Below are 124,279 nucleotides of genomic sequence, written 5' to 3'. Positions count from 1 at the left end.
AAAGTGCACTTAAGATCAGAAAGAGGGGGGAGGAAATAAAATAAAGACGACAGGAATCCAAGCTGAAGAAAAACTTCACTGTTTGGGTCTGCTGGTTCTTTTGGAGCGGTTGTTAGGTTGTTTTTATTTTTATGTTTTTTATAGCATTGCAAATATTATACATAACTTACATAACTCCTGGAAACTTTTTTTTAAAATGGACATTTCAAAATTCAAAACTGGAAAGACATTTTTTTTAAGACCAGCTAAATTGGAGAACATACATTACTTGTCTGGGATGAGCAGCTCACTCATTTGCTAAGTATTAAGTAAAATGTGAGATAAATCAAATTGAACTTCAACTCTCCTCTCTCTGCCTAAAGAGAGTGATCAGTGCAAAAAATATTAACCATATAGGTAAGTGTCTGTTGCCGACGAGTGCATGTATATATAGAGGGATTTAATCCTTCCTTGAAGCATCCATCCAGAAGGATTAAATGGCGTTTTAAAAGCTCAGATCACGGAAATACAATTTTAGATAGTCTTTAATTTTCAGAACAGTTAATACTCCACCAAAACCGCTCAGTCTCTTTGAATTCCGACTGTTCCTGCTACTTTCGGCTCTTAAACACGTTCATTGTCAGGTGGCGTTGAGCTGAGGAAAAGCTGAGGCAAGCCAGGACCCACCATCACCACCCCCACCACCTCCCCTGCTCTTGTCCCCTTCCCCCCCCCGCCCCCTTTCCCACAGACCGTACCCTAAAAGTGACGCGACTTCTGCAAGGGGTGAAAAATCCCTTCTCTCCCTGTCACCTGCACGGAACGGGAAGCTGTCTGTGCGAGTCGTTCTTCGGGGCTAGCCTCTCCTGGCACTCTGCTCTTTCAGGATTGAGATGTTCGAAATGTTGCCTTCAAAACACAAACCCAAAGATGGGGCTGCCAGCCCACCCGAGGGCCAGCGTGCCGTGCCCACGCGGGGCTTGAGCGTTCGTGGTTTTTGTTAGGTCGTGTTTGCTTGTTTATACCGGAGCACTTTCAGTAAAATAAACACCTGATAGCGAAAAGATCACCTCCAACTACGGCTAGCAGTGACCACGCATCAACTTAGTAAACTTTGCCCGTAATTTATTTGAAAATGCTGCTTTCCCCTTCCGAAGAGGACAAAAAGCAGGCAGACGGTACTCAGGCAGAAACAGCTTTAAGAAACATTAAAGCAAGATTTAATCTGTAGGGACGACATTTTTTCTCCTGCTCCTGCACAGTGGTCGAAGAGAGGTGGCTCGAGGAATTCGGCTTGTCAGATTGAAGGGGGGAAAAAGCTCTGCGGAGCTGAGTAAGTGAACGATGGTGCTGTGTAATGAAAGTACAGCCCTAAGCCGAAGCTACTAAACCATAAAGGACTGAATCACAGTCTGCATCCCGCAAAAGGGACCTTCACCGTGTTTTCCCCTGGCAGCCCTGACCCAGCTCCTTCTGCTGCCAGGCAGCTTGACAACGTATCCCGAACGTATCCCGGGCACCTTCTCCTAAAATTTGAAAAATCTCCGGCAGCGATGGTGCGCGGTGTTTGGAGAAAAGGAGATGCCTGTTTTAAAAACATCTCTGATTTTCACACCGCTCCGCTTCTTTTCCCCTCTCCTTTCCTCCCGTTTAAAGAACATGTTGTTGTTTAAAGAGACCCATTGAACTATTTCCTGCTCATTGTCACCTCTCTCCCCCTCGCCCTCTATCCAGGGATTCTCACGGAAAGGTAATAAACTTCCTCACACCACAGAACGTCGCAGCTCCGGAGAATGCAAACTATTACAACATCGGCCGGCGGGAGTGCCTCAGAGCACCCCTCTTTTCCTTCGTCCCGGCCCTTGTTTTTTGTATCAAATAGCTTTAAAATAAATTTATCAAGTTGCAAAGCTTCACCCATGAGTTTCTCCCCTCTTGCCCGCAGGAACTCGCGGGAGTTTCTCCTTTCTACACGAAACCAAGCCTTTAACTATCGATCTGTTTTTCAGAAGTATGTTTTTATTTAGGTAGGATGGCGGGTGGCTATCGATCTGATTTTCAGATTTTTAAAAAATTATTTAGGTGGGATGGCTCAAAGCCATCGCCGTCGAGTATCTCGTCTGCGAAAGCAATGCCCGTGCTGGCGCTGTGAGGCAAATTCTGACACTTTTCTCACGGGCGGGCTCATGGGCTCGCTAAAAGCGGGGAGTGCCCGTGTTGTGCCAAGTTTGTGGTCAGCCGCTGTACAGCACAGTTCCAGCTCTCTGGCTGATTTTTCCCGCAAGCTTTGTCACTACCAGCTACACCCTTCCCTGCAGTAAAAGTTTCCGGCAAGGGGGCAGGGGCAGGTGCGGGGGGAAGCGGCGGTGCGAGGCGGGGTGCTGCTGTCAGCTTGCAGCCGCCTGGAAAAGAGGACTTTCCGTTTTTTTCCCCTTAAATATGAATCCGCGGCGGGAGCGCCTCCCGTCCAGGACAGCCCGCCTAGAAGCGGGCCGGGGGCCTCGCTGCGTCGGGAGGCGAGAGGGTGCCGCGCTGGCCGGTTGTGAGGCTGTTGCCGAGATGGGCCATTTCCTCCGCGGCTGCCGGAGCCCCGGCCCCGGCGGCTTTGATAGAGGTGCAAACATTTGGGAGTAGATTTACATAAAATAGCCGCGTTTAATCCCGCGGGCTACAATTAACATCACAGGCTCCCGCGGGCACCGTTCTGATATGGCCGCGGGCGGCCAATGGGCAGCGCCGCCCGCGCCGATGAAAGGCGCCGCCCGCCAATCAGCGGGGCCCCCCCGCCGGCGTGGTGATGTCACCGGAGAGGCGTTTATGGCGGGCTATAACAGCGGCCCGGCCGGTGAGGGCGCGGTGAGGTGGTTCAGGTCCGGCTCGGCTTTGGTGCGGCCGTGGGGCCGGGATGAGCTCCCCCGGCGCGGAGGGCTCGGGCAAGCCCCCGCAGTACCGCGTGGACCATCTGCTGAGCGCCGTGGAAAGCGAGCTGCAGGCGGGCAGCGAGAAAGGGGATCCCACGGAGAGGGAGCTGCGCGTCGCGCTGGAGGACAGCGACCTGTGGCTGCGCTTCAAGGAGCTCACCAACGAGATGATCGTCACCAAGAACGGCAGGTAGGGAGGGGCGCCGCCACCTCCGCTGCCTCCTAACCCTGGTTCCGCCCGCCCGCCCGCGGGGGGCGAGGGGGTCTCGGCGGCGGGTGCGGGCGCCCGCCCGGGGCGGGGATCGCGGCTGCCTGCTGCCTTGCCTCGCGCCTCCGTGTCGCCCCGCAGGAGGATGTTCCCGGTGCTGAAGGTGAGCGTGTCGGGGCTGGACCCCAACGCCATGTACTCCTTCCTGCTGGACTTCGTGGCGGCTGACGGGCACCGCTGGAAGTACGTAAACGGGGAGTGGGTGCCGGGCGGGAAGCCGGAGCCGCAGGCGCCCAGCTGCGTCTACATCCACCCCGACTCGCCCAACTTCGGCGCTCACTGGATGAAGGCGCCCGTCTCCTTCAACAAAGTCAAACTCACCAACAAGCTCAACGGCGGCGGGCAGGTAAACACCGGCACCGAGACCTGTCGGTCAGTGGGGTTGGACCGGACCGGCCCGGCGCTGCGAGCTCGCTCTTCCTTACTGCTCATTTTCATACTTTCATTACCAAACGTGCTGGGATGGGTCGCGCTTCTCCCTGCTTCATTCATTCAGGAGAGCTGTTCTCTCTACCGAGGATGGGTACCTTGATGTTTTATCACTTTTTCTTTTTTGGAAATCTCTTTCTGGTCTGAATATCTGCTAATGTCAGTGGTGGGATGAATCTTTCTAAGGCTGACTTACCATTGATGCATTTGTGACTCTGTGAATGCTTTATCAAATAACAGAGATGAGGATAACTGCGCAGAAGGTTGTGTCTGTCCTCAGTGTACCTTTCCTTCTCTCACAGCTTCAGTTTTAGGCTTTATTCGTACTTACTGCTTTTTCCACCTCTGATGGAAAGATGGATACTTTAAAACCTGAGTGCCCTTTGTGCTTGGCAGCATCTGCCACTACTCTGTCACTGCTGACCTGCTCTATTTGTTCACAGATCATGTTGAACTCCCTGCACAAGTATGAGCCACGGATTCACATAGTGCGAGTGGGTGGCCCACAGCGGATGATCACCAGCCATTCCTTCCCAGAAACCCAGTTTATAGCTGTCACAGCCTACCAGAACGAGGAGGTATGCACAGCGGGGAAGAGAGGATGCCACTACCGGGAGGATTCAAGTACCAAAGCACGCATGTTACAGAGCAAAATAATGGATCTCCTTTTCAGTTCTTCCTATGCTTTTTTTGAACCTAACTATAAAAGATTAAATTAATGTATGTAAAAGCCTTATGAATGAATTATAGAACAAAGTTCTGATCATTGTTTGTCTCAATACGTATTGCAGATTCATTATAGGGGAGTAATTTTTAAAAGAGTCTGTGGAGGCCAACAACTATGGTAAAAAATACAATTGTCATTTTGAGCTACTCAGTGAAATGACTGAAGGCACGTTTTTGGAGCAACCCTTTTTCTGTTACCCAAATGCAAATGTGTGTTGAATGAAGTTGTAATTATTGTGTTTTCTGAGATTTCTTTGATGTCCAATCTGCTCTGGCTTGAAATGTGAAGATTTTTATAGCTATTTAGTTTACTTCCTTTCTTAGGTGTTTCCTTAGATGATCAATGAACTCGGGCTATTCGGTGTTTCAAAATTTGGCAGAGAGACTAACTCCTAGTGCTTTGATAGTACTTCAGACCTTAAGGAGCTGTTTAATTAATTCCCATCAGTTGCTTTTATGGGCCTACTTTGATTTCTTCAACAATATGTGATTTTACCAACTTCAGTGGGTAGTCCTAGTTCAAATCCTGATATCGGTGTGATAATGAATGGTAATACATGTGAATAAAGATATTTGTTGTTGTTTTCAGATCACAGCTTTAAAAATTAAATACAATCCATTTGCAAAGGCATTTCTTGATGCAAAAGAAAGGTGAGAACTCTTAATTCTAAAATGTGGGTTTTTAAGGTAGATTTGTGAAGGCAAATTCTTGACTAATACAACATGGTTTCTTTTATAGGAGTGATCACAAAGACATGATGGAGGAAGTGGGGGACAACCAGCAGTCTGGGTATTCACAGTGTATGTTTCTTTTCATTGTGCATCATGAGCATGACTTTGATTTCTTTCATCTACTCTTTGTGAAGTTAAGCTAAACTTCAAAGCCAGTGGTTGATAGCTGGCTTGTTAGTTCACAGAGAGAGGAATGTTACCAGTCTGTGTGGTTGTGGTTCATGCATGTTGATCATTATATAAACACTATAATCTCTGTGTATGGTTAGGATTTATTGCACTCAAAACCATTTAATAGAATCCTGCAGAGTTGCCTTTATGTCCAAAAAGACATTTGCCTTTTTATACAAGGACAGCAATGTTCACATGGGCATGGAAACTAAAGTTGATTTAATAAAATTTATTGAGACGGTACTCATGTTTTATGTACTCTAAGAAAATTATGGGCATTTGCTTGAAGTTTTCAGATTATTGAAAAGCATTAATGTTTTAATGATTTCTGTTTTAACAGATGATTGCAACAAAATGCAGTCTAAAAAAGATGTGGCAGTTGATTTGCAGCAGGAATTATTTTATTTCAGGGAAAATACTTAATTTTTAAGAGGAGTTCTTAGCAGTCTGAGAAACTTCAGAGCTTAGCTATAGATCGAGACCCCCAAAGAGCAATTTAAAACTGAATACTGTGCTAACAATTACTGAGCACATGCTACCTACGCATGGGAGGGTTTAACAATTTCCATGTTTCTTTACTGTGGTTGTGGCTAAATGGTAATTTAAAAAACAAGTAAGCTTGACACAAGACTTTTTCTAAGCTGCTTTCTAATTTTCCTTCATAAGAGCATTTATCCAAGTTATAAAGATCCAGATTTTTCAGCTATGTTGAAACTCAGTTTCCTTTCCTGAGTGTGCATTTCCTCGCTGTTCAGTTGTCTCGTTACTGTGATTCTCTGCCTAGCTGCACTGAGCACTCCTCTTACGGACCTCTTGCTTCCCCATAGTAGGTAGCTGGCTTATTCCTGGGAGTGGGGCTCTGTGCCCCTCTGCCAATCCCCACGCACAGTTTGGAGCCTCACTGTCGCTGTCCCCTGCCCACAGCTGTGAGAGGTACTCATCGCTGAGGAGCCACCGGCCTGCACCCTATGCTAACCCCTACACGCACAGAAACAACTCGCCAAGTAAGTCCGAGGCTGCAGCTCTGAGAGAAGGGGGGCCCTGAGTCGAGTACGTGTTCCCAGTGTCTTTAGAATGGAGGGTCTGATTTTCTTAGCTTATCTTAACCGTGGCTGTAGTTAGTGTCCGTCTATAGACGTCCCACCACTGCATAGATAGAAACAATAAGGAGCCAAGTTAACTGCAGAGCTTTTAAAAAACGGTGTGCTCAGAAGTAGCTAAATATCTTAAGACTTAATATCTCAGGCACCAGGTACTTCAGGGTGAAAATGGCATTTTTAACAGTGGGGTTTGTTTCCTTAATTTTTTAAAAAATTTCTTCTGTTAAAGAAGAATGATTAACAATTTTAGCTTTCAGGCTGTGTAGATATTGAAGGCTCCCATTTAAAAAATATTTATTATTTTGAATTATGAAGTAATACATGGCTTTTTAGATGCAACCTAACCAATCTTGTATGTAGCTTTGTTGTTCATTTTGAAGTGGAAAACTAGCTCTGTGAACTTTTCTTGCATCTTGGAAGTTTTGTGGAAGACTTAAAAAAGGATAAAAGAATGAAACCTCTCTGGTGTTCTTCCTTCTTCCCTGGTCCTCAGCAAAAAACTTCTTCCCTTAGCTAGCTACCACAGCAGCTTCTTTCTCACCATGGTGGCTGTATGGGATTCCCTTTATAGCTTCCTAGTGCCCCTGCTGTGTGAGCCAGCCAGTTTGGGTCACAGGCCAAGTAGTCTAAGCCACAGTCCAGTCACTCCTGACGGTGCCTAAGGCAGATTTCAAGGTGGCATGCTCAGCTCAAAACTGGGATGCGTGATCCGGTGATAGGCTTGTTATCCAGCTTTGTCAGACTGTTACAGCCATTGTAGGTGATGGAGATGGAAGGTCTCTAGGTGACAGTGTAAATAAATCCCACTGACTGTGTAAAATGGCATGTGCTGATTTAGCAGCTGCTTGCAGACAGCCTTTTGACCATAGGCCCTTCACAGAAATAAGATTTTGCAGTTATGAGTGGAGCAAAACAGCATGTCAGGCAATGCCCATAAAGGTGTGAGCTTGACACAACTGGTTACTCTTTGGTTTTTTTCTGTGTGTGTAATTTTGTGTTTGTTTTTTTTTTTTTTTCCCCAAGGTAGTAGTGGGGAAGGGTGATTTAAAATTCTTCATTGCATTTAAATACAAGATTGGTATTTGGCCTGATTCTAGTGTTTGTAATTGATTGTGTTTTCTCAGCAGCCTATGCTGACAACTCCTCTGCCTGCCTATCCATGCTGCAGTCCCATGACAACTGGTCTTCTCTTGGAGTTACTACACACACAGCCATGCTGCCCATGGGTCACAGCACTGGCACAGCTACCACCTCCAGGTAGGAGTCCAGCCCTCAAACCCCTATGTTGGTACTTTCTAGAAAAAAAATAAAAGACTGAAAAAGGACGTAAGATCACCAGCATATTAGAAGACATTTTGGCTGTTGGTATGAACCATTAGCACTGTGGGGCGCTGTGAAGGACTGTCCACAAGGAAAACAGATTGAAGAAACAGATTTTTCTTTTTCCTTTGATTTTGTAAATGCAGATACTTGTGACAGCAATATTTGATAAATTAAGGGTTGCGAATTACTTAGACAAACATAGATTGAATTTGAGGATGCTTAAATTTCATCTTTATTATGCATAATGGTGTTAAAAAAAGTTTATTTTCTTTATGCCTTCCGTAAAGAAGGCTTTCCCAGCCATCTCCATAAACCATTATTCTGCTAGAAATGGTGGAGAAGTGAACTGTAGTTTGGAGAAGGAGCACACGGTTGGGGCAGTAATTCTTTATTTAAGCATTGCCACACTAACCAGCATAGCATGGGATTGTACATGTGGGGAAAGTCTTAGATATTTTGTGATCATAAAAAAGAATCTTTTCTCCTCTTCATACTTATTATCGTAATTAAAATTTGAATCCTTTAGCAAAAATTCAGCTTCCATTTAGTCCCTTAGAGCTAAACTTGAAAATTCAAAGAGCTGCAGAAAAGGTGGTAAAATATTTGTTATGAACTACAGAGGGACAAGATTTGGACATCTCTTTTAGCAATTCAGACCTACCATTCTGTTTGTGGAAAGCATTTTTGCATTTGAACCACGCATGTGGACTCTTAACTGTTAATCAGGCTATGTACTACTACCCAGTATGAGTTAATTGTATTGCTGAACTTATTTTTTAGTCCTGAACACAGATTGAGTAAAAAGGTCCTTCTAGCACTCCTTTCTGTCTGATCCCCAGGATGCATATTTAGGAAGTTGCAAAGTTCCTGGAGTTTCAATTTCTGCTCTGAGTTGTTCAGTAGGTAAAGTTGTACTGGAACTGTGAAACCTCAAGGAAGGCATTTCTGCCACCCCTTTTTTCTAAGCCCCTATCTGTTGGAAAATAGGGAAGTTCAGTTTATTTGTGGGGGTGCCATGAACACAAATTCTGCCTGGAGGTCCTTCCTGCCTCGCAGTGGCTGGGAACTGCCAAGAGAGTATCACTGTTTGCAGCAAAAGGACTTAGTCTGGGGGTTGTGTTGGGAACTGCCAACACATGCTGCCAGCATGCACTAGAGTCACTAGTAACTGGTTTTACCTATGACTTTACCTCTTCCAGTCAGTACCCGAACCTGTGGTCTGTGAGTAACAGCACCATCACGCCCGTGTCCCAGCCAAGTGGGATGTCCAACGGGCTGAGCTCCCAGTTCCTGCATGGCTCTGCAGGACACTACTCAGTTCTGCCCCACCCAGTGACAGCAGCCTCCTCTACCTCACCCCTGTACGACAGCGCGGCGCCCGCAGACCTGCCTGATGGCCAGTATGACACCTCTGTACATGCTAGGCTGGCATCCACATGGACACCTGTCACCTCCCCTTCCATGTAAACACAGACCTCTTCCTCTGAGACACTTTTAGCTACCGAATTACTTTAGATGCTTAATCCTCAAGGAGGAGAAAGAGGAGACGTGAAGGAAACTGCAACCAAAAAGCATCTGTACTGCTCTGCTGAGAGCATCCACATTATATACCTCTTATAGTGAACAGTGCATCACTGACTTAATGTAGAGTTTACAAACCTGGTGAGTGTGCAATTCTGAGAGCAGATTCACTGCTTTTAGTATTTTTTTCTTTTTAAAAGATTGATAGACCTCAGTTTTAAGATTTTTACTTGGATTCCAAATTTCTCAGTGTTCTGATATATTTGGACCTGAAATTTGGCATAATTCTTGAGTAAGTTACTCCTAACTGTTTTTCAGTTAGTTTTTTTAAATTGCAAACTTTACTATAGTCACAAGAAGATTTTTATTAACCAACTAGTTAGAAGCATTCTGAAATGTACACAAATATAGCTGCGGAGTGAAGTTTTTGGAAAATCATGTGCACTAACACGTATTTGCTTCATAAATAAGAACACGTGTTCTTAACTGTATGCTTATTTCATTGCTGCTGAATTCATGTTGAGACAATCTTTGAGAACTATGTTCTTCCCAATAAAAACAGTGTTGATGTTTGGTCTAAAAAGTTTTACCCGAAATACTTCTTTTAGAGGTAAGTTTGCTGTTTGATCATATAGGTTTAAAATATCCACCAGCTTAGCTAAACATCTCATTTTCAAACAGTGTCTAATTAGAAGCCCTATCCAAAACCTTTTGAACCGTTGAAAGTACATCGCTTCATGGGGTTTTTTTGCATCCTTGGCTCAGGCCTTAAGAGAAGGAATTCAACACCTTGGGGAATCCATCTAATTTATTTTTTTTCAGTCTTGTACTCTGATCTGTATTTATTATTTGGTAAGTTACAACTTTATCTTTTACATGTTTAGATATGTAAATAATGCCTCATCCTACAGTACTCTTTCAAGACAATCATTTGTGGGATATGTCACCCCATGGCACATGGAACAGTATGGATATAAGTTGTTAACTTACCAGAAGAGGGAGATCTGTAGTTGCCAAGGTTTTTGCACAAAAGTGCACATATACTAAAATGTAAAACACGCTGACTGCTTGACTTGCTGGAAGGCATAGGTCTTGATAAAATATTTGCTTTATCACTGATACGAAGTAATGTGATCCAAATTCATGGTGCAGGTAACCCAAAACATTGGCTGAAGGTGTTCCCTTAGATGTGTCTCTTTCTCCTACTGAATCTGGCAAATACATATCCTGAGGATAGTGAGTTCTTTTGCATAAGCCATAATAAATAACTTGTATAATAAAGTGCCTAATACAGCCAAGCAAAATTTTGTATCAGGTAATTCCTTAAATAACTCATTGATATGTGCTTATGTGCTGCAGTGGCAGCTTTAAGATGAAAAAGCAAGTATTTTCCACCATTTTGGTCTGTTTCGTACCCTTTGGGCAGGTTCCTGCACCTAAGAAAGTTTTGGCAGGGCTTATTCCCTGCAGAGGCAAGTCTCCCAGAGGTATTCCAGCAGGAGACAGCACCAAAAGTGGATGGCTGCACAGCCACATCCTCTGTCAATATGTAAATAGTGATCTAAGTGCTCCTATTTTATTGTTAAGGTAAATTGTGTAAATGATGTAAGTGCATTATTATTTAGGCTATTTTATAGAATTTAGCAGCATCTTTCATTGTGAGGTTTTATCCTTGTATTTCGGATGTATAATTTAAGTTAAGGAAAAAAAAAGTAAAGATTCTTAAGAAAAACTCCATGCTTGATTTTCAGTTTGTGGGGGTGGTGGGAAAGGTGAAACAAATGCACATCAGCCATATTGAACCTACAGTATGCTGGCCTTTCACTGAATGGTTTCAGAGATGATTTCTGCTGCACATCAGCTTCTGTCTGTGGGTAAAAGTTCAAACAGTCCTCATCCACTGCTTTCTCCACCCCCATGTGTTTCTCCCCTCTTTTGGTAAATCCTTGACTGATGGTATTCAGAGGTGGTTGCCACATTTGGTGCTGGGTCAAAGCTCTTTTCCCACAGTGACCAGTTTCTAGCTGGAGCTGGATGCAAGCCTGGCACCTGCTGTGTTAGACCCCGCTAACCAGATTTTCAAGTGTGTTTCTGAGTTCCTGCCCCCAGTAATAAATGCCAAGCTGCTGCCTGGTCCTTTCAGCTACTTCAGGAGTCTGTTACCAGCTGATCAGCACTTCCCTGTCTCTATGTGCAGCTAAGCATGCACATGCCACTTCTGAGAGCTGACTTTGGGAGGAGCCAGCTTTATCCTTGCCCCAGAGCCGTGCCCTCAAAGCAGGCAATTCAGGGGAGGAGGATGACCCATCTGCCGGACAACCATTTAGTTTGGAAATGACCTTTAAAATCACTGAGTCCAACCCTTAACCCAGCACAGCTAAGTCCACCACTCTACTACGTCTCTAAATATCACACGTCTTTTCAATACCTCCAGGGATGGAGACTCCACCATTTCCCTGGACAGCCTGTGCAGTGAAGGGGACCGGTAAGGCAGGAGAGAGGTGCTAGACCTAGAGCTGGAACCCGTCCCTGGGTATGGCCCTGGTCAGGCAGCCCACTGTGGATCTCTTTCCCACATCGAGGCTTGTGTGGAGGACAGCCCACAGCTGCTACCCAGCACAGGGCTCAGTGGTTTCTCGGGTTCTTGCAGACCTTGTTCTGCAGAAGTGATTCCATGTCCACGTGGGCAAAAATAGTTGAGGCTACTTATTATAGGAATGAGCTATGGCTCTCTGAACTAAGCGATCTGCAGCTAAAGCCTTTGGGCTGTGAAGTGGAAGAGCTCAGCCTTGCTTAATGCTAGTATCAGCTAGATCTTACCTAATTGGTTTTTTATGGTGTGGGATTTTTCTTTTCCCCTCCCATACTTTCAAATTAAAGGAACCAAAACCTTTCATTGAGTGCAATTTTTAAAGTCACTTCAAAGCAGGTGGAGCATTTCAATATCTATGTACTTGCACTTTGAAAATTAACTTTGTGTGACCCATCTGGAGAAATTTTTCTCACCTGTGGGCTCAGGGCCGCAGTGCTGTGCTTCTTTAGCTGCTAGCTGGTGCAGTCCTGAAGCTGCTAGTGGAGGCAAGGGGAAGGCACTGATGTAGGTGACATTTCCAAATCCTGAGGAAGGCTGGTGTGAGATGGCTTACTTCAAATAGCCCTCACCTGTGAATGTGGCTGTGCTGTTACCTTGTACCTCCTCACCACTCCTGACTGTGCTGCACACCAGACAAACACTGGGGCTACCGAATACTGTGAGGCTGAGAGATGTCCAAATGCCCAAGAACTAAGCTATCACCAAATGCTCAGAACTCTTAGGAAACTTATCCTGTTTGCCATCTCAGTGGGTTAATGCTTTTTATCTTAATTTTTTTCTGGGTAAACAAATAATTGCTGGCTGTAAAAAAAAAAATCTTTGTAAAACCCTCATCTCAGTTGTGCAGAAATGTCTTGCTATGCTTCCAAAAGTCATGTCAATAATGAATTCCAAGTAGGAGTAAAATGTGAGATTTGGTATTCCCTTGTCTCCAGTCTGACTCTTCCCCAGAGATATCAATTAGATTTATGAGTTAAGATAATACACATTAAGGCACTGCATCATTCATGCAAATATAAATAAAATAAAAAAGTAATAGAAATCAAAAGTAAAAAAAAATTAAACCCCCCGAAGACAGGTGTAAAGAAGATGGAAGGAGAAACATGCATTGTTTTTTTAAACCATGCAGAGACTCATTCCAGAGGTTTGTATCTGTGCAGAAAAGAATTTCTTCCGTAGAGGTTCTGGCTTTAGCTGCTCCTGGATGTCTGTGCCTTTGGCAACTGAGGTAAAGAAAATGAGGGAGCCAGTCTGAGTGGTGCGTGGTGCAGTTCCAGTATTTCTCATAATGTCTAACAGCACCTTACAGACACAGTTATGTTTGGCAAGGTCAAAAATCCTTTGAAAAGATAATCCAAACCCAGGTTCTCCCACTGTACACACCATGGTGGTGTCTAGGATCTGGAGGTATGCTGTGGGGTTTACAGCTGAAGATTGTATGGCTGGCTACAGCAATTGCTTTTGTAAACAGAGAAGGCACAGGGCTTCTCAGGAATCTCCTCCTGGAGTTACCAGTTCTCTGCTGTTCACAGAATTTGTCCTTCTGTCCTTTGAGTTCATCTGCACTCCCTACTCTCCTAAGTGGACACTGCTAGTGTTATTCCTGTCTTTGTTAGCTGAAGTGCTGGCTTGTGTTTATCATGTTTATAATTTCTCAAGACAATCCTCAGTGCCAACAGGTGCAGGGGAGGTGCTGAAGCCCATTCCCAGTGATAGCTTCCCAGAGGTGGATGTTGGCTGGTCAGTATGGAGCAAACAGCAGTGTAGGGCTGCCATATATTACATATCTCCTGTATGATCACACAGCTCACTGCAATTCAAATTTCAAGCCAATCAAGACTTTCCTCCTCCTCCACCCATTTTTTTTTTTTTTTTAAGGAATGGCACAGTTACCATAATATCCTTCTGGTGCTGCACTCCTGACATGTCTCTGAGCCTTGTCTCCTGAGATGGTGCCACAGGTATGCAACCATAGGACTCCTAGGGATGACAGTCTGTACCCTCTGGGCAAGCAGCTTGAAGCTTTTTCTTGCTTTTCCCTCCTCTCTCCCAGTCTTGCAGCAGTACAAAAGTAGATTACTGTTTCTCGATGCTAGTAAAATAATTAATTGCTTCAGTAACTCTGTCAATGCAAATAATTCCTATGTGATATGCAATTACTGGACTTGTACAACAGAGTTGGAAGGGGTTTCTTGAATCTAGTTCCTTAATTACAGGAAATCCCTTCACCAAGACCTTTTGGGGAAACACCGGGTTTTATCTTAAAAACAGTGGGTGAGATTCTGGGGAGGTTTTCTGTGTCTGCCTGGGTACCTGTGGCAAGTGGTGTTGCTTTGGCAGACTTTTGCAGCCCCCTTGCTTCTCATTGCTTAGGAGCTATCTTTTAATTACCAGCTGAAATTTATCTGTAATAGTCTTACGACAAGCTGATCTTGAGCCAAAACCTATTCCCAGCTTTAATGATTCTTCTCCCTTGGTAGTCTTTAAGCTGATATGCATTGTTACAAAGTAATTTCTCAGCCTCTCTTTTGGAAGGTTGTAAAAATTCTCTCCTCCTCTTGCAGCTTTCCCTTTCCTGCTGGCTCTCTGTCTGTGTCTGGCTCAGAGAAAGGGAGAGATGGGAATGTCTGTAGTGCAAAGCATGGGCTTGCAGAAGGGCCTGGGAAATTCCATACTGCTTCCCTATTTCCACTGTGTGGCATTCACATTCTCTGAAAAAATTCCTTCGCCCAGGGTTTTTCTCCTGGGAAGCTGAAAGGCAGCAAGAGAGGCCTCAGAGAACACAATTCTTATCTCATTTGCTTCTCCTGTGTTGTGCTCATGTGGAATGTGTTTGGAGATTGTTTACCCAAAGGTGATTGCCTTATTGGACTCCCGTGTGAGTTGTTTTGACTCATTGGCCAATTAGTGCCAAGCTGTGTCGGGACTCTGGAAAGAGTAATGAGTTTTATTATTATCTTTTTAGCATTGAGTAAGTATATTTTCTGTACTCTTTAATATAATATAGTATAATAAAGTAATAAATTAGCCTTCTGAGAACATGGAGTCAAGATGCATCACTTCTGCCTTCGTCGGGGCTCTTTGATTGCAATACCACTGGAATTAGCAATTTTGATAACTTTGAAAAACACATTTTCATTATCTAGAGTTACATCAGTGATTGACTGGTCACGATGATCCGCAACTTTCTTTAGCTATTTGTTGCTGATGATCTCCAATCTTCTGTCAGAAAGTATTATTAGTGTCTTGAGTGACTTTGCCCTTGTCCCAGTCAGTTTATACCACTTCCATTGCTCCCCAGTTTTCTGGTTTGTCCTGTGGAAGATCTCCCTTTTGCTCTGCATTAATGACATCTCTTAACCTCACACGTCCAGGAGATTTTGTCAATGTTCTCTTCATTTTTGGACTAAGACATTAATGAAACTGCTTCAGCTCCTACTAGTTTTTTTCTGCCTTTGCCTCCTCATTATATCCTGTCTTCCTCAGTGAGAACAGAAGTAGGATAATGAATGCTTGTGGAAAAACCCCTGTATTACCCTTAATTTCCATCATGATCAAATGTGATCTCACTCCTCTCTCTCCTCTCTTTGTGCATGTGGACTGCAGGCATTCTGGTCCTCACCCTTGACAGTGCCTGGGGTCTGGTTTGCAGCACTTGGGTTCTCAGTATTGTTCAGTGACATCTCCTTGCAGTGTCTTCCAAGGCCCAAATTATGTTGATGAGTGTAAGGAAAGCTACACAGGCGACCTGGAAAAAAACCCACTTGCTGAATGGGGAAAAACGCAGAGAATCCTGACAGGACACGTGGAAAGGAAATCAGAAAATTCAGCAGCACATGAACACTATTTGCCTGTTTGTTCACATTGGTGATCCCAGATCCAATACTAGTTAGCAGGGGCTGGTGCAGGCTGGAGAGCTTGTGGTGCATTACAAAAGGCCTTGTGGCCCTGCAGAAACTACCCTAGCCCATGGAGCTGGGATGTAGGTGGCACAGACCCAACTCACTGCTGGCTGGCTTCTGTGGGCTCTGAGGGGAAGCAGGCAGGTGATGCTAGTTTGGGTGGGCACAGGTGGGGATTTTGGAGGATGCAGACCCAGCTGACTGTGTGAGAGGTTGATCCACCAGTGGGTAAGAGAGGGAGCTGCAGGTATATTTGGGATGTGCAGGATAGTAGTGAACCTGTATTTTTTTCTTCACAAATGACTAGCCTGGATCTTGCAGGTAAGGTGTGGAATGTCATCTGGGCTGGGGTTATGCTGTAAACCTGATGGCACTGGAAGAAATGAGCTGCTGTGGATTGGTGAGATCTTCTTTAGTATGTCCTGCTGGGACACAGCAGCTGCTATGGTGGGATGGTCTAGAGAGATGGAAGCGTCCTGGGAGCTGTCCTGTGGTGCAGGGCAACAGCAGCTTTGCTGGTGTGGTCTTGGTGCTCACTAATGTACTTATCTGATGGTTGTGTCTGTCAAGAGGGCTGCCTTTAGCTGATGGCAAGGCCTCTCTTCCTTCTGTGGTGGAAAAATGCTTAATCTTCTGCCTTTTCTGGGGACTGGGAGGCAGTGATGATTCTGGCTGCTGCTTGACCTGCCAGTGCTCAGGGGGAAAGTGCATCCCCAATGAAGGGATGCTTCTGGCTGCTGGCTGGAACCTGGAGACTCTGCCAGCCTTCAACTTCAAAAATACCAACTTGTCTCAGCATCAGAGAACCCTGATGCCTCCTAGAGAAGGAGGTTCATTTAAGATAAACTGGAATTGACTGGTAACTGGTCTTGGTTTTATCTTGACTTCATTAATTTAATATTATTTTAAATTCAAGGTGGCTTCTGCTAGTTACCCTGCACAGTTATTGGCACTGTTTTTCAAAAGGTTTTGGTTTATTGAATTGGGTTCTGAGCACTGCACTTAATGTGTGAAACTTAATTCTTGATCTATCCTTTACCTTAACGCAACACTTATAGTGGTAATTGTGAAACTTCAATAATTCTGAGAACTTCCCACATGAAAGCTCTCATTTCAATGCATTAGAAGTGGTGTCCCATGCTGTGTCCTGTGCCTGAATTGCTGTCTAAAGGGATATGGTCTGTGTGAGAGGTATTTATAATATTTGTAATCCAGGATAGTTATGTGTTCAGGTTGTCCCATTTTTACTGGATGGCTCATGTAAGTTTCCATCATCTATTCTTTGCCCAGTTGTAGGTTGACTATGGTGGGCAGGAGGGGAAAGAGAAATTTCCACTCACCCCAGCAGCAGGTTTATGCAGTTCCCATAGTTAATTTATATATCTGCAGAATGAAATGGAGTCTTGCTATCGGTGCCAGGGGAAACTTCTGCCTTTTTCCTGTTCTTTTGGTTTGTATGACTGCAAACTCTCAAAAACACCCCAAAAATAGCCACAGGCTGGAGATAGGCTTTTCTTATGCCCTTGGCAGCCAGAGAATCTGTCCATTTTGGTGGTGCTTCAGCTGCTGTGCAGCTGCTGGCAGGATGCTTGCAGGGCAGGAGCTGGAGATCTGTGCAGGGAGAAGAGGGAAATCCAGGCTTAGGGTGAGACATGTAGGTGGAAGAGGAGCACTGAGTCAGGAAACTTGAAAAAATTACTACAGCCTTGCATTTATGAAAATTTCCTTATCTCTCTGACTGGATTATTTGTAGTGACTGTAGTGATCTCTTCTACAGAAAGATCATAGAGGATTGCCATGCTGTCACTAGGGTTTTCATGTAGATGGTAAAATGAAATTAATGAGAGTAAATGTGATTGCCCTAAGCTGGAGTTACTTCTTTAGTGCTCTGAAAATAACAAGCAACTGTATGCTAGCCTGAATATAAGGTTTGCGGTACCTTCCATTTCAGTTTCAATAAAAAGAGATGAACTTTGGCAACTGGACGTGAGCAGTTTCTCCTCTAGGTAGGTGGCTGTATGTTTTTGTGGGGTTTTTTTTGGGGGGGGGGGGGGGGGTTGGTGTTTTTTTGGGGTTTTTTTTGTTTTTTTTTTTTTTTTTTACTTACAAGCACATTTTTCTATGTAGGTGAGGAATGGTATTCATTTTGAAAGCACTTGCTTCTGCAAACCGCAGAGCTGTTGTTGGGGCATGCCAGGGAATTCTGCAAATAAGATGACTGCTGAAAAATGGTAGCAATTAAACAGCCCTTGAAAAATTGCCTGTCAGAAGGCTGAATTTGTGTTTTTATACTGACCAGTGAGAGCAAACAAAGCTAACTTTTAATTTTGACTTGCCTTGGTTACTGAATAAATGACAGCATTCCCTCAGCCTGCTTATTTGTCAGTTTAAGAAATGCATTTATTTGTTGAATTTTTGCTGTTAGGTAATTAAATAAGGCAAACTGCATCTGCAGAAGCTGGGTTTCAGCAGGTAGGTTCACCCCACCACTTGGTTTTCTCTATTACCTTGTATAAATTTGCAGTAGTGAAGCTTGGCTGATGATATGCACAGTCCATGTTCAGAAAGGCTGTCAGTATGGTCTGTTTTGCTTTGACAGACTTGGTATCAAACGGTTGTTACTTATCCTCAGTTTTATTCCACCTCTGTGTCATGTGATTGTGGTGGTCCCAATCCAGTTAAGGATTGAAATTTATCAGTGAACTATCCATTTTCATCCTGAAACTTGAATTTTTCACTTGTGTGCAGTGTTTTTTCCTGTACTATATTTTTTGTTTGTTTGTCTTTTAAGAAAAATTTAAAGGCTCTGACAAACACGTTTGTCTCTGCTTTAGCTTTTGTTGTCCCTCTGGAGTGGATTCTGGTGTACTGCTGCCTCTGAGATGGTCCCTGTGCTGCCAGGCTTACTCTGTTGGCTGTACTTTCAGCCTCATCCATGCTGCTTTCTAGCAGACTACTACAGGGAAGTGCTCTGGACAAAAATCAGGATCTGAAGAATGGACCTTGTGCAGAGACTTCCTTTCAAGATGGTCTAGCACCTTGAAATGTTTGGAAACAGTTTGCTTTCCCCCCTCTCAGGATGAACTTCTGTAGGGTTCAGGGTGCCACTGTTGGCACTCAGCAAGCATTTAGAAAAATTAAGACAGCTCTGTGCTTAGGTCTCAGAAAGGAGCACTGCAGGAAGCACATCCTTGTACTGCCACACCCAAGTGGGTTGTCAGGGTGCAGCCCCAGCACTGTCGCTGCTTGGCTCTGTGCTCTGGATGTGGCACATGTGCTCCCTGAGGCATGAGAGCCAGAGTTCTGCTGGCTGCCAGGGCATGCCAAGGTCTTGAAGTGACCACCAAAATGTCGTTGTTATTTCGAGAACAAGACAAAGCAGATCCTGCCTATGAAGAGCACGGTGTAGTAGTTTCTGTTCTCAGACCTTGGTTCCAGCACATCAGGGTTACTTCAATAAATTAAAAATAAAAAATAAATACTTTGTTTTATACTAGCCAAAATATACCACTCTTGACTGACAAATAACCTGCTGAAGAATCAGGCCTGCTCTTTGGGCTACTATGGGCTTGAACATCTCATTTTAGCCTGCCTAATCCAAATTGCTTTATCAGACTAAATACTAAAAGTAAGGAAAATAGGAATCCAACAAAGTTCCAATTGTTTTGAGCCGGTCTTTTATTTGCTTGTTCAGATCCTTTCAGAATTTGGAAGCAAGCAAGTACTTTATTACTCTCTAAAATGTTTCTTTCCCTCCTCCTTAGCCCCGTTCTTCTTTCCTCTATCCCGCAGGATGCTTTCTAGGCTCTCGGGGAGGGAGGAACACCTCTCCGAGATGTGTCAGCCTCTTAGCTGGACCTGTACGAGAGGAAAAGGCTTCACGGCTGGTCTGTTATCTCCCTCTTGTGGACAGACTTCTCTCTCCTTCCTACGAGCAGGTGAGATTGCAACAGGATGTGTGGTTTGGCACAGCTCACAACTGTAAATTAATTGCTTGGCAAGCATGTTATATACTAATTACTAAAGCACACTGGGTTTCCCGTCTCTGAGGGTGTAACTTTGTAGTGTGAACCAACCTCAAATCGGCCCTGTGAATAAATGCTACTGCAAAAGAAACCAACATTACATTTACATTTAACAAGCAGAACCAAAATTTCTAGAGCTGCCTTTCACATCTTGGCTGTCACTTGCTCCTTTTCTCTATTGCCAATAAATTGCATTTTAGCAACTGAAATACTACTGATTTGTAGACTGCTGTGTAAGTTTTGGGTAACTTAAGAGGAGAACAAAATTTAGTTTAAAGTGCATATTTCAAAGCTGCAATAACAGTAACTTCAGATTTTCTTGTGTTTCATTCACATTTTTTTGTGCTGTCTTACATATGATCAAATCCAATAAATCTATCCCTTACTTGTGCACCTGCTCTGCCTCTGAGGCAGCACTGCCAGGATCACTTTTGCTGAAAGTCGTATCCTGTCTACCTTTGCTTTAATGGCATCTATGGTTGATGATGTTCTTGACCATTTTAAAACTCCTTTATTTAAAAAACTCCTTTATTTAAAAACTCCTCTTTTGATTGGAGTTTTGAAGAGAAGCGCTGAGCCAAAGACAGATGATAGCATTTTGCTGACTACCCAGTATAGTTTCATAAATGCCACCAAGTATGGGAAACTCTTGCTCTGGTTAACTGTTGAGATTAGTTCTCAGATCTCTGAATAAGTCCTTTAATGAACACAAACTTTACCACTTTAGGTAATTTACTTCAAATCAAGTGCACTAAAAATGTGTGCTTTCTTTTTTGTATCTGTTGGCCTGCCTGGAATGCAAAAAGCCATGGGAGTGGACACTGTGAACCAGTCCTTTGGGCTGGGACTCTACTCTGGCATTGACCAGCCAGCAAGCGTTTTCCCTCTGAAGCACTTCATTGCTACCAAGAGGCTTTTCTAGTTTGGAAACAAGCATCCTAGAATTTTTATATAAGAAAATTATATAATATATATTTTTATGTAATTTTTATATAATTATATAAAAATATATAATTAAAAATAAAAAGAGTAAGCCTACAGGTATGGGGAGGGCAGTGTGAGATATGAGAAGAGAGCAGTCTTCAGTGAATCCAGGTCTTTGCACTGCTCTGGCTGGTTTTTTGGCTTAGAGCTAAGAATCTTTCTCTTGCAAACGGCAAATACACTCTCCTGGAGTAACATTACACTGAGACATGAAGCCAGGAGGCAAAGATGAATCATTGCAGTTACAATGTCCATGGTACATGGTCCAGTTTTCTGTCTTCTCTGTCTCTGAGAGTGTATGAGACTTCTTGCTGGCCCTGATAATGATGTTTGTGAGTGATACAGGAGTAAGGGGACTTATACGCTCGGCTGGTGCAGACTCCTCCCCAGCCCGGGGGAGTAGAGAGAAAACCTCGGACAGCATTTGACCCTTAAAGGCCCTTGAATGAATGTGTTCATTGTTCACTGCATATTTATGCATGTTTTACCTGTTTTGGTAGAGGGAAATACACCAGTTTACACTCAGTGCCAACACTGTATAAAGTATATTCTAAAGCTAAGCTTGCTGTTTTACAAAGTACAGACAGCTAACCAGCTAAGTAATATCAAACACACTCATTAAAATACGTTTCTAATAACTTAGAGCTTTGTGTTGGATCAGTACATGGTTAGTTTAAAAGCTGCTTCACTTGGAAGTTTTCCAAAGGAGCAGCTTGACAGAGGAGTAAACCTTTTGGGGTGTCTGGAATCTGGTTATCTAATGTAATCTAATATTTTCTTTGTTGTTGCTTTTATTTACTATTTGGAGAAGGGATAGATGCTTTACTGAAAAAACCTGCCATAGGTAGAAATTTGTGACCTAGGATAAATGAGGGATTATTTGAGTTAAAGGGTACTAGCAGCATTTGGTGGTTGGGCAATGAATGCACGTGCAAAACCGGTATGAATATTGTTCCTTCCTTTTGTGATGCTTCCTCTGAAGCCAAAGCAGGTACTGTCATAGCCAGCAGTGCTTTCTGATTCATGCTTTCACTGCAGTGGGATCTGCTGTTATTCCCAGGGTGTTTCTCCAGCTTTGTTGCCAGCTCTCAAAGCTTCTTTGGAACAAACCCTCAACCCTTAGCACTGGTTTTTGGGTAGGAAGAGGTAAGAACATGGATCGGTGCTGTGTAAGACCCACAATGAGACCTTGACAGCACACTGTCATATTGACCTCCTGGTAGGAGAAAAGCACATTGGGGAAAACTCCTGACGCCTGTCTAGAGAGTCAGGTTGCCTAGATACACTGACATCTGCCTGCTAAGGGGTATTCAGTGCTCCCGTGGACTTGGTGGATGGTCTGTAGTGCTGAGCCACTGGATCAGCCTCACACGCTTACCCCGCAAGTGCCCCTGGGCTGTGTGATCTAAGGTAGAGCAGCCTGAAGTTCAGAACAACCACCTTGCCAAAGCAAATACACAATGATACTTCATGGGGTGGGATATGCTCCATGCTGATGTAGCCTGGTCAGGCCGGCTGATCTTGCTCTGGGGGAGTGTGTGAGTGGCAGCCTGCCTGAGGAACTGATGTTTCCAGCCTCTGCAGGCAGCCAGGCAAAATCAAGTCTGTCGCAGACAATTTTGTGTGTTGTTCTCACTCCACTGCATAAGCTATTAAAGATATGTGGTTTTTTAATCAACAAAGAAACTTCCTCTTCTCCATGTAATGGTTATGGTAGCTTTTTCTTTTTTCTGCTTTATCCCCCATGTCCTTCTAATGTTCCCTTTCAGTACAGGTTCCCTGTACTGCTGAGGAGGAACTCTTAAATTCTGTTCCAGGGAGGAGAGTTGCTTACGGAAATAAACAACTAAACACTTTTTCCTGGAAAAAGGCTGGGCTTTTGAAACAAAACCAATTTATTCAGCAATCCTTTTGTCATAATTCCTGGGCCAGGCTCTGCCTTCAGAGCTGAGGAAAGAGTGGCACATGCCAGAGCAAGGCACATCAAGGTAAACTGCTTCTGAAGCAAGACTTGTTTGTGTTCACAGTGAGTATGTATTGTTCTTGTCCTGCATGTTTTCTTCAAGGGACAGGAATATATTTTTGTGACTAACAGCCTCTTCTTCTGCAGCTTTGACTCATAATGTTTGAGTTTCCTCCCCTGAATTTCCTCAAGGAGCTGTTTCAACCACAGATGCTTTGCATATGTGGGAAAAGTATGCGTTAGGAATGGAGCACCTTAGCTTTTAAAAACTTTATTGGCTTTCTGTTGTCAGTGCAGCTTATGAATTTATTGCTTCTCATATGACAGAGAGGGTATAAAAGTTGGAAAAAGATGAGTTTTCAAAGTCAGTTAATCAGTTACGATAAGAAACATATATATTTTTAGCAGCAAGATCAAAGAACAAAAAACATCCCTCAAACACACTGCTCTCTTCTCCATCAAGCCCTGAGGTTCTGGCCATCCAGCCCAACTTTTCCCAAATGTTCACTCTTGCTTGCTAAGGAAACGAATCTCTTCAGTTTAAGTACTCATGAAATATTCCCAAGCATCCCTTTGCCTTGCTTCCTGCATCACTCTGAAGGTTCTGCTTGTGACCTTCCCTAGGCCCTTCAGTGTCTTGCTAAGGGAATAGGGATGGATATATAATACTTTTTCATTGTTTATGACCACTTTCCTCTTTATGAGACTGAGAGGATGGAAGCTGGAGTCAATAAAGGGATGGGACAGGAATTAACTGATGAATTAACTTTTGTTTGCTTGTGTGGGGAATGATGTTTTGTCAGAATGGATGTGTGGCTGAATGGCAGGTAATGCCCTGGGCGTGGGGTGCAGCTAGTACAATAGCCTGCATAATTCAGACTGCTCTGTAACTGATTCTTCTGGATTTGGTAAGAAGTCACAAAGTAACTAAACAACACCCAGCTACAGTGAGAGGTTCAGCATACAATTCAAAGTGTTCAGTATGCCACAAGGTACTACTGTCTTCTGTATGAGATTATGTCTGTGCTTTTGCATAAGCACTGATTTTACTGTAAGTGAACCTGGGATGCTGCAGAGGCTGCAGTAGAATAATTGGAAATGAGACTGTATGGAATAGCAACTCCAGTTTAACTGCTTTTGATGGAACCAGGCTCAAAGGACCTACATATGGTAATGGATCCCAAGATGTGCAAGTGTCATGCTCTGAGAGCAAGAATGTGGAAAATAAAAGCTGATTTCTTGCTGTCCATCTGGTCAGATGTGAGTTTGTACTTGTTTAAGCAGTTCCTCCAGGAAGTTCAAAGCTGGAGCTCACCTAGCCTGTGCTTCCAAGGAAGATAAGTTCATGAGACTATTGAGAGAAAGGAAATGGGGATTTGGGTATAGCAATAAAGTTGCTAGGTAGATTTTTTTAAAGGAAATGTTATTTAACACCCACTATTCCATGTTGAAACAGAACTTTTTGCAAGGCTATTGAGAGTTTTAAAAAAAACCTGAGAATAAATTCACATGCAGCTTGCATTTCTGCTGTGAAACATGGCTGTGACTTCAGCTATGATCATATGAGTATTCAGCTTCACTTATTGCAAGCTATTTGTCAGCCAACCAAATGCTGTGACAGTATCTTCAGAAATACTTTGGACTATTCACCTGAACAAAATATCTTTTTCTGTTTTGTTGTTTTTTCCCCTTAGGGATGAAGAAAAAGCTAATATTTTGGTAGTAATAGCAAAAAACCTGCAAGCAAGTGTTGTTTTAATCCACAGTGAGGCAGTCATGGTTTACCAAGTGTGTCTTGTTTTAATCCGTTTAACATGTATACAGGGACAAAATGGAAATTTTGTGACTATTCCAGGGATAATTGTTTTGAAACTTTTTCACAAGTGTAAGTTACATCTGTTTAGTAGTATTGAGTGTAGGTTTCTGTCCATTTTATTAGGGAAGTCTGTTGACCACATGTTTTTCCTCTATTAATTGTGGGGAAGTATTGATTGTGTACCTTGTTAGTGAATTACTACCTACAGTAGATTTTCATTTGAAAAAATGGCTAAGTGGGACATAAAGAAATGTTTCACTGAGGTGCTGGGCTCTGCAGAGTTCTGCTTGCTTGGGGTGTATGGCTACAGAATGTGTGGCTTCAAAGTAGGTATTTGAAGATATGTAAGGGAGAAAGCTCTTGGCATAATTGCTGAAGAACAGCACAGGACAAATTCTTAGGAAAAAGATGTAAGGATCTTTAATGGACTTAGACATCCTTAGATGTAAGGACCTTTAAAGCACTTAGAGAGGACAGGCACCATGTTTCTGCATGTCAACTTTGGTCTTTTAGTAGTGAGTCAATATTGGCATCCTACTTGAATGGAAATATTAATGGGAGAAGCTGCATGTGCCTCTCAGAAGAATTGGGAGAGAAGGAAATTTTTTTGCATCTAAAATCTCTGGCTAAGTAATACCAAGGCATCCTGACTTAGCTACTTGCAGCTTAATTTTGTCAGAAAACAGTCACTTGCTGAAAACTGACAAAGCATCCTTTAGCACTACGCCCTGTTCACATTAGGCTTTGTCTTTATTTTTTCATGCCAGCACATTTTAAAACTTGCCAGGGTTTACTGCTGCAAAGAAACCCTTCTGTTATACAGCTCTGGCTCAAATGTGTTAGGGCTGTAGATATCTCTCTTGCTTCACTCTCAGTTGCACTTTAGAGCTGTGGTTGGCCTTTCTCCAGTAATTCAGCTTATTATATTTTAAGAGTGGACATTCATATATGTGCAAGCTGGAAATAATTGTTGAAATGTTTTTTTACTGAAAAAGAAATGGATGCAGCATAAGGTCATTTCCTTGCAGAAGAATTGAAGTGTTCAAGTGGACAGTTTCAAAACTACCGACCTGTACATATTAATATGGATAGTTTTAAGTTGGTTGAGTCCGAACAACGTCAGATTGTTTCCTTGTATTAAAAATATACATGGCATGAGATAGATGTATTTTCATGAGACCATATGTCTGATTGCTTGCTGCTTCCATGTTGTAGTCTGTTTATGTTCCAGCACCTTACTGAGAAGTGTGCAGTTGCCCTCTGTGCCCATGTTGTGTTGCTTTCAAATAGCTCTGTTTCTGGGCAAGAAAAATTTTCCTGGCACCATGCACAATATGGAGCTGAGGTCTTCTATTGCTAGCTTTTTGGAAGAGAGACCTGTTTCTTCTATTTATATCCAAGGCATCTGTTAACATAAAGCGTCTGCTAAAATACTGTGTTTTACAGGAGGACCTGGTTATTCTGATCTAGACCTGGGACCTTGGGATGTTGTGCAAACAACATGAGTTCATCTCTGTATCAAGTGTTTGTAATCAAATATTAGAATGATAGTGCAAGTTAGGAGGAGATCCACTTACCAGTGTGATTATTTTGTTGCTGGAATACAAGAAAAAAAGTCCTCAAAACAATGTGATTTAACAGTGTTTGGCATAAAGAACCATGCCAAAGAATCTGCATTTCTGGCTGGAAAATTAGTTCTGTGATTCAAAGTACTACATGGCTGTGTCTTGTGAAACATATCTGTTCTATTAATACCTCATTCTAATAAAGTAGAAAGCACTGAAAACTATCAGAGGGTCAGATGGGCTGGATAGTTGTCATATGGTTTATTGGTATTTACTCACTTGCCTCTGATATAGTATTCTGCTAACTAGCAGACAGGCAAATGGTTTGGCAATAACTCTTTCTGCAATGCTCTTGACAGCATGCAAGTGGATAGGAGAAGGAAGGAGAAGCTGTAATACTGTCTTGCCTAGGATGAAAATAAGTGGACAGAAATCCCAGAAATCACAGCTGAAAGAATAAAGGAAACTTCAGAAGAGGAAAAGCTATGTGTGCAGAAAGTTCCATTGCACTGGGAGCAGCTTGAGAGAAGGAATTGGAAACAACCTTCCCCAATCTCCAACACACAGAGTTTTATAATATCTTGTCTGGGGATGTCTCATGGAAAGCAGTGAGGAGTCCTCTGCATTAAAAAAATGGCTCTAAGCCTGGAGCTATGACTAGTCCAGGTTAAAAACAATAAGGGTTTTTTAAATTTTTTGAGTTTTATGTTGTCTTCAGGGTTATCACAGACCCATACCTGCTTTGTCTTTTTCTTACACTTGGATTTAATGTGCAACATGAAGAGTCCTCTAAGCTAACATGGTAGAAGCCAGTCAGGTTCTCTTTCATGCCTCTTAATTGTGCTGCTTTTGGATTTTGAGGGGCATCCTTCAAAAATCACAAAAATCAAAGGTGAAATTTGATATACTGTGGGAATGAAGCCTTAGACCCAGGATAGAAATTACTACTTAAATTTGAAAACGAGAAACAACTGCATTTGTCTCAATGTACGTTTCTTAATATTTTATTGAGATTTGGAATATGGAGAGGCTTAATATGAATGCCGTTGGTGCCCAGTGGGACACTCACTCACTTCATTGCTGAAGAGTTTTAATGGAACCCAGCCTTCTATCCTGGAAAGAAAAGCAAAGAAAAATAAGTTTCTGCTGGTGATAGTGGCTACTTTAAGACAGAAAAGAGCATAAAGAAAGGCACTGGATATTTCACTGTGGGTAAAGATATTAAAAGACCCCCAAACAAATCAAACCAAACAACAACAACAACAAAACAACAACAACAACAAAAAACCAAAACAACAACAACCAAAAAAAAAAACCCAAAAAAAAAAAAAAAAAAACCCCAAAAAAAACCCACAACGCCCCCAAAAAAAAAAAACCCAAAAAAACCAAAAAAAAACCAGGCAGAGAAACACAAGTTTTCAGGGGCTTTCCAGAAATTTCAGTCAACAACCAGAAATTCAGATGTATAACAGCACTGGATTCATGTGCTAAAGAAAATATGTTTAAAGAACAAGAGGGAAAATGGTGGTTCAAATTGGTCTCCTCAAATTATATTAAATACTTAACTTCTCATTCCAGCATTTGACTGTGACTGCCAAAGCCTTGTAATACCTGTTCATTAGGATGGTTGCCACTGCTCTTGTTCATTCCCCATTATCTGAGAGGAAAAAAAAAAAATGTTTCATTAGTGAAATCTGATGTAGTGTTTTGGGAAGCAGTACAGAAAGATTGAATGGGGGGGGTGGCCATTGCTGCATTTACTGCCTCAGACACTGCTGCTTGCTTATTTCGTGACTAACAGACTCACAGAAGGGAAGCATGGCTTAAGGAAAGAAATAAGTTTTCATAGACATAACAGGCCCAGAAGATTACCGTGAGTTACTTTAAATTTGAATAAACTCATGCCAGGATATTGCTTTCAGATACTCTGTTCAAGAGGAAAGAGATTTAAAAAGTGTAAGGAATTTGGGTCACAAATTAACTTTTTTTTCCCCCCTCACTGTTCTCCTTCCTCTCTGGTTAATAAACTGCAGCATGATTTGGAGAAGTCATCATGTAGAAGAACTGCAGAAATAGCCCACATTACAATCTGGTGACTCTTTCATGCAAAATATACTGTTTGCTATAGTCTTTCTTCTTTATCTCAGTCACCAGCTGTGTAACCTCAATGAGAGAGACTCTTACTGAACATAACTCTACAGGTGATGTACTAATTTCCACTGCTGTTATTCTCTGATTTTTCCCCCTATGAGCATGTATTAGACAGAGCAAACTGTTCTCAGCCTTCTGATTGAAAGTCCCCTAGCTGATGGGTGCCTGATCCAGAAGTGAGGTTTCCAGGCAGGGTTGCAATTGGGTCAGCAGTTCTGTTTTCAAGCAGAATACTGGGTGAGGATGCAGAAGGGGGTTTTCCTTCACTGCTTTCCCACATGGCAATGATTAATGATAACTCAGTTAATAACAGTATAATGATAATCTCTTCAGTGGGTATGTAGATTGTGTTCAGTATTTCTCTACCTCTAATGTCTCTTATTAATTGGAAAAAAGCAACCCAACAAACAACACCCTAACCAACAGGCAAACACCTAAGAAATATTCTTATATTCTTTTCTAATTTCTGACATACTTGAAGGAAGATTGATGATGTTCTGTCTATGCATAGTTTCAGGCTTCTCCATTTACATCTGCAAAAACTGCCTAATTCAAGGTGGTCAGTACTATCCCCCCTTGCTACTTTTCAGGGCTGACTTGTAAGAACAGTACTGTAGCAATATGTGTGTCTAGGTATCAGGTCTGGCTGGGATTTCAGGTAAGAGAAGGAGAGCAACTATCTCTTTGAAGGCAAGAAAATGCAAGCGATTTAAAAGGGGACCAGAACAATAAAAGGAGAATGTATCTTTTACAAGGCAGATTTGGTCTGATACCATTTCATACCAAGCCTGATCTGTGGGTCATTCAATAGTATCAGGAAAGTCATGTGGTTACTTATGTGAGAATAAAACTTTAAAAAAGTAGTAGGGTTTGGACTTCTTTTTCTGCATAATTTTTTTACAGTTCTTGCCGGCTTACACTGGCTATAGAATTAAGTCAATTGCTTTGTGGTATCCTGGTGCAATTCACTTTACCGTGTGTGTTCATATGGTAACCATGATCTCTGTTACTCATGAGGACTGAATAGCAGAACCACAGAGCCAAATACTTTTTTTTTTAATCTTAAGATTTAACAGGCTTATTTCCTGTGCAATAAGCAAATTTTTTGTTCCTGACCTGATATTAAAACAAAATTAGATTTTTTTCCCTATTGAGGTTTACAAAGCTGAGCTATTGAAAGCTGCAAGAGTGATTTGGATGGGACATGAGCTAAATGTTAACTCATATTAAAACAATCCAATAAAAAAGACACTTCAAAACTACTTATTGAAGATTTTTTTCCCTTATATTTCTTCAGAAGCACATGGATGTGGTGTAAGGCAGTAATTCTTGTGTAGGAGTTCTTTAATTGTAAATGCAACTGCTTATTTTCCATTCTAAATGGACATCACTGTCTGTGTAATAATAATTCAGAAGATAATCCAGTTAGATTTCATAGAATCATAGCATGATTTGGGTTGGAAGGGACCTTAAAGATCATTCATTCCAACCCTCCTTCATGGGCAGGGACACCTTCCACTAGACCAGGTTACTCAAAACCTGTCTAATGTGGCTGTGAACACTTCCAGGGATGGAGCATCCCCATCCTCTCTGAGCAGTATGTTCCAGTGTCTCATTAAACTCATTGTGAAGAATCTCTTCCTGGTATCTAATCTAACTCTGCCCTGTGTCAATTTGAAGCTGTTCCCCCTTGCCCTGTCACCACATGCCCTTGTAAGAAGTTCTCCTCAAGCTTTTCTGTAGAACACTTTTAGGTAGTGGGAGACTGCTGTGAGGTTCTGTGAGGCAGATGCATTGAAAATATAATACAGAAGGAAAACCAAGCTGGAATTGTAACACAGTAGAGCAGACCCTGCACTCTCCTAAATGCCCTTAATGTAAAATACAGCAGAGAACTTGGAGGTTTCAAATTCACTGTAAGACAGAGAAGCCAAAATCAGACGTCTTATGTAACCACAGTGTATGCAATTTTTTTAACAGACTTTCTTAAAATGTTTTGTTAAGTAAATGATTCAGTGTATATCTGTGAAACATAAACAGAAAATGACAAATTTCTGAGGACCATTTTATGCTCAGTGGCAAGTTTAGAGCTGGATGACAAGACATGGGTTGAAAAATTTTGCTAGTCTTTTATCTAACACTGTTTCTAGCACTGTTGACCAGGGCATTTTATAAAAATGAGTGACATCAACTTTTACTAAGATGGAAGCTGGGCATTAAAGATATTAAAGTAAAGATACGTGAAGGTTGTATGCCAAGACTGATGGATCAAGGAGTGAAACTTGCATCACAATTTCTTTCCAAAGATGGGCAATTTGACAGTACAATTCTGACTCTTTTTTTAATTGAGGTGTGTGGAGGCTAAATTGTTGTAACAGATGATGTAACTCTGTTTTCTTGCCTATGTGATAAAGGAGATAATGAAATATAGAAGTTTTGTATCCAGTTATTCCTAATAAGGATAACTTCAAAAGAAATTACTGTTTGGGATGAGCAAATACTCATTTGCTTAGGATATCTGGCACCATTTACATATTTTTGTTATGGCAGAGGGATTTTTTCATGGAAGGCTGGGTCTGTGGAGGACTGGGTCTATCAGAATTAGCTGTCACACTAAATGTGATGGATAGCTCTTATTCTCTCAAAAAAGTGGTAAATAATTCAGGGAAGGACTGAATTTTCAATTTTAATATTGGGATTTTGTTTTTCTTCAGGAATATATTTAATCTAAATCAATTAGGAAAAATAAACTTCTCAAAATTAATAAAAGAAACATTATATAATGTGTGACATTATATAATGTATAACATTATATTAATCTTCAAATTAATTTCTTTACATTTATATTTAGCAATAAATCCCAAAACCCCCTATCTCTAGCTTAGAGATTTGAATCACTAATTTATCAAAAAGCAAAGGGCCCATGTGGTGAATGTTGTGACACTTACACCCTCTTGCGAATGAAAGCCAGACTTTTCAAAGCTTCAGCTGTGCTGAAGGCCTGCAAAATATTTTTCTTTGGCATCTAGCACTCCTGGAGCCCCTTGCAGTAGAACTGCTCCAATTAATGTCCATCCTGGTGGATTTGAACCGCCTCCACCTGAAGCAGGGCAAAATGGGGGACGTATTTCCTGTCTTTGTGGAGAAGATTGTTCTGATTCATATAAGTGCTGCCCCCTCCACGTGCAAGAGGCCCATTTCAGGAAGTAATGCAAACTCTCTGGCTGGCTTAAGTAAGATTACTTAAGAGTAATCTTACTGGGCTTGCAGAGTTACTTGGAGAACTGAGAGATATAGTCTGTTGAATGGAATAGTGCCCAGTGTGGCCAGTAAAAGTAAGAACGCTGTTAAAGTTGTAACCAGAGAAAAAACAACAGATAACTTCAAACAGGCCGACTGGTTTTTGAAACAGAGACAAGCTTCTTTTGATACTGAGAATCCTGCCAGTTACCAGCCCTTGATACATGTATATATAAAAAATTCCATTTTAGCTTGAACTGCAAAAACAAGACATGTGAGCTCACTGCCTGGTTATCCATCCCCATTCATTTCCCTCTAACAGCTTTTTAGCCCCACTGCTCAATTTCCACCAACTCTGAAAGAAGCTTTCAATGATCATTAAACTCTCTGATTTGGGGAACACCAGGAACTGAGCTAGGAAGGAGCAGCTGCTGGTGTTGCTTTGCCAGGAGAGGAGGGATAGCCCAAGACCCTGTGCAGCAGTAGCCCAGTGGGCTTGGTGGTCACCTAGATAGTGACTGAACAGAGTCACCATCCAGTGACTGCCAGTGGGACCAGTGGGCTGCCTCTCACCCCATAGGTGCTGGGTGGGTGCTGGAGGAAGCTGAGTTGTTGCTGGGAAAGGTGGTAGATAAGTAGATCTTCAGTGTGCCAGCAGGAAACCAGGCTTTGCTAAGTGCTGCTTGCAGAACAACTTCTAGGGCGACCAGGTATGGAGAGGGATTGCTCAGTGCTTTGCTGGACCTGCTTTGGACCACTTCTGGCAAAGCAGGGCTGAACTTATTTCACTGTTCAAGTAATTCTTATACTCTGAAATAACAGCAAAAACAATCCTGCTAGCACTGAAGCCAACAGCAAAACTCTGGCCTTCCTACTGTGTTTGGTTTCATTGCAAGGCTGCTGTCTTATTCTTTTAGGACCATGGGCCTTTGAAATCATTATAGAGATCAACCTTCCTGTGACAGGGATAACTGGATTTGTCTTTAAGGGGGTCCTTTTTCTGATTAAGTGGTCTGAGAAAGGAAGGTTTTGGGGGATGATGCAGTGGCTAAGGGAAGCTATTTGTGGTAGAAATCACGGGATCTTGTTTGGTTTGGCTCCTTCCTATTCCTTACATATATAACTACCTGCTTAAAAGTGTCAACTTCTGTCCTGTAAAAGTTACAGGCTATGGGGTTTCTCTTCAAAGACCTGCAACTTCACTGTATCTGTCAGCTTTTGATTGTGGCTATTTCCTATCTGATGTTGCACCAGAAAGTCTCTGAAGAGATACTACTTTCTGTGGAAGGTCCTAATCTGTGAAATGGGCTTCTGCTGGTCTAGTAATAATGGCTGTGTACTATCCAGGGCAAATTGCCTGATGTGACTTACCTGACTCCTTATCTGTTAAGGAGAACCTATACTGAGATGATTCTGCTTTTCTTCAATTTCTGGACCCATATTTTAATGGGTTTCTATTTTCTATTTTTTAATATATATGAACAGTCCATTCTTCATTCTCTTGGAGCAGTACAGCAGGCTAACCAATATTATTTTTCTTATTGAGGAGTTAACATGACTTGCAGTCTTACTGTAAGTGGGGTGGAAAGACACGTGTTAATGTGATTATGTGTAAAAAATATTTTCCAGCATGTAATCCCTGCACTCCTTTTATAAACAAACACTAATTAATGTGTGCTGTCTTATGGAAAACATTGGTTAGGATTTAACAGGATTTTTGTGGAAAAAGTGAGTGGAAATCTATGAAGGAAACAGTAAAGGAGCTAGATTCTGATGAATTAACATGAGAGAAAACAGAAGTGTCATTAAATGTTTGCTGAAAGAATTGTCCTCCTAACTAAAATGACTAAATACTTCACCCAGGCAGTCTCCACATGGGTCTGAAACAAACCACTTTGAACTGAAAATACAGACATATGCTTTGAAATGAAGGTATTTTCTTTGTCACTTCTTCATCAAGCCTGCAGCTGTAGTACCACAGAAATAGTCTGCTGTAAACCAGTATTTCCATTCAGGGAAAAACCTTCTGTTACAACACTTCCTTTTTTATTTTCTGCGCCTTTGCTCAGGCTCACACTGCACCTCTGCACCAAGGTGTCATACCACACCATTGGTCCTTTTTTTGGCAAGTACATGGACATGATACCCAAAATATACTTGGGTTGCATTATCCTTGTCAACAGAAAATTAAGGTCCCTAAACCAAAAACTATAAAGTCTTAAATTTTTAAAATTAAATTTTTTCACTACAGTAAAAGGATATTAGTAAGACTGCTAGTATCTTGTAATGTATTTGGAGACATAATGTCATATTTTGTTATGGTTTTTTGGGGGGGGTTTTTGTTTGTTTTTTTCTTTGTAAGTTTTCAGTAGGTCAAAGGGTCATTCTGAGGGTATGGGAGGACTGTGCCAGTACTGCTGCTGTGTCAAAGGTGAGGTTTGGAAAAAAAAAATAAGATGTTCCAGAAGTAACATCCTGGCATTTAAATTTCCAGGCAGCTGTGTGAACTGCTGTTTCTTCCTACATCAGCAGTATCTCATGGGAAATGGCTGGGACAAGCTGCTGGGTGTTTTTACGTCACTGTAGTGAATCTGATCTTCCTGAAAAGCTGGAACCTATTTATTTTTAACAGTCCCACTTATTTCCCAAGGTTCAGCATGTTTTCACATACTGAATTTTAAACATTTCTGAAGCAGAAATGATGATTAGAATGATGATTAGATCTGTCAGTCCTCTCACAATGGAAGATTTTGTTGCTGCACACACCCTTGTCTCCTTTCAGGGTGGTAAGTCATAAGGTTTTGAGACAAGATTAAAACAAGTAACATTTTTCACTTTTTGACAGTCTCTCCATTTTGCTGTAATCATAACCCAGTTCTAGTACCCTGTTGTTTGAGATAATTTGGCAATAAAAGTTAGACACCAGCATGTGCAAGGCGAGCATGTGGACAGGCTGTGCAGGCTGTCTAGCTGAGTACTGTTTGAAGGCTTTTGGGCTTGTCATCTTTTACCTGCTAATTGATTTCTACCGCAATAGGTAGTTCTCCTCTTTCTCCCTGCACAGGGCCTGCTGGTTCTCCTGCTGCAGGCACATGTGAGGAAGGGTGCAGCTGGGGCACAGCCTCCAGAAGGAAAGAGGGTTAAAGTCGCCTGAACTAATGGTCCCATGAAACACAGCAACTGATCAAGGACATAGGAATTAAATAGCACAATGTGCTAGGCTGCTCTCTTAACTGACTGGTTTCACAACTGGTTTATGAGGAAATCTGAAATTGCAGTTGTTTGTTGTAAACACAACAAAAACACATAAACATTTTCCAGGAGACTGAAATTAGAGTTCCTAACTAGCTGTAAGAGCAACTCCTCTTTCTGTGAAGCATATTCTTGACATGTGAAGTGTGGGCTGTCACTACAGAGATGTTTATCAGTGACTGTGCTGCTCTTCTGACATGCATGGAGATTTCTGTGAAACTGTGAAAGCATGTGATAGTCACTGTTTTTCCTCTGTCTAGATCTAAGGGAATTAGAGCTTCAGCAAAACACCATGATGAGGTATCCATCTAACCCTGCTATGGAAGAAAAACATTTAAACAAACAGGTAACACATAACTTTGCTGGCTGTCATCATTATCTTTCTTCTGAGAAATCTTCATTCCATTTAGGTGTAAATACTTTCAAGGGGGGTGTAAAGACTTGAGTAAAACAGTTACTATTGCCCACAGAAACAGCTTTTATAAAATAATCTTACTAGAACTGTTCAAAATATTTTCCCACTTTAATTGTTCTTAGAACTATATTCAGGATGTATTACCTTACTGTAGATATATTAGGACATTTGATGTCTATTCCAGAAGTGCAAATACAAGTGATTCTAAAGATCTATTAGCTATTTAAAATCATTTGTAGTTAAAGTGAATTGAGAGATTAGTATTAGTAAAAGTGGGAAATGTTTATATATTTAAGAATTCCTCTACTGTAGATGTCAAGCCTTTGAAATGCATTGTACTGCAACCCAGATCATGGGTTACTTTTAATTTATTGCTTCAGGTAAAGAACTAACCAAAGTACTTTGCTGCCGCAAGTAAGTTGAATGTTTTTTTTTTAAATTCAGCACATACATCCCGCCTGGGTATCTACAGGGAATTGATGAACCACCCAAAATTTCCTTTTTCAGAAGCAGTCAAGTATAAAGTAAAGTCTGGGATGGATCATTTAGGCTTAGTCTTTGCCTTGATTGTTCTAAAAGCCTTTCTGGAGCAGACATTTCTTTATTATCATTGTTTTATTAAAAATAAACAGTGGTAAAAACCAGGGACAAAGGTTTTTATTTTTGTTTTTCAAGCTTCAGTAAAAGATCAAAATTAGTTATGTCAAAGGCATTGGCATCCTCCATTACTGATAAGAATGCAGAGAAGTTACATTGCTGATGTAAAATCTTAGCTCATTGTCTCTTCTCCATGAAAATCAAGGACCCAAGGTATATATCTCCTTGGAAGATACCATTGACTATAGAATTCCCAAAACCAGAGCTAGCTTTGAACTGGTTTTGTAAAGCAGTTTCATAGTTAAAATGACTGAATAACTACCATAATATCCCAGATCAGGAAGAACACTTGCTTAATAATTACAGTTGGGAAAATTTTAGGTATGTTTGTAACTCCATCTTTGGGGTTTACTGTTATCAAAACAATAATTTTGTTCTTTGGATACTTAAGATACTTGAAGAAATTTTCATGTATGAGTCTGAATGCTGTTTTCATACACAGCATGAAAAAAATCCCTAAATTTCATTTCTTCAAGAGTCTTTAAGGTGTCTTGAGGTGTAATCACTCACCAGTAATGGAATTTTCAAGGCAATTGGAAAAGTAGGCAATAATCCTGCAGACACAAACACTGAAAGTCAAGGCAGTGACTGTTGCTACCATGGGCATTGTCCTGATTAGAGCAATGTGTAACCTAGACTAAGTTAAATAAACTTGACAGTAATAATAACAGTGCAGTCCAGCAGGCACAAGACAAAGGTGCTTTGAATTCAGTCAGGTGGTAAAGATTCATTCATGGCACAACAGACTGTGATGGATTTGCATGTGGCAAGGTAGTGGGCCAACTTTGATGCTCTAGGATAACTTGGCAGTCTAGATCTCAATTTACTACAAAACTGCATTTTTCTCTTCTAGAGTGATTGGGAGGAAACCTTGTGCTCTTAAGTCAGAAATATCTTTTTTTTTTTTTTTAGCAGACCTTGCCCCTGATAGCAGAAGCTGTCTATATAGTGTTTTAGTCTTCAATCTTATTAATGAATGAACAGGAACGATTGTTCTGCGTGTGACTCAACCTCAATTAATTCAGTGCTCAGGGATTATGCTGGTCCATTGAGTTTCTCTCAGGTTTGGTGAGTTACCAAAATTCATCATGGCAACATGAGGGCTTCTTACAAGTAAGGCTTGAGCTCAAATTTATTCATTTATCTTTCTTTCAGTGGGAAGCCACACAATTGCTTACACTGGCATCTGTAAACAGAATGGTGGGAATCCTTCACAAAATGTGTCTCTCTCTCAGGATCTCCTCTCGTCTGGTTGGGAAGATCCCGAGGTGTGTCTCTGTTAAAAGTCTCTTTTCCCCAACCCAGCAGCTGAAGAAGGAGTTGAGAAGTCTTCAGTTGTCATTCTCAAGGTTGTTTATTATTTCTTTATCTAAAACATTTTCTGTCTGTCCTGCCAAGGTCTGTTCTGCAGGTTGGTCTGAGGCACACCCTCCGCCTCTCGGGCTGGTGCTATCTTTTATACTAAAAACTACGTATACTATATTTACAGTTATGTTCCAATACCTATCACCTATGTTAGACAGTGACTTTCTACTCTAAACCAATCTGTGAGTGCCAACATCATCCTGAACATGAATGCCAGAGAGAAGAAAGAAGAATGACAGGGCATGCCAAAATCCCTCCATATTGGAACCCCTGACCCCCATGTACAAAATTCCAAACCCCCCTGTACCATGCTCCAAAATTTTTCCCTTCACCCTGTGCTTGCTACTACTATGCTACTTAAAACTTTTGTGACCTGTAATTCTTCATATCACATTGGTAATTTGCTCCATGAGTTAAGATCGAATTTCCAGGTGTCTTTGGCTTCCTGCCAGGGTCTCCGAGCCCCTGCCAGGGCTTTGAGCCATCCAGAGCATCCAGAGGGATGTCCTGGGTTTCGACATCTCTCCACAGCTTTCTTGAAAATATATCCCTCAATTTTCTGCTGCCCTAATCATGGGGGAAATGTTCAGATTAAATTTTCTGGGTAAAGTTTAGTTCTTATGTTCACATTTCCCTTCTAGAATAATGGCCTTCATGATTAGCTCACTATGTGATTTCCTTTGATAAATTTAGCTTCAGTTCAAAGTGTTACAATTAATTTATATTACAGTAAATACATTTGATCTTAGAAGCTAAGAGGTTTCAGATCACTCTGAGACTTGGGGAGATACTTGAAAATCCTAGCAACAAAATGCACAGAAAATCCTGGCAAAGCATTGGTTTGGAAAGACCAAATGAGCTGGCAGATTTCACTTGACTGTCTTGTTACTCTTGGGCTGACAAAAGGAGGAAAGGAGAAGGTGAGAACAGCAAAAAAATCAACATCCCTGGAGGTTGATATCATTGTTTGACAAGAAAAGCCGTTGATGATGCAGTGCAAACTTCCTTGCTTGATAAGGACAACCTCAAACTCATTCTCCAGGGATTTCTCAAGGGGAGAAAAGTACTTGCTTTTGCAGCCGCGACCTTGCTGCTTACATTGTCAGTCGCCTGCAAACTGAGCCAGTTTTGAGCTAGAGGTACCTGCCTTAGTCTGAACCGTGGACTTGATGTTGCTCCTGACATATATGTGGGATTCAGAAGACAAACTGCCTTCGCATCCACCAAAAAATAACACTGTAGATTTCCTTCTGCTGGTGATATCTCTTCCCTAAGAAAATCAAAACCAATCCTCAGCAGCAGCTGTTGTTTGCAGTGCATTAATGTTTGGTATGCATTGGTGTTTGAGCTTGGGCCAGTATTCTTATTATCCTTACTTTGTCCTGATGTCCGAAATCTCCTATTTCATTCCAGATGTCATTATCTGAACACTGGCCTCACCTCCATCATCACAGGGATTATTTTGCTGTGATTATAGTTGTAGCTAGGATAATCCCCATACTTTTTCACGCAAAACCAGTTCAGCACCTCCCTGTTCTGGTCTCCCTTGAAGAAGCATAAGTGCAGAGTTGCCTGGCCTGTGTTTATAGGGTGATGGTAGGGAACAGCTGGGCTCCAACTGCAATTTTGGAGCATTCTCAAGCTGCAGAGTCAGAATTTGTGAGCATAGAAAGTTTAGTTACTGCTGGAGCCAGCATGTGCCTGTGTTTTTGTGCACCGGGAGCAGGCACAGGCTGAAGCTGGAAGGAGATGAACTGAGCAGTTGAAGGAGCAAGGCTGTAGCTTCACTGCCATATCCTGCTGCTGACTGCTGCAGTCCCAGAGCCTGTGACATCTGGCTGCAGCAGCTTGAGGCCATATGAAATGGGGGGCACACATGATGTTTCAAAGCCTTCAAGTAGGTATGCATCAAATCTTAATTTTCCATCCTTCAGCTCATGGTGTGTCTAAATCTGCTTCCGTATGTTCATGGACAGAGCTCCAATGGTATCTCCACAGAGCAGGACACTGTGCAGCTTGCTCAGTCCCTCCCTGTGGGGATACAGGTGTGATGTGCTGTGCACAGTGCCACCTTGCTGGGAAGTCTGTGCATTTGCTGTGCCTCTGGAAATAGACAGGAACTGGGCCTGTTTACAATGAAAGGGAGAGTTGACCACAGTATTACACGCTACCCTGCTTTTAGGCTTCATAGTCAGGCATTGGGTGCAGCCTGAACATTACAGGCTCTTCAGTGCTGGATCAGGGAGGTGTTTTCAGCATTGTTTCTTGTGGTAAAGGTGGAATTCAAAGCTGCTTTTTAAGACCATGTAACCCAAACTGCAAAAATAAAATGCCTTCCTAAGAAACCAAACTTAAGGAATAGAAGGAAATAAAATTTTGTTAGAGAAGAGTCCAGAGAGAAAAAGCAGAAATATAAACAGTATGCATAATCTTCTCTCCATCCCAGTTTTATGCTCCCTCTTGGCAAAGGTGCACTTGTTTGCTTTCTCCTAAATAGGTTACTATCTGTGACTTCTCTACAGATCCAGGATTTCCTGATTCACAGATGCTGTTGGGAGACAGAAGGCAGCTAGATGTCTCCACTCCACTGCAGTTTTCACCAGATTTTTGTATGGACATTGGCACAGTTTAATTCTATCTCTTCCTAATTCAGTAGGTGTGAGGGAGGACCGCACCAAACAAAGTACCTTCTGAAACTTGTTGTTTTCTCTGTCTTTTCCTGTGAGTTTGAACTCTTGTCCTCCAACATACAGCCTCCTTGTGATACAAAGACAATGCAGATTTGTCAGAGTTATTTTTAAGATCTGTGTGCAAATCATCGAGATGCAAATGTACACTAAAGGAGACACTAAACTTTTCTCAAAGGAAAAAAGAGGTAAAAGAGTAGACTAATCTCTCCTCACTGTTCACCAGCTTCTGAGGTGCCATGTGTTTAGAGTTAGAAGGACCATTAGGATAACTGTGTGTCTTCCTGAATAGCCGAGCTGAGAGAATCCCTGCTGCAAACTTCTGCAGCAAGATTACACTATCTAGAAAGATATCCAATCAGTCTTGAGTTGAAGACTCCAGATGGAGCAAACTGTGTCCTGGGAAGTGATTGCAAAGGCTAATTAATTTCTCCAAAACTCAGAAAACTTTGTTTAACTTTGCTTTTTCAGACACTGCATCCCAGTCTGTCTCTTTAATATGTCTTACACTGCTTATTGTTTACACCTTTTTAAATCAGTGTTAATGGAACTGATTTCACAAGACTTACAGAAACCTGTTACCTCAAGATGGTTCTCTTTAAATATTAACCTTTACAAACTGAAGTAAAACACAACATTCAAGTATTGTGTGGCCTGTTGAGCTGTTTCTAGAAACTGATGGTAACTAGCATTGATCACATTATTATCCTTTATTTTACATGGTTACCACATCCTAGAATACTATAGTAGTGTCAGCTGAGCTATAGTAACCATGTGTACATGCTCTTAATCCATGGCAAATGAGAAGGAATGCTGGCTAAGGTGGCCTGCATGAGAAAGAGGTAAATACAGCTATTTTCAAGTTGTTGTTGTTGTAGTCTCTACCAATTCACATGATGACTGCAGTGATGCACAGTTGGTGACTCTGTGTCTGCTCCTTTGCCCTTCCACAGTTTTGCCTACAGTCAGCGACAAGCTGAATGACCAACAGCTACATTCTGTGTCATTTTTTAAAATTGTCTCTACAGTAACTTTTCCCAACAATCTGGAACTTCCAATTGTTTTTCCATTGACTTCAATGCATTTTGGATCAGATGGTAAAATTAACATCTGGTTGCAAATTCATTAGCCAAGTCTGAACAAGACAGCCTCTGTCAAACAATAGCTTCAGAATTCTTGCCTTGAGCATCTTTAGAAATTTGGTGATCTCAGGAACTGTAATGCATTACATCCAACAGCAACGTCAGCATGGTGTTGACAATGTGTTCACCTGCTATTCCCTGATCTTGTTATTTCCTCTTCAGAGCTACAGCTCAGCATATTTCTGGCTGGCTTGTCTGATACACAGGATTTACAGCTCAGCTGAACGGATGTTGGTATTGGAAGGTTACCTTCTTAATTTCTTCTGTTCCCTTTCCCTTAAAGTCAAGAAATTGTGCTCCATTTTTCTACAATGATTCCAGGCATTAGGAAGAGAATTCCCCTGCTCTCCCACGGTAACAGGTCAGCAGTAGACAATGGCATCACAATTTTTATGTAAATATTGTGTCCTCTTTTAGAACTTGGAGGCATCTAAGTTATATTCTAGGCTTTGAGAGCTGCAAAAGAAAACCTTAGCTTTCTAAAATTCCCCTCAAAATGGGAGTCAGCCTGAGCTAGATATGTTTATATGTACTCTAAAGACAAAGGCATATAAAAAGGGGAAATAAAATGTGAGCCATTTAATCTATTATTTTTAATTTCCTTCCAGTAGTTTGTACAAGTAGGAAAACATATGAGGACACAGGAAAATAGGCTTCTAAAGAGGTTGCATTAATTTGGTGAAAAAAATATTAAAATCCCAATGCACGTTAAGAAAGGCAAATTTGATAGTTCATTTAGTAAAGACATCAGTGCCTGTAGACATAAAATTTTTATAGCTATGTTGGATTCCACCCTTTAAAAGTTTTTGTTGTTGTAGAAACCATACATTTATAATTTTTGTTCTTTTTATTTTTTGAACAATCTCTATTTAGTTGTTTTAAAATACATGTGGTATATCTAGATCCCTCCTGGTGTTGATTTTTTCTGACTAACAGTGCATTTATAGTTAAACAGTGAGGCATTTGGACTGTAGTCATTTTGATTTATAGCAGCAGGAACAAAGCGAGAGAGTACAGACGTCAGTGCTGCTGCTGATCTGGCAACAGAGACTTCCTAATGTACAAATGACGTCTTTCACTACACAATTCCCTCTCTACCCTAGCTAGAGACAGGGAAGCATACTTATTTAATGCAGTGTGTGCCATCTATACAAAGGTGTGTATACAGTACTAAGTGCATGCCATAGCATTAATTTGAGGCACACAGTTTATATTTCACTGTGCTTTTTTTCGTTTTGAAATGAATTGTCCATAACGGTAAATATGCAGTGATTCACTTTTCTTGCCTCTTACAGACAGGACAGACACGTGTGAGTTAAAGCTGATTGTGGAGGTGGCTGTTGTGCTTTAGCCATACAGTCCACAAGAAATTGCAGTGAAAATATTAATTCATTTTCTATAGATCACCAAAACACCATGAGTGGTGTTTTATTCACATCTGGCCCTGGGGAGGACTTTGAATAACTACCACATGGGTGAAAGGCTCTATATATTCAGGCTCAGCTCCCTGTACCACTGAGTGAAAGGAGGACTGTTTTGATAATTAATATTGAATATGGGTGGTGGAACAAAGCAGGTCTCCAGAGGAGAGGTTCTTGTCTCAGTGGCAGTCTTCCAAATTCCAAGGCTGAGTGTAACTGTCTATACCTACTTATCTGTATGCAAAGATTCTGACAGTTGTCCTTTTCAAATGGCATGAAATATTTCACTAACTGAACTCTAGACTCAATTCAGCTGGGTAAAGCAAAATCTGGCAGTCATCACACCCAGGGACCAGGGACCACATGACTCTGGTTAATATGTGGCTGCATTTCATTAGTAGCTGGAGTGATTCCTGTGCATATAGAACCATAGCCTGTATATCTGCTAAGTCTTTAAAGCACTGAGGATGAAAACAGCTCAATGCAAGATAATGGTCTCAATTTAGCATTGCAATCTGCCAGCAAAGACTTAGAGCAACTTCCAAGGCAGAGCAAAGGATGACTTGTTTCAAACCTGCTTCTCCAAAGGCGTAGTGCACTTGTTCTGTGCAAAAGGCAGGGAGCTGCCCTGTCCATCAAGCACTCTCCTCTGCCACGTTGACAGGGAAGAGGGACTATTTTTGCATGGACAGCGGGCCCCTTCCTGCTCCACGAGCATCATTCCATTGTCAGGATCATACAGCATGCACTGGCAGTGGCTGCCCTTGCTCTCACAAGGTCATCTTTTAATGTGGGGAAATGAGCAGTAACTCACCCTTATTAATATGTGCTAGTGCATGTTGTCTGTCCCATCTCCCATTTACATACTTGGAGATTGAGAGTTGCATTGCTCATAATATGAAAAATATGCACAAATGGATCACAAGGTTGGTTTTGCTGCACTGAAAAAAAATAGTAAAAAAGGGAAAAAAAACCCCAGCTTATGAGAAAAGGCAGTCAGAGTGGCAGAATGTAAACAACCATGGTTAAAGTCAGGCTGCTTGCCATCTCAGGAACTCTGTGGGAGCCCTTCCAAATGCCTGTATTTCCTCAAATGTCCTGCAACTGGACCAGATTGCTCAGCTGCTTGCTTTATATCTGGTATGATGAGCCAGGGCTTGTCTGAGACCCAGAAGACCTCTGTCCTGCATATCTTTGTGACCTATCTGTTAAATGGATAGCTATTGAACATCCTCACTGACACACTGTAAGTTAAATACAGCTGAAAAAAGAAGTGAGGTAAATGCAGTTTTATGTATAAACCAGGTGTTAAAAGGCATAAGTGCATTCCTGTTGCTGTGGGGATCCCTACTGCCATCCAGCACTGTTTTCATGACACTGAATTTGGTGTTTGGTTCTTTTTTTTTTTTTTTTTTGGTTAGTTGATTGTTGGGGTTTGGGGGTTTTTTTGGGTTGTTTGTTTGGTTTTTTCCTGTTTGGTTGTTTGGTTTTTTCCTGTGTGTAATAAATGCAAACAATAAATTTCAAATGCATAGTGAAGCTCTTGCTGTGCACAAGTTATTCAGTTGGTAGATTTCTTCCTCTATTTAGAAATTTAGTTTGTGGTCTAATTGCTTACACTTTTAAGTTTGTTTTTCTTGTATTTAGGAACAGAATGGTTATTCAAAGTAGTTGGATCTACATAACCAAACTATCTAACACTTTTGGGATTTGGATTGCCAGAAAACAAAAAATATTTGCTGTCATATAATTGTTAATGTACTCAGCACTCAGCTGGAGGGGAGCAAGGGTAAGTGCAGCTAGGAGGATGCAGAAATGGCTGTGCCTTCTATCACTGGGACATGGACAGCACCAGACTCGTTTGCAGTATAAATTAATAGTCTTTAGGCTGCTCTAAATTATCCAGCTGATCTCGACCTCAAAGGACCTTTATCTGCTGGGGAGGTGCCAGGAGGTGGAAGTTAGTTTCTGGCTCCTGCATGGCGGCAGCAGGGAGGTGCAGGATCTGTTCCAGCTGTTTAACGTCACCAAGGATTCCTGTATAAGAGGGCAGTGCTGTGCCAGCATCACAAGCCAGCTTTGCAGCAGCTTGGCACTGCTGCAGTTAAGCTGAATTGAAATGGGGCAGGGTTTGGCCAGAGTGTGGCTATGCATGCTCTTCCAGCCAAATCCAGTGATGCTGGAATTCACTGATTGTCATTGACTTTAATAGGACCAGGACATTGTCCTCTCCACCAAGCTAAGCACAGATACATTCTGAAGTAGGGCAAGGCCTGACCCCCACAGAAATCCAGGGAGCTTTGCCATTAAATTCTCCAGAGGAAAAGAAACAGGGTGGAAGGAGACAGTTGGGAAGAAAATGCAAATAAATAAGTTTTGGGTTTAACTGTGCCCTCAAGCCTTCCATCTGACCTTGGTGTGCAGAAGAGACAGGAGGCCGAGGTTATGCATGCAACTGAGGACGTGCACAGAGCAACCATTTTATAAACCATTATTCTTTAGAGCCCAAGACTTGATGATTAATGGAGGGGGTGGTGAAGGCAATGGCAAGAGAAGAAATAGTGGTGGGTGCGTGGATAATGTACAAATGCTGAATGAGTGGGCTATTAAACAGGAGGGAAAAAAATAAAGGTTGCTTTTCTGGGAAGAGAGGGAAATCCGTTATGATAGTTAGCTGAGTGTATGCTGGTGCAGCCTCCTGGTTCCCGTCTCTGTGCTGCAGTGAGAGGGAGAGGGGGAAGAAAATCAGGGGTGGGATTTGTGCGTGGGGGTTGGCCCCTGAGGAGACGCGTGCCTGGAGGGGCACTTGATGTGTGTGAAATAAATAGCTATTATTCCTCAAATAGTTAATTTTTAAAATAAAGGGGGAAAAAAAAAGGGGGGGGGGGGGGGTTGGGGGGGAGGATGGGAATCTCCTCGCACAAAGGAACCATAAACGCACCAACAGCATCGGCTGCATGAGCGGGATCATGAAAAATAAATAAATGCCAGTAAGGCATCTCATTGAGAGAAAAAAAAAAAGGGGGGGGGGGCAAAAAAAAGCAAAAGATAATTTAAGAAGAAAAAAAGGCCTCCACGGGAACGGCAGGGGAGTGGGGGAGCGGAGCGCAGGGCCCCGGTGCGTGTCGCTGAGGCAGTATTGACGCAGGCAGCTCTGACGGCAACAGCCGCGGCGGGGGGAGGGAGGGAGGGAGCAAGGGCGGGAGCGCCGCGCTCCTGTCGCCCCATCCCCATCCTCATTTTCCCGCAGCCGAGGGCGAGGCGCTGTCTGCCTGCCATCCCTAGCGCTGCGGTGGGGTGGGGGCATCGCCACCCCGGTGAGCGCTGTGCTTTGGGGTCTTTTTCTGGTTTTTTTGCACCCCGTTCCCCATCCCTGCGTCAAGAGTACGGGCTGTGTCCTTCCCGCCCAGCCTGCGTGTTCCCGTGGGCTCACAGCACCAGCTTTCATGGATCCGAACGGTGAAGGCTGATGGCTGTGAGTAGGAAGTGTGGATTGTCTGGGAGTTACTGCTTTACAACTTGGGAAGCAAATGAAAGCCTGCTCATTCCTTCTCTGCGAGTTTGTTTCTCACGGCTTATAGGAAATTTGGGGCTTGTGGCCTTCAGGGATGAGAAATTAATCTTTCCTGGGAGTTTCTCAAGGTTTTTCTTGTACAGTCTCTCTAAGATGCAAAGAAAAACAATGACTGTATTGCTGATAATACCAACATTTAAGGTATGCTTGTCTTTGCAGCTGACGACTTCTCACTTAAGAAAGGAGAAGTGAAATCCCAACCCCAGGTTTTTCTCTGCAACTACATTGTAGTCATTGGGGTTTTCCCCTCAGCCAGTTTGCAGATGACAACAAGCCAACTGGTGCTATTGACACACCTGAAGGATGGGGTGCTATCCAGAGAGACCTGGACAAGTGGACCCATGCAGTTTTAACAAGACCAAAGGGCAAAGTGTGGCACATGTGTTGAGGAATGAACAGATTGAAAGTAGCCCTGCTAAGAACTTTTGGGTGCTGGCTGGTGAGAGGCTGGACATGATCCAGAAATGTGCACTTGCAGCCCAGAAAACCAATCGTATCCTGGGCTGCATCCAAAGCAGCATGGGCAGCAGGGAGAGGGAGGGGACTCTGCCCCTCTCCTCCACTTTAGTGACACGCCACCTGCAGTGCTGCATCCAGCTCTGGGGTCCTCAGCACAGAAAGAACATGGACCTCTTAGACTGACTCCAGAGAGAGGTCACCAAGTTGATTAGAGGGATGGACCATCTCTGCTATGAGGAAAGGCTGAGAGAATTGCATTTGTTCAGCCTGCAGAGGAGAAAGCTTTGGGGTGATCTAACTGTGGCCTTCTAGAATGTGAAGGGAACCTAAAACAAAGACAGAGAGGACTTGTTACAAAGGCGTGTATTGAGAGAACAAGGCAGACTGGCTTCAAACTTAGAGTAGGTTTAGATTAGATATTAGGAAACAATCTTTACTGTGAGGGTGGTGTGGCAGTTGTACAGGTTGACCAGAGAAGCTTAGATGCCCTATTCCTGGAAGTGTTTAAGGTCAAGTTGGACGGAGCTCTGAACAACCTGGTCTAATGAGAGATGTCTGCCGACAGCAGGGGGAACTGGATGATTTATAAGGCCCCTTCCAGTCCAAGACATTCTATGATTCATGGTTTGTCTTCAGGACCAGGAGAGTTTTCATAAAATGGTGAAAGGTAGCAACAATAAACTTTTTGCTGTGGTTCCCTGCCTTTAGTGTTCCAATGACTGTTAAGCATCCCTGAAAATACTTTATTGTCTCAAGGACTGATACTGTGCTGTTCCCAAACATTACTTAGAAAGGACCTCACATGTTGGGGTCATCAGTCTGGTAACTTTCAGCTCTCTAGCTATTCACTACAACATTTTTATGAAAAGGACCATGCAAGTAAAGAGTTTTTCCCCCTCAGTCAAGTAGGATGATTTTGGAAGAAAAAAAAAAAAAAAAAAAAAGGTGATGCACAGGACCTGACTGGAAAAATCAGAGGCCAAAACAGTGTCTGAATCTGACAGGAAACTGATAAGGTGGCACACTGGTGTCAGGACATTCATAGGAGCAGGCACAAGCCCATGTCACTTGATTGTACTCCCATATGCATCAGAGCAATCTGGAGGCTTTTTTGGTTAAATATGTAGATTAACACTGGTGAAAGAGGAGAACCCATTCTTTCCTCCACTGTGTTCTCCCCAGAAGGGTCCTGTCCTGTGTTCTACTAAACTAGTGAAAGCCAAATTTCTGAAAGAAAAATTCTGTTCTTGAGGAAGTGAAGAATGCTGAAGGTTTTTATGGAGCTTTTATTTCAGAGTTTTCTGGAACATTGTTTAGACTTGTGACTATGAGTATTGGTGGTTTTTGCTCTTCCTGCCTTACATTTTCACTTTTATACAGTTTCAAGTAGTGAAGTGGATGAACTAGTGTAACAGATTTTTCTAACAGTTGTAGTGGGCTTCAATGGTCATGCAGAAAGAACTGAGGGGGTAATGTTTTAATTTGAAAAAAAAACCCTCCAATACAAAGACCTTCCCAAAAAACTCAGTGTGTTTAGAAAAATCTGAATTAGTTCCCATTAAATTCACTAGTGAAGATGAAAGTGAAAAGAACTTACAAAGCAGAATTAGAGGTTCAGGTGAGGAGAGGCCTCAGTCAAACTCCTGCTCAAAGCCAAAGCTGAGAGATCAGACCAGGTTGCTTAGCCTAACTTGTCATCTTCTCTCATGCACAGTAGTTTTAGAGCACGCCTAACATAGCTGCCACCAGTGATAAATTTGAATCTCGGGAGTCAGATCCTTCCTTTTCTCATTTATACTCGTTTTGTACTTTCTGGGAGTAGATGCAGTTAATCCTGCTCTATATTAGAAAAAGGGGTAGAAAAAACTAGTGCTGTTGAATCAAAAGGGAAAAAAATTATTTGTGTATGGTCACTGAATTGCCTCTTAAAGACTATAAATATTTTGTTGTACCTTCTCCTTTAAATTTACAGTGTATTTTGATAGTATCAACATTTAGTGGATTTTTTTAGTTTATTTGTTTTTTCGTTCTGCTACCAAGTATATGCAGTATATAGAAATACCGTCAATTATCTTTTGAGAGACAAGACCATCAGGGTAGATTTGCTATAGATTAGAATTCCTAATAGTAGTTGCATGTTTTTCACAGAATTTGGCTTTATTCTGAATTCCTTAAATAAAGCATTAAAAATCATTGAATATATAGAGTGGAGCTTATCTTGCAGAAACATGCAGTTAGAATTTTTTTTTTTCCTCCATCTTTCATAGAGTATTGTGATGAAACAAAAAACCTGTAGCTTGGACACTGGTGGGGGTTTAAAAGCATAACTCTTGTGAACCACTGGGACAGTTGAGATGATATTGCTTAAAAGCAGAATGAAAGCAGAATGAACAGTAAGAAGAAATTGTGTGATTTTCCAATACTGGAACTACATATTTTGACTAAAATATTGTGATTCCCCCACAGTCTTGAAGTTTGCGCTTTTTTTTAAACTGAAAACCAAGGATAATCTGAATCTCAGTTGCTTCTGCTTATTCCTATAGAAATTATATGTAATCAAACATGTTTTTTTACCCAGATGAATTTGAGACCTTACTGCTTGAAACATTTGAGTATAAGAAACGTCAAGGCAGGCTCTGTGCTGCAAAATATGCAGGCCAGAGGAAGTGGGGAAGCAAAGCAGGTAAACCACCTTGGTGTACTCCCCAGTGCAGCTCTGCTGGTCTGAGCTGTTCTTTACTTCCCAGGGATGCTTCCTAGGTCTGCCTCCCAGCCTGATGCTGTGCTGCCAGGAGAAGGTAAGAGAGCCCTGTGCTGGCAGCTCCTATCGCAGACTCTACCAGCAGCCCCCAGGGGCCTGGCAGGGGCCTCTGTGTCTTGCCATAGAGATTGTGAGCTGTAAAGAAGGCTAGGGAAGGAAGAGGGCTATAGAAGTAAATAAAATAAATGAGGAAAGAAAGGCCCTGGATCTGTGGAAGAGAGCATGATGGAAAGTGGCAGGGCCATAGCCCAGTGTGGCAGTGTTTGAAGACCAGAGAACTTTGCAGACAGTTTTCTCCTATTTCAGCCCTTTTGGTTACCTAAGGTACCACAAATTACTTTTCAAGCATGGAGTATTCCATGTACTCCCATCATCATAGAAACTCTCAGTACCAACCTTCTCATGCTGGGCTAGAAACTAGGGAAGCTAGAAATATTTCAGTGGAACGACCCATGGACACTGACTGACAAGGCAAGTGTGTGCTTCCTCTACTGGGTAGGGGATGTTGGATAGTATCTCCCAGAAGCAAGGGATTTGTGGAATTCTTGCTATAGAGGAGCAAGAGATGGAGAAGAGGCAGGGAAGGTGCTAGAGAATCAGAATTGCTGCCAAAAGGAGGTGGGGAAATTTCTGTACGCTTTCCTCTGTCTTAAATAGCTGCTGCCCTGAACACTTCCATTCTTCTCAACAGGGAGGTGTGTGAAAATCCAGTCAACAAATTCACAGCTCTGAAAACTGGTAACAGCTCAAAGAAGTAGCCATACTTCTACAATTAAAAAGGCTACTACAAAATGATAGGTAAGGTTTATGAGGAGACACAGTTTAGGACTTGGTGGTCACCAATGTTGAATAAATATGAGGTTTTTGCAGAAGTTGGAAGGAAAAGTGGACAACATAACTTGATCCTGGAAGGTGAAAACACCCAGTTCCATGTAACTTAACAGAGGAAATTTAGCAAGATCTTTCTAAATAAATGTACCTATCTTTACCTGTGTGTGAAAATAGAAAGAGAAATGTTGTGAGATTAGAGTACACATTTCATGCTGAAAGAACAGCATTAAAAAATCCCAAACAGAGACATGGCTTTGTATCTTGAAACTGCCTTAGCACTACCTTCCTTCTGTGCCGTATTTCACATGAAACTTTTCTGTAAGGGATGTGCTTTTCACCCCCTTCCTTTGAATTGTTAAATTAGGAGATCAAAAAGGTGGTCATTTTCACACCATAAGAAACTGGGAACTGCGTCAGTCCTGTGAGTTCTCTTAGTGTTATGTGTCAAATTGTATTGTGTGTAACGACAGTACAGTGGGGCTCCTTGATCATTATTACTACTGCAAATTAGCCTGGGTGGTGGAAAAATGACAGATATGGTGGTAAATTCTGGGTTTTGTTTTTAAATTGGGAAAGTGGATAAAATAAAAGAGTGTTTGTTTGAGAAAGATATTTCAGTTTTAAACCTGCACTAAAACTCTCTCCATGGCCTTGCTCAAATCACTTAGTGAAAAACACTGTGATTTTCAGTCCTACCAAATAGTATCTTACTATGCAAGAATTCCCACTGAAAGCAGTGGAACTACCCAGGAATTAAGGCACTAATCAAATGCAAAGATGACAGAACAGACTCTTCCCTCACCACTCTCTGCTGCTGTTTCCCAACTTAAAGAATGAGGATAATAAAGTACATGAGCTGTTCTGGGTGTTGTAAGGATACATTAGCTCATGCTAGCAAATCACTTTGAAGACAAACCCAAATGCTCTACAAATGCTAAGGATTCTGCCAAGAAGTGCAGGCATGTATTCACAGTTCAGGGACACATACCAAAAACCAACTTTGAGTGGGGAGAGGGCATTTGCAAGAAATAGGCATCAATGATACAGACGTCTTCAATATCTGAAATGCTGTGTTATAAATACACCTCATAAATACATACAAAGAAAAAAATTCCAAACTGCTTGGGAAAAGTGATAGTATGGCTGCATGAAAGAGAACTTACTCTCTCATTGTGTTGTTTGTTTTATACTTGTTAAGTATTTTTGGGCCAAACAGTTCTGAACTGAGTCAGCCATGTGAGAAGAAAAGTAAGAAAAAGCAAACTTGCAATATGAGATCTTCCTTGATCTTTACGACCATTGGATTTGGTTATTTTCTGAGTCTGTACAATGTGTATTGCTATTTCTATGTCCTCCAAAGTTTTAATTTAGTGTATCTTTCAAGATGCTGTGTTCAGATTGGCTACTCAATGAAAACCATTATGAATGGTCCTTTCTGGACACGACTGAGAGGCTAGGCTAGCAATGCTTAAAGAAATAAAGCAGAAAGTAGTGTTTGCAAACTGAGTTATATTTATGGAGGGCATTTTGCCTGACTCTTTCAATTATTGATTCATGTGAGACAAACACCCAAGTCTAAATCAATAAACCTGAAAACACTTCTAGTCTATCTCTGTGTACAACTGTGTGACTTAACTCCAGGTCCCAAGGCTGAATTCTGAAAACTCAAAAGGAGGGATGACAAAATGTGATGTATAGATTCCTATTTCCCTTCAAAAATTTTAGATCAGGACCTTCTTCTCGCCTAGTGAAAAGACTTTGGGCACTATATACTGAATACCACTTACTTCAGTTTGGTGATATAAGCCAACCACAAGAAACAGTTCATGTAATTTTATCCAAATGAATTTACTGCAGTTACTGAAAGTGGGTAGCATAGAAATTATTGAGTAATAGTATAGAAATTAATTGTTTCTCAGGGTGTTAAAAATTAACTAATATCAGAGCTCTCATGTACATTATTAAGCATTTTTCCTTGAGGCCTACCTGTGTGATAGGTAATCAGACTGCCAAGAAGGGAAGGAAGGGAGCATTTCTCTGGAGGTGGGAATGATTACTACTAGAATTCTTATATATATTAAAAATATATATATATATTTAAGTAATGGTGACACACCAAGAAACCCCAAACAACTGGTAAATTGTTTCAAAGTGGTACTATCTCCACCCCAGAAGTCTTTGCTTTTCTACTCTGGGCCTTGCCAGTCAACCAGCAACATGACATCCTCTCCCCTTGTTTTGTTTCCCTTTAAGACTATCCCAAAATGACTTGAAGTGCCCAATCTCTTCTAGACTGTGAGTGTAGAAAGCCAGCCTTGGCATAGAACATGGAAACTGGTTCTGCATTCCCTTTATTTCTTCCTCCTTCTTTCCTGTTGTACATATGGCACTTTGTGACATGGTTTTAGTGAGCATGGTGGTATTTGGTCAAAGGCTGGACTTGATGATCTTGGAGATCTTTTCCAACCTTAATGATTCCCTGTGTCAAAGGTTTTTAACTGTGGAAAAGGCAGTGGTCCTCATCTTGTATGTAGTGCAAAGAAATTTTTTAAAGAAGTGCTAGAAGTGACTGAAACAAAAGCTTTTCTTTGGCAACATCTAATAGAGGGGATGGAATAAAATCCCAAAGGGATTAGTTAGACTTAGTTTGGCTGGACACAACCTCAGAGATTATTGTTTGTGGATTTATCTTGTTCACTCCATATCCTCCCCCCCGGAGATGATCTATTCTGGATTTCCATGATACTATAATGAAAATATGATGTGTCATCAGGGTGAACAACTTAGTGGAAACTCCTGTGTAAAGGCAGATCTCGATGGGAACTTCCTAAAACACAGATGCAGAATAATACATCTTATTTTGTGATAGATATATTATGAACTCTGTGCGCTGAATGGGTGGGGAAAAAATCCATTTAGTAATGTAGTACTTAAGATGAAATTAAATAGAAACTAGCATAGGATTTCCCCCAAAGCTTGACAAATACGTACAATTCTGGTCTCCATCAATTTTTTTTTAGTATCTCGCTGAAGGGATGTGCTACTAGGTCACCAAAACCTCCACAAATTATACACAAAAATAAATACCTTGCTAAACCAGACTGTGTAAGAAATCAAGCACTTCCTGCTAATGATCTGAAAATCTCCCCTTTACCATGCAGCCAATCTCATCAGAGCTTTGTGTGGGCGATTGTCATAGAAGGTATCTCAAGGGCCACCACAGGTACCAAAATTAAGATCCATGCTAGCAAGAGTCTTTATGCCTCTCCCTCCTTGGCACTCCAAGTTTGCTGCCTTTTGCTTCTCACCAAAATAAACTTTGAAAGGATAAAGAACCTGGTACCTCCTGGGTGCTTTCAGCAGCTAGTGAACCTGATCTGGGCTTGCAGCGATACCACTTTACATCACTGGTATTTAAATTGTTCCAGCAAAGAACGACTTTTGGGCACGTAGCCACTTACTGCTTGGAATAATCTGGAGACCGAACAAGCCCTGCCCCTTGAGGGGACGCAGAAGGAAAAATCTGGAAAGTGTGGGACTGGAGATGCGGAGAGCAGACAGCAGCACTCAGGGGCCACCTCACACAACGACCGCGGCCCCATCAGCTGGGTGCGGATGGCGCCTCAGCCACCCGGCGCCGCAGCCCCCGTACGGCTCGGTACGGTAACGAAGGCACCCGCCTGGAACGCGATCCCGCAGGACCTTCCCCGCCGCCGCCTGTGTCACCCCCGGCTCCTTCTCCGGCGGGGGGGGGCGCGGGGCAGGGCCTGCCCGCTGTTGTCCCCGCCCGGCTGCGGCGCAGCGCGGACACGCGTGGGCCGGCGTAGGCGGGCGCGGCGCTGCCTCCCCCGCGGCGAGGCCGGGCGCGGTGCCGGTGCCCGCTGCCTCCGGGTAGCTCCTGCCGCACCCGCGCTGTCATTCCCAGGGCAGCACCTGGCGGAAGGGGAAGGGCCCCCGCGGGGTTTAGCAGCCCCGAGAAGCGGCCGCCCCCGCGCCCGGCAGCGCCCCGCCCCCGCCGCGGCTCTGCAGCGCTCTACACACGCGGTCGAAGCCGCGGCACTGCGAGTATATGACCCTGCGCGAGAAGGAGTCCCCTGTTTCGCATCGGGTTTTTTTAATTCCTAAGTGCCTTCCAGTGCGCAGTTAAAAAAAAAAAACAACCCCAAAAAAACCAAACAAAAAACAACAAAAACCCAAAAACAAACCAAAAAGCCCCCACAAACCCACACACACAAAAAACCACCCCAAATCTTTGCACCCTATACAGCAAGAAATTGCTACTTAAGAAGATTTAACCATACACCATAAACACTTCAGCATGTACCCGAGTCGAAATATATTTGGAAAGATGGGGGGAGGGCACTTATACACAGCTTTCATCAATGCCTGCTTGAAAAGAGACAGAAATAATTAAGAAAAAAAAAAATCCCTCCCCTCCCCCGGCCCGAATAATCATAATATATTGAAATTTCCCAAAGTCTAGTCAGCTGCAAAAAATAAATGTTTTTTGGTGCTAGAGGATCATGTTGCAGAAGCGTGTGACTGCAAGACCTAGATTCCTTTCCCTGTTTCCCCGTCTTTTTCCTTAGGTGTTTTTTAGCATTATTATTTGCTTTGGGAGCGGAAAAATCATTTTCGCTTCAGCCTCTTGCTAGAGGTCCAGACTGCTTACGTCTGAGCGTCCCTTATCATTTCGGTGAATGGCAATTGAAGCCTTGGTGCTGTTATAGCAATGAAGCTACGGACGTCATTGCCTCCTGTTGGACGTGAGATGTGTCCAAGCATCAGCACCTTTTGCTTAAGAAAAACTCTTTAACTTCCACACAGCCGACAGGCGAGCTTTTCTAAGATCCTGTGGACCCAACGCTGTATTGATAGAGTTGTATCTTTTTATTTATATATACATACATAGGTGAGAATGTGTATGTGTGTAAGTACGTATATATAGAGAGAGACAGATAAATTAAAACCGCAGCTATACTGCAAGCTCCTCTAAAATTTCCTGCTCGACAGAGTAGCTCTCTGCCTCGTTTTGTTAAATACAGCCCGGCGGGAAAGCCATCATCAATCAATTTCGGGTAACAAGGAAGACTTATTGAACACCTTGTTCTCCAGACCCCGGGAAGATGCTGGGCTGCTGGAGCGTGGAAGAGCCAGGATTGTGCCCCGAACTTCACCCACTCGGCAGCAGCTATTCCTAAACAATTTCCCCTCTCCTCCCCTGCCTGTTTGCCTCTCGGACTGACTGAGAATCTGCTCTTTAAAGTTGATCTGAAGGGGAAAGCAGAGACGAGCTTGTGCATAGTTTGGAGGGTAAGTTATGTCCTCGACCCCTCCTCCCCCCAGCCCCTCTAACTAGCTTTGAAATCCGCCTGTAAAGGGGGCAGATCGGGGGCGCCGGGGGACGGGACTCCCCAGGGGAGGGGCCCATCTTGTTCCCAGAGCCGAAAGAGTTACAAAGGGAGCGAGAAAGACCAGCTAAGGGGGTACTGACTCCGCGGTGGAGTATGCAAGGTGCGAATTACCGCTGTCTGCTGCCAGCCGGTTGCGGCGCTCCGCAGTCCCGCTCCGCGCTAATCCCGCAGGTGCCGGGCGGGGTGGTCGCAGCCCCCGCCGAGCCGCCCCTGCCCGCCGGCAGCCTCCGGGGACCCGAGGATCTCCGGCACCCAGAGCACATGAACGCTGCAGGGAATTTTGCCTGCCTGCACCTGCAGGCTCTTCTCATCCCTCCTCCTCTGCTCTTGGTTTTCTTTTTAATCCTCGCGTACTCTCCACACCCCAGCCCCCGCCCCCATTCAGCTTTTACCTTTCACTCCCCCCCTATATGTACATTGCCAGACTCTTATGGAACACTTAGGAGCTCTATTATTGCATGACAGCACATAAGCAATACAGGAAACAGCAGCAGGAACCTGCAGGCTCTGTAACAATTTGCAGCTTATATATGGATAGTTAAAATTATTAGATTTTTATTCCCCAAAGTAAAACGTTTTTGATTGCTCAATAATAGAGAACATTATTAGTCCATTAGTTACTTCTTTATTTTTAAAACCCCAAAAAAAAAAAAAAAACAAAACAAAAACCAAAAAGGAAAAAAAGCACCACCTGCTAACATTTGGAAAAGCAGCAGAGCACTATTACCTCTATCTGTAATTTTCACTTACACACTCATGAATGAGCAAGGAAAGGGGAGACCTCAACAGCCCCTCTAGACAAGGGACTGAATTGATGGGATTGTGATTTGTAGGATTTCTCCACTTAGTCCCTGCCTCCTACTTGCTTTCCAGCCACTCCAAAGTCTCTTCCCCTCTCTTTGAGCAGCGATTTCTTTCAATCTCTCTCGCTCCCTCCCTGTGTCTCTCTCCCTCTCTCTCTACATACACTCATCTCCCCGGAGAGAGAGAGGGAGAGAGAGGAGAGACTCAACTCCCAAACACCGACCAGATGTCGAAGAAACGCAAAGCCCTGGAGGGCGGCGGAGCCCCGCTCCCCTCCGAGGACCCCAGGGCCTGCTTTGGGGCCGGCGAGGAGCAAGGTAGGGCGGCGGAGGCCTGCAGGTGGCCGGGCGGCTGGTGGCCGGGCGGCTGGCGGCCGGCAGCCCACGGCAGGGACGTGTCAGCCTGGCCGGCCTCCTGCAGCTCACCCACACTGGGGTGACTTGGGGCGGACTGCTCCCATCGCTGGGTGCAGAACTGCGGGGCTGCTCCCACCGCAGCCACACCGAACTCGTGGATGGGGGAAGGGGGTGGGAGGGTGGCCGAGGGGAATGGCAGGTGTGCCAAGCAGTCCAGGCTGCCTTCCCCACTGCAGTTTGTCACTAGCATGGGCATAGCCAGAGTGCCTCATTGATTTGTAGCTTGTGTAAATTGGTTTGTGGTGTGCTCCTAGCCGGGGCAGCAGATGAGCTCTAGGCACCTAACATATATGTTGTGGCTTTGCATGGGTCCAGTTTCCTCCAGCAAGCCCCCCGTCCCTGGTACGATTTCAATTGCGTCACGCTGGGGCTTCAAATGCCACTCCTGTAGTGCACTTTGCACCCAGCTAAAGTTGGTTTTACTGTAATTTTCAAGCTCCAAGTATTTGTGGTGAAAGCTGTTCTGCACTTTTTGACAAAATAATATGAATGTAGCAGCCACGTGGTGTAAAATCAGCTGTGCACACAAGTGTGAGGGACTTCTGCAGCTGAATTTCTTGTTCAGCCAGCCCAGTGGGTTCCCTTCCTTTGTGCTTATTTTAACAAAATGGGCCCAGATAAACCAAGCTGAGCTGCAGGGCTTGTGGCTGTAATGCAGAGAGGACAGGAGCATACTGGTTGGATTCAGAGCAGTGTTTCAGGCTGTTGCAAGTGGCTGTGGTGGGAGATGGTGGGTTCAGATCATGGTGTGTGTCTCTGTGCATGCTCGAATTCAGGAACATGGTGTTTTTGCCTGGGCAGGTGTACACCAAGCAGGGAGGGATGGCATGGGTGTGTTTTCCAGTATGGAGTCTGTGGCCCTTTTTGTAAATGATGTGAAAGATCCTAATGTCACAAATCACCCACACTGAAATTCCCTTACCACCATGGATGTGTCTGCTTTTGCAAGGAAATATTTCCAGCACAGTGGTTACTGTGTTCTTCTGGTTTCATTAGAAAGGATCACTGAAGTTCACCATTTCTCTCAAAAGATATGGTTTAGGGTTTATGTGGTTGTTGGTTTTTAATTGCTTGGCGCTCCTACAAGAAAATAACATGTTTATATTGTGTTGCCGTTTCTCTGCTTGAGACTAATCTTGACATGGGACAGATATTTTCAGACCCTGTCAATTACTTTATATGCATGACAGCATTCAGTGTTTTTGCAATGTGGAATTTTGCTGTTACTAACCTGGAAAATCTTACCTCTTCATCATCAGCAGCAGAAGTTAAATACAGAAAGAGGATTCAGCATTCAGAAAGTTTGGTATAGATTACATGTAATTTTAATGTAAATATATGCCAGTAGTGGGTGTAGAAGCACTTTACATGTTATTATGATGCAGTGATGCTTGCTTAGTTAGAATTTTTTTTAAGTGCCTTTTTTTATTAACTCCACAATAATATTTTCTGTAACACATCTGGTTATGTAACAAGAAACAGAAAACATAATATAACTTTAACATAGGATTGTTCTTTTTTATGTCAGTATACACAAAACAAATGAAGTGGAGAGTAAAAAAATACTTGATAAAGTATTGATGTGTATCTAAAGGGAGTAAATTAGATATCATTTTCCTCATAAGGAGACGCAATGTATTTTGTAAATCAGATAGATTGAAAATTCATGTTTTGTACCTAGATAATCCAGGGTCTTGTCTTTTCTATTGCAGTAAATAATGAAATTAGGCAAAAAAGAAGTAGTTTTATTTCTGAGCTTAAATATATTTTTGTCAACTTCTATTCTGTTTATTTTCTTCTTCCTATTTTACAAGGAGGAATGTTGCTTGTTAATTACATTGTCTTTGCCTTTGTAACTGTAGAAACCATTAAGAGTGTGCAATGTATCACGGTCTAGTAGGGAATGTATTTTTATGTAAGATGGTGGGTGTGAGACTTTCTTAAGGCATGAGATTGGAAGGTTTTTTTATTAAGCTTAACAAAAATGCATCTTGCTATGAAGCATTGTGGTTTAAACCTGCTGTTTACAGGTTTACTACCTCTGTGGAGAAGGCATACTTGCTAAATTTTGAGGGCAGGTACGTAGTGTTTGCCTGGAAGCATGGAGAAACCATGTAACACCTGGGGTTTAGCGTTAAAATGTGTGTGTATTGGGAGCGGGGAGGCAGGGAAGGCGAAATGGGCATAAGTAAACCAAGGGAAGAAAAACAGAGAGCTCAGATTTCTGGAGGCTGCCAAATCCTGTGTTCCTGCAGAAGCTGAATGCAGAAGCCTGGCTGTCCTCAGCTAACGAGGTGACTTCTTTCAGTGAAAGAAGGGTGAATGAGTGAGAGCCTGGATCCAGGTCTGCCATGTTATTCTTCTATGTTAGCTGGTCAGGTGAGAGCAGGTGTTGCTAACAAAGAAGTCTCAGACCCTTTAGAGGGTCTGCACTTGTGTTTTTAAATGTTAAGAGAGTGGGAACTAATTCTTACCTGCTCCAGACTGTGCTGGATATTTGGCCAACTAAGTGTGTACTTGCAGAGTTTCATTCAGCTCTTGTTTATCCTCACTTGGCGAAGCTGTGGGTGGATAGACGCTATGTAGGCCACAATACAGATTTTTCAAACTTCCTTGGTGTGGTTTTGTATTTATTATCCTTCAAAATATTTTATGAAGGACTCTGCAATCCATACTGTAACCTTGCCTTTTATCCTGGGCTCTGGTGCCATCGGTTTCAGCCTCACTGGTGTGGAGAGGAGATAAGGGATGAGGCTGCTCTATATCTCCCAGCTTCTCAGCAGCAACAGCCTGAACCTGTCTGTCTGATTCAAGGCACTTCACTGCTTCATCTTATTAAGGGGAAGGCTTATAAGGCTCCCTCCCGTAATCTCCAAAGATACAGTCGCATCTTTTGGGGAGATTTCAGGTTCTTACTTGAGCTGAATCGCTTCTCAGAGGTGCCCCTTTCTTTACCTTGACTGTCCATGAAGCTTAGGGTAACCACACTGGTTTATTTGTGCCAATTAAAGTAGCAGGAATTCCAGCAAGGCTGATAAGGTCCTAGCAGAGAAACCAGATATGATTGTTCAGTGTGATAGCAGGCATGGAGGAGGTGAGATTTGTCTGTTGAAACTCAGCTCTCTGTGCTCCCTTTATAGTCAGGAAGCAGAACTTTTCTAGGGATCAATTCATCTCTTCCTGAAGTGGCAGTCTACTTTTAGTCGGCAGAATCAGATCTGAGAAGTACTGTTTCTGCCAATTGAATACAAAAGTAGTCCAAACATCTAGCATGGATGTAGACAGCTGTATTTCAGCAGATGACTCCTGACTTTTGACCAGATTTTTCAGGCTTCAGTGCAAGTCAAATGACAAAGATATTTTTCAGCTGAATTTGAAGCAGGAGATTTCCCTTCTGGAATAACTGTTCTGCTCAGAATTGTAGCACAAAAAAACTGAAGAAGGGTCATCTTTCTGTGAATTACTTTTTTCCATGAATGTGTTTAAAGCTAGTGTAGAAGATGTGAAGAGAAGAGGGTGTTGGTTTAAAAACAAACAAATAAAATATGGACAGTTCTCAGGACCAAATGCAATATGATCTTGTGCCTAAATTATACATTAACACTGCTCACAATTTTCCAGTGGTTTCTAGATAGAGTGCAATACAGTATTTTGGAAATTTTCTTGCAGAGATATTTGAGCATGATGGAATCAAGGAAGCAGTAATCTGTAAATTCTCATTGGACTGCTCTTTCTCTATTTGCATTTTGTACGAAGATAAATCAATGCATTTCTTCCACTTCCCCTGTGGTCCAGTTGTTCAAATGATCTCCATTGTCATAAATATGAGTTATAGTTGAGAGTTTTCTGTGCTTTACAAAACTGGTCTCTAAAGAGAGAATTGTTGCAAAACTCTTCCAGAGAAAAGGTTGAACTCCTGTCTGCCCACAAGTAAGTTTCAAGATGTGATTACTTTTTAAAAATTTCAATGGTACTGACCATTTACATAGAAGTTAATCATCCACATAAGGAAATGTTTTCAATATTTTGATGGTCTTAGCTATTATTAATCAAAGGCCTCTTGCGGGTCACTTCTATGTAAGGAATACTTCCCTAGTAATTAGTAGGGGGAGCAGTTTATACTAAACTATTCTTTCTGTAGCACTTGATGATTTGTGTGACTGCTTATCATTCACATTTGTCTTGAAATTTGGTATTAAGTTCTGATTATTATTAAATTTAATTTGGGATCATTAGGCACAGGAAACTATGTTCTGCCCTGTTGTTGAAGGCTTACATTGATATAATGACAAACAGAGTTGCACCCAACTTCTGAATCAAAGTTTTCCAAATACTGTCTTCTCAATACAATTAGCTAGAGTATTTATTCCATTTGTTGTTTTATTAAGCAAGTGAATGGTTATTCCTTAGAGCTCTGAACACTGTAGTTGATATTAATGTTTCTCTGATGCAGGTAGAAAAGCAAAGCAGTTCTTACCTTGGCAGTTCTTCACTCTGTGTGATTTGTGACTTCAGTTTCTCACATAATTACTTTTCTCCATCCTCTGTGTCCTGACCATTCTTTTCTTTCCACTTAGCTTCTGATCCCTGAAACAAACAAGCCCTCTCTTGATCATACTCTGGAAGATCTGGCTAATCAGAGTTTGTGTTTAGCAACAGAGGCTTATGTGTTTGTGAGGGCATGGGAAAGGGAAGGGAATTATTGTGCAGCTCGCGTTTTGTGCCGATCCTGTGATAACACAGGAAGAAGTGATCCATTCGACTCCATTCACAGGAAGAAGTTTGTGTCACCAGAAAAAAAACAACAAGAAAAAAAAACAACCCAAAAACCAAAGAAAGAATTGCATCAACAGCTTATTAAGAGTTTTGTTAATGGAAAAGAAGCCATGCTTTCCAAAGCTGATTAGCTCAATGGTTACCAATAATTTCCTGTGTTTAATTTTTTTTTTGTAATCTCTTTCTTCTGAGACAGTCAAGGATCTGCCTTCCAGATGCTGTGAACAATCTATGGGGTCTAACTTTTTCAGAGGATCAGAATTAATGTGCTGAAAAAGATGACAGTTTTATCAACTTACTTCAATTTATGCGATGCTGTAAACTGGGAATGATGCAAAAATGTAAAGCTAGCGAGAATTCAAAATGTTTGGGAAGAGAGATCAGGGGCAAGTATATGTGCTGCAACAGTGTTTGTAAGTGTTCTCTGGAAAAAATACCTTCCTCTGGCATTGCTGCTGACATGCCTCCCCATCCACTGTGTCATAAAGGCTGTTCAGGAGTGTTTCCATTCCCATTTGTTTTAAAGAGATGTGCTAATGTGTGCCTTGGTATAAGTTTATGAGCCTTGTTTTAAGTAAAATACGAAGGCTAATGCTTGAGCATTATGCTGAGTTGGTGTTTCCGTGTAGAAGGGGCCTTTTCTGCCCAGCAGCAGCTGTACTACCTAGTACACCTTGGTCTTTAGCTAGCAAGTCTTGAGGTCACCTGCATTCTAGGGGGAAAAGCTATCCCAGTTGATGTGAGATGGCAAAGCCATACAGAAAGGGGTGATATTTTAAGTACCTGACATAGTTGCTTTGATTGGAAGGTATGACTTTGGGGGAATTGCCAACTTGCCCTATAAATAAATTTGTCCAAACATTTAAATAGTGGAGATGCCTTTTTAATTATTTGTGGGCACTTAGATATTTCAGCTGTGCTGGTCATATGGCATGAATGGTAATGCTATAAAAACACCCAGTGAGACAGGAATCGTAATTTCAGCAAAAAAAAAAACATAGTGAAGAAGTCTCCTGAGTAGCTATTAAAAATGGTGCTTAGGTTTGTCCTTGAAATGCTGGTTGTATAACCAATCTTGAAGCTTTGTGATAACTGTTTGAGACTCTGCTTTGGGTTCCATAAAGTTGCAGAGTAGTTCTCATGATGACAGTGCCATAGCCTCATTTCCATCTGTGTGTGGGAAAGATGTCCATCCTGGCTGGCCACAGCTCACAGATGGTGGTATTCCAGTGTACCTTAGTACACAGTGTACACTAGCAGACTTCCTAAAGTGTTAACTCAGTGTAGCAATTGCTGTTAAATGGAATAAAGTTGTGCAGTTGACCAAGTCCATATCTGGTGATTGCTCTCTCTCTAACTGGAGAGGCAATGGGGAAAGAGCAGCTCTGAAAATGACCTTCAATGAAGACATCCTCCCAACTGCTCAATGAGCCTGAATGGCCTTCCAAAGAGGACTAGGACTCATCTTTGGAGAACCTGGTCCTCAGCTGGACTCTGGTGCTCCCCTGACTGGTTGGGTGCTGCCTGGGAAATGGAGAATCTTGGCTGACAGACGAAGAAGACCCTTGATTTGGGTTGTCTCCTCACACTTGAAGAAAAAGCTAAATAGGGAAGGCAGCATAAAGGGGAGAGAATTACAAAGGCAATTAAATAAAAAATGTAAAAGCTTTGCAGGTTTCCTTCAACTTCTGGTAGAATGAAAATAATGTGTGGATCTCCTGGATTTACTAGGAATGCGTTGCATTGTTTTTGTCTGGTTTTTCATAGCCATTTTCCTCCTTCTGCAAATAAATAAATAAATGAAGCTGCTTCCCTGTTCCTGGTCAGCAAAGGAATCTACCCTTACCATGATATGTGTGAGGGCTAGTCCTGGTCCCCTGTTATAGTGTCCACATTCACCTGATAACTCTGTGTTGACAGGAAGATGAGTTATATTGATGATACCACTTTGGATGGTTTCTGAACATATCTGAGTCCAGCGCTTCTATGAGGGAAGGGAGGAGAGATGCAAAAGACAAGTGCCATGAAAATGCAGATTTATTTTTTAAGGCGTTGTGTTGTTAATACACAAGAATAGAGACTCTAATCTCCAATGAAGCACTTGTTCATTTATGAAGTCACTAAGTGTTTTCAGCCTGTGGCCCTAAAGTTTCTGTACTATTTGAGCATAATCCTGTTTTTAAGTTACTAATGATAATGTAGAAAGCTTGGCAACTCAGTGAGCAACAGTTGTGGCTTTATGCTTGAGGAGAAGAGAGATGTTGTCTGGGTGTGATGAGCTAGAATACAGTTGGTTTGTGTGTTATCACTTCAGTCCCAGTGTGATGGCTAAAAATGTTGATATTTAAGGGTGCCCACACCTTGAGCAATGTGCTCCTAAGTCCATTCCTGGTATGTGTGATCACATATGGAATGAGCAGCTGTATTTAAGGTGTCACGCTGTATTAAAGTCACCCAAACTGTGTTTTACTTGAGTACTGTATTAGAGCTGAGGGGCAGCTGGTAATGGATTGATTCTTACATTGTTGTTCAGTTTGTGTTCGGCCCAGATATAATATGGGAAAGTTGAAATCTGTACATTATGGATAAGAGGTGGAGGAGTCATATATGATAGCACTATGAAGTAATAGTTATATCAAATAGCTCTTTTGTCATAGTCATGATTATGCCTTTGGTTTAGTCTTATGTAGGTTATAGTATTATGTTAGGTTAGAGTAACAAATCTAACTGTTCTAAATCGGGTTGGCTTTCTAGGCTTTGCCCATGCCAAGAATTATTTATTTTTCACTTTTACTGTTTATCCATCTGCATTTTTTTTTGTGTTACACTTCCTTTAGTGTAGATGCAACCAAGATAGGCTTATGTGATAATTATTATTCAGGCTTTGCAGATCTGCTCTGTATATTGTTATTCACTTTCCAATGTCATGTTTTGGAACTAAAGATTGCAAATTAGTAAGTTCAGATGGTACATCTCTGTTTTAAAAAAAGTTTAGTCCATGCAAGCTCTCCAGCTGTCTTTGGGGGAAAAAGCTAATGACTTATCGGTGGGCTTCAACTTTGCTGACCTGGCCATAAGAGGGACTAGGAGCATTGACACCTAGAGGCTATACAGAAATGATTGAATCAGTGGTCTTCCTACTGGTTTTCAGCTCTTTTGTGCCATCTATATAAGATTGCAGGAGTACTTATAGTCTCTTTCAAGGGCCAACCTAACACAAAGCGGCATTGTGAAAAGTCTTGTCTGGGAAGTGATAACTAACAGCTTAATGTGCCTGCAGGGCATGAAGAGTGTCCTCAGTTGTGTGGAGTGAGCTGTGGACTGTTCTCTCTTCTACGCTGATCTTCCTTGACTTCTTAAGAACCTCAGTAATTTCTTGGAAACATGAGAAATGTTGTGCAGGCAAATTTTTGCATTCATTAACTCCAGCGCCTTGTTTACAGTGTTTTGGAGATGTTGGTGAATTTTTTTGTTTGTTTTGCTTGATTCTCTTCACAGTACTTGAAGAACTGCAGCATTTTCTTGCAATGAAACTTCCGATTCCAGGAGGTGGTGCTGTGGCCCATGTAGGGTTTTGAGTAGGGTCATGTGGATTGCATTAGGTTTTGGTCATGGTACCTGAAAAAGGTTCATTCTTAGTATCCAGATACTTCTCTGCAGAAGGGCCTATTTGAATGTTGGCTATTACTGTATTACTTGTCCTTTGACTTGCAGAGCCTGTTAGTTTCAAACTGTATATGCTTCCCTTGGCCCTTGAAACTGGGACACTTGAAAGTGGGATTTCAGTGCCATATGCAAGAACCACATGCTGAGGTTTAGTCAAGGTGTTGAAGGTGCACAGGAGACACAAGAACGTGACCAGAAGAAGGGCCTATAGCTGGCACACTGACAATGTCAGTGCACAGCCCTGCAGATTCAAAATTGCACGGGAAGGTAACTGTGACACAGTTACCACACCTTCCTTTGTCACGTTTGGGGAAGGACACTCGCTGCAGTTAGTCTGCAGTTATAGTTAAAATGCCACAGGTCATCATCATTTTCTCGTTGCTCTGTGAAATACAAAGCTATGGTCCTGGCTAGTGGTAGCTAGTACTTGCAAAGAAACCTGCATGTACACCTCTGCTAATGCTGCAGATGTAGCTTTGGAAAAGATTTTCATGAAGATGTGAAGCTGCTAAATTGAGGGAAGTGGTAGATTAACACTGGGAAGAGGACAAAGTAGTTGTACATATATATATATATATGCTGTATACAACATCTTTTTTTTTTTTTTTTGGGGGGGGGGGGCAGTTTGAAGGACCAAAGCATCTAGATAATCCTTTGTCTAGGCCTCAGAAGCTGATGGTGTAAGTGGTTTCTTGTATGCCATTGCCACATTGTCACAGAATGCTTTTGACAGATGCCATTCATTCTGCAACTGCAACCCAGGCATTGGGCGCTCCCAAGATTTTCCTTGGCAGGACTATGCCTGTTCCCTTCTCACTCCCAGGTAACTGGACATTAATTAGGAAAAGGCTGTGCCTCACTGGTTTGTAAAGGCAGAAGATATGTGACACTTAACCTTTTTGAAATCATTAAAGAATTATAGCAGTAATTTTTGGCTGGGAAACTGCAGTATAAGCAGTGCTAATCCTAAAGCATTATATATTTTTAATTTGGGATTATAATAGGCTAGGACGGGATAAAGAGAAAATTGTAAAGCTTAACATGAAGGAACACTTAATTTTTATTCAGGAGACTTTTTTGGCAAAAAATCACCTGGATCTGCACAGAACCTACAGATTTAAGATGTCTTTGCACAGCCAGAGGCTGAGATCATGGCTGTCTAACTTCAGTTGGATATTCTCATATTTGCCAAGTTTAGCCTTAAATAAATAAATGAATAAAAGGTCATGCTTCTTGCTTTGTTCAAACTCTTGAAATGGTTCTAACTTAATATTCTAGACGACAGTGACCTCCCTTAGAAGACTCTGTCCTCCTGCTCAAAATCCTGCATGGAAGCAAGAAAGTAGCTGTTTAAATGAAGCCATGAAATGTCTAAAGGTACTTTCTGGAGTCCTTTTAAATGACCCTGGTTCAAGAAATATGCCCTACTTACTGCCAGGAGTTCAGTAAAGTCAATCACTGGAAATCTATTAGTTGTGGGCAATTGCAAGCACACAATTGTCCCAACATTAACCCACAAAAAGGAAAATTAACACAAGTTAAGAGTAGTTCTTGCCAGAGAAAGATGAACAAATAGGAGCAGAAGCTGAGTGGGAAGCTTCTAGCAGCAGGAGGAGGGAACTGTAAAGATCATCTGTTCAGACACACTTTTTTATTTCTCCCCCTTCAAGTCCCCAGGTATCTCTTTCTCTCTTACTCATGATTTTAAAGACACAGATGCAAATATACCTAATTTGCTACTGTGAAATCTGTAATAACAATAAAATAACAATAACAACCAGAAGGCAGTTTTCAAGGACCGCTGTGATTGAGGGTAATGTTTTTACAGTTAGGTCATGTTCAAAGGCAGCCTCAGCTGATGGCAAACTTGTACTTGAGCACTGAATAAGCACCTTGTCTTGCATGGTCCCTGCTTCAGAGAGGCTGTAATCTAATAAATCTGGCACATACATCAGGCTGTAGTTTTTAAATTTCTAATTTTATGGGTTCTGGGTTTGTTTTTGTTGTGTGTTTGAAGTTGTTGTGTTCTTTCTTTACCTCCCTCTCTTTACTCTTCTCTTAATATATCAGCAAGCCAGTTTTTTCAAAAGTGGGGTTTTTTTTTGACTCACAGAAGTACTATCAGGTTGTGTGAAGACAAACACAAGATCAACAGAAGGGAAGCAGCAAATGGGGCAGAGTGTGTTTTCTGGTAGGTCTACAAAAAGAGTAGGAAGCCTGGTCTGCTTGCTCTTATCTTCTCCTCTATTCACAGTTTTCTCATACAATTTCCCTTTTCCTCAGAAGTGTCCATCTCTGTGAAAGTTCAGCATGGCAGGATGGGGAGGAAAGTACCCAAAAGCAAGCAAACTCAAGTAGGATTTGGACAGAGTGTTTTACATGGACACCTGCAAGCCAAAAAGCCAAGGAAAAATGTCTCGCCTTGTGCTGTGTTCATAGTCATGGCAAACCACAGAATGTCTCACATGGCATTTTGTGAGCTCCAAAGCAATGAGCTGTGTTTCCAAGTATCTACAGGCACTTCAAGTCTTTGCAAGCTTGTTGTGACTCGTCTTGAATGGCACCAGTTTGTTTATACAAATTAAAATGTGAAATAGCTCATAGCTCTTTCAGATATGGTAAGATGGTTCTTTGCACTGTATTACCATTTGAAGGTGACTCTTCACTGAGTTTAGTATCCTACCTCCTTTTAATAAAACCAGAAGTCAGTATTTTTAAAAGTAATTATATTAGACATACATAAATTCTTTTTTGATCAACCTTTCTCTTTGAAACTAAATTTATTTGAAAATAACCAAATGGTCTTAGTATTTTAGTCTGCTGTGACAAATTTTTGTACTACCCCCTAAAAAAGAAGGAACTCATTGACTCGTTAAAACACCTTTCTGGGGGTACTTAGACACACCTTTTGTTTGCTATCAGAGAGTATAGTTTTAGGGTGGTTGGGTTTTTTTTTTTTTTTTTTTTTCCTGGTGTCTACTAAATATAGTCTAAGGGAAACAAAACCCACTTGTTCATCACAAGGAATGGTTTACTGGTGGGGTGTTTTTGGTTTGGGTTTTGGTTTTTTTTTTTTTTCCTTGAGTGGTTTTCTTTTTTTTTTTGGGGGGGGGTGATAGTGTGATAGTGATTGTTAACTATAAAAAAAAATTAAAATGTTTAAAATTTTTGTACACTCCATGTAATTCCATGTTAAAGAATTTAGAAAAAGATAATGGGCATGGGTAAGTGTTACTGAGGAGCACACCAGTAAGGCTATAGTAGTACAAGTTTCCTGTAGAGTTGTGTTCGACCAGTGGAGCTCTTTGTTGCTGGTTGTGTTACTATTTTTTACTTTTTATGTCTAAAATGATCCTACAAATTCTCTTATGGAACACTGTCTGGGTTCTCCTCCTTTCCAGTTTTTCCTGCTTAATTTACAAAATTTGAATAGTGCTACAATAACATATAAGCTAATGATTTTCCTTAACCATTTTCTTCCATCCTCCAGATGTATCTGGAATATTACATGATACAGAAAGTTAATTTGCAAATTAATGAGCTGGGTTGGACTATATAAATTCCTTAACTGCTTGGATATCAGCTGAGGGAAAGATCATGTCAGGTCATCACTGGAAACTGCTGGCACAGCTCTGATTTTCAGTAACTTTTAGTTCTCTTAAACTTTCTCATTTTATTAGAAATCAGAGAGATTAAGTAAGTGCATAAAAGGGGATGCCATGGTGGTGCTGTTGCAAGTGCTGTTGAACTGTACAGGTATGGTACCAGGGGTCACTAGAGATGGAATATGTCTGGAGCATGGTATTTGTAAAACTTCAAAAGTTATTTCTGAAGTCCTTGTAATGATATGCCTACACATCGTTAATATCAGGATAGGTTTGTGGGTTTTTTTTGGTTTTTTTTTGGGGGGGGATTTGTGTTTTTTGTTGTTGGTGTTTCTGTGGTTTGTTGTGTTTTTTCTTGTAAGTAGTTTTTTGTTCCTTAACTATCAAGCTATGTCTGAGAAGACTCCACTTGTTTTTATTTAAATTATGACCATGTATGATGGTCTTATGTGTCATGGTTTGAGGCTGGTACAATGTTAGTGCTTCTATGAAAATATACTTTTTTTAGTGGCTTTTGTGAGATGTGATTAGGAACAGAGTAAAGCAGGTTTTAACTTAGGAATAAAGGACATAAACTTTATTAACTATAACAGTTAAAAAGGAACAGACATAAAACTAAGAATGAAAACTTTTAAATTTTTTTTCTTTTACAGCATGAAATAATATTATAGATTTTTATACTGTTACTATTTTTCAGATAATTAACTTTTGAGTCTATTATTACTACTTAAATGATCAACTTATAAGTTTATTAGGGAGAAAAGAGTTTCTTTTTGCACTATAGGCTTCTCTTGGAAACACAGTTGAAACTTTTTGTGGTTTTATGTTATTTGTGGCACTGCTCAGGGAATATTTGTTTTTGTGATTTTTTTTTTAATGTTTAGTGTTTTTGCTATTGTACATGGACTAAGACTGCTTTTAGGGTTCTTTTTTAAAGGATCCTCTGCTTAGTTTTAACAGAAACATCAGTCTCTCAACTTCGGGATATTAGTTTTTTTTAAATTTACCCCCTGGGGCCGTGGGACTTTGTGAACAGAGATTTATTTTTTTCACTGAAGACACAGGGTATTTTATATTTTTTTAGCTGCTTTGGTTTACTTTATTGCTTTATTTTTTGCTTTAAGGCATTGCTTCTCTTTAAAGGCAGTTTTTGGGTCACAGGAAAAACATTGGTTTGTTTATGGTTATATAAGAAAGAGTTTAGTTTAAGGTTACTTTATTATTTCTTCTTACTTAGGATTTTTTTTTGACAATTTTCACATGTATTAACTTTTATTACACTTGCTTATTTTTTCTTGTTTTATTTTTTTCTTTATTTTGGTTCAGGAGGATTAGTATTTCTAAGGTTTTTATTATTTTAGAAAAGGTTTAAAATCTTCACTTTTGTTTGCTTAGAACTCCCACAGCAGCCAAGCACTTTTTCGTGTTGCATTTTTAACTTCTTTTTTTGGCCAGCTGTGCTGCTAGCACGATATTGTATTTCAAGGCAGCACAGGCACTGTGTTTTTCTATCTCTCTCCTGGGGTGGGGGTGTGATGCTTTTCAGGACTCTTCTGTTTTTCTATTTTGCTAAGCTTTCACTCCCCTCCTCTGCTTAAGGCTCCGGCCTACTTTACCTGGCCTCATGGCTTCCCCTCCCTTACTCAGCCCTAGCTGGGCAGGGGAGGTTTGACTTCTTTTATGGACTGGAACTAAGAGAGTGTTTTTTTGGGAGTTCTTAGAGGCGGTCTATATTTTCAGTGGCTAAACTAGGTGTTAATATTTAAATCTAAGCACTGATTGGTTTGACTACAACTTCCTAAAAATCTTACTTCTTTCTTAACCTACGACATTATGCTATTATGTCCAACCCTTTAGCTGAGGTCAAAAGTTATTTCATCAGCTCAATGAACTTGGAAAAAGCTGATATTCTCTCTTGCCATCTGTTAATTAGTGAAGAGCACAAATACATCAGGGTGATGCTAAATAGCCCCAAATGTCTCTTTGAGCTGCTTACATGTAATTGTACACATCTTTGTTCATTTGTTTTTTCTGCTTTTTCAACCTGGTAAAAACTCCTTTTCCTCCTCCTTCTCTTTCTAAATCTACCATGCTTTAGAGAGCATGGACATCTTGTCAGATCTGGGGCTTAGTAAGGAATCCGTTAGGGAGTGAAGAGGGAAAGAGAGATGAGTTTTGGTGTCAATTCCCATCTCATTCTGTAGACTAAATTTTGCCATTTCTTACACTGATTTGTTCCATTTGGGCTTTTTTATTTTGAAATCACTTAGGACTTTGTCAGGCTAGCTACAGGCCAGAAGAGATGAAGAGATACTTCTAGTTGCTGGAATCTGTCAATTTTTAAATTATTTTTTTTTTTCCTTCTTAAAGATAGTAACTTCTACAAGTGATATGAAGTTGGCAATTTTAGATATTATATTGATAATTGGCTTTCTTTTCCAAATCAAAATTATTAAGTGCAATAATTTGAATTTTAGCATAGCTAGGAATATAATTTTATTTCTGCTATTCACTTCATCCTTGCTGACATGGTACAAAATATAGAACATTAAATTAAGCCACATCCTTACATAGGGAAAACTGTTAAAGTTAGAGATATTGCATTGGCCAAAACAATTGGGCTCTGCTTAACTGATCTAGAGCAACAAATGATGTTGCATGGGAAAAGCAGATTGAGACGAACATTCATTTATTGTTCTCAACCCTACTTGAGCTGTTTGGACTACTGTGAATATTCTTGATGTTTAAGATGATTGACTTGAATCTGGTGTGAGACTCTAAGCAACAATTTTTAAAATAAATACTTCCTTTTGAATATAGTGTGTAACAACCCCCCATGTTTTTATTAAATAAGCTATTATGGCATATGGATGTTTTATGTTGTCTTTTCATGAAAATTTCACATTTGAAACACATTACACATGTTGTGTAATGTGTTTGAAACACATTACACTGCTCCTTTCAGTGCAGGAGGTGAACTATCCAAATTATTGTGAGTGGATTTCTTTCTTTACTAGGAGATGCAAGCAGCCATGTTCTCTGCTTTAATTGTTCTACCTACAGATTATTTTGGGAGTCAGTTACTGTTTGAAAATCTGGCTTTAGAGTTTCCCAGACTTTTTTTCCCTTGTCTGGGGAGATTTTCTTTGGCCTCCAAAGTGGGTAGTTAATCTTACGGTAGCTTGAACAGATGCTTTATTTCAGGGTTACTGGCTTCTCCTGCTTCCTGTCTCAGTGACAGACAGCTAATATAAACAGACCCTTCCCCTTGGAAAATCCTTTACATTGCCTTGAGGTGAAAGTGAAGGGAGGGGTGTTTTTTTGGGGAGGGGAGGGAAGGGCAGGATTGTTTGGTTTTAAATAAAATGGACATTTGAGATATGCTTCATGTTGTGTTTACTGGAAGTATGTCCCAGCACTAGGATATACTGGAGGAAGACTATCACCAGTTAAAGCACTGAGCAGTGTCTGCTTTAAGAAAAGAGCCTCTATTGACTTTGTTCCCTTTGTGTTTTCACATGTGTGTAGGGATCAAAAGAAGCAGGTTCTGTCAGTGGTTCATGGTAGGATAGCATTGGAAAAGAGAAGACTAAATGCTTTTCCACTTAGATTATTTAGGTCTTTCTTATATTCTAAGAAGAGACCAAAGACAGCCTGAGAAATGTTACCTGTTGTTTTCTGGCAGGCTCACTGAACATCCAAGTCCTAGGTATGAGGAGCAGCTTTCATGGTGTTCCAACCAAAAAAACCCAAAAAACCAAACCAAAACAAACAACCAAAAAACCCAAAACAAACAAACAAACACCAACAACAAACCCCCCCCCCCCCAAACAAAAAAAACCTCACCAAAACTGAGAGCAAATTTTGTAGTAGGTTGTAAAAGGAAAAGTTTTTTCCTGATTGCCGGGGTCGGCTGTTACTTGTCTCTGCCCCAGCACGGAAAAAGTGGTTCTGGGCAGGCCCCGCTCCGAAGGAGGAGTCTGGACTCTTGCTTTTAGGTCTTCAGTTGAGTTTATTATTTCTTATCTACAAAGAATCTACAAAGAACCTCTCGGTAGCTCTGGACATCTGGAGTGATGTACTGAGTTCCCACACTGATTTTTTGCTAACTATATGGACCACTTGTCATTAATATTTAGGTTGAAGTTAAAGACCACAATCTCTCAGCCACCTTTACAAATAATCTCTCCACCTATAGCAATCTGCTCCATTGAAATAGTTCCATTCTGGCCTTTTCTGTTGGAAACATACACAATTTGTCACTAGAAGGTTTGAGGACCTCTCTAGGGATGAAGCAGTAGGATAGCATTTGGGGGTTAGGCACTGTCCAGCCATCTTTCATTTGCTGGTATCTCTCTAGGGTAATTAGTGGTCTCTTTCCTTTAAAACTTACACACAATTCAAAAGTAATGGTTATTACAATAGCTGAGTAAAAAAAAACCTAAGGAGAATATAATGGAACTTTTTTCATTTGCTGCTAACAGTCTTCATATGATTTTTTTTCCACGGATAATTCTAAGAATCCTTATTATTTGCACAAGTTTTCTGTCTCAATTTAGTTTCTATTAGGGCACAGACACTACCTACAATTAGGTGAGAGGTGTGTGGTGCGAAATGTGAAAGAAGCTTGACATCAAACAAAAAATTGGAACTCTAATTTCACTGAGGTCAGTTGGTCATGGAGCAGACAAGTTTCTCTATCCTGAAGTCTGCTCATGCCATTGCATGTACCTTTAGCTATATGTGCTGAAGACAGGCAGTTCTAGGGAATTTGCTTGCAAAAAAGGATGATATGCTTGAGGGTTTTGCTTGCCTAAGCTCACCCTGTTTTGCAGTAACACTCTAAAGTGTGCTGACTAGTCCTGCTGAAAGTGTATGCTTCCTAGACTTTTAAATGTTAGCTTCACCATGCTTTTCTTTCACTTGTTAATAAAACAATTTAGTTGCCTGCAGAGATTTCTCAACTGTGGCTCCATTTTCCAAAAGAGGGAGGTGCCCCCTTTCCCAAAGTCTTTGCTATAAGTCACAGCCCTAGTAGGTGACGTTACCCAAGTACTGTACAAACAGAAATCATGAACAATTTATTTTTCAAAAGGTATGCAGACACTACTCCCTCTTCCTTCCCCCTAATAAAGTGAATATTTAGGTAAAGCTGGAATCTGGATCTATCTAAGCCTTTCTTAAAATGTGTGCCAACTTAATCATTTTTAGAAGAAAGCAACAAAACATCCACTATGTGTTGGTTTCTTTCTTAGGAGTGGATGTGGGCTTGGTCCATGCTGAAACTGTGGTTTCATTTGGAGACTTTTCATCATTGGAGATGCTGAGGTTTGTCTTTAGGCTCTGTCTTCAGAAAGGAATTTGTTTCAGTTTTTCAGGACTGGTATAAGCTCCAGTGTGGCACTATCACCCTCAGAGGTCCTGAGGAGTCTCTGGTACAAAGCGTAGGTGTGAACTTCTGTTCTCATCTGTGGAAAGAAAGAGCAGTGGTTTAAAGATTTAATTTAATTGGGAGATTTAACATTTAATTGGGAGACCTATTTCATAGACTTTAATAAATACCTTTGGGAGCAATAGCAACCTTCTGCACTGGTTATGGGGGGGAGGGGGGTACTGTTACATTTCCTGAAATGTTGAAAGTACTTAAGCCTTGCTTTTGATGCCATTCCTTCCAAGTCCAGCATGCTGTTTTGAGCAACACTTCTGAGATCTCTAAAACAAGGTGGTCTTTTTTCTTCTGTGTTTTGTCTGGCCTTTTATACACCAAAGCTTTCAGTCTTCTTTTAGACCCTTCTGTCCTGAGACTGTATTTTGAGAGGTTTTCCCCAAACAATACAATTGCTTCTTCCTTTTTCACTGATGAAATGAAAGTATAGTCAGTCAAGGTTTTGAAGTGTAGGTTTCTTTCTTTTCTTCTGATGATAACTACTGTCTCTTTTAAAAAATATTCTTTCTCTGTGTCCCTTTGCCTAAACACTCACCAATCAGGGACCAGAGAAGGGTGACGTTATGAACGAAAAGGAAAATCTGTGGTGCTCACTGATCTTGGTGGGTAGTTTGTGGTATGCTGCCTGTTGCAAAACATGTCTTGGCCCTGGCTATGCAATATCCAACCCTGGACTGCTTGAGGCCTGACTTCTGTAAAGAGAGGCAAAATAGAGCCTTCATTGGGTCACATGGCAGCAAAAAGAGAAGAGATGGAGTGGAAAACTCCATCTTAATGTTAGGTAGGCAGGACTAAAAACAATGTTCTATTTGTGAAGAGTGTATTTCTAGAAAGGCTGACTAGGGCGTCTGGGGTTGAGATAGGACATATTTGCTTAGTTTGGGTTGGGAGATTAAATAGTGACAGATGGTTCACATGGTTTTCTGATGCAGGAGAAAGTATGAAACATGTCTCTGTTTGTGTGAGAGAGTGCCAGAGTTTGGAGGATTGATTATGTGTCAGAAGCTTAACATGTAAGTGCAGTGTTTGTGTGCAAGCATGCAGAGGTAGGAGTGTTTATGTCAAAGGACATGTGTGTGACAGAACTTGTCTAGTGGTGAACAGATGTACACTAGGAATAGTCTCATGTTGATGTTGTAGTAAGAGACAACCTGAAACATATTTGTGTAGGCTGGTTTTGTTGTGGTATTTTTTTTTAAAGCTGATGTAACTTGCCTCACTGTAAAAATAGAAATGCTCCAAAGATGTATTTCCTTGCTGAAATGTTCTTTTCTGCAAATATTACAAGTTCTTGAAACGTCATTATTTTTAATAAAGTGTTCTTTCATAGATCATAAAAATTTCTCTTTGTATGATGGAGCCAAGTTTTGCAGTACATACCTAAGGCATAACATATAGAAAGTATTTAATTTGTGGACCATTACATCATGCTTTGGGTCATGTTGTGGCCAAAGGCTGTGGTTTAATTTACCAAAAAATATTGTAAACACCTTGAAATGCACTTCTTGAACTCTCTTACTGTTGTTTTTTTGGTTTTTTTATGGCCTTGTTTTTTAAGTTTTAATTTTTACAATAAGAAAGCAGTCACGCATGTGCATTTATTGGGCACAGTGGGCAAGGATCTGGAATTGCCAGTAATCTGTCAGGAGATTATAGTTTTATCCACAGTTTTCCAGCTATGTTATAAATTCAGCTATAAATAATAATAATAATAATAATAATAATAATAATAATAATAATAATAGTTGTTGTTGATATAGTATATAATTTCATTAGATTACTCAGGAAATAAATGTAAATCAAGGTTTGACCAATAATGCTATGGCTTAAAAATTATTGTGGAGGATGATCAGATTGTACGTGTACTCTATGACTGCTTTATAGCTGTGCAGGTCAGTGAGAGTACATTGAAGAGCAACAGCAAACAGATACAATTTGGACAAACTAAGAATAAGTTTTAGCAAAGCCAGTTTGATGTTATTCTATTTTCCTATAGTGTTTCCTCTGTGTTTTATCATCCTTCTCAAACCTGCTCTGTTCTTTCTCCTCATTCGTGGTCAGAATATTAAACTCATTCTGGGAAATCATCCATTCAAGTCCCTAGATTCTTCTATGTATAACACAAGCCATCCTTCAGAAATTGTTCTGGCTTGTTGTTTTTTTCTTTTCCTGTGGTTAGGGTATTTTTTTTTTGCTTTTTTTGTTTGTTGGGGATTTTTTTGTGTGTTTTTTGTTTGTTTGTTTGTTTTTGTTTGGTTTTTTAAAAATATTTTTTTGTTATTGTAGGGCAGCCTTTGATGAATTTTCTTGTTTAGAACAAGTTCACTGTAACAAAAACTAAATCTATGAAAAACTGAAACTCCATCCTAGTACTCTTTAGTCTAGTTGCAGACAGTAGTGTAGGAGCAGTTTGGTGGGAGTAGGAAACGGAACATTTTTGAAGGATGGCCTCACTTTGGCTCTCAGCTTACTGAACACACTGTAAACATTTTTTATTCTAATATGTGTAAAAATAGCATGCCAAGAACAGCCAGAGAGAGAGGTATTGAGCATGAAGTTAGGCTATTCTTTTTTTAACGTATTAGATAGTCTGACATGTTAGGAGAATGTGTTCTGCCACAGTCATACTCCCCAGTCAGCATTATCCTGCAAAGCAGGGAAAACCATTCACTGGGAAACTGCCTGGTCAGAGTTGGGTGTGATGGAGAAGTCACTTGGAGGTGTCCATAACTACTATGTGCCTCAGGAGTGTCCTGGAATGCTGCTTGGAACAGGCAAAACAGTTCCAGCAGGAACTGGTAAAATTATGTTGTGTTGAAAGGTAGGAGTAAAGGTCTTGACTGTTCAGGGACAAAAGAGTTGATGCTGGACAGCAGATGAAGCTATGTGGTCTAGGTGGTCTTGTATTCTCCCAAAGAACAGGCAAAGAGTTCTTAAGTGGGGAAAGCAAATTAGAGGAACAGCTTCTGGTGCCTGTCAGCAGAGGATGAATGCTCTGGAGCAGAATGATGTAAACATGGCGCCATGATGTTTCTGTACATCCTTTTAAACCTCAGGACATGAGAGGTGTAAAATAGCTGTTCTCATTTTATTCCTTTGGCATGAAGTTAACGTTGATGCTTAATTGCTAAATTATTTTGCATGCTTCCATACTATTGGAAAATCAGACAAAGCTGACAGAGAATAAGCTGCTTTTCAATAATATTTCCCTTTTACCCCCCATTTATTGTATCATCACTAAGTGGTTTTGTACCTTTTCATTATTTTTGTCCTCTTGCTTGCAATCTCTCTGAATGTGTCTAGTTACTCTGCTGTGATTAGTGACATGTGGCCTGGGTGAGTTAATTGATACCTCATTTGAGTAAAGTTTATAATGTTTCTATCAGAAGACTGGTGCTCTGTAGGTGTCTGTCTTGTCTACCTCCCCTCTTTAGGAAGTATGCAAGTTCCTATTCTCCATGTTTTTAAGAGTAAACCTTTAAAAGCAGACATCTAAAGGTTTTACCTCACTTACTCTCAGATTCTCTGCTCCAATATTGTCCCTCTTCATATACTTGAAGATATGCTATTGTTCTGGTGTAGGTCTGAATTTCTGCAAATTTTGAGTGGAAGAGTTCAGACTTGGTCTGAAAATTGCCAGAGCTTTTACTGAATGACTCTGTGTTTCCATGTTACTCTCTTGAGTCTGGCCTTCCAGGTGCTTTCAGTGTTTCCTTATGTATATGTCAGCAGTGCTTACACAATGTGGTTGTGAATGTTAATATGCAGTTAGACTGGTTTTGACCCAATTTTGAAAATCTGGAAGCTTTTTTCCTCCTTTACATATTAATTATTTTTAAAAAAACATTTTAAAAATTGAAGTCCTGTTAACTCAAAGTATTTTTTTTCATTCTGAAAAGCCTTCCTAGATTGACACTGGCATTTGTGTGGTTTTGATAAATGGCGGTTGCAGTTACTTAGCTGTTGCTCAGGAGTGTTAACTATTTTTCATATGTCTGATGGTTCTCTGTCACTCTTATGTTCCAAAGCTTGATTTAAAAAATGCTTTCACTTTGAAATTGAGCCAATTTTTTTTTGTCGCAATCAGGGCTAGTAAATTTGCTGAAGTAAATCAGTGATGACTTTGATTTCAAGTTATATCACAAACTTGTCCCCACATGAAAGCCTATGTTTAGCCATTACAAGTTATAACGAAGCACTAAACTGTTTCTTTTTCTACTGATCTGTGGAATTAGGTTGAAAAAGTTCTGAATAGCCAAGCCAGACAAATGGCTATTTATTATATACCTCCTCTTCTCCTCTTCTGTTTTCATAATTATGGCTGTTTTTTTCTTTTTCCTGTGTGGAGGGGGGAGATGGCATTTTCATAGAATGACTTTTATTCTTTTCACAGAATGATTCTTGCTTTCATAGGATGACTTAATACAGGATAGTTTTACAGGATAGTAGTTCAGGATAGTAGTTAGTGAATCAATTTGAGATTTCAAAAGTTGAGTCATGCAAAATAGGATGGCATTTCAGGGTAAGCCAAAATATAATAAAGCATGAGAGTTGTCAGCACAAAGTACTAGAAACTATACAGGAAAAAAAATATTCCCCAGAATGTGTGATTAAAGCTGACTGCCTGAACATGCTGAAAGATATTTGTAAAGACTAAAACACACTCAAAGCTTGCCCCTGCAGTTTTTGGTCTAGCCTTGTTACAGGAAAAGTATGGGCAAGCTTCTTTAAAACCAGACATCTTATGCACATTCTCACATAGGATTCAATATTTCATAGTTCTCAGTTCAAAAGAGAAATAAGATCTGATGGTATTGGGTATGTGTCAATATAGAAATTTTAATGCCCTAAAATGAAACCCAGAATCTGAAATTTTTTTGTTCACAGAATTTCCTGCTTTATAATGATCTAATAGAATGCCTTGGGAATAAAGACTAGTTCTCAGAATAAGCATGTGTGAACTGGTCTCCGTTAATTGTAAAATAATAAAGTTTTCACATTTGCATAGCTGAAATGTTAAAAGTTCCAATAGCGGTTCTGAAACAGAAGTGAAATGTAAAATCTTGGGTTTGGTGGTTTTGGCAAAGACTTCTGTAGGAATGACTTTTCTTCTTAATCACTGTAGACTGTTTTTGAACATAATACATGTTAACAGTTTTGTTAAGTTTTGATTCATATTCTATAAAGATGCTTAGAACATTCTCTTTCTTAGTGATGGCCAAGTGACAACAGGGCATGAGCACTCATCTTTGAGTTTGTTCCACTGTGATGGGGAAAGTTCTAAACTGCCAAATAGGCTGCTTTGAGAGGTGGTGCTTGGCTCAGGACTGTTTCTTATGAGGAAGTATGTTTGTCACTTATCTCTCTGTCCTTCTACTCCCCTCTTGTCTTGCTCAGGGATGTGTTGAATGAATTCCTTGCAGGCAGGGCTGGTTGGAGGACCTGTGAGACAGTGTCATAGACTTTGTCTGCTGTGGCAAAGCCAGAACTGTCTTTTTTGGAAAGTACTTGCTTTCATCTTGACACACCCATCATTATTTCTGCAGCCAAACAAAGCACATGTAGTAGAAGTTCATTGCTCTTTCTTTTTTTCCAATTGCCTTCAACCACAGTTTTCTGTGGTAGTGCTATCATTGTGGGTAATTTTTTGCAGCCAGGGAACTTCATCACCCTTGTGTGATGTACCAAAAAATGGGTGCTGGATATCGAGGAAATAACAGGGAAATTTGTTTTGGGAGGATCTGTGGAACATGGAAAAGGGAACTTAATTAGTGTATGTAGCAAAAATATAATTTCCCTTAGGAAAAAGTTACACTGATTTTATTAGTCATGTAACCAAGACAGTTCTGTAGACATTAATTGTTGTTAAAGTGGCTTTTAAAATTAATTTAATACTTTTAATTATACTTCAGTTTTTCAGATAGAAGAAAACAGAGTCATTGTGTTGATGTGGAGGGCTGGAAAAAGACTTTTTTTTTTTTTCTTTCCTTCCAGCTTCTAGGAAGAAAGAAATGTTTTCTAGCTAAATACTGTTTCCAAGGTCCAAAAAAACACTTGCAACTTCAATGGTTTCTACTTATTTGTATTAAAAATCTGTGGCTTTTCTTGTCAATGAACATTTCAGACAGCTCTAAACTGTGTTCTTAAATAATTTACAGTTAATAATAATAATAACAATTAAAAAAAATTGTATGACCTGGAGATTTAAACTCATTCTCCTTTATCCACAATGGTCTTAATATATAAGGCTGTGAAGATAGAAATTTCTTCATGCTAGGGAAAACCATCATATTAACTTTTAATTTGTCAGCTGTCTTTAATGACAAAATATTACCTATTTTAATAGGTGCAATATATTAAATAATAATCATAAAACTGTACCCATTGCAGTTATGAGTGGAATTGCTCATATTGCATCAAACTGTTTAAGATAGCTGTGTAGCTCTAAGTTACTTTAATTTTTGTCTGTTATATGAGGGTTTTGTCCACCTTCCCCCAAAGTTCAGTTTGGTTTTTAAGAAAGCAATTCATGTCCTAAAGGGGTAATATGTAAAAAAGGCAAGAACTCTATAATTTTGGGGCACAAGTCACTAATGATGATTCCCATCTCTTCCAATTTACAGATGTCTTACTGTAAGACATTTAATCATAGCTGGTCAGCTTAGGTTGACTTTGTATTCAGAGTATTCTTTGTATTCAGTGGAGAATATTTTCAGTGAGACACAGGCACCACCAGATGGTGATTCATCTAATCTATTTTAGATGCCTATTTTAAGACAAGATGAATCACCCACTGAAGGAGCCTTTCTCATAGAATGACAGAAAAATTTAGATCAGCAGTGCCCTCTTAAAGTCACTGATCCAACCCCTTGCTCAAGTCTTGGCTAACTTCCAAGTTACATCAGATTACTCAAGGCCTATCCAGTTGAGTTTTGAAAATGTCCAAGAATGAAGATTTTGCAGCCTCTCTGAGCACCTTTACCAGTGCTGAACCACTTTGATTCTTTTTTCCTTATGTCTGATCAGAATTTTCAGCATTACAATTTGTGGCAAATTGTCTCTTCTTTTCTTGTGCACTTGTGAGAAGACTCTCATGCCACCTTCTCTGCTATTCACCTTTAGCCTGTTGAATTCAGCAATTGGCTCTTGGTTTTCTCTCTTTCAAGTAACCTAATCCAGTTCCTCTAGCCTCTCCTGGCATGTCATCTAACACCTTTAGCAATTTAAGTAACAGTCTTAGGCATTTGGTGCTCCACTACTGTACTTTCTCCAGTTTGTCAACACCCTGTTGTTTGACGTCTGTTTTTGCAGAGCTGCTGTCCAACCAGTTGGTCCCCAGCTTGTGCTGGTTTTTTTTTTTCTGTTGCTGACTAAAAAGGAAGTCAGTGGTGACCAGGCTTAATGATAAAGTTAGGTCATGTAAATAACAGCCGTTGATTTCTGTGACTAGATTAAATATTAAGTTTGGATATGCTGCTATACTTGTAATCTTATGCCTTGAAATCCGTCTGCTTGCTCAGTGCTTAGAGTTTGGATGTACTAGATGGATATGTTCTCAGTAATGAGTCTGCTTGAACTGAGTACCACAGGTGTCTATCCTGACACCTGTCAATTAATATCTTTGGTTGTGACCTGGAGGGGTTGATGGAGGGCTTGCTCTTAGTTTGCAGATGATACCAAACTTGTAGGAAGCAGTCAAAATGCTTAAAGGCAGAGCCACCATTGAGGGACCTAGATGGGCTGGATGGAAGGACCCATAGGAGCTTTATGACATTTAGCAAGGACAAATGCCAAGTCCCACACCTGGGGTGAAGCCCTACCTTGGAACAATACAGGCCAGGGAATAACTTGGCAGAAAAGATCTTATGGGCCTAATGGAAGACAAACTGCTTGTAAGTCAGGAGCATGCCTTGGCAGGGGAGGCAGCAGCTAACAGCATGCTGGGCTATAGTAACAGAAGTATGGCATGTAGGTGGAGGGATGTGGTTATGTGCCTCTACTCAGCAATTGTTAGGCTGCCCCCGGGGTACTGTGTCCAGTTTTGGATCCCCAAATACAAGACAGACATTGCAAAATTGTATAGAGTTTACAGGAGGGTCACCAAAATGGCCATGGCTGGAGCACATGGCAGGTGAAGAGAGGCTGAAGTAATTTGGCTTGTTCAGCCCAGAGAAGAGGTGACTGCAGCTGGAGCTTCTAGTAGTCCACCAATTTCTAGAGAAAATCTCTGAATTTCTTCAGAGCAGTGCATGGCAAAAGGACAAGAGACAGTGGACCTAAGTTGCAACAAGAGGTTTAGGTTGGCTATAAACTAAAAGATTTTTCACTCTGAAGTCAGTCAAGCAATGAAGCAGGTTGTTCAACTTTCACCACTGAAGGTTTTCAAGACCCACCTGATAAAACCCTGATTTTAGCTTCGTCCTGCAAAAGGTTGGAATAGAAAACTCCAGAGACCTGTCCAAGCTGAATTATTCTATGGTTTCTGTGAATTGCATTTAGCACCTTTATCTTGCCTTTTAAAATTAGTTTTTGTTCCCTTTGGGGAGAGGAGGCAGGTGCAGAGCCTATATATTTTTTTCTTAAAATCCTGTGTAAGAAATGAGAAGTGATTCTGTGAGCTGGTGAAAGTATGACATTTAGGCATATATTTCATTTTTCACATTTGAGGTATTCCATATATTTCAATTGCTGTGTTCATTTTCTTTCCTATATAGTAATAAGGTCTTTAAAAAACACCTCTTCAGAAAGCAGTAGTTACTGAAGGGATCTCCAGGTGAACTGGTTAAGATGGTATTCATACAATTACTAGATAAAGATAAAAGTACTGCTTTTCAGCCTAATGAGTTTGTCCTTCATGGAGTCCCAAAACACTCATGAGTACAGCGTTTCTCCATTCTGTGCTGTTCCTTTGAACAAAAATACCACTGGGCTGAATTCAGCTCTGTCATTACTTTGATCTCAGACAGATCTCTGCAATCTTGTTGATTCAGCTTCAGTGATATAAAAAGAAAAAAAAACCCAGTTGAATAGCTTCTTAAGATATTAATCGTTAAGGCTATCAGGGTATTTTCAGAACTAGCCTTAAAATACTTGAATGTGGAATTAGGCAAGTATCATGCTTTAAAAAGATGGTCCAAATTAATGTATTTCTATGTTCAGTCTTCTTCCAAAGCAGACCTCTGTGTCCGTGGATCCTGATTGCAAAACTATCCAGCATATCAAATTTGTAAAGTTGGGTTAGAATGAGTTGCAGGGAGGAGTAAAAAAGGGCTCTTTTTGTTCTTTAGATCTTTACCCTGCTCAGTGGATCTGTGAACCTGTCTGAAAGAACTAATATCAGCCACAGAAAGAATGTTTTGCAGCAACCACTGTCTGGGGCTTTTGGCAGACCTTGCTAAGCCATTGTAGTTTTAGAAGCCCACTCATGACTCAGGCAAAAAAAAGCACATGTGGGCGATGGTTTCTTTACTTAGGCTCTTTTCAGCCTCAACTGGTCTGTACTAGATATGATTGACTCCTTCCAAGCTGGCTAGGTATTGGAGGATCTCTTGCCTTCCCCACACCTGTGAGGTTCATAGGACATGAACTCAGCAAAATTATATCTGTGTGCCTGCTCACTTCCGTGCTTAAAGACTTCCTGCCTCAGTGGTGCCTGTGTTGCTTATGCCCTGCAAAGCTCTACTGTCATCAGAACAGTGTCAGCATGCTCACCATCTCTAAGCTGTGGGTCACGTATATTTTGAGCCTTCTGACTGCTGAAACTGAGGATGAATCCCCTGCTTTGGGTCCTTACATGCCTGTGTTCCTTAATTCATTTCCTTGGGGTATTGAGTTGGAGGGGCTGAGGTGAGACAAGGGAACAGGACTCACTTGGGCTCTGTGCTTGCCTCTGAGAGGTGAGGTTTAGCTGCTGCTAGCTTTTTGACAACAGTCTATGCTAGTATGTTACTGGCCTTAGGGAAAAGAAATGGCTTCACTAGAATGTATACTAATTATAATATATACTAATTATAGCAGGAAGTACCTTTTCTTGTAGAGCAGATGGTTCACTGAATTTTGGGCTAGGAAAAATGATTGCTGCCAGACTCAAGGACAGGTATGTCATGGGAACTGCTCTCTTACGGCAGAGTAGTAGAATGATTTTACTGTATTAAAAAAATTTCTATCTAGTTAACACAAAATAGCTTTCCTTGCTAGCAGCTTTGATTTTTTTTCCATGTCTGTAAAGTAAAAGGACTGGAACTGCACTGCAAGACTTAAAGTGACTCTCTGCCTTCCTGGTGTGGAACATCCTGTGTGCCACATGAGTGTGCTGGCTGCAGACTCTTTCTATGTATTTGTTAGGAATTTATACAGGAACCTTTGAGCTTTGTCCTGTGCCATCTTATCTGGGTAACTGGTATGTCTTGAAATTCCTCCTACATTTTGTTCCTGCATGCTGACTTTTCACACCACCTTAATTCCATACCTGGTGCATGTAGCCTAGGTGTTGTGGCTCCTCTTAATTGCTACCTTCTGACAAGAGCCTGTGTATCACAGAGGACATATTTTATTTGCTAGGGTCTTTTTGTCCTGATAGTTTGCCAAAAGGCCTTTGAAGGTAGGATCTTCACAGCATTAAGGAAAAAAAAAATTCAAACCCATAAGCAAAATGTGCAGATGCTTCTGGGTTACATGTGTGAAATGCTTAAATGTTTGCTTTGCATCATGTGAAGGGATTTCCTCAAGTCAAGCTTACAGAAGACCAAGCATACAGAAACCCTCTGTATGTTGACAGATACACATTGATTGAAGTTGGATGATGATAATATGCTATTTGTAGATACATCCTTTCTAGATATATCTTGTTACTTTGCTTTCCTGGTGATGTAAGTCTGCAATAGTGCTGGGCACATTAATTCTATCAAAATTAGTAGTTTCCATCATTCAAGTAGATACATTATTGATTATACTTAACTAGCGTTCTCATAGCTAAATCACATTAAGGTCAGTTTCTTAACAAGATTTTAATATCTCTTATTGCAATGGTACCATAAACATATATAGAAAGTACAAGAGTAAGAAAACCCAAGCCCATTGTCCCCTTAAAATAGATAGATTTGGTCAATATCTAACATGAAAAATTAGTATCAGTATGTTAACTTTTTTTCTTTCTGAGAACATCTAAAGCAAATTCTTCAGAGAGTTTAAATTTGTTTAAATGACATCTTCTTTGAAGAATTATAAAAATTGTTACATTTTTAACCTGAATTTTCATTAATCATGAGAAAATTCTTCTGTCCATCAATCTTGATAAATGCTACCAGTGCTTTGTACACAGGCTGTACCCAGGGCTATAAACCATTTGAGTAATACATGCGTCATAACTGCACTTCTCTAAAACTTTGATCAAGTTCTTCAAGGAGCCATTTTTATGAAAAAGAAAACACTTTTGAGGTGTCTATGATGAAGAAAATGTGAAACATATGAGGTGAATGTAACCAGAGCAGGCAGGGGTTACCATGCAAAATGCAAGAGTCAGTTATTGAGGTGTAAATCACAGTGAGTTGTGGATCTTCTAAAAATATCCCTTTTGCACAGACAAATCCAAACTGTATAAAGCGTAAGGTTGTCCCAGAAATTTCTACTTTGATGAGCTTTCATCATAATCCAAGTGGCTTGCTGGCATGCTCTCTGCAGTGGCAAGCTCCAGGGCCTCCACACTTCATGAACTGGGCAGCTGCTCCATGCTTGCTGCTTCAGGCTGGGGGACTCTCTCTCACTTCCAGCTGTGGCAGCTGTTAGGAAACCAGTAGATCATGAGATGAACATCTTGATAAAAGGAGCTGGAGGAGTTCTCGCCCACTGCCTGCTAACTCTGGCAGCAGCCAGTGTACTTGGGCTTTGGGAGGCTTGTTCCTCCCTCCGGAGTGGAGCGTACGGCAGGCCTTTTGCAGCAAATTCTGAGTCCCAGCCAGCTGCCCTAGGAACTACCACATTCAGCCATGTAAATTGAATACTCTGGAAAAAACTGTTCAGATAATGACGTGTTGATATGAACCATTCTTTGCCTTAAAAAAAAAAAAAAATCAGAAAATTTACCATTACTTGTGAGTTGCATCTCCTTTTCATGCCTGCTGTTTGGAGGTGTGTTTTAACAACTGTGTTCTCTCTGTATCTGTGGCACAGGAGTAGGAGATCTGAGAATGTAACCTAAGATCATACAAAATTGTCGTGGAAAATTTTGGGAGCCTAGACAATCTGAGGTGACAGCACTTGAAACAAGTCACAACTATACATAAGCAAGCACTTGTGGTGGCTTATGTCCGTCAGGTTTTCTACCACACCTATTTCTCCAGAAGGGCTCCCTTTGTCCTTGTAGAGACAGGAGAGCTGGGCACTGCTTGCAGTCTTGCCTTGCTACTGGGGTCTGTTAGGAGCTGGCAGGGGTGGTTCAGTAGTTCAGCCCCAGCCTCCTTGTACCTACAAGTCTCAATGTGCTGCAGACCCCAATGAAGTTTTGGGTTATTTCTAAGTGTACTTAAAAAAAAAATCCCTGAGCACTGTAAAAGACACAGCTGGGATGCAGCAGCAGCAGCTTTTCATGCAAACACAGTATCTTATTTAATGTTTGGGAGCATTCCTTGTAGTAGGTGGGTGGGTGACAGGAAGAAAATGATTTAACAGTATCCTTCTGGACCAATTTGAAACAAAAAGTGAAGTTTTTTTAGCAACTAAAATATGTGTTCTGAAGAGACAAAAAACACTTCCGGCATTTATCCTGCAGCCAAATGTAAAATAAAGATATGTTGTTCTTTATGTAAGGCTGACTTGTTTTTGTATAGAGAGTGGTCAATTTTGCAAAAACATCAAAAATATTTTTAATGTATAATTTTAAATTTGGAAGTTCTTTGAGGCATTAAAATGGCAGATATGTATACCCCTGAATATAAATATTATGGATAAAACAGTCATTAATGATTTAGAACGATAGGAATTTCTTAAACTGAGTTTTGTTTTTTACAAGCGTGCATTTAAAATTCAACTTTACACTATGTGTGCGTGTGCATGCATGTCATTGCCCTCTACTGGACAGATCTAGAGTAATTTTTTGAGCAATACTGCCAGCTTGCTTGAAGTCTGTGGCTATTACTTCACCACAACTGGAAGAGGGACACCTTCACACTCCAAGTATTAAACAAGCACATGTAAAGATCTCTGTAAGGTGGGAAGGTTTGTCTTTGTATGTTGTGTGTTTAACCAATAGTTTTTAATGTTTAATTTGTAAAAAACTCTGACGTTTTGAGTTCTTTGTTTATTTTGTAGAAAATTGTGCAAGATAAGACTGCTTATCCTTATTATGAGCAATCACTTATATGGGATGGATGTGGAAAATTCTTTCTCTTGGTGAAATCTCCCAAACATTACATAAAACGCGAGGATTCAGAAAATTACATTAGCAGTGAAAATATAACTGTAATGGGCAATGTACTTGTGTTGTAGTTCATGGCTAGTCAATGTCATATATTCTAATCCTTAATTTTTTTTTATTAAATGTTAAAATTCATAGGATTAGGATGGGTAAATAATTAAAACCATCTGTCTCACTGTTTTCACATTGCAGCTGGGGGGCTTGATCCTGCCTTGTGCCCAAAGCCCTTGTTCACTGGCAGCTTGGATATGATCAGCTCTTAGGTTAGATTTTTTTTTTTCTTTATTGGTATTTGACTTTCTGCTGTTAATAGGACCTTGTCTGGAGGTGGCATCATTTGATACTGAGCAGGGACAACTCTCTCATGCTTTGAGGGTTTGGGTTCTGGGTTTCTGGGGAAGAAGAGGTGCAAAATAATCACACATTGCACCTACCAATTAGTGAGGGCTGCTGCAACATGCAGCTTTTCGTGCAGGACAGGAAGGATGGGTTTGGTAAGAGTGGAAGGAAGGTGACTAGTGAGTGGCACTTGGGAGGGTATCTTGTCTGGGGATGCTTTTCTCTCATGTGCTTCCCTAGTTGACAGCTGTTCTCTTCTGTGGCTTGATGGATATCTGTACACACTAAATGGAGAGGAAAATATTGCTGCTGTCTCCAAAGACAGTAGAGTTGAATTTTGAGTACAGTGCCTCATAGAGGATGTTTGATTGAACAGAAGGAAAGATGAAAAAAGAGGTACTACGTGATACAAAAGGATCTAAAGTTGGGAAGGTGGCAGGCAGAGACAAAGAGGGAAGCCCCAGGCTTGCTCTGTGAGGACCTACTAGTGGAATTCCATGGGGTCTTGGGCCTCCAGCAAGTAGTGTTTTAATGTTGACCTCTGGCACAAAAGTTGGGAGCAATGATGAAATGATGAATGATCACAGAAATTTGAGAGGTGCTGTAAACACAGAGCAGGGTTGGGCTGTCACACAGAGAAAAAGGTACTGTCTAGAGGGCTTCAACAGCAGCAGGAGTGGGAAAAGATTTAGTATGTAAAGAGCAACATCATATTTGAAGGGTTTTTGGTCTTTTTCTCATCAAGTAGATATGTTACAGTGTCCTAGGGTGAGGTTATGGTGCTTGTATCCGCAATTGTGTGTTCTGTTAATGCTGGATATCATGTACTGTGCCTTCAAGACTGGCTCTCAAGAGCAAGGTTTGTTTTGGTTGTTACCGGCCTGCTCCCCCATGGCTGGAGACGGAGGGGGTGTGGCTTTTGCTTTTTGCTTTACTCCTGCTCCTGCTTCTGCTTTGCTCCCGCTCTGCTTTTGCTTTTTGCTTGTGTTAGTAAGTTTAGCTAAGCGGTCCAGATTTTTCCCTGGACTGTTTTGCCTTTCCCTTTTTGGAACCATTCAAACCTGCTCTGGACTGGGACTTGGGAAACACTGAGAATTTGCATCTTGTGACTGCAGCAGCTATCCCTAGAGCCGGAGGGAGCAACAACAGAGTGACCACTCCCTGGAAAGACTTTCTGAATTTGTCATCCTTTTCAGATTGGTGAAAGAGTATTGTCATCCAGTATTGTTCATTTGTGTGCTGGGGGTGTTTTGCCTGTTAAATAAACAGATTCTTTCCACTTCTCTCCAAGGAATCCTTCCCAAACCGGTGGGGGGGAGGGGGCTGTGTGGGTTTGTTTTCTTGGGGGGGGGCCCTTTGGAGGTTTTCTTCCAGATTTGCCCTAATCCACGACAAGCAGATACAGGTCTACAGGCATAACTGTCTGAGATATGGCGGTCAGCAGTGCATTTTAAAGCAGAGTTTGATTTTAATAAATATAATGGTAAACTGATGACAAACTACCATGACTTATGTGTAGCAGATTTTAGGGCTGGTCTTTGGTCAGCAATGATGTATCATCTTTTTAGTCATGTGACTTTGTGCATGTCCTCTTTATTTAATTAATCCTCTTCAGTTATGAGCACCAAACACAGTAGTAAAGAAAAGGGAGATTCGACATCTCACTGATAAAAGAGACATACAGTAAAATTATTCACAGAATGGAAACTTTACCTGGACTTTGTACAATCCTTGCTATTTTCTCTGATATGTTTTAGAACACCACTGTGCTCTTATGGCTGGAGCACTAAAGAAGCAGTATGAAATGAGACCTGAAGGGAAGCAAACCTGCACTGAGTCACCTGTAAAGTGACATGCAGATGTTTTCAGTTTCCTTATACACACAGTCCATTAGAACTTGTGTACTTTAAGATATCTATCACTCTGCATTTAGTATTATCTAAACAGAAACATCTAGGCAGAGCTTAATCTCCTTGACATTTCAGAAACAACTTTTCTATGCTTACATTTTAGAGTGTAATGAATTTGGATGTTCAATAAAACAAATTAGCATAATGGTTTGCATACAGGATATGGAATGTTTGACAAGGTATCAGATTATAAATGAAACTCATCTGTATCCAGCCAGGAGGCACTATGTTTACTTATATAACTTGACTCCCTCACTAGCCCTTACCATGTTATGGCACTGAGAGGGAGAAGAGCTTGAATCAGTAATTAACTATTTCTAGCTTATATTTGGCAAGGGATAGGGTCAAAAGGAAAGAGGAAATTAAGGGTAAGAGAAGAAGTTGTCTGTCTAATTTAAATGTTTGAATGCTGTATGGTGGTTATTAGAGGTAGCAAGAGCTAATAGGGAGTGATTTTTACCAAAATTCACCATGTTGTGTCTATGGTTGGGGTTGATACTGGAATCTGGAAGAGATTTACTACATAATCTGGATTTATTATTATTTTTTTAGTCATACCAGCACTGGATGCTGAAGTGAATAGGGAGCTTGTAAACTAGTAGAATGGTTTCAGTATGCTACACTTCGCATGGTATTTCAGAATGCAGAGATAAAAACTCTGAAACTGGAAGATGCTTCTAAGAGTGAAGTAGAGAGCAGGAGGGCAAGTAATGGCCAAAAACATGCTGAACAGTACAGATAGTTTTTGTAGATAGAACTGTGATGATAAAACTGTGACAAGCTGATGGCTATTGACATATGAACACAAAGTGCATGGAAGGATCTTCTTTTTTGGTGACTCCCATTGCTGTCCCAGAAAACCCAACTAAATAATTTCTGCCTGTCATAAATGGGAGTTGGTAAGGCTAGGATTGTTCTCAGTACATCAGATTTAAGTTCATGAAGTGTGGGAATATTTTTTCAAAAATTTGCAACCTACGTGCCTGACAAAGTTCATTTAAGATCTATTATTGAACAGAAGATATGTTAAATAATTTAAAGATAACTTAACAATTTCACTAGAAAACATGATGTCTTTTTTCTCACTTCATGGACTGAGTGAACATACATGTGACTAAATCCTTGCTGCTATAATTTTTGAAGAAAATAATTGGGATTCAACAGTAGAGCTTCAGAGGATGTTGGAGAAGCCACATAGCAAGAGCAATTAGGAATGGAACTGTCTCAAGAAGGAAAGAGAGTTTCAGACACCAGTGGAGCCTATCCAGACAAAAGTATCCTTCATGCTGTGAGGCTGGGCTGGATCTAAAGTAAGCAGAGATTTGAGGGTCACGGCTACAGCACAAGAGTGGTTTTAGGGTACTGGATATAGTGGTATGGAGGTTGAAATTTACGCAGATTACCGTTTATGAGAAGTGACTAAACACAGAAGGCAAGTGGTTATTAAAGCATTTGGCAGTTTGTTGAAGGATAGCTGCAAACATCTTGAAATAACAGGAGCTTCAATTAAACCATGCTTTCTGTCCTTCCCTCATGCAGCATCTTAAGTACAATTGGAAAATATAATTCTGCCACCTAAACTCTGTGTTCCTTAGGCTCCATTCACAGAAGTCTTGATTCTTCCAGTCTAGGAAATATAGTACCCTGTCTGGTGGAGGAAGACCATAAGGAATCAGTGTATATAAAGGAGTATAAACTCTTTAATTTTGACCAAATAATACAGGTCTGGTTGCTGTGAGAACTTCAGTCATGAGTATACTGGGCAAGATTTTCTCTCTGTCTCACATTTACTAGCAAGGAATGTCACCACCTATTTGAAACATCTCTGATCTTGTAAAAGCATTATTCTAACCAGTGTTAGTTTGTTTTCTTAGTTTCTAAATCAGTCTAGGGAAACTCAAGTTCATGGTTGAGTAAAATATTAATGATAAGCAGAGAACATGTTAAAGTGGTAGGTCCATGTAATCTTCATTAAGTCTATGGTATATGCGAAGAAATCAGAGTCACTTCAAATAATTTAGATTAAGGTCTCTTTGAACTGTGTGGCTTGTTTTAAAGCCAATATCCTACTTTTACTATGAGCAAGGAAATCCTGCTGATGTTAGTACAATTCCAGGCATACTTGTCAGGATGTCAGCAAGAAAGCCTTTTGCATTGACTTGGACTGGAGAACACTATTTCTCTTGCCTCTGCAGTTCCAGGACTCTGAAAATTGCCCTATTTCTTGGACAAAAATATTTGGTGGTCTTGCAGTCACTCTGAGGAAGAAACTTGTTCAACAGAATTTTGGGTGGGACCAACCATATATGCCACGCATAACTGAAAATCTGGAGTGGCAGAAAAGAGCTTTTAGTTTTTCTTTTCTTAGATGAAAAGTTGGCAGAGCCATTATTTCAGATGCTGCTGGAATTCTGTTGAAATACTGTAAAAAGACTGTGTTGAAGATTTTGTTGTTCTTTAAAACAGGAGAGAAAAGCCACCTAGTTAACGCACTGGACCTGTGCATCAAAAGGAACATGAGTGTCCTTATCTCTGTTTCACAGCTCAGGGAAATGAGCTTAGGGGAGTAAGACTGGCTTGCCCAAGATCATGCATCACAGAGAATTGGATGGACTGGTAGAGCTGGTTTTTTTTATCCTGAAGGGACATCCAGGTGTCCTAGAGAGTAAGTCTGAGGTAGCAGCCTACTGTCACTAAGCTCTTTTAAAGATACCAAAACTTCCTTCACCAAAGATCTGACCAAATCAAGCTGTTTTGAAATGAACAGTTTAGTTAGAATAGTGTGAGAGAGTCAATCCAGACTTGCAGCTACTAAGTAAGTGTATGTCAGAATACAGGTAGATTTTCTTTTCCCCCTAAATTGAAATTTGCTGGAAAAGACTAAAGCCAGTAGCAAATTTCCAGTTGTTCTTCCAAAATATGTAATTTATTAAAAATCTCTGAGGAAAAGAGGGAAGGGTGATAGCTGTACATGAACTTCTGTTTTTTCATCTGTTATAGTTTTGGAGTGAATCTGCATTCTGTTTGACTATAAATTAAAATTTAAAGTAAAGTTGCAGCATTGGTGTCAGCGATAGTTATTGCTCTGGTGCCCCTTATTGTAGAGATTATTTTCTCACGTGTTTGGATTTTTGAGTGCTTAGGGTCTTTATGCTCTGCATCAACAGATTTCAGATGAGGAACTAACTGGGTGCACCATTTTCCAGTAAAATCTGTAATGATTTCATTTGTATGGTTTTTATTTTGGTAGTATGCATATCTATTCAAAAGTTAAGGTTCCCATAGCAATCTTAGCATGGCCACACTGAACATATGCAACATTTCTAATAACTGTATCTTGAATGCGGCTGAATTACTGTTGCTGTGGGAACATAAACTTTTGAGCCTTCTGACTTCTATGCCTAGTTTAATGCCCATTGAACTTCTTTCTTAATTTCTTGAGAGCTGTATAGGTTAGAAAACAGTGGTCAAAGTCAAAACAGATTTTGAATGTATTTTCAAGTAAGCAGTTTTTAATTTAAATTTCTGTCTAAGGTAATAAATAGCACAATATCTGCACAGTCTGGGGTATGCCTCCATTTCCTTCGGAAATCAAGTGCTGCTACAGCTGCTAGCATATTCCTCTACCCACATTTATCTCAACAGGCAGGGCTCTTTGAGTTTAGACCAGGGCCACCCTTGGCAGCAATTCCTGACCATGTGATTGGGGAGAAGGCATTCAGTGACATGGATACTATTTTCAAATCATGTGATGAAGTAATATCTACCAGTAATAATATTTGTAGCATGCTCTGAAAATCACTTGATGTACTTGTAATTTATTTTACTGACTCATCTCAAAATGATTTAGGGGAACTATTAACCAGAGTTATTGTAGGTGATTGCAGGTTCTTCTTGAAAGTAAACAGTAGGGGTCTCCAGTTATGCAATGACAACTTCTGCACTGCTCCTTTCAAAAGCATGATGATTTAAGGATTTGCCTGCATGAGGAAAATTGATTGGCAGGACTGTTCCCTTCTAATTATGAGGGTATAATTTAGCTGTTCTAGAATAACTCCCACATGTGGATGAAATATTCCAAAATAAAAATGATTTTATTCTATAACTATTATTTCACTTCAGGAACGGAGTAATTATCCCAGAATAAAATTATCACCCTACTTCCAGAGCAGAATAATTATTACAGAATCAGAGTTTCTTATTTTGGACTAGTGCATGAGCACTGAGGAGCTGTTAGGGAGAAGTTGTTTTACTATATATACCCTCCCTATTGCTCACAGGCAAGTGAATCCTGCTGGTCTTACTGTGCAGCTGGTGGCCTTGAAGTTGTGTTGGGGAACATATATGCTGCAAAGAAGGGTCTTCAGTCATATAACCTGAAATTCCAAGTTAAAAAAAAACCATCATAACCTAGAAGGGTGTTTTTATAGGTTGATTATTAGTATAGGTGATTCCACAATAGTTGATGTAAATAATGTGTCTGTTACTAATGTGACATAAGGATTTGGGTGATTTTTGATACTGGAAGCCTTGCTGGTGGCACTTATCCAAGGCCAAAGGGCTGGAGATTGGAGCTGCTCAAGTGAGAATGAAGCCATGCCTGTAGAAGTTTTGTAAGGCAATGTGGGGGAATACCAAGGGGATGGGTGAGCTTGCTCTTTGCTGGGGTCTTCAGATCAGAATGTCTTGGACCCTACTCCTGCCCTGGCCAAACCAGGCTGTTCCTCCCAGGAGAGGATGAGTGGCCAGGTCCTGTGGGAGCCAGGTTAGAAGTGTTGGCCTGTGGCATGCGCAGGAAGTCTCAGGATGCCAGCACCTGAAGGGAACTTGACATACTTCCAGAGTCAGTGCAGTTCACTGGTGACGACATGCAATTGCTGTCACCTAGGAAATGAAACATGTTCCCATGGCAACCCCAAGGCTGCATTATTACTCAGCTTCAAAATGTTGACAGTTGGAAAAAGGCCTCTTCGGATATCACTCCCTGCCCACCCCAAGGGTTTTTTTTTCCTCCTTAATAAATGCACTTTATTATTTAATCTGAAACAGTCAGGGGAAAGGCATATATTTAACTCAAGATACTTAATGGACATAAACCTTTAGAAGAAAACAAGCAAGATGCTTTAGACACTTAAAAACTCCACTGTCTCCTAAAATAGTTCCAGATCCTGTGAAGGTAATTTTAATGAAGTGTATGGCACTTCAGTTGGCTTCTGGAATCATCAGTCAGCTTCTGGAATTTTAAAAAAATTCTTTTACATAGTTTGAATCACTCTGAAAGTCTGCAACTGTAAACTCTAGCTTTGTTTTGTAACCATATAAACAACCTGGGAATTGAAACCTTCATTTTATGGTAGTATGAATGGAGACACACTTGCTGTATGCTGCCTTCAGCATTTCTTCAGGGTTTTTTTTCAATTTTTTTTTAACCTTGCCAGGTTACATGTGCCCTGCCTCTGGGGTACATTAGACTTTTGACTTGCTTGCAAAGTTTGTTTCCCTGTGTTACTGGTAACACAGACAAAGCATTCACCTGACACCGTATTTGTATTAGTTTTTGCACTGTGCTAGCTGCAATGTTCCCCTTCTTACTCTATCTTCGTTCTCTTGTTTATATAGCAAAGTATATCTTGGCTTGATTTTTTATTATTTTCACTTATGCTTTCCCTGCTTGATCTCTAGTATTAGGAGAATCTCATTCTTTACCATTTCAACCTATTTTCTATTACTTGGTAGGTTTTCATCTTACTCTTAGTATCCATTTTGAGGTAGTTATTCATCCAGCAGATCTGATACCTCTTAATGCAAGTCCTCATAATTACTGAAAATACAATTTTGGAATTTATACTCTGGTGAAGTTCCAGACTTACTTCACATTCAAGTCCCTGATATCCTCGATCCATCAGATTTTTACAAATAGAGTTTAACTGAGGTATCTGTTTTAGTTGTAGAAATATGTTGTGGAGTTTTTCTTTATATTTCTAGTTAATTTTAAAGGGAGACATCTTGTCCTTCTGTCCAAGGTCATATTCTATATTTAGATTTTTTTATAACATCCTTACCGCTCACTGAAAGCAAATCTAAATTTGCTTTCCTTCGTGCATTGAATAGCTGAAGAGGTTAGCGTAGGTGATTGTATCTGTCATCTTTAGCTCCTTAATTGTATAAGAAAAAGGTTCATCATTGTTAATATTATTACTCCTTCATAATGCTGTTGCACAAAATCTACCATTTTGCTATATGTTTTTATTTCAATGTAAAATACTGAAATTAAACTTCTGATGTAGTCTGGAAGAAAGCAATCCAGAACAGCTCATGATCATCTGTTCACTGAAATTTTCTGTGTTTAGTGTAACTATTACAGTTTACATGTAGTTCCACTTCATTCTGGATCAACTAGGAATCAGTAGTACATGAACAAAAGTAGATGGTGTTTCCTCTACATTGAGAAGCTTATGTCAGCTGTTGCAGTGTTTCATTGTTTCTGCTGAAACTAACCACAACTAAACCTTAAACTGGAAAAGGATTTCTCTCTTGAAGTTTGAGCAACCTTTTATCTAGAAAGGCAAAGGTATTTCAGTACTTACCTCACTGTTAACTCTGCTCATAAGGTTGATGTTGGCAACACACCCATCAACTGCTGACTTGGGAGGTGCTGACTAACCTAACAACTGTCAGGTAATCTCTTGGCTGTGACCGCAAGTCAGCTGAGATGTAGAGATGGAATGATAGGTTAGTCACAAGGCTCACTGAGATGGATTAAACCTTTGCAAAGAACATAGAAAATCTTGCCCCAGAGTCTGGTTGTATTTCCATAGCTTAACACTCAGAGATGATTTTAAATACATGTAAGGTTTCTAGCTGTCTCTGGAGATGTCCTGGTCTAGTGGTGCCTGCCAAGCTTTCTCTGTCACACTGATCAGAACTTCATGGGAAGGTGGAGTCATGACGCAATAAAAATAAGAACAGCACAGATGCAAGGTGTATTACCCTTTGGCAGGGATATAAATGCAGTTTTCAGCATTCTAGGAGGGATATTTTTTTCTTCATCACTCATTAAACCAAATAAAGGTTAAAGTATTTGAATAGAAGTCAGATATTTGAGGGATGATTCAGGGACCAAAACATAGGTATACATGTAATGTGGTTTTAGATTTCTTGCGGTACCCCAGATATTGGCAAAGACATGGCAGCTAAGATGTCGGTTTTATGGGACACCCACCCTCTTTTAGGGCAGCAGCTGAAAGCCAGACTGAATACCTTATGACTTCTAAAAGCACCTGAGTTCCTCTCCAAATAGCTCTATGGATTTAGGCTTTACCCACTGCTCTGCTGGACATTCTGCTGAGCCCATTCACACAAATGACTGTGTGTGTGAATGCTGTGCTTGCAAGCTTAATTTTCTGGTCATTTCCTCTCAAACAATAAGCTTTTCCAAAGCTCAGCTGAGTCCTTGCTGTTCTGCCTGACAATCTTTATTCTTTTAAAGAAAGATCCTTGTCCAGAGCTCGTTGGGGAAAATGAGACTATGATAAGGTCATTGATTCCACTTTGCTGACCTTGACAGAAGGGGAAGGGATTAGAGATCTAAATTTTATTTTATTTTTGTAAGCTTCCTAAAGAGAGAGGATCTTTTTTTTTTTTTTCCCAGTCCCCACTTTGACTTCTCTCCTTGTCCCTCATGTTTTCTATTAGCCTTTTTTTCCCCTAGGTCAACATCCGATCTCTGGTTACTCTATGAGGTACATCTCCCTAAACCTGTAAACATTGAAGGGCAGTGTCCTGCAAGCTTAGCAGGCAGTGCTGTTTCTGACCAGTGAGTTGTAGTTTGCAGACTGATCATGATGAAGAGCAATAAGGTATTAGAGAACAGGGAGATGAAGGGGGTGGGTGAGGCTAAAAAGGTTGCTCAGCAACAGTGTGACATAAGCATGGTTGCAATCTATTTTTACAGCAAGAAGATTGCAAAAGACTATAGGAAATGTTCATTTTTTCAGAACCTTAGTCATATTTGTGGGATGAGAGTGGCCTGAAGGGAGGAAAAGCTGTACAGACTGGGCTAATACCAGTGCACTTGTAATTGCCTCATTGTACAGGCAGGAGTTGGCAGCAGATTAAGAAAGAGCAGCCAAGTACAATGGTTATCCCCTAGTTTTTGAGGGAAAAGGCCATGGCTGTAACACAAGGAGATACAGTCGAGAAGCATAGCTGTAGGTAGCATCCAGAAGTCACTTTTCTCCCATGCATCAGATATGATTTTTAAAAAAAATTCTTTAGAAAGTTAACATGAGTATAAATTTCCTTTGGCCAGCCAAAATGTCTGCCAAACAAATTGCTCTGTGCTTGAGAAAAAAGGCATAACCCTTTTTTCCAGTTTTTCTTTTCACATTCCTTCCTAATTCCCTAGTAACAATTTTGCCACATACAAACCCCACTCTTCCTCTGATTTTACGTCCAGTGATCACAAAATTTATCATGCTTTTCTAAGGAGACAGGCCAGGAGGGAGTGTCAAGTCCAGCTGTCACAATGCAAAGACTGCAAGTTTGATTCACTGGAGTCCTGAAATAGAGTGAGCCATGCCAGTTTATGGCTTCCTCAAATGAGTTTAATTTATCTTCTTGGGAAGAGATGCATTGCAAACAATTGGCATGACCTATAATTACCATAGCCTGTATTGATTAGTTTGGCATCAGACGGAGAAGCAAAATAGTAAGGTGGAAAGGAAGCAGAAAAATTTAGAAGCAGAAGCAAATGTGGCACAAATTAAAAATAAATATTTAATATAAATTTACTATAAATCTTTTTAAACTTCTTGAAGGGTTAGAGGGGATAACTTTGCACAGCGGTAGCATCTCTTTATCAGTCCTTTCATCACTTGAAACTGTACAAACAAGTTCCTCTCAAACTACTTCATAGTTTTCAATTAAAAGTGGTTCTACAAAAATTATATTAAAACCTTACCGTGTGTCCCATTCTAAAAATGTTTTTATTGGCTTTTGAGGTTTCCTTTGTTGTTTCTTAGTCTTTAATTTTTGTAGTAATGATAAATATAAACTTTCAAATATCTACTTTTGAAGTCTACAGCTCACATGAAAAGTTGAAAATGTCACTATTAGATTATTTGTGTCTTTTCCACATGCATTGTCCTCTTTTCCTTATTTTCTTTTGAAGCTTCTCATTCTGGGAAGGTGTAATAAAAATTTTTGAGGCACCAATTGTGAACTCCATGCAAGATATATACACGATTTATTTAATTTAAAAAAATGGTTGCCTGTGGCAGGTGCCCTCAATCAAGTGAACCCATATATCTAAAACATTCTGCATGCATTTTTTATATACCTGAAGCAGGAAGAGTACTTGTCTCTTGAGATTATTTTTGAATTTGTTTCCTCTGGCTTAGTTTTTATGGATGCCTTTTCAATATTAACACATTTAAGCAATATAATCCTACTCAATTGCAAATTTTACTCCATCTCAGTTTTGCTGATTATTATTTACTTTGGATCAAATAAAAGATCCTGCCAGTTGCAGAGTTAGTTTTTGTAATAGCATCCCATATAATTTGATTCCCTTAAATAATATTTTTCTAAATGCCTTTGACCTGCTTTGTTGTCGATTTGTGCATTACTCTGTTTACATGCCTGAGAACATGTCTTGTTGCACGTGCATTTGGGAACTTGGATTCAGGAACTAGTCCTTTTGTTTCAAGTAAAAATAATATGTATAAAACAACTGTAATACTCTTATTTTGTCTCTGGCCTAGCTGTTTTCTTTATATTCTAACATGTGCTGCCATCCTGTGGTATATGAAGAAAGGCACACATACACAAACAAATGATAGAGCAACATAAATGGGGAGTATTAAAATATACATAATGAAGGAACCTGTACATGTCTTGAGAGGAGAAAACACAAGTGATCTTCACTTGTTGCTAGTCTGAACAGTGTAGTGTGCATCTCTTTCTCAAATGTAATAAAAGGAAGGCCTATGTATCACAGCAAGAATGAAGAAAAGTTCTGGGTAGTTCCACTGAAGGTGCTAAAGAAATCTGAGGTTTGGATTTTTTTTAAACCGGGAATTCTTCTTTAAGGAAGAAAAAAAAATTTCAAACACCTTTCCTCCTTACTGCTTAGCTGTTACATTGAAAATTTCTTTAAGAGCTGTCAAGTGCCAGATGCTTGAAAATTTGTTCACAGTGCTACAAAGAAGGAAGCTTCATGCAGAGACTGATTATAAGGGAAGCTGAGTTCTCATACTGGTTTCATCTGCAGTGATAGAGCCAGTTTTTGTGACATACAGAAAAAGAGGGTAATGGCATGCTTTGGATTAGCTGGTGTGTTACTGGCTCCTGAACTTGCATTGATAGTGTAAGGTATGTCAGACACTTATCTGGATCTTTTTATTATATGATTGTTACCTTTGAGAGTCAGATGGGTACTCTTTAGCAAGATAGATAAGAGAAACATTTTCATATTGCTCTTAGCAATAAAGTACACCCAGAATCTGAGACATGTTCCTGATGAATGGTTTGGGTGTTTCTTGTGGAGGGCCTTGGTTTCAATAAATCAGTGTAGTCTGATGACAGACCTTCAGTAAAGATAGTGTCTATATTTCTTTAACATTTCACACTTTTATGTGGCACTTGTCATCTGAAACAGAGTAAAAGCCTTGGAGAAAAATTGAAGTGGCTCTTCCTTTTCTGCCTTTGTTCACCTGCTGCCTCTTTGCACCTTCTGAGAATCCAGCCTTCAGCCTGATAGCTGGGACCAGCCTGGACAGGACTTTTAGAGGTTTCTCACGTACTACAGAGATCAGAGGACCTCTTCATAACTCCTGGGTCATGTTATAAATCAGTCAGCACTCCCCAGTCCTCTAAAGCATTTTGAGGCTACTAAATAGGTGGATTAATTCAGGCTCATACTGAATGTTTCTATATATATGTATGAAAAGTGAGATCCCTTTGATCTGGAGGTTGAAAAAAAATCCAAAATGCACAAACTGTACTGTTCTTAATTTAGGTATTCAAGGTGGCATTTTGTTACCTTTCCTAAGGCAGACATACTTAGTTGTGTACAGAAAAGTGAAATCTTGTAGAATTGGACCTAAAAGTGTAAGGAAATGGGACTAAGTTTGAGTGTAGAACTGCTTGGCTCTACCTCCCAAGTTTCTGTTACTTGGCATTAGTATTTTCTGATAAGATTTGTCCCCTTAAACTGCTTGGCAGTCTAGGTTTTTCTTATTGCTCTTTCCTTCTTACATTTTCAAGACATGAGAGATTGTGAGGTGTTTCAGGTTTTTTTGCAAAGTAGCAGGCATTCAGATTTCCCCTTTCTCCACCAAGAAATAAGAACTGAAAATGTAGTTATTCTCTGGTGAGGACTGTTACAAGTACTTTTTGCTTCTGAGCTCAATAGAAACTCAGATGACATGGCTGGAAAAGGTTTTGTCTTTCCATTCTTCTAGGTGAAAAGGATGGAGAACAGAACTGATACTAGATCTAGCTTGGTGATGCTTTAAATGTTAACAGTCCTGCAGAAGACCCAAGGCAGTGAGACATTATGCCAGCTATCTAAGCAGAGAGATGAGTAAAAGCATTCCAGGACCAAATTCCCCTGGAAATAATTTCAAAGCATATTAAGGATGAGAGGGTGATTGGGAGTAGTTAGCATGGATTTATGAAAGGCAAATAATATTTGACCAGCTGGATAGGATGAGACGACTGGCTCAGGAGATGTGCTTAGAGGAGCAGATGGTTCTTGTCCTGATTTTAACAAGGCTGTTGAAACTGTCTCTTCTGATATCATCATTGACAAGCTGATGAAGTACAAGGTAGATAAGTGCACAAGTACAAGCTAGATAGGTGGACTGAAAACTGCTGATTTCCTCAGCTGATGGGTTGTGACCAGTGGGATGAAGTCCAGCTGGAGTTCAGTCACTGGGATTGACACTGAGACAAATACTGTTTAATATCTTCATTAATGACCTGAATGATGGGACCTAAGAAGTTGACAAATGACACAGAACTGTGATACATCTGATGGTTATGCTGCAAGTCAGACAGCCTGGAGAAATGTGCTAACAGGAAATACATGAAGCTTGACAAAGGCAGATGCAAATGTCTTGAGTCTGGATGAGCTCCCATGCATCAGCACAGGCTGGGAGCTGACTGGTCAGAAGACCTGTGTTTTGTGATGAATAGCAGGACAGACATGAAACAGCAAGGCACACTTGTGGCAAAGTCAGTCAGCAATCTTCTGGGCTGCATTAGGGAAAGCAGCATCAGTAGATAAGGGGAAGGTGATCCTTCCGCTCTTCTCAGCACTAGTGAGACACATCTGGAGTACCAAGCAAGGTTCTGAGCTTGCCTCAGAGGCAAGAGATGTGGACATGCTTGGGGTGAGTCCAGCAAAGTGTCATACAGGTAGTTAAGGACTTGCTTGGGGCATTTGAAATCTAAGAGGCTAAGGGCGCTGGGACTGTTCAGTCTACCAAACAGAAGACTCAGGCTATCTGATTAATGTCTCTGCATTCCCGATTCACTGGAGTAAAGAAAACAGAGCTAGATTCTTCTCTGTGGTGTCCACAAAGGGTATAAGAGGCAATGGGCACAAACTGAAAGTCAGGAACTGTTTTAAATATTAGAAACATTTTTTTTAAACTTAATGGTGATTGAATACTGGTGCAGATTTCCCAGAAAAGCTGTGGAGTCTCCATCCCTTGAGGTACAAAAACATCAACTAGACACAGCCCTGATCAACCTGCTGTAGCTGACCCTACTTGAGCAGTGGGGGTTGGACTGAATTATCTCCACCACCAAGTGGTTGGACTGGATTATCTTTCCCACTACCAAGATTCTGTGACTGCTGAGATGAGCAGCAGGAAAATGCAACTAGACTACCTTTCTCCAAGGAAGAAAAAAAATAAGAGTGAGGGATTTTATGCAGTCGAAGGCACTAGATATGGGGCTATTAAGAAACAGAGATGCTTGTTTAATGGGAGAATTTGCTTTTAACAGTGTCTTTTTATCCTAAAGCATGTCTTGCTTATTTTTGTACTTGCTGCAGGCTTTTCCAGCCACATTATAAAAGCAGAACCCTTGGATTAGCAGCTCGGAGAGCTTCGTGAGTTTGGTAGAAAGGGGATGCAAAAAATACAAGTGTGAAGCATGTTAATATATCCTGCCTCTTGTTCAAGGGTAATTTTTTTTGCTTGAATTGGAATAGCCTGAAAGTGGGAAAGGCTAATGGTCTGTGTCCAGGGCATATGTGCAAAAGACTGAGGATTTCTGAAAATGTGGTGTGGTGTTGTGATGCGTGTCATGATTTGCCTCAATTTCCCCTGGTTTCTCCCTGAAGTTTCTTTCCCCAGGTGGGCTGTCAATCACCTCTCCTTTTCCCCTTGACTCCTGCTGGGCATTGTCTATCAACCCAGAAATTCCAAGGGAAGCATCAAGTGATTGGCAGGTTCAAAGGATGCTCTCCACCCCCTGGGGGGCCATTGGCCCACCCAGGTGTCCTTCTCACCTGAGACCCTCTCCCCTCATATCTGGTTGGTGCTCCCTGTGTTCCCTCCCCTGCCCCTCTCCCCAGGTAAAAGGGCAAGCACACAATGTGGTCAGGGTTCTGTTGGAGAGTTCATTTGAATTGTTGAAAGATTCAGAGGCCTTGCCACCAAAATAAAAACTCTGGATTAAGAACTCTCCATCAGGACCCACTCCTTTCTTCACCTCGCCTCAAAGGTTTCTCTAGCTTGGGAAGGCCTGAGGAGTGACCCCGCATCAACAGCAAGCTCCAGCCCACAAGCTCTGGAGCTGTGGACATGCCCAGACTTGTCTCCACGTGCCCAGCTGTGACCACAGGTACTGAATAGTGTCTCTGGGGAGGAAGGACCACAGGTGCTGCTATTTGGTCAGCAGCTGAGGCCAGACAGACCAAGGCAGTCCCGTCAGTAATATTGGTAAATACCAGTAGCATGGGGTGTTTATTGTCAGTGGGCACCACCAGGCCTGACTGCTCCTGCCCAACCTTCTAGAGCCATCAGTCCCTGCCCAAGCGATGCTGCAGCCAGGCCCATCTCCAGCTCCCCACAGTCCTGGTCTCAGCCCCACAACCTGGCCCAGCCCCAGCCACCTGCACTTGTTTGGAGTGGGTGGTAGGATGGGCTCTGGTGGACAGACCCCACCCTAACAGACCCCATGGGCAGCACCCACCTCCTGGGGCCCTAGTAATTGTTCCACCACCTTTCTAGAGATGTTCTGAGGCACTTTGTTGCTGTTGTGTTCATTTAAAGATAATGCCTCCCTGGGGTTTATCTGGAACCCAAGGTCCTGGCCAGAGCTCTGACAGGTGGGCCGATAGTAGCACCCTTTGTCACAGCAGAGTCCTTGGGTGAAACCTTCTGAACTTTACCTATGTTTCATTGACTTTGAAAGACACTGTGCTGGAATCAAATTAGCAAATATAATGTGGGTACCTGGATAACTAATTTCCTTTTATTTCTGTGACAGAGCCTTGCTATTAAAATAGAATAATAGATGTGCACTAGGTAGTGCATTCGGAGAAAAAAACAATGGGTAACTAACTTTTGAAAGGCTACAGATAGTGCATTAAATGGTGACTTTTTTCTCGATAACTTGGGTATCTTGTCATATGTTAATTAAATGCCTGGAAAAATCTTTAGGAGATAATAAGAAGATAATAGTGCACAGACTTTAATGTGAATTGGAAGCATTATGCTGTATATCTTCCTACTTTCAAAGCTCAGTAAGAATTCTTAGCTCAAACAATTGATCTTAATGTACAAAAAAGTAAGACAATTTAAAAGTAAACTAGAGAGTTGAAAAGCAAGCTTTTGGAATTCAAGTGATTTAGTTTGTCGTCATTGTTTGAACTCCCTATTTTTTACTTGTTTATATATCATTTCAGAGTTTATATAAAGGCAATCCTTGTCCTAGCTCATACTGTCCCACTGGGAAAAATCAGATCTCTTACATATTTCTTTGTTCCTCTTTCATGCTTCTTTTTCCTTCTCTTTCAGTAGTCTGCTTCCTGTGGTTTTGATCATGAGTGTAAAACTATAGTCTATGTGCATTCATGCAAAGTCATTGCAAGGATGTCAGCCATGGCCATAATGAAGTGAATTTTGCCATCCTTGGCAGGAAGATTGAAATAAATGGGCAGGAGATCTTTCTCCTTTTTTAATGCCTTTATTAAGAAGAATCAGCTCAGGTGGGGAGAAATCGACGGGTTGCGCCCACACCGCCGTTGCTCCCAGGCGTGGCATGAAGAAGGAGGATGATGCAGCTTTGTCCGCTGGACTGCAGACAGAGCTGGGGACTCTGTCCTCACGGGAGAGTCAGTCGTAGAGTCCTCAGCTTGTTTGTTTAACACTCCGGGATGTCTTCTTAATCAGTATCTTTTCAGGTTAGGGTGAGAAACAAAAAGGTTCAAGCAGGTACGGGACTATGCTCCCATCCTTAGACATTACTTAAGTCACTTGTTGGCTCGTGATTTTAGGGGTTTTTCTTGTAAAAACTGTAAAACTGTAAAAAAACCCAGGGTGCAATGCATTTCTCATTTGCATGTTGGTTCTGGTGTCACTGCCCATTCTCTTTACCCTGGAGGGTTTCTCTTGGTGTCTTCTTGGCTAGCGGCCAGCATCAGGGGAACAATAGTTAATCACCGGCCATTAACGGGCGATTAGGGGCTTTTTCTTTGGCAGCACACCCAAAGAAGTCTGACCGGTTTGACTTGTTTTTTTTTTAACTCTGAAACTTAAAAAAAAATACAACTTTCTATTCATAACAAAGATGAGAGAGGGACACAGCTTCTGATTATCCTCATGGTCGTGCTAGCTGGAGTTTGTCATTGTAAAGGCCAATACTTGCATTCCAGCAGGGCTTGGTCCTGTGAACCACACAAAGGAAGCTCACCATTCATCTTTGTCCTGCTCAACACTAATTGAAGAGAGTATGCTTTGCTCTGAGGAAGAATACTGGGCAAAACTCTGCTGTCCCATCATTACTGTCTTGTCTTGTAAGAGTGGATATTTGTTTACATTAGAGCTAGATAATAAAAAGATCTTTGGAGTGAATGCACAGTCTGGACAATACATTCATAGTATAAGTTCCTGAAAACACTGATGCTCTTGTCATTTTAACATCTTGTGTGTTCCTCTGAAATCCTCCAGCAGAAAAATACATTTCTCAAAACACAGGGGAAATAGGAGTTTCTTTTACTTAAATTCTGATGTAATTTAATTTCTTTCTTTCCCTTTCTTCCTTCTTCCTTTACTCCTAGAAAGGGAGACTTGACACCATGTTCCCAGCTGTTCAAAGCATTAAGATTCGAAGGCAGTCCTTGATTTCTGTTCTAGCTGTGGTGTCTTCAGTTAGAAGGGACCCTTCTAGTGGCCCCCAGGATGTTTCTTCATAGTTAGTGATTCATGAAGTGTACAGAAACAGCCCACTTGAAATCCCAAACAATTTCCATGGCAGTTTAAAGTGCTGTCATTTACTGTATCAAAAGTAAAAATTTATTTCCATGATGTCTAGAGAGTAACTTAGACCAGAAAACAGGGATCCCCTTTTTCCTGCATTATAGAATAGTTATTTTATGCAACAGTTTCTATCTGATAAATGTTTGCTGGTTTTGCCTGTTTTTGGCTTATAAAAGAAGTAAAATAATGCTCCCTTCAATTTGGAAGATAATGTTTAGAGAAGCTGCTTTATTCTCTACAATAGCAGAGGTGGCTGCAGCCAAAGAAAGACTTAAACTTTACCAGATTTTCTCATTAATATACAAATCTCTCCAAAGATGCTGGTGTTTGTCTGAGACTTTGGGACAGTAGCTTAAATGTATGTGCAGCTAAGCAAGAGAGACTTGTACTACTTAAATATTTATGAGAAGCCTATAGAAATTGCAAGTAATTATGTATGTTCCCTTTTCAAGCAAGATGCTACATTGGTGGAAACACCAGATCTGGCAAAATAATTCCCTTTTCTGTACCATTATCAGTGATTTTGGTGACACTACACCAAGCAAGGGCTCTGTGTAGGCAGTTAAAAGCACTAGTCACAGTTTTTCAGAACACTGTACTTTAGGAGCTAAGAATTGTTCATTTTGATGGTTTTTTTTTCCTCATTTTAAAACTATCTAACCATTAAAATAAGAAATTAGTGTTTTCTGAAATTAATCCAGAGTGAAATTTGCCTTTTCTTTTCCAGCTTGGTCATCAGCCATACTGTGAGACTTAAGACAGCCGGAGTTCTCCTAGTGCTCAAATACCTAGCAACACAGCTTGCCAGTCTCCAGTTCAGGTCATGTTTGTGTGCAAGAACAACTGTTTTCCTAAAAAAAAATCACTGAGAGTATATCTTTATTCTTCCTTTCCTGAAATTTAAATAATCTTGTCATAAGATTAATGGGCCCACTTTTTTTAAGTGTGAGTTTTTAATGAGTTTAATTGTTGTCAGCCAAATAGCTTTATGTTAGAAATTGTAGCAGACAGAAAGGTAGGTGAGAGGAAAGCACCCCAATCTGTATTTCTCTTTTGGATTTCCTGTACTGTTTTTACCTCACTGATAGATAACAAAATTATAGCTGAGATTATATAGCTATGTAGCATGTTTTGTAAAAACAATGGACATAAAAAGGGAAAAGTTAAATTTCATTATTTCAATTTTCAGAAAATTCTGTTTCTAACTGCATAAATGTAGTTATTTAAGTTCTTAATTTATGGGACCTATATGAAAGGTCAATTCATTGCAACACAGGTTTTTGGAGTACTAAAGAACCCATAGTAACGATATGTGGAAATCCAAGAAAAAAAAATCAAAACAAAACTTGACAATTTACCCATTGTTAGGGTTACATGATGCTTTGGCTGGGTTACAATGTGCTCAGACCATCAACATATCTCCTGTGTTACAGTGAATAAGCAGCATTGGCATTTATACAGAGGACAAAAAAATAAGTAGCACTAGGAGCAAGGGTGATTTCTGTGACAGTAACTGGTTTGTGAAGAGGTGTTGTCCATCTGTTTTTTTGTGATTCTGTAATCTATAGCTAAACAGGTAAATTCGGTTTCCTGTCTGGGAGAGATGAACACCGAGGTTTTCCTTATATCTCTTTTGAAGATACAGACATCTGGGATATAGACATTCACGGTGGATTCTGATGGTTTGAGGAACTTAAGTGTGTTGGTGAAAAGTCTATGGGTAATTCACCTATAGAATGGGAGCAGCTGTAAAAAAAAAATAAAAAATTGACTTCTGCTTGATGCCAGTAAATTTCTGATTTGACTAACAGGTTGATCCTAAGCAATACTGAGAAGAGTTTTGCAACATACGTTTTTTAGAAATTATGTTTAATAGAGGCAAAGAGTGTTATGAGTTATCTTCTGTCACAAGTGACATGATTTTTATATCTATTTTTAGAAATGTACATACAGATTTTATTTGAAGTTATTGCAGAGTATGTTTTCTTTCATTCCTCCTAATAGCAGGGTCTTCAAAATCCATTGAAACATCATCTTTAACTTTTAAATTTGTAGCATCACAGGAAAAGGTATATTTAACTATTAGTCCCATTGCATGTATTCATAGGAGGAGCTTTAAATGGCAGAACCAGCAGAAAGAACTTCAGACTTAAGAAACATTTGAGTATATGTATTGTATATAAAAGAAGATATTAATGTTGGTTCATGCTGACAGCCTCTAGGGACTTGATATGGGATCAGGATGGCGCCATGCTTGTGGTTTTGGAACTGTGAAAGTGTGTACCATTCTACAACTGTATTATGTGTTTTGATACTCCTTGAAAAATACTGGGAAAAAAAAATCAACTGTTCCCTGAATATTCAAAGCATCCCTTTAAAATAAGGGATATTCACATGGTTATCTTTCCCATCTTTTTAGTTTACCATGCTTTAGTATTTCCTTAGAATGAAATCAATCTGTGAAGCTGTGTTAAATCAGCTTTTTAGAAGTGGCTGATACTCAAAATGCATGTGTAGAAATGGCAGCACAGTCCGAGCAGATGATGAACAACATCAGTTGATGTATTGCCCTATAACAAAAGAAGGGAGGTGAAGCCAGCTAGTTGGAAAAAGTATTGTTTCATCAGCGTTCGGTAGGTGTTTCCTCATTTTCTCTCATTTGTCTTCTCTCTTTTTGGAAAAAAAAACAATTTTATTTTCTGAAATGGGAGAAGAGAATTGACAGAGTACTTCACCTTTGTCTTTGGCTCTAATTCAGCAGATGAGATAATAACTTACATGTACCGTATCCCACAAGTGTCATGCACAACTAAATGTGTTAGCTCTATTTAGTCACGATATCCTAAATGAGATATGCTAACTCATGCAGCAGTGAGTTCAGCACAGGGTTTTACCTGCCCAGTTTTAGCTCTTTCCAAAAGCAGTACGAGTATGTACGAACACCTTAATGAACCCTGGGCTCATAGCACCTTCTCTAACCAAGAGTACCATTTGCGTCAGCATGGAAATTGGAGCCTAACAATATAAATTTTGCTATTTCCTGCTGGTTTTAATAATTCCATTTGCACAAAACCCCATTCAGATTTCTTAACAATATTGTGAATTTCTCCAAAGGGAAAACAGGAATTATGTTGTGGTTACTTGTATAGTAGTTTGGTCGGTTTTGCTTCCTGGACTCTTCTCTCTTACTTGGGAATTGGTTAACAGTATGTTCTCTTCTGAAATTAGATTAAGAAATTACTTTTCTAAGAGAAAGTCATTTGGCATACTGTGGGGTTTGTTTCTGCCAAAGTATAGCTAGATACGGCAGTTGACAGAGTTTCTTTTGAGGTTACTTTGCTACTACAGTTGTTCTAGGAAGTTTTGTTTCTTTTCTTTTTCTTAGCATTTAAACAAGTCCCGGGGGGGGTGTGGGAATTATGCCCCCTGGGGAATATCTGATTATCCCAAAAGCAAAGACTGTTTAAGTCAAGAAACGCTCTTTCTAAAGAACCTTTAGTTCTACTGTGGCTCTCTTACTTGGGTAGTAGCTCCTCTATGTTAATCTGTTGTCTGAGCCAAAAGGAACACAGGCTGCTGCTGGACACAAGGAAGAAAACCCCTTTGTAGCGGAGCTGATGGTCCTCAAAGAGATGGAGTCCTGCTGGAGGGGTGATCCAAGCTTTCAGACTGTGCTCCAAAACTATGCATTTGCTTTTTCTTCCTCAGCTGCTGAATTCTGCTGCTTTCAGTCTCATCTGGCAAGAAACAGAGCCACATAAACATCTAAATCAATGGTCATCACCTTCCCCAACCATTATTTTGAGGGTGCAACTGCATTTAAGGAATAGCCATTATCTAACAGCAGAGCTGAGCAGTGTTGGCTTGCAGAAGGATGAAGTCTGTCCAGATGGTATGAGACATCAAGGTTTTGTGTAAGCCAGGGGAAAAAGATCTGAGCTTTGGGGAATGATGAGAAAGAAAGATCTGCATATCTAAGAACTAAGTGGATTCTGCCACTTTGACTGTCACTTCAGCCATGTTCAGACAATGCTGCATCAATTGCCAGTCACGTCATATTGGGATATATTTCAGATTATAATGGTAGAAATCAAATGTTGAGCTATACTGAAATCACCAGCTGAGATTCTTGTTCAATGGGGATTCAGTACAAGGCTCATATTCTGAAATACCAGATTTAAAACACCAGACAGATTCCCTGGCAGATCCTCTGGCTTTGGGAGAGTGAAATATGAGTGGACCTGACTGCTATATTTTTTTCTTTCTGCAGGCTACTTGGTTTTTGCATCACCACTGCAGTGATGACTGTATAAATATTCCTCACTATTTATTATCAATTACTTCATGGGCCAAAGGGAGAATTTTGCTGAAAATTTTGAAAAAATAGTTTTACGTGTCTATAGAACACAGAAAATGTGCATACATGTGTGGTAGAGAAATAATTCACTAAATATTTATGTGTGCATCTCTGAGCAGTTTAAAAGCTGAAGGGATGAGGGAGACAGTCTGTGGTTTGTGGGGATTTTGTTTGGGTTTTTTGTTTGGTTTGGGTTTTGTGGAAATACACCTCTTGGCTATACCTCCACAAGTGTTCTGGAGATCTCTTATTTTGATATGTCTGTGTTATTTCATATTTGAACACAGGACAGCTATCACACTTCTTTCTGTAGGTCCCTTTGGAATTAATAGAGGTTTCACAGTTAGAGGCTATGAAGCTTGCTTAAATGAATACTGAAAAAAACCCCCAACTGCCTCTGAGTTGGAAGTTGATAAAATCTGTAGGACTTTTCCCATTTACTTCAATGTTCTGTGGACTGGAAACATGGTGAAGATACAAAATGCAGCGAGGAAAAGCCTCGGAGGAGTCCTGTGGTCTTTTTGGCATATCCTACCATGATAGCAATGAAAGACAAAGGCTTCTTATTTGCACGCACTAATTTGCGACCAAAATATAAGACCTTCAGCTATCTAACATATTTAAGGACAATCAACCCGGAAATCTGTTAGGGGGTAGGTATGTCCCACTGTTTCTTGGGAAACAGTTACATTTACTAAAATGCCTGTTATTTATTGTTTCTGTGTCCTTTACCCTGCTCGGTGACTGCAGCGGAGCACAGCTGTATTGCTTTCCTATCTGCTGGCTGAAAATATTGCAGAGCAAACTCTTAGAGGCCCTCCTTAGGCTTTGTAACCCTCCTTTGTACCAGAAGTGGTTTAAGCAGAGCTTTCTCTTAACACCTTTTATCATGAACCCTCTTTATGAGATTCACCTGTTTTTTTTTTTTCCCAGTGCTGCACTCAGCTGGAAGGAGAGGATGAGCCTTAGATCTCTATATCCCTTGAAAGGGGGGGAGTTGAGAATGGAAAAGAATCAAGTGTGTGGGAGTAAGGAGGGGAGAGATCTATGAAATGTAACACCTGTTTTATTGTTGTGATTGAGAAACTACTCTGGAACATTGTCAATGTAGGCATAATTAATCTGCATTCTCAGGAACAAACCAAATTGTACAGTTGACCTGATTAATTCAATTTTTTTTTTTTTTTTTGTATCTCAAGGCACAGACTAAGAAACAAAACTAAAACATGTGAGGAAAGCTAATATAAAAACCATATTTTTCTTTGTATTTACCTTTATTGATGATTTTTTTGTCTTGTTTGCTAGCATAGTGATCCTGTTGCTATACCCTTGCTTTTTATTATTTGTTGGTAAGCTAAATTGTGTCTCTTTCAGTGATGCTGTTGCTAAGCTTAGTTCACAGCCTAGCCTGTGCATCACATAGTCTATAATCAGCTGATGAGACAATGGTGCTCATTCTCTGCCTCCACTGTTGTGTTTCTGCATGCCGACTCTGTGCTCTCCTCTCTGCCTTCCTGTGGGCCCAGCACCAGGAAGCGAAACTTGCCTAGATGCTCAGCATAAACTCTTTGTTCTTCAGTTCCACTGAAGAACTGAACTGCTCTTCAGATTGAACTGAGGTTGGATTCACTGCTGGCTGTCATCATTAGTAGCTGTGTCCCGCTGTGAAAGTCCAGTGTGCGGATGCATGCACTTGGCTGCTGAGAAATTAAGGAGCATGGGTAGGCCCCTTTGAAGTCACCTGGAGATACTTATCTGAGGGAGAGGACTGTACACTAGCCCTGTGCAGCTGTGATACGTACCAGGCACAGAAGAATCCTGTCACACTAAAGCTTAGTTTCTTAGGGAAGCTGTGCTGAAGTGTGTCTGGGTCTCCTCCCTCCGCTGTTTCCTTTTTCCTCTTCTCTCTCTTGACTTTTGAACTCTCAGGCTAAATGTACCTAAAGTTAGAAAAGGGATGGAAGTTTAAAGTAGGACTAGTTTCATTACTTTCCATTGCAATGCTGATGGAAGATAAAGACCCAAATTAGTTCCCGAAGAAAAAAATAAACAAAAAAACATTGGGCAAAATTCAACTATGTGATACTGTATTTAACAGCCTGCAGGTGGTCAGTCCTCCCATGTTCTGACCAGTCAGTAACCAAATACCTAAGTCCAGCATAATAGCAACACGTCACCTTTCATACACAAGATATTGATGTTGTTGTGGGAGTGACAGAGGTTTAAAGGATTAAAAAAATAAATTGGCCAAAAATTAATCTTCCCTAGTTCATGGGATAATTTTGCAGTTAGATATGAGGAAAAGATCTTATCCTCTACAGGCAACTGCTGTATATTACCAAATATAATTTACCTCCTGGAGTAATGCCGCTTATCTGTTTTTGCCTTCGTGGTGTGGACCCTCTGTCGATATTATTTATTTCATATTGTTTTGCCAGAGTAGGAGCAGCTAGCTTGCAAGCTCTTTGGTTGTAACACTTTGTTGTAGCAGGCACAAGGCCTGCACGGCTTCCTTGGCGGTCAGAGGCCTGAGCTAGGAAATACCAAAGTCAGCATGACTAAGGCTTTAGAAGCCCCTCTCTTCTGCCTTTTGGATCCTGTTTATCTCCCTGTATATCCATAGGTCACTTTTCCCCTGACCCTTACTATTGGACAGTTTTCAAAACCCCTGTAGGGTATAAAAACCCCTAACTCTGCCCGGTTCGGGAGAGGAGAGCTGTCACTGGACCCTTCGCAGAGACCCAAATAAAAGAACCCTGCGGAACCCATACAGCGCTTCTCCCTCTCTCTCTGCGTCTGCTGCTGCGGCGATACATAGGGCGACGGCCCCAGGCAAGCTGAAAGAGCTGAAATCACTAAAGAGCTGAAAGAGCTGCAAATCACTATAGCTTGCCTGGGTTGCCTGAGCCCCCCGCTGAGCTATCCTGGCCGGCGGCATTCCCCACTGGGCTTCTGCCCTGAGGGTAATAGCCGCCATACTTTGTCAATGGCATTCTGTGGGAAGCATTTTCTATATTTCATATATAAGAGTAGAAAGAGCAGATGGGGCAATTTTCTATCTTGGTTCACAGCCCATGCTACAGGTTTGCTGTGTTCCAGTGCAACTAACAGATTGTCTTGGTGTTTTACATTTTTGTTGTTGTTGGTTTTGGGGTTTTTTTTTTTTGGTTTTTTTTTGTTAATAAATATGTGATTAGGAAACTGTATGGTATGCTGCTTCTTCCTGACTCTTCTTGGAACAGATTTAGTTTGAAGTGTTACAGAAACAACTTCTGTCCAAAACCAGCCAGAATGACAGTGGACATAGAAAATCTCATGAGTTTTGGCAGTCAGATACTGCCACAGCAAGTCACATAGATGGTTTACATGTTAGACAATTGTATATTTTCAGTCGCTAGCAATTTTTATTATTTGGAAAAAATCTGTGGTGTATTTTCATAATTTTAACCATTGAAAAAAGATGGTAATATATTATTTTGTCTGCAAGCAAAACTATTCTGAATACACTGTCAGTTTTGTGTGCCAGGTTAACAAAAATATTTCCTTTTAGCAGTAAATATAATTTAACAGCATTATCCAGTTTAATCAATTCTAGTTACTCTCCAGCATTTATAATGCATTTACTTTATATTACACCTGAAATATCTGATTACAGTTTATTATATCTTATTAAATTCTGTAATACAATAAGCATTACATGCTTATTTTGAACAGTGACACAAATACTTGCTGTCAGGGTGCTCCTGCAGTATTCTGTTTTCCATGCTTCTTGCTGTCCTCATCATCATTGTCAGGCAGTGTTCAGACCTGGGGAGGTTTGCAGAAGAAAGGATTAAATTATCCCCGAGTGGTAGAAGGCAAAGCAAAGTAGTCAGCACTGTGCTGCTCCACACAGTGCTAGGACTTCACAGAGGACACATGCCACATCACAGAAATCCAGATTAGATGCTAAAGGTCAGATAAACCATCTGTGTTATTAAAGGATGAGTTTGAGCTTAAATTGAGAGGTTTTGCCAATAGTATCATTAAGGCCTTTAATCAATCAGAAATTGAGGGAGAATGACAGAAGCTGTTACAGACATGGTGCACTGCCTGTAATTTTAGCATGTGGGTTGCTCACAGACTGCATGGGGTTGTCCTGTTTCATATCTGCTGTTACCTGTGGAGCAACTGGTGCAGGGAAGATCCTTTTCATGTTCTGTTCCTGATTTGGTTTTAGAACACCTGGAAATGCTTCACAGTGTTGCGTGAACAAGCCTGGTTGTGACAATAGAGGAAAGAAAATTTTAGAGACTAGCAAAGGGCAGAGATTGATGATGGCATTCTGGTTTAGTAGCCAGGTAAGCACTGGAAGCAGCCCACTTGCTGGAGAGGGTGTGTGCCCTGGTTAATGTGAGATACTTGAAAGTTCAGTACAGGGTAAGACTTGCCACCCTTCATGTACCATCCTGGGTATGTCCAGCTGGAATAGAAGAGCCAGGGGCTGCTGAGGAAAGCTCCATGGCTTTGTTAGAAGCTACAAAACTCTGATCTGACCTAGCATCTTTGTTTTCCATGGACTGTCCAAGAAATAATGACTAATTGGTGATTGATGCGTCTTCATCGTTTCCTTTCAGATGTTCTGAGGTTAAACATAATGCTGTGATTTGAAATTCAGCGGGAACCAAAAGTCTTGTTGCCATACAATCCTTCTTTTGGCTTCTTAGCTGCAAACAGGCCCTGCTGCCAACTGTTTCTACCAGATCGAGCTTTCTTCAGTTTTCCTTTCAAGTGTAAATTGCATACTGGTCAAATCAGGTGAAACATACACTTCTTTCCTCCTTTCTTGTGTCCTATCTTTCAGCTTAACTCACTCCTCCTTGGCAAGAGGTCTGGGCCATAGATTATTGCACTTGTTAGACTGTAGTGCTGGAATTGTGAAAATTATTGTATGATTGACAGTCAAGAAAATGAATCCGACAACACGAAAGCAAAATCCCTCCACTTTCCTTGGCAGCTGCAAATTGATTTCAGCTATGTTTAAAAGATACAGAATTTCCCAGGGATGCAGAAGCTGATAATGATCAATCCTGAAAGCAGGTGTCTGTGCTTATTTTCCTGAGTCACAGGTAGAGCTTTCTTGCAGTGCTGCAGGTAAGGACAATGTTGCCACTCTCTTTGTGCAATGTCTGCTGGCACTATGGCAATTTTGGGGAAAATGTTACTTACACTGAGTATGAAGTATACAGAGAATAACCTCTTAACATGCTATAATAGTGATGCTTTCAGATTTAAAATATTAAGTGATCAAAGTTCACTGCTGCAGAATTCCTTAATTAAAAACAAATCTGCTGTGTTAATAAAATGTCTAAATCTGCTGTTATGTTTAGAACACACGAGAGAAGGCTTTGTTGAAATGTAAACACTCTGAATTATTACTGCAGTGCGCTGTCTGAATGCTGTCATTTAATGATACTCATTTAATGAGTGCTCAACATTCAAATGAATATAATTGTAGCAAAGGGCTGTTAGGCTCAGATTCAGTGTTTAGGCTCCTAACTTTCTACTGAAACAGTTTATTAAATCCAGATCTGTTAACTTTTGCCCTTTTTCTTTTTCCTTTTTAATTTTTTTTCTTTCTGTTTTTTGGCATTTCTATGAGTTTTTTTCCTTTTTTTAGGGTGGTTTCTTATAGTGGTGAAAACTGGTAATGTACTCTTTTGAAGGTTATGGTGAAAGATTCATTTTCTGAGATTCAGGCACCTTTGTAAATGAGATCTTCATTACTGTATTTTCCTTTAACACCCTAAGAAGAACAGCTCCATCAGAATACTGGGAAGGTTGTGAAAACTGGAGGAAAATGGTTCCTCCAAAAGAATAAATAAAAGGACCTTGGTAATTTAAGTCAGAATATGAATTTAAACTAGCTTTATAATTTGCCTGCAGCCAGTGCAAAGCGGAAAGGAGCTGTTGTAGCAGGTTCATGGGTGTAAGCAGGGTGGAAGAGCCTGTTTGAGAGGTCATAGGCACAGATGCCACTGGATTCCTCCAAAAACTCTCTTGCTGTTATTCAGGTGTGGATGCTACAAATGATAGGGGGTAGTCTTCTCTGGTATCATTATCAGTCATAGGAGCTGAGGTGAGAATCTTTTTCCAAAAATGAGACTTTCTGAGCAATGGCAATGCATCAGGTATATAGCTTAGACAGTGGAATGGTGCTGATTGAGGACTGTGATCACTAAAATCCTTGCAAACTACTTTAAATCTCACCAAAGTGAACAACTCTACATCTGACCATCTTTAGAAGGAACTGTAGAATCTGGGTGGATTTTAGAAGGAGAATAAGTTCAGCTTTCTATTCAGAATTTGCCTGATGAAATTTGTAATTGAGTCATCTCTGGCAAAGATGTAGTGCTCATGGGCATACCTGAGTGTTAATGTTATGCCCATGAACTTGATTTTAGTTGGGATTCTGAAGAATTTACTACAGCCGTGATAGCGGGAAATGTGAACCAGCCGTCTGAAAATCATGCTGATGGGAGCTTCTGTATTTTAGTATAGGCTGAAGAGTATATCCTCAGTTTTGGAACTCGGGGAATTTGGTCAATAAATGATTTGTTCTTCTGAATTTACCCATTGTACAATTTTGCTGATTTGAACTAATGAAAACACAAAGTCATGCCACATCCAGAGTTTTCATTGGTTTTGGAAACTGCTGAGTTGATACAGATCTTGCTGAAATCATCCCCACAGCTAAAATCTTGCCAGTAAACTGTGCAAATGATCTTAAAAGGAGACCATGATCTCTGTCCAGCGTGTTGCTGAGAACACCACGGTGAAGGAGAGGAGGCGAGGTGCTTTATCCTGTCGAAGTGAGGTGCGTTTAGAGCCAGCCGAGGTTCGGATGCTAAGGTAGCACCGAACCCCGGACTGTCGGGCTCCCGTACCCACCGCTGAACACCAGAGGGCACAAACTCTCCAACAGTTGCCTCTTCTCTCCCGGCTCCGTGAAGGCCAGCATTGAAACAAGTCCAAATAAAAGCAGGCTTAGAAAAGCAAACGCGAAACTTCACTGGAAACCCAAAGGGAAAGTAAACGTGGTAGCAGTTTCAGAGCAGCGTCAGAGCACAGATGAAAACTTCACACATGGGATGCATACAGCTATGCTATGAGAACTTGTGTCAAGGGCACTTGTATGATGTGTAGAGGTTTGTTTTTAAATGCAAGGAGATATGTTAGCACTGTGTTGCTGCCACACATGTGCAAGAATTGCTTTATATGTGAATGGAAACATACAGGTCATTCTGAACTGGTGACAACCAAAATTGCTATATAAAATGCATTTCTTTTTCTGTAGAACAAGAAATCCTAGCTAACAATACATGTGAGAATTTGTAAGTAGATACATGTGAGTTTTCAACATATTTTAAAGTGAATCAGTAGCCAGACTGTCATTTGGAGCCTGTAGCTTGGGACGTTCCAGGCCTCAAAGCAAGTGTTATCTGTCCCTTTGTCAAGCTTCTGTTATAGGAATGTATAATACTTGTCTTTCAAGCTGTGTGATGCTGTCAGCTTCACAATGTTAGAATTAAATCTGAAAGAAACAGACTTGAGAGCTGACTACAATTTATCATGTGATACAATCTCAGTATATTTTATTTTAAATTTGAGTCTAAAATGGTTGAATAAAGCTGTAATCAGCCTGTCAGTACATGTAACTACTTTCAAAATTAGATACTGATCAGTCTGAGTAAAATTTGGTTGCAGTTTCAGTAATTACATTAAACTTCTAATTATTAGCAACTGAGGCTGGTCCAGTGGCCTCAAAGTACATCTATAATTTGGGAGACCCAAATTCAGTCCTTAGGTGTGCCACTAGCTTCCTATTGGACACTAATCTCTTGGTGCTTTAGGTCCAAGGCCCTCAGGGAGAGGATCAGCTCTCTGAGGAACCTGGGCAGAATTCAGGATACCCAAACATATCCTAAAAGTGTAATTGAGGGTCCTCATCCTCTGGTCTGGTGCTGTCAAAAAGAGATGAAGCCCATCTCAGCAAACTCATTTAGACTCATCATTTACTTGATTTTTGTGTGGCATTGAGTGTGTAAGAGTGTGTGCTGGTGTGGAAAGCCTGAACTGTTTTGCCCACATGAGAACCCTTGTCTGGATATTTGGTGAAGACAGTGTGTGGGGCTTCATCCTCCTGCATCAGTCAGTGCCTTCATTTGCATCATCCATAACTGTTTTTTTGAGCTGATATTTTCCTTTTTATCTTTTTCCTGGCAAACACTTCCATTTAGGATGCTATAGGCCAGAGGCTGCATGTCAGCCTCTGGGGCAGATGTGATTAGCTCAGTGTATCATGTCAGGCTGCTGACAGATCATGGCAGACTGAAAAATCAAAATGGAGTTTCCTGGACCTGCCCAGCTCTCAACCAAAATGCCAGAAGGTGTGTTTTCCTTTGTAACAGGTAGCAGCCATAGCAGGAGTGCTTCTGTCTTATGCTCTTGGTCTTTTTTGCCCAGGACAGCCTAAACTGTGGAAGAATATTCCACATTGGGAAAGCTCCTGCTGGCCCTACAGGATATAATGGCACAGTAGTGGTAGCAGCAGGGCTTCAGGCCAGATTGTGCTGGGCAGGGATTTTGCCTGGCAGTGCTAGACCAGCCAGAAGACCTTTCACTCAGCAGGAACACGTTATCCCTGAGGAGGAGCTCCCAAACAGAAGTGTCCTTTCAAGTTGGCTCGGAACCAAAATTGTCAGTTCCAGGTGGCAGGAGTGGCATGTGCATGCTGTGAGTGACAGAAATGCTATCGGGGAGTTAGCACCCATCTTATGCTGGTTAGTACATTTCCCTTGCGCAGTTTAAGCTCTGTTATGCTCATCATTGCTGAGGCTTCCTCTAGTCCCTTGGTGCTCCCAGTCCAATCTTTTTCATTTTTTTAAACAAAATAATTAGTAATTCTGGTGATTAGCCATGTCTTCTGGCTCTTTCTGAAGCCTCAGAACAGGATGATTTGGACAATGCAAGCAGAGATTGGAGAATTTTGATACAGCTACAACAAGTGATCTAAAAACTTTCTGAAGGTGCACTCAATCCCACTCTCTATGTTGACAAAAAAAATTAACAGTGCCAGTTCCTGTCCCAACCCCTGAGTAATGCCACTCGTCACTGGTCTCCAATTGGGCATTGACCACAACTCCCTGAGTGCAACCATCCAGCCAATTACTTATCCACTGAGTGGTCCATCCATCAGATCCATACCTCTCCAGTTTATTTTCCTGGATATTTTGCAGGTAGTGTCAAGTGCTTTGCACAAGTCCGGGTAGTTGTCTTCTGTTGCCCTTCCCTTGTCCACCATTGCTGTAACCCCACCCTAGAAGGTCACTGATATGTGTGGCAAACTAAGGGCATGGTTTGCCCTTAGTGAAGAAGCCATGGTGTCACCAGTTGTCACCAGTCACCTCCTTATTTTTCATGTGCCTTAGCATGTGACATTTCCAGGAGGAACTGTTCCATGATCTTGTTCGGCACTGAACTGTGGGTTAGGACAGGGATAGAAAGTTTGTAAAGTTATGTTTAGGCTTTCAGTGCTGCTCCTTCTAAGCACTTTAAAAATTGGATACCTGCCACTTCATACTTGTTGATTTAAGGAAACCCACAAGATATTTATTTTGTATGGTGTTCCAAAAACTGAGCTGTTCTAGTTCTCTGACTTTCTTCCTTGTTGGTTGGTAGCCACCTTCATCCAGCTAAAGCAATGACTACAACACACACAAGGTAGACAGCTGATCTCTTATGCATTCTTCATAGATGCATATTAATAGGAATAGCAGTGGTGGTGCTCTAACCAAGAGTAGGGTCATTTCCTAATAAACATGTAATGAAAGGAAGGATTACAGGTAGTGGTCTTTCAAAATTAGATATTGATATTATTTCAGATAGATATAGATATTATAGATATAGATATTATTTTTTTCTACAATGTGCCTGTGATCTGGGAGAAAATCAACTAGATCCCTTAATGTTTGTAGTCATTCTAAATGAAAACATAATTCTCTTTAAGACACGTAATACTTTTATTTTAACATACTTCAGCATTTTAAATGCAGTTGCCCTCACTTGGGTGCTTCTAGATTTGCCTGGATATAAAAGTTTGTTTCCTTGTGAAGGCAGTGAGTATTCTGGTGGGGAGAATTAAATAATATTTTGTAATCTGATTTTTTAGCTTGTTGCCAAAGAATAGTGCCAGTAGGGCACTCGCTTTTGTTTATATGATTTTCATTGATTTCAATGGGCATTGTATCAGGCCGTATAAGCACAATTTCCTCATTGTTAGCAGCTGTTCATTGCTTAGTATTACTTGAGCTGCTATTCAGCTGGCCATCTGTGATCTGAGACTTCTCAGACTGGAAGAAAATCATTATCTGTTCCATTTTGGCAGGAGAATATTATAACTTATTTTAGGGATGTATTTGTACAAGGAATAATAATGTTTTTCCCCAATAGCTATTGCTTATTGACTTTCCATCTGTGGTTCTAACACACAAACGTTAAATAATAAATACTGTAACAGACCCAGGGCTTTTTACATTCAAATTAATGTTTATTTCACCAAGATGCTGAGATACTAAGTTAGGAGGAAAGTGTCCGTTTTATCAGTATACATACTTGTTTGTCAATCTCTGACACTGGTCAGTCTAGAGAACCTAAGAAAAGCTTAAAAAATTATGTAAAAAGGTCTGCCTGTCCTGGAGACCTTGGTGAGTTATGATGTCAAATCATGACTGAAAGTTTGGGATGAAGCTGGATTTAAGGGGTATAAAAGAACAATTGAATTGACATAACCTTAAGTGTTTGTATGGCTGAAAACAGCCATTTAGAGTTGGAGGTATTGTCCAATAATAATTCTCCAGAAAGAAGTAACTGTGGAAGTGGAAGGCTGTACTGATAAATCAGCATTTCAGTTAAACTGTTAAATATTATCCTGTATGGCTAGGTTCCTTCCAAGATACACCTGTTCCTACATTCTTGCCAGAACCATTTACAAATTCCTGATAACAAATATTCACCTAAAACTAAGCCCCATTTTCTAAGAAAGTTTAAAGGAATGTAGTAAGGGTCGGAAAGAAGGAAAAGAAAGATTGTTTATGTAAATAAGCCTATTTCAAGTAAAGGATTTATTAGCCCAAGATCAGAAGTGACATGTATAGAGAGCTTGCTAGGAAAAAATTATCTTTTTGTTTAAGAAATATTTTACTTCTTTATGATAATTCCTGGGCTAAAAGCCTCTCCTGATTGCTCATGTGATAAAGTAAATGGCAGCAACTGCTAGTTAGGCTTCTGGAGAGTAGCAGTCGGTCCCTGATGTATTTTCAGCCATGCTCTTGATAGGTACTGGAGATGCACATTTCTGGCATTGAACAGGAAAAATTCGAGCTTTCTCTGGTTTCTGAATTAAGCTTCTTTCAAATGTTCATCCAAAACAAGGGAAATCAATTTCACTGTTGCTGATGAAGCTTAACTGGTCATTTACATGAACAAGAATGACAGAAATGAAGCAGGGGGAAGGCAACTTTATTTCCCTTACTTCCCAAAACTAGTATTTCCCTGTGCCCAAATTTTCTACATCTGACATAGAGCATTATTGCCTGGTCGCAGGAAAAAAAAAAACCCAGTATTTAATCAGTTTCCCAGACAATGGGAACTTACCAAATTTCTTGCAGATTTCAGAAAGAGTTTTCTGGATGCCAGAATAAATGTCTGACTTCACTATGCCCCGGGAGGAGAACCTGCTGAGTTCTCCCACAGGGGTTGGGAGGGTCTTGCACTGTATTGGAATCTATGTTGACTCTCTGAATCCATCAGCAAAATTCTGGAGAGATATAATATGCAGGATTGTACCTTGCTCTGGGAACTGCCAAGAGAAATACAAAGATTCCATCCTCTAAACAGGACATGAGACACAAATTCTCTATTCAAGCAAGTTTAACAGTTCAAGGACTATTCCCCCCATCAGGTGACAGGGAAGGTAGTGAGAAAATATTCATGCATCCTCCAAAGGTTATTTTAAACCCAAAAGGATTTAAAATAATAAAATAAGATTTCCCCATAGTCAGACTTTGTTTGCCAAACTGGGAAGTCTACATAGTAAGTAAACCATATGAAAATGTAATAAGTCTTCTACATATTTAGCAGATGTTAATGGATTTATCCACTATAGGAAGTTATGTATCAAACTGTACAATTTTGGTGTCTGTTTTGTGTACTCTGTGAATCCCAGACATGTTTAATATTTCTCCCTATGAAGTTAACAGTGCACAAATAATATTTAATAAACAACCTCTAACTTTAAACAAACTTATTCAGATAGATGATGTCTGCTCAGATCTCATGTTTTAATAATGCTTTAAGAATGCTGGACAGGACTGATCAAATCTTGCAATATGTCTTTAATTTACATGCATTCAGTCTCTCTCCCAGCAGTATCACTTTCAATGTTTCGGTGAAGGATGCATTACTTTTGGACTATTGTTTCAAAGGTGGGCAATTCTGCAATCTTGGTTTGCAGAGAATTTAAACTTGGCACATTAAATTCCTGTCCAAGAACTATTTTTCCCCCAAATGTATTCAGAGAAACAGTTTATTCTTCATGTTGTTAGGGTGGAAAAACAATGTCTCAGTGCTTTTATTCCTCTTATTCTCAGGCCTATGAGCATGATGTTTTAAAATGGAAACTTGTGACATACACAAGAGGATATTGTGTATCCTACTTTTCAACTAGGCTACTTTTCAACTAGAAGAAAAAAAAAAAATCCCCAAACAAAACAAAAATATATCCCTTTACCTCCTCCAATGACTGAGTTATTTTTGGTTTTGAAGCTTTGAGGCATGCAACAACTCTCATTTCTTAAATTTCAGGATAAAATTTTAATGATGATCTTAGAACAAAACAAGGAAGATATAAGAACCCAGAGGAAAAATATACATGATACAGCAAAATACAGAAGACAGATTAGTGGGTATTTTAAAAATATAAACTCCAAGCAATCAACCAAGAAAGTGAAAACTGCAAATTGCTTTTGCTAAGCGAATTGCTGATGTGCCTTATATTCTTTGAGTGTCCAACAATGACTAGTTTTCTCTGGGGTTACTTCAATGTTCCTAAGAAGGAGACTTAGCTGAGGAGGTCCATAGGATTGAGAAGCTACTTGTGGTAAGGCATGAGGAGTAAAAAAGCAGCCTTTCTCTCTCTTCCCTCTCAAATTCAATTTGGTTTGAGATCCCACCCCCTCAGGTTTTTTTTCTACTCTTCCATACTTTATAGATTTTTAGATGCTCAGCAATTGTTAACATTTGATTTTATGTGGCCTGCTCAAAATAAGTGGGGGTGAAGGTGGAGCTGATCAGTAACTAGAATTTGAGCTATTGGAGATACTAACTCCAGCCTCTGGGAGTGTTGGATTGTGATTTCTTGACTGCAGTCATGTCTGCTGGTTTTGCTGTCACTCCCTGCAAAATACAGATGTCTTCTTCAGAATCACTCTAATGTGCATGAAGGGACAGATAGGAGTATCTGTTGCTTATCACTTGTTTTTCTTAGTGTGCAGGGTTTTTTCTGTGATCATATGAAAACAGGCTTGTTAGCATTTTGATTAGATTACCTACAGTAAGTTCAAAG

The 124,279-nt window shown here is 40.7% G+C and overlaps 1 protein-coding gene and 1 long non-coding RNA gene across 4 annotated transcripts; one reads left to right on the top strand and one right to left on the bottom strand.

The window, feature by feature from the left end:
* The first annotated feature begins 2,789 nt into the window (after positions 1–2,789).
* On the top strand, positions 2,790–19,731 carry TBXT (T-box transcription factor T). 3 transcript variants are annotated; one of them, XM_039707215.1, is made up of 9 exons: positions 2,790–3,090; positions 3,250–3,514; positions 4,041–4,175; positions 4,913–4,974; positions 5,063–5,124; positions 6,054–6,230; positions 7,451–7,583; positions 17,617–17,671; positions 19,458–19,731. In XM_039707215.1, the coding sequence occupies exons 1-8, from the start codon at positions 2,885–2,887 to the stop codon at positions 17,633–17,635; spliced, it is 1,059 nt and encodes a 352-aa protein (XP_039563149.1). In that variant the 5' UTR covers positions 2,790–2,884; the 3' UTR covers positions 17,636–17,671; positions 19,458–19,731. The 3 variants fall into 3 exon arrangements, with proteins under 3 accessions (XP_039563149.1, XP_039563148.1, XP_039563147.1); XM_039707214.1 differs by lacking the exons at positions 17,617–17,671; positions 19,458–19,731 and adding an exon at positions 8,849–10,888 and having other exon boundaries at positions 7,454–7,583; XM_039707213.1 differs by lacking the exons at positions 17,617–17,671; positions 19,458–19,731 and adding an exon at positions 8,849–10,888.
* Positions 19,732–26,734: 7,003 nt separating this feature from the next.
* On the bottom strand, positions 26,735–55,730 carry LOC120501276. Its single transcript, XR_005627252.1, has 3 exons — positions 55,499–55,730; positions 27,630–27,675; positions 26,735–27,131 (listed from the first exon to the last, which is right to left on the bottom strand). It is a non-coding gene; the product is annotated as an uncharacterized LOC120501276 (long non-coding RNA).
* Between the last annotated feature and the right edge of the window lie 68,549 nt (positions 55,731–124,279).

The sequence above is a fragment of the Passer montanus genome, unplaced genomic scaffold (assembly GCF_014805655.1).
Source record: "Passer montanus isolate IOZ18808 unplaced genomic scaffold, ASM1480565v1 scaffold2, whole genome shotgun sequence".
Lineage (NCBI taxonomy): Eukaryota > Metazoa > Chordata > Aves > Passeriformes > Passeridae > Passer > Passer montanus.
The sequence above is the reverse complement of the archived record's forward strand: the minus strand, read 5'-3'. Positions and strand labels throughout refer to the sequence as shown.

Excerpts from the sequence above, each read along its gene's own strand:
- TBXT (XM_039707213.1), top strand. The coding sequence starts at position 2,885 with ATGAGCTCCCCCGGCGCGGAGGGCTCGGGCAAGCCCCCGCAGTACCGC. Across the intron at positions 5,125-6,053 it reads GCAGTCTGGGTATTCACAGT|TAGGTAGCTGGCTTATTCCT; the intron begins GTATGTTTCTTT and ends GCTTCCCCATAG. Across the intron at positions 6,231-7,450 it reads GCACAGAAACAACTCGCCAA|CAGCCTATGCTGACAACTCC; the intron begins GTAAGTCCGAGG and ends GTGTTTTCTCAG.